The sequence below is a fragment of the Podarcis raffonei genome, chromosome 2, assembly GCF_027172205.1.
Source record: "Podarcis raffonei isolate rPodRaf1 chromosome 2, rPodRaf1.pri, whole genome shotgun sequence".
Classification (NCBI taxonomy): domain Eukaryota; kingdom Metazoa; phylum Chordata; class Lepidosauria; order Squamata; family Lacertidae; genus Podarcis; species Podarcis raffonei.
This window is the reverse complement of record NC_070603.1, coordinates 89,283,395-89,427,573: the sequence shown is the minus strand read 5'-3', so window position 1 is coordinate 89,427,573 and position 144,179 is coordinate 89,283,395. Positions and strand designations below refer to the sequence as shown.

General features: G+C 42.3%; 1 protein-coding gene across 7 annotated transcripts; it reads right to left on the bottom strand.

The window, feature by feature from the left end:
- Window positions 1-23,924: 23,924 nt before the first annotated feature.
- Window positions 23,925-137,769, bottom strand: TMCC1 (transmembrane and coiled-coil domain family 1). 7 transcript variants are annotated; one of them, XM_053378076.1, is made up of 6 exons: window positions 137,516-137,769; window positions 119,590-119,646; window positions 114,546-114,793; window positions 37,024-37,955; window positions 30,486-30,621; window positions 23,925-28,581 (listed from the first exon to the last, which is right to left on the bottom strand). In XM_053378076.1, the coding sequence occupies exons 3-6, from the start codon at window positions 114,750-114,752 to the stop codon at window positions 28,267-28,269; spliced, it is 1,590 nt and encodes a 529-aa protein (XP_053234051.1). In that variant the 5' UTR covers window positions 114,753-114,793; window positions 119,590-119,646; window positions 137,516-137,769; the 3' UTR covers window positions 23,925-28,266. The 7 variants fall into 7 exon arrangements, with proteins under 7 accessions (XP_053234051.1, XP_053234056.1, XP_053234050.1 ...); XM_053378081.1 differs by lacking the exons at window positions 119,590-119,646; window positions 137,516-137,769 and adding an exon at window positions 53,125-53,245 and having other exon boundaries at window positions 114,546-114,615; XM_053378075.1 differs by lacking the exons at window positions 119,590-119,646; window positions 137,516-137,769 and having other exon boundaries at window positions 114,546-115,257.
- Between the last annotated feature and the right edge of the window lie 6,410 nt (window positions 137,770-144,179).

Genomic DNA, 144,179 nt, shown 5'->3' with positions numbered 1-144,179 from the left:
CTTATGGTCGTGTGCGTCTTATAGAGCGAAAAATACGGTAGAGTGTGTGTGTGTGTGTGTGTGTGTGTGTGTGTGTGTGTGTGTGTATATATATATATATATATATATATATATATCTCGACTGTGTCAGACCAACACAGCTACCTACATGACTTTAGCCATCTTCACCCATCTTCGGTTGATGTTTTATATGAATGTACATAGGGGTGGGAGAAGCATCGTGGTGTCCGGCTCTAACTCCCGCACGGGATGCATATTCCATTGTACATCTGCAGGGTCTTCTTTTCCCTGCAGCGTTGCCAGCTATATGGAACGAAGCCTGCACATGCAGACATGCTGCAGACACACAACGGGAGGTGAATATGGTGTGGCATGTGGGCAGAGTCTGCTGCCACATGCTGCCTCCCCCCCTACCCTCATAGGTTTGCTCAGCGTATGAATGTAGGAAGAGGGACTGGTTTATTCCCCTGCTTTGAGCCACTTTGCAAATTATGCCTTTACAAATAAGCAAAAGCAGGGACCTGATCTCTTCCATCCTGCTGCTTGTAAGTGTTTTGCCGTGGAAAGACGTTTTGAACCGACGCCTTCTGAAGCCGGAAGTTCAGTTTTCTGAGACAATTATTGCTCTGGAATGCGTATGGAGAGTCATTCCCCTCTGACCTTTGATGATTGTGCTGCTTCGTTCAGCACTTTCTGGCAGGAAGAGCACCGGTGTGAAGGTTGTGGATTCAGCATGCCCATCTCCTCTTTCCTGACCCTTGGGCTGGGATTGGTTCAGAATCACATGCCTTCTGCCCTAACCCCAGGAAGACATATCCATTAAATGGCTAGCAGTTGCAACTCTCTTTTGTTTTTCTTCTGTCCTGCAGAGCTTTTGGAAACTGGAAGAGATCCATGCCAGACACAGGGCCAAACTAGACATGACAGCCACAGTCCAGTTTCTTGAGCCCCATCTCTGCTCCATAGGTGCCAACTCCCTGGGTCCTTGGGTGCCCGAGCACCCACAAAATTCCTCATGAAGGGTTCAGACACCCACAAATTTCGGTGCCAGGGCCATACATGCTGCATGGCACCCACAGCCCTGGCCACTGCCCCATTCACATGAAAAGTTGGCAAACAACATAAGCAGGAGCAGCAGTCCCTAGTAGTAGATATGTATCGCATATATGATCATTGAGAGTCATTAGTTAGCATGCTTTTGTGCTTATTTTATTAAATATCTCATTTTATGATTCCTTCTGTTCTCCTTAAATACATGTTCAGATGTGCCTTGGGAATTTGGTGTATCTGACCTGAGTCATCTTGATTCTTCTGTTGTTTAGTTCTATAGCTTTAGCAGTTGAATGATGAAAAGGGCACTCCTTTCAGGTTCCCTGAAATTTAGGGTTGCCATATGTCCTCATTTCATGGGTATGTAAAATGAGAGTTCTCATAGTGATCCATAGTTAAAAGTTGGCAAATGTGTCCTCTTTTTTGATCTTCAGAATATTGCAACCCTACCTTTACTCACACCTGGGAAATATGCAGTAGTGGGAGCAGCAAAACTATACATTTATGTATAAGTATGGCTTTTTTAAAAAACTATTTCTGTAACTCTGCACTGAAAGTCTTTCCTGATTTGGGTCTTAATTGGAGAAAAAACAATTTGGCTTGATTAAACTAGGTACTGGCCTCCTAGGTACTGGAGACAGGGGGTAAAAAGTATTCCAGTTTCTCTCACATCAGTTATCCTCAGCCATTAGACATACGCACATTCTACTAAACATTGATTAATATTTTTATGAAGTATTTTTTAATATAAAATCCATTTTCAGTCAAGCATTTCACCTGTGAAAGTCAGTCTCAGTCTAACGTACCTTGCAGCATTGTTAAAAAGATAAATGAGGAAAAGATATATCATTATATGTACTCACACTGTGCTCTTAAAATACAGATTTATATGTGCCAGCTTCTTTGTAATATGTCTTTTGTGTCTGCATGATAATTTAAGAATGAATATTTTACATGCCATCGCTGAGGCCAAAGACTATTAGCACATACTGGCTTTGATAAATGCCTTGGCGTGCACGTCAAAGGTCTAATATTCCATGGAAAGTTGGTTTTCAGAACAATTGAGGCAAGTGGGTTCAGTGCCTCCAACACTACAAAAATATTGGGCCTAAAGGGTCAGTTCCACCTCAGGAAAGCCAGCCTCCCATCGGCAGTACCATGGCACTGTTGGAGCAACCAACAAAGAGATATGAAGGGTTTTCCAGTGATTTTAAGTCTTAGAGAGGAAATGAACAAGTGATACGTCTATTGATGAGCTATACCATCAGGGGATCAAGACCAGGGACTCCATATTAAATACTTTCTAAATATCAGTGCCTGCCATCAGGAGTCAGCATCGCTGGATACTGGTCAAGGGCCTTCTCTGTAGTGGCGCCCGCCTTGTGGAACGCGCTCCCATCAGATGTCAAGGAAATAAACAACTATAGTGGTACCTTGGTTTACGAACTTAAACCGTTCCGGAAGTCTGTTCTTAAACCAAAGCGTTCTTAAACCAAGGCGTGCTTTCCCATAGCAGTGGGGGACTCAATTTACAAATGGAACACACTCAACAGGAAGCGGAACATGTTTTGCTTCCAAGGCAAAGTTCCCAAACCAAAACACCTTCTTCCGGGTTTGCAGAGTTCTTAATCCAAGTTGTTCATAAACTAAGCTGTTCTTAAACCAAGGTACCACTGCATCTGACTTTTAGAAGACATCTGAAGGCAGCCCCTGTTTGGGGAAGTTTTTAATGTTTGATGTTTTAATATTTTGACCAGAGTCTCCCAATCCTGCCCTTGTTCCTCTTGTTACTATTGTCACTTGCTAGGACAATCTGACATCCGGCACAGAGGGAGAGTGCCAGCAAGCAACGGGAGTGAACAGGAAGAAATAACCACAGTTGCTGCTGCCTCTGGTTCGCTACTCTGCCCCCCTTTCACTAGGAAGCAGTGGGGACTGGCAGGTGGAGAATATGGAAGGTTGCAAGGAGAAAGCCCACTGAGAGCATCTTGCCCAAGCTGGCTCTCCCCACAAAACCAGGAGCTTGCATTGCTACATATAGAAGATGAGTTCTTCAAGGCAAATCTAGGGTAGCCTTTTCCTGGACGTGCAAGTTTTGTATGCGTAAGGAGTTTTGTTCAAATGTGCGTGTGTGCTGGGTGTGGGGGCAGCATTCTGCCTCCCCCACCTGCAGTGGTCTAGCCCAGCACCAGATACATCATGCAATGCTTCTACTCATTTGTTTCGGTTCTAATTTAGGATTTAAAGCATTCTCTGTCAGAGGCGATGTTGCACAAAGTTATGCGGACTGAGAGAGAATACAAGAAGGAAGGGGGCCATCCAGCTTAAGAATGCTGAATTGATGAATTTTCTTCTTTGCCTATAACTCAAAGTGAAAGATGAATAATCCTCCTAATTTGCACTTATTTGTAAGGCACCTGTTATTTGTAAATTGAAGCTCTGCGCAGGAGACCAGCAATTCATCGCGGATACCTTCCGTGAGATTAATTAAAGCGAAGGAAGCACAACAGCCTGTTTTAAAAATAAAAAAAATATGATATGGAGCAACCTTGCCAGGTGTTTCTTCTTTAGAAAAACAGTAGGCATTGCGGCAACAGAGCTGGCAGTGCTGCTTATGAGATGTTTTGTGTTTGTTCTTCCTCCACAATGCTGTCTTGACATTACAGCGACCTTGTGAGGAAGATTAGGGAGAGAGATAGTGACCTGATTAGCTTCATAGCCAAGGATTTGAACCTGCGTCGAAAGGTAAAGGTAAAGGGACCCCTGACCATTAGGTCCAGTCGCGGACGACTCTGGGGTTGCGGCGCTCATCTCGCTTTATTGGCCAAGGGAGCCGGCGTACAGCTTCCGGGTCATGTGGCCAGCATGACTAAGCCGCTTCTGGTGAACCAGAGCAGTGCAAGGAAATGCCGTTTACCTTCCCACCGGAGCGGTACCTATTTATCTACTTGCACTTTGAAGTGCTTTCGAACTGCTAGGTTGGCAGGAGCAGGGACTGAGCAACGGGAGCTCACCCCGTCGCGGGGATTCGAACCACCGACCTTCTGATCAGCAAGCCTTAGGCTCTGTGGTTTAACCCACAGCGCCACCCGGTCCTGAACCTGCATTACCCACATCCAAATCCACTTCCCTATTTGCCTCTAAATGGAACCATATATGAGAGTTCCTCACTTTTATCTAAATCCTCAGGATTAACAACGTTTGAGTTGGGAAGTGCACCATGTGCTGAACATGGAGCTGCTGCTGCAAATGGCAGCCTCATGTCAAGTCCTCCACACACACCATGCCAAATTCAACCTACCTAGTGCTCTGATAAGAAGATAAGAGCAGCCCTGCGGGATCAGATCAATGGCCCATCAAGTCCAGCATCCTGTTCTCTCACTGGCCAACCAGATGTCCATAGGAATTCCATAAGTAGAACCTTAGCACAACAGCACTCTGCCCACGTGCCTTTCCCAGCAACTGGCGTTCAAAGTCACCATGCATCTTAATCTTTGTGTCATGGGTTCGAGCCCCCTGTTGGTCAAAATATTCCTGCATTGCAGGGGGGTTGGGCTAGATGACCCTCGTGGGTCCTTCCAGCTCTACAGTTCTATGATTCATGTACCTGCATGCATGACCGCAAGGAGAAGTACAGTAGCACAGATGGAAAATAGTACCAGAAAATAGATGGAAGTCAAGTTAGAAAGGTTTTACCCCTCCTTTTCTGTACATTTGTGAGAATTAGGTCATGTCCTTACCTACTGCTCCAGCTGCTTGAGCTATTATTGCCAGTAATGAAACTCCCCCCCAAAATGAACAAAAGAGCTAAGATTTTATGGTACTTTATGCCTTATAATGCAGGAGTGATGAGGCTGGGATTTGGCAGCGCTGACACTGTTCCAGATCTCGTGCCATGTCCAGAAAGTAGAGATCGTTCAGTTCTGCGATTCAGAGGTTTTTCCTGCAATGTAGCCAATGGAAAGTGATTGTGCATGCACCCAGGGAGTCACACTGGCTCAAGACATGCCCTCTTCACTTGTGAAAAGGAGAGACTTTGTCCAGCAGCGTGAATGGATGGTGTCCATATAGACATCCCTCCGAGGCCTCCCTGCTTGCCTTTTATGTGCCAAGTAAGTGGATAATCCCAGAAAATGCCTCTCCCTCAGTTTCATCAGGGCTTGGAAACAGTGGAGCAGCATTGCTTGGTGGATTGAGCCCAGCGTTCCTTTTGGATTCCACGAGCTCCTCGATGACTGGGCCAGCTTTCATCTACTATCACAGAAACACACTGTCTCCTTAGAGATAAGATGGCTTCAGCTTCCAGCCCAAAGGGTCTGACTAGCAGGAGCTGAGCATTACTCAGGCTTTATCAATGGGACTCTTGTTTCGGGTATTATTCTTGATTCTCGCCCCCGCCCCCATCAGAGTTGTAATCTCATGATGAGGTTACAGAGCTGAACCGAGCCAAGTCAAGTCAAATCAGAGAACTTTCTTTTGTTGTCAGAATTATAGTGTGTGTGAGGAGCTTTTCCAGTGATGAAAGTCCTTAGGTCACAGCAGTGAAAGGGGATCTGTATCAGGAGGGGAAATTAGCTCTGAAGTGAATAGAGATATTAGAAACCATCCCCCTTTCTAATCTCTAATATTGGTTCCATTGGGGGCTTTTCTCTCTCTCTCTTTCTTTCTTTCTTTCTTTCTTTCTTTCTTTCTTTCTTTCTTTTTTAGGGATAGGAATATATTGTGGTCATGGCTGCCCTATCAATGGCAACAACTGCAGCCACCTTTCATTGCAGATGAAGGGTGCTTTCACATATGGCACAAGCGCATTTCAAGGGCCCCCGCATGCGGTGGTGATGCACCTGGGAAACTCAATTAGCTAGGCTGTACAGTCATCCTAAGAGCAGCCAGCTCCTTTGTGCTCTCGTCTCCCTCATTAATCATGTTCGCAAACGGCACAAGCCCAAGAGGGCCAGAGGTTCCCGGCTGCTTTTCAGCCGTATGTGGCGAAATGGTTTGAGGGGGGAAATAAGGGCCAGAAGGGCTAAGAGAAAACATCCCCTGTGCCCCTTTGAAATGCCCTCCCGGCCATGAGAAGGACATGTGCAGGAAGGAGACTGTGTCTAACAGCCAAACTTCAAGAGGGGAGCGGGGTTGTTTTTTCCTGGGGAAAATTGCAGCGAATGGTAGCAGCACCGCTTTTGAAGTGCTTATGGCTGTGGCAATGCTTCTAATAGTTGAGAACTTAAAAGTGGGGAAAGGCTCATTTTTCAGAAGCCAGCGACAGCAGCTGAAAAATACATTTCGGTGCTGATGGTCTGGGAAACCTGCTGAAGAATTCAAAGGCATGTTCACCTTGGAGCTGGATCTCAAATGGAATTCGTGTTTTCCCCCGTTCAGATTTGACCTCCTCATTATTATTCTTTTATTACTATTTATTAAAATTTTATACCGCCCTGATGATGAAGGTTTGGAGTGGCATTTTAAAATTTATTGGATTATCCCCGGATGAGAAAAATCTGAATTTACAGGGGAGAACCATCATGATAGGAGTTGTTTATGCAGGCAATACTACTTAAATGGGAATGCAGACCCATTCAGTTACCCACTAAACTCAGGCGTGGACAAACCCCAAGTGAGCTTGTTGCTCCTACCCTTACAAACACCCCTCACACAACCTATTTTTGGGGGAGGGAGAAGCTACATTCAAGGGCAGAATATGCAGTTCAGTTTTCTGGTTCAGTTTACATTCCAACCCCCCTCCCCTTCTTTTCAATATGGAAACAAAAACCACTGTGGTAAAAATAATAATAACAACAGAAATCAATGGATTTATTGTGAAATTTTGCAATTTCTCACAAGTTGATCCACATCAAGCGGTCCTAAAGTAGCGTTGCTATGGGCGGGCTCTGTTTGGCCTGCATTGCAAGCTCTCACCACAGCTTCTTATCTCTTTCTCAGCCCCACCCCCTCACAACAGACCACCAAATTTGCTTGGGGCAGGGGAAGGCAGGGCCAGCAATTGTGGGGAGGGGATGTGCAAAAGGACAATCTTTTGCCTGTGCATGGAATGCTTGCCCAAAGGCCTGGACTGCGTACCTTTATGGCAGGTATGGGGACACTGGAAGCTCTCAGGCAAGACACAAAGGTGACAGCCACCCTCTGTTTTCTGTGCCTCAAAGGATCTGGCATTCAGAAGGATACTACCCTTGCATGTTTCCATTTAACCATCATGGCTTGTAGCTAGAAATATACACCTCCTTCTGTATAATTTATTTACAGGATCTAAGCCCCCAAACTGTTCCTTCACCACTAGACCACAATCCCTCTTTGATATGGATGCCTATGGTTTATAAACTAGGAAAGGTCACCAGCCCCAAGTCTGTTTCTTTCTTGAACAAGACAAAAATAAAATAAAACCCAGCCTCTTCTGAGAGCCGGCGCTTTGATCATATTTCTGCTAATTATGCCCTATTTTATAAAGCAGGCAAGAAAAGCTACAAGCTGATCCTGCTCAAGTCATGATTAATTTACATGTAACTAGTTGCGCAAGAATGTCGATGCTCACGCCCTCATGCAACCCACGGAATGCCATGCAATGCAATACAGGATGACAATGCCCATATTCAAAAGGCACATTTTCAATGTGCGTTTGATTTAAATCCATGGCTCCTAATCCAGCAAGCGATGAATGATGAAGCAGCAAGCTTGCTTCTGCACGGGGATCTTAGCTGGGCTGAGGTACCGGGAAGGGTTTAGAGGCAACTTTCATAGTGAAAGTGCACAGAACATCCTGTCCCAATATTTCTTTCAGTGATGCCACTACATCCAGCCCTGGAAACGATAAATCAGTGGCTAAGCACAGTGGATAATTTCATTTGCATGGATAGCAGGCAAAAAAATAATTCACGCTGCAGATGTGTGTGTTGAGCCTTGACTGTTGAATTCAGACTCCACACAGGTGTTTGCAACTTGATTTATTTACAAGGTTGTATGCAACTCCTTGGCCGGCTCCGAAGTTAGCCTTGCACATGTTTTCGTCTAGCGAGAGCCTGGAGGCTGGGCTCTGCTTAAGAGGACAGAGCACAATTCAATCACTTTGCTGGAACAACATGGCGTAGATATTACAAAGGGCTAAAAAAAGGGAGCGGGGAGTTCAGGAACACAAGCTCTGTAGGTTATTATTTCCACATAGCCCAGCTACAATTTACATTTTACTGTCTTGTTAGCAAGCCCATGGACTAGAGGAGTACAGAGCTTTCAGAATAGTTTGTCCACCTCCTTAGCTCAGGACCTTCAGGTTTCCTGTGGAACCTTCTTACCACAAACACATTGAGCGTTTAGAAACAATTTAGTCACCTGCCTCTTGCTTATTATGCAGTTTATATTCCTTTTACCCTTGGGGAAGAACGCTGAGCTTCCAAAACGTGGAACGGCTTAGGCAGAGATATGGATTCTACCATACGCAAACAATGCATTTCACGGATAGGCTTATCAGGAAGGCATAAGAGTGTAAAATGGCCTCTCCACCAAAGCCTGCAGGCCAAGCTTTGCGGAATATAAGAGAGAACGTGGGAAAAGCTCGCTGCCTTCAAGAGCTCTTTGGGATCAGAGATGGGAGAGCCCAAAGGGGCTGCATTCAGCTCTTGGCAGGCTTATAGCTGAGGAGAGTCAGAACTCCAAGCTGAGCTGGAAAGAGAAATGTAAATGAAGAAATATTTAGGAAGGGCACCAGATTTGGAGTCAAAACCTCTGTCAGCACCATAATAAACAAACAAAGATGGTCCACCAGCAGTTGCAAGTGGAACTTCTGCAAAACAAGGATGTGGGGAGCAATATATGGGGTACCTGTGGACCTTTAGCTGTTCTAGGAAGCTGTCAGACCCTTGATCCCAGCAGCTCAGCATTGTTGTCGGCCCACAACTCCCATCATCCCTGATCATTGGGCATGCTGGCAGGGGTCCAACAGTATCCAGACGGCACCATGTCAGCTATTCTTGCGACTGTGTGGCCTAATGGATAAGGAATTATGATCAGAAGATAGGGGGTTTGAGACCCTTTGTGGTCAATACGTTTTGTATAGGATGGATAGCTCACTTGGTTAGAGTGTGGTGCTGGTAATGACAAGGTTGCAGGTTCAATCCCTGTATAGGACAGTTGCATATTCCTGCACTGCAGAGGGTTGGACTAGAATTCAGTGGTTCTCAACCTGTGGGTCCCCAGATGTTGTTGGACTACAGCTCCCATCATCCCTGAGCTCTGGCCTTGCTAGCTGGGGGTGATGGGAGTTGTAGTTCAACAACATCTGGGGACCCACAGGTTGAGAAAGGCTGGACTAGATGATCCTCAGAGTCCCTTCCGACTCTACAATTCTAGGATTCTATGCACTGACTGGCAGCAGCTCTCCAGCGTTTCAGACAAGCACTGGCACCTGCAATAGCACTGGGGATCTTTGGCATGCAAAGTACATGCTCTACCCCTGAGCTACAGTCATGTGGGAAACGTATGGAGAAGTTTATAGGCAACAGCCACAATACACTTTGCTCTGTGCTGTGCTGACAACCATGTAATGAGAAAAGACAAGACAGCATGGGACAGGGCATTTTGGGAAGAACTAACGGCACAGGTTCAAAGTACCTGAAGGAAATAAATGTATGTCCTGCCGCTTCCTTTTTATTGTGTATACTTCCTAAGAGGACACCCACAAACTTGCTGCACACGCAAACTTTTATGTGCTGCAGTCAACAAATACTCCCACACCCATTAGAAAATGTGATCATTAGTGGTAGCAGCTGGGTAGTTTGGGGGAAGAGGAAGGGCAAGAGGAATATCTGACAAAAAAGAAGCATGTGGTTTCAGGGATGGTGGGAAAAGTGCTGAGCACCATTACACCTACACATGTTGACCCTTAGGGTAGTGCTCTCTTTAGACAGAGTCAGGCAGCCACCTCAGGCAGCTGATTGTGGGTGTTGTCAAAGGGCAGCAGGTGGTTAGGTCCCCCCCCCTGTTGCATTTTAACTGCCCTGAAAAGACACTTGGGGATTTTCTGCCTCAGATGCCAAAATAACTTGGTCTTCTTCGGATAGGAGGCACTGTGACTCAGTTGTGGTGGCTGGGTATCATTTGCTGTTCTGCCTCAAGCAGCAAAATGGCTTGGGCTGGCCCTGTCTCAGAATTAAGGCAACCCGTTTTATAACTTTCTAATGTATAGTGTACGATGTACCTTTATTATGTCCCACACTCAGGTTTTCTTTGCCCATTAGTGTTTCCAGCATATTTTTCGGAACACCCATTGTGTGGCCTAGTTTCACAATAACCGCCACTTCTGAGGGTGTGTGGGAAATAATGTACTTCCTGCCCCATCTCTCTTCCACTCCCAGACCGGACATCAGCTTGCTACACTACTGTACTGGAAAACCTCCTTGAGTTCTGGTGGCTGGGTGGAAACTGCCTAGGGGGTTGTTGTTTTTTGCTCCCACATGCTGTGGGGCACATCCCTGCCCAGCCAATCAACAGGAAGCAGAGTTTCCAGACATGTTTGGAGAAGTGAGAAGATGGCAGGACCTGTGGAAACAAGATGTTTGGATAACTAATGGGTCAAGGCTAGAAATGTAATCTTTAGTCTCACAGCTCCTGCATCCAGAGGAAGAGCATGTTATAAACAAGGAGGAATGGCTCTGCCGGGGAATTTGGATTTGCTCGGGTGTGCCTGGATAGAAACAGAGGAAAGAGTCTGCAAGCTCATGCACATTACTTCCTCTGGCATTGTGGCCGATAAAGCAGAAAGGTTTATTTACTTACCCATTTACTCAACAGATCTTTATCCTGCTCTTGGACACCAGCATTCCCAAGGCAGCTGAGGGTCACAATTACAGTAATAAAATACAGTACAATAATATAAAATAAACAAGTACAATGCCTGGTAGTTCACACGGGGAAAACTAAGGGTATGGTGATATTATTAAGAATATAAGAAGAGCCCTGCAGGATGAGGCTCATCTCGTCCAGCACCCTGTTTTCACAGTGGCCAAGCAGATGCCTGTGGGAAGCTTGCGACTGAATCTGTGTATTGTGGGACTTCACCGTGATTCAGCCGCTCAGCCGCACACAAACAAGCATCAGAGAGCACAAACAGCGCACACAAATAAGGGAGATGGCAGGGCATACGAGACAGGCATGCCTTTAAAATGTTCGTGCCAAGCAATAGGAGTGTTAACAGAAATATGATGAAAAGACAGACTCGCAGAAGAGACGGCCTTCTGTTTGGTTCAAAAGAAAAAGAGAGAAAGAGAAGCAGACTTTGGGATGGTGACATTTCACTATATATAAATCGTATGTATTTATTTGAAAGAGGAAGCATAATCTAGTGGCAAGAGAACAGTTTGAGGAGCAAAGGCTGTATAGTTGAATTAGGAACCAGGAAATGCCTGTTGTTAGCCGTTGTGAGTCATGAGAGCTAAATGGAACCATTCAAGAGGCAGGATATCTCTGGACATCAGATTCTGAGGTCAGAACATGGCTTAGGGAGAGATCCATTCGTTTACCAGTCCATGTCTCTGTTGCACGTGCTTATTCATAAATCTGCTCTCTCCAATTTTGGCATTAATCTGTGATTCTTTTTTATTTTATTTTTTTACCTTTTGGTGCATTTTTAAAGCGAGAAAGGTATAACAAAATTCAGAGGACTGTGAAATCCAAAGGATCCTTATGCTAAATCTGTGTCTTAGTCCAGGAATCAGGTCGGTTCACTAAAAATGTGGAGCAAATAAAATTCTCCCACATGGCTTTCATGTCCTGCCTGAGAGCATCTAATATTAGGGATGCACAGGTGTTCCTGTGCTTGACTGAAAGGGGCTCCCGCTTTCATGTACATTCCAAGTGCACATGTGTGCAAAATAAAGATCTTTTGCATATTCCCCCTTTGCTACCACTGTCTCCCTCTGCTCTTGACCTGGTAGTGCTATACATTTGTATGCACTGTGTTAGCAGAGGTTAGGATCTGGCATTTGTTCAGTCCTCCAAAAGCTACAGCTAGAAATCTCAGATGGGGCAATCAGAATATAAATCAGCTACATTTGCCAACCAAACCTTTCCTACTTCTCCCATCTGCAACGTTTGGGGTTTGACAGTAACTGAACGTTTTGAATTGACTTGGAAAGAAACAAATAAATGCCTGAATAGCTCAGCCGGTAGAGATTGAGAATCTTATTCTCTGGGTTGTGGGTTCGAGCTGGACTAGATGACTCTCATGGTCCCTTTCAACTCTACAATTCTATGAAACAGGCTAAAGCTTCGGAGTAGTGACAATGACACATATGTGACAAAGGAGTCACAGTCTCTGTGAGGCAGACAAATGTCACAACTGAAAGGCATATTTCTAGCATTTGGGCCTTCAGTGCAGAGTAATTCATCTCCAAACCCCCCTCTCCTCTACTACCACCAAGTCTAGACTCTTTTGCTTTTTCAAAATGCAAGCTGTGGTTGTTAAACTTGACTCCAGTGCATTCACTGTTACACAGATTCTTAAACCATATTTCTATGAAGCAAAACGGCCTGAACTCAAGAAGATATTTCCTGTTTGTGTGCTCGACACATTTCCTCGCTCAGAGAGAATGGGGGATCATGACACGTCCTTCAGAACCACCACCACACAGCCTCTGGCGCAGATAAGGTGACAATAGCGCTTCACCTCACAACTATTCACAGGAATGCAACACCTCGTGGTCCCTCTCTTAACCAGTCAAGCATGTCTTCCAGACAACCAGTCCATCTGTCATCCTTATATTATGAATTCTTCTTCCCAACCTGAGGAAGAGAGCATTTGGACTACGTGGTATACTCAAGTTCCTTCCGTGTCCCTAATTCCCAAGAAGCAACAAGCTGAAGTTCTGCAGCAGTGACCCTGAGCCCTGGCACTTGGATTAGCATCATTTCCTTTGAGGTCTTGTGGCTGAGGCCCTTTAGCACAAAACCAAGCAGTCTTCCTGCTGCCCCTCTGCTATCTCACCAGCCCCAGAAAGACCCTTATCGCCCTCGCCATTGTTATCAGCCATTCACACCACCCAGGCAGGGGAGGAAGGGGGTGCTGCCTGGCCCCCGACTTCCTCACCGCCCTCACCCAGTTGTTTCCTCCAAGATAAAGAGTTTGCAAGTGTCAGGAGAATGTAATGGAAATTTGCTTTGTGAAGCAAGCAGGCTGGGTTTCTTCTAAGATTTGCCGTTAACCCCGCAGTCCATGGGGAAGTGTCTGGGCTAAGCTGGTCCGCCAAAATTATTCAAGATAGCGCAGAGCTTTCCATCTCTCGGTTTAAAGGAGGAGAAGCACAGAGCAGAGCCTGGTGGTAGGAAGCTCAGGTTTTGGAGCCAAAGGCTAGATTATTACCTCTTCCCAGAGGATCAAGAAAAGCTGTGTTTCATTAGCATATGCTAATCATCACAGCCAATGATTGATGCCTCTGTTTCTATTTTATTATGCATTGGCTTTAATGCTATCAACTGTTGCTTTGAAATAGTGATATGCTGATTTATTGTTGGTTTGGGATATATCAGAGCGTATTTGGTTTTTAGCACACTGCTTTGGATTAAGGCTATGAAAATCCAGGTAAAGAAATCAAAATAATTTCATACGTATGTGAATTTAATTCTTGACGATGTTACAATGTCAAGCCCAAATCCTCATGCTGCAGAAATTCAGGGGTGTGGGCCTGCCCAGCAGATGGAAATTAATGCAAAGCCACTAAAAGTCTCACCAAAATCAAGAAAGAAAGCAGGCCTTTAGCAACTCAGTTCTCTTTTCTCTGGCTTCTTTTCTCCAGAATCGGAGGGAGCTACATTTCCACCTGCACAAGCGGCCCCAGTGGGGCAATACAAAGAAAACAGGTTGTGTGATAATGAAAAGACACGATGTAAGACATTTGGTAGCAATAAGCAGGCCACCTGCATTTAACAGCGTTGGGATTCACATACCCAGACAGAACTTGAAAACACAAAATAAAAACACACCCACCAAATTAGCAGCCGGCCGGTTTACGAGTACCAAGTGTGGGTGGTCTGATGTCTAGGGAAAAGGTCAGACGAATGCTTGTTCACACTGCATTGCTCATGAGGGTCCCCATGCATTTTTATTTTATTTTTTACATATACTCTATATTATTCATTAATATATAAATGCTTCAAGATGTGAACACCACAGTTCTAACTTCAACATTATTTCCCGCAACTGTGCTGTAGGTTGTAGTTAGGTCGCAATGGAGTCCCAAATCCCAAAACAGAGTTCACTTAGTTGGTCTGTTCGGAAGATATAACGTCTAAAGATCTGCCTCTCTTCAGTATGACTTTTGCTTTCCTTCTGAAAAGTTTTCATACCACTCGGTTGCAAGCTGTAGTAACGAATGACCGGATCCTGTTTCCTCTCACAGGAATAAATTATTAGCCTGCAATAAACCCAGATGCCAACTTTGCCACATACACCCGGACAACACCATTACTGGCCCCAACAACATCACACATACCATCTCAGGACTATTTAATTGCTCATCGTCTAACATTGTATATGCCATCAAATGCCAACAGTGTCCTTCAGCTCTCTATATTGGACAAACAGGCCAAACCTTACGCCAAAGAATAAACGGACATAAATCGGACATCAAGAATCACAAGGCAGAGAAACCAGTAGGAGAACACTTCAATCTCCCAGGACATTCTATACAAGATCTCAAAGTAGCTGTTTTACTACAAAGGAATTTCAGAAATAGACTGGAAAGAGAAGCTGCTGAATTGCAACTCATTACCAAACTTAAAACCATGGAGAGACCTGGTCTGAACAAAGACATTGGATTCTTATCTCATTATACATGACAAAGCCATTTTTCACCTTCTCACCCCTTGCTTTTTCCTGTAAGACCTATTGCAGTCGTTAAGAGTCGTCAACAGGCTCACCACAGCTATCTGCCAATCACCCATTCCCACCACCCTTCTGAGGAATACCCCTCCCCACCTTCTCACTATATAGAAGGATCTGGCAACTTCTGTTTCAGTGTATCTGAAGAAGTGTGCATGCACACGAAAGCTCATACCAAGAACTAACTTAGTTGGTCTTTAAGGTGCTACTGGAAGGAAAAAATTTTTTTGTTTTGACTATGGCAGACCAACACGGCTACCTATCTGTAACTGTGCTGGAGATGTTGCAATAAACTGGTTTATCTGAACTCTCTTGCCTTCTTATGTAACTGAACTGGCTGTTTGCTTTTTGAGCTTAAAACTTTATTCTAACAAGACTCCCGCCCTGGGCCTCAGACAAGCTCTGCAGGGGCCTGACTACAACTCTAACTAGACCACCCTCCTTCTGTTTTTGTACTTCCTACATGATTCCCTTCTAAACAACCCCATGTTAAAAATATGTTAGTCTGTACAGGATGTTAAGAACTCTGGCCTCTGTTTTCAAGCAACATAGATTACATGTACCGAGACGCTGGCTTTCCCAGGGGCCAGGGCAGGAAGCACCTCACTCTGCACAAACACCTTCGGCCCATGAAAGAAGAGATGAAAAGCTGGTCCTTGGGACAAGAATAACTATGACTCAGTGGGAAGGAAGTGGTGGAAACTGACTTGACTGAATACACACACACACACAGAGTGGAAGGAGGATCTGCCCATTGTCTTCAGATGAGTTCTGAACTATGAAAAGGATTATTAAAAACATGTAAATGATTGCTTGTGGGTTTGGTTTTAACTGCTGACTAAGGTGGGCGGTGGAGCTCTTGCCTAAGAGAAGTCCATGTATGCCTTTTGAACTAGCAACAAATTTTGCATTGCTGTTTAAAGTAAAGGTAAAGGTACCCTTGCCCGTACGGGCCAGTCGTGTCCGACTCTAGGGTTGTGCGCCCATCTCACTTAAGAGGCTGGGGGCCAGCGCTGTCCGGAGACACTTCCGGGTCACGTGGCCAGCGTGACGAAGCTGCTCTGGTGATCCAGCACCAGCGCAGCACACGGAAACGGTACCTATTTATCTACTTGCACTTAGGGGTGCTTTCGAACTGCTAGGTTGGCAGGAGCTGGGACCAAAAGATGGGAGCTCACCCCGCCGCGGGGATTCGAACCGCCGACCATGCGATCGGCAAGCCCTAGGCGCTGAGGTTTTACCCACAGCACCACTCGCGTCCCCCGCATTGCTGTTTAGTATGCTTTTAAAAAAGATCTACAGTGGTACCTCAGGATAAGTACTTAATTAGTTCCAGAGGTCTGTTCCTAACCTGAAACTGTTCTTAACCTGAAGCACCACTTTAGCTAATGGGGCCTCCTGCTGCTGTCACACTGCCGGAGCACGATTTCTGTTCTCATCCTGAAGCAAAGTTCTTAACCCAAGGTACTATTTCAGGGTTAGCAGAGTCTGTAACCTGAAGCATATGTAACCCGAAGTACCACTGTATATCCCACTTTTTTGATCCTCAAAGCTGCTTACAACAGATTTCAAAAATGCAATGAAGCAACAATCCCCACCCCGCACAACAGGCCTTGGTCCTCTGGATGACAGTGGGAAGAAGAAGAAGAAGAAGAGTTTGGATTTGATATCCCGCCTTTCGCTCCCTTTAAGGAGTCTCAAAGTGGCTAACATTCTCCTTTCCCTTCCTCCCCCACAACAAACACTCTGTGAGGTGAGGGGGGCTGAGAGACTTCAAAGAAGTGTGACTGGCCCAAGGTCACCCAGCAGCTGCATGTGGAGGAGCGGAGATGCGAACCCGGTTCCCCAGATTACGGGACTACCGCTCTTAACCACTACCTTCCAGTTCTGGAGTCCAAGGACGTTGGAGCAAAATAGAGCCACTGCTCCAAGTCCAGAAGAGGAACAAGTAGATCCTCACAGATCCTCCACTGGTTGAGTAAGGGGAGTTTCCCTTGCTTGTATCATCTTGGTGAGAGGCAGGGAGTGCAAACACTCAGCAACCCTGAGACCTTCAGCCCAGGTGTTGGGAAACTTTGGCTCTCCAGATGTTACTAAATCACAGCCCCCATCACCTTTGGTCACTGGCCTTGCTGCTGGAGCTGAAGGTTCCCAACACTTGCTCTAGCCAAGGGAAGAGGCCAGATGATGCTCTCCTCCTGCTTTGCATTCCCATAATGCTTTGCAACCATGCTCTCCTTCTGCTTTGCATAGCATAATGCTATGCAACCATAGCATTAAGTATACTTCTTTTGGGTCATTGCTAATTTAGCTTGTTTATTGTGTTTACCTTTTATTCCACCTTTGTTCCAAGGAATTTAAGATGGCATAAGCAGTTCTCCCCCTGCCCAGTTAACCTTGCAGCCCTGTGAAGTAGATTGGGCTGACAGTGAATGATTGTCAGGGGACAGCAAATGAAAATCTGATGAATTTCCACGTGGGTTTCTCCCTCCCTCTCCCCCCTCCCCCCCACTCTCTCTGTGTGTGCAAATTCCTTCAACATTTTGGAGAACTGAATTTCGGATGGAAAGGATGAGAACTTAAGCAAAACTGAAACCTGCTGATTCACTCCTCACTACTGATCCGTTTCTTGAGGAGATACTCTGCAAAAGGTTTTCCTGCCTCATCAGCAGCTGTGGGGAGTGGCATGTTGCAGAGGTGGCATGTAGTTTCAGGAGAAAGGGGAAATGTGTCCAAGTTATGAACTCCTTATGGAATCATAGACTGGCAGAGTTGGAAGGGACCACAAGGATCATCTAGTCCAACCCCCTGAAATGTGGGTCTCAAACCATGACCCTGACATTAAGAGTCCCAGGTCCTCTACCATAAGGTTACCAGATTTTTTTCAATGAATCCAGGGACACTTTTCAACTTCAATAGATTTTGTATGGGGACTGATTTGTAAATCCGGGGACTGTCCCCAGGAAATGGGGATGTCTGGTAACCTTACTCTACCAACTGAGCCTCTCTTATCACACTGGTGTAATATGAAAAGGCATTTGCTGCTAAATCTGAGATCTTGGGACAATGAGTTTTCATGACCACTAGGTGTCAGCCAAAGCCCACGTTTGAATAGCAAGGCTGCACAGAGCACTAAAATGGGATTTTCTTGATAGGCAAACTGGGATTGATTGCAAAGCTTGATAAAGGTTTGCAGATACAATACAATAACTAAAACACAGGCCAAAATATAATGAGATCATAGTTAAAAGCAATAATAATCACTTTGCAAAGTCCACCTAGTCCTAAAAGCTACTGGGAGGCCTCCTGGGGCAGGTGGTTTTCATCATTTCTGATGGACAAAGAGAGAAGATGCCGAGGGACACTCATCTTCCTTAACCAGCCTATCAAGGCTGGAGGAGGAAACAGGAAGTGACTCAAGTAAGAGCAAAAAGACGGTGTGGATCCTTGCAGCTTGGACTCAGCATCAGCTTGCCGAGAAGTTGGGTCAGAAGGACACCAAATTTTACAGATATGAACAACACCCCATTCTCACTTTGAATCTTGGGGTTAGGCTCACAGTGAAGTCCAACCATTCCCAAATTTACCAGAATGGGGTCAGCGCAGATAGCACTTGGCAGCCATTAGCCTTAAGACCAAGGCATGGATTACAGCACCCAGGGGCACTGGGAACTTTCCTGCCACCAACAGATGTTGTGGCACATGCTCATAGCAGCACCCAGAGCCTCAGGCTTGAGCCTGTGGCTGCCACAAATGCTCCAGTCTCCCCTGGAACACAAGTTTATCAAGAACTGTAACATTACAATGCAGTGAACATCTTATAGAGATTCTGCTTCAACTAGAGGGCCTTGATCTCATGCCCTCCAACGCTTTGAAGCCCAAATCCAGGATGCCACCTTCCCAGGTGTCACCTTCCTGATTTTTTTAATCACGAGAGCATAGTGGCCATTTTAGTTGCCCTGAATTTGCGTTGTCCCCCCCCCAAAAAAACGCTGGGGGGTGTATCTCGCTGCAAAATTGTGCAAGATCACAGCAACCAAAATGGCCACCATTCTCTCACAACAAAAAACGTTTTTTCCCAGGACAATTGTGGGATATGTGATCTCAGAGCAGGCCCAAGATCTTTTCCTGCCTGAGGTAGAAGAGAAGAAGGCATCTCTCCATGATCCACATACGGAAGCACTGGTGTTTGAAGCTTAATACAATGCTGGTGATGGGATAGCATTCCCTGTGCTACATCTGAGGTAGAAGGCTAGTTCAGGAGGCAGTATATACTGTGAAATACACATAGCTCTGCTCTCCAGGAGAGGGCATAGCCTGGGGGCTTTTAAAGGAGCTGCCTCTGAAGCTGGCTTGGAAATTTGAGCTGGTGCAAAATGCAACTGCCAGGATGCTAATGGGGGCCAGAAAGTCTGAACATGTGACTCTACTCCCCTCCGCCCACCCACCAGTTGCATTGGCTACCAGTGTATTTCCAGGTCCAATTCAAAGTGCCAGTATTAAATTTTAAAACTCTAAATGTTATACTACCAGATTACCATAAGGCTCACCTACATTGAATGGCCCTGCCCATACTCTTATGATTTGTATCTGAGGCTGGTGTGCCTGTCAATGATTGGGTGACTACGCAAGGCAAGGCCTTCTTGGTGGTGATTCACACTTGAGGACTCTCTTCCAGTTTACATGAATCTGACCCTTCAGCTCTGGCATATAAGGTGCCATTAAACCAGAGCTTTCCAAACTGTGTGTTGTGACACATTAGTGTGTCGGCTGCAGTGTGCAACTGTGTCGTGCGAATGCGCCCCATGCTCCTCCTGGGGATGGAACAGGTTAGTTTAACCTTTGGTTTGCTAGTAAAACTGAATTACAGTGTCATGAAATGGTGCATGTCCAAAAAGTGTGTCACCAACTTGAAAAGTTTGGAAAGCTCTACCTTAAAAACATACTTTTTTACTACTGCCATTCCTCAAGATAATTATGTTGATGTACTTCAGTTACTCTCATGCATCTACTTCTCTGTCTCTTTTCACTCAGTGCATCACACTCTGAGGTTCTACTGTTTTTATATCTGAACAAAAACGAATGAAGTTATCTAACGCAGACAACGGTAAACAAATCTTTAATTATTAACAGTGGAGAGTGGTCTATTAGGATGAATGGAGCATTGCCCCTCCATTCTGCTTGCTCCCAGCCAGCCCCTGAATGCCTTCCTTACAACCGATCCAGGGATGGCATCCTCTGTCAGCTTCCTCTTCCTTTCTCTCAGTGTTGCCCTTGTAGAATTCAGCAGGGAAGATGATGGAGACAAACTAGAATTAGCTGACTCTTGTCTGTAATCTATGGCTCCACCTACTGTTAGCCTCCTGCCTTAAGTCCCAATGGGACTTGAGGAATGGAGGAGGAAGAGTTTGCAGCAGGGATCTTAACTCTCAAAGAGTATCCCCCCCCCCTGTGTATTTTGGGAAATGTTTTGTCCATTTGTCCTCTCTTGTGTTCAGACAACTCTAAATATAGCGTTGCCAAACTTAGCACAAGGGTTCCTGAAGTGGAGCATGGCAGTTTTTGTCAATGTTCAAATGCTGGCTGCCATTTTGAATCAAGCTGGTGGACTGAAATGTGACTTGAGCATGACTTCAACATGATTTTCAACACAATGGGTCCAAACTTTGCTGAGCTCACCCAGCAGCTTCATATGGGTGTTGAATAGCATTGAGGACCTAATGGAACCTTGAGGGACCCCATGAATCAATTACCATGAGGTTGGACTTTGGGTACCAGGGGAGGGACATGGCTCATCTACATGCATGTAGAAGGCCCGAGGTTCAACCCTCAGCTTCTCCAGGGAGGGCTGGGAGAATCCCTGTCTGAAATCCAGGAGAGTAGCTGACAATACTGAGGTGGATGGGCCCAATGGCATGATTCAGTAATAGGCAACTACCTACATTCAGAAATCTCCCAGCATTACCTTCGGGACCTGGCTTTGTTGGTAGGAATGGAATCATTGCCACACTGTGCTTCTCATTCCCAACCCACAGAATCCAATCCAGAAGGATAACTTGGTTGATGGTTTCAAAAGCCAATGAGAGATCCAGGAGAACCAATGGACCACACACTTCTGTCTGTCTCCCAGAGAAGGTATCATTCAGGGTTTCAAAGGCCATTTTGGTCCTACGCCAGAGTCTCAAACCTCTGTGTAAATATTTGCTACTACAGTGGTACCTCTGGTTACATACACTTCAGGTTACATACACTTCAGGTTACATACACTTCAGGTTACAGACTCCGCTAACCCAGAAATAGTACCTCAGGTTAAGTACTTTGCTTCAGGATGAGAACAGAAATCGTTCTCTGGCGGTGCGGCAGCAGCAGGAGGCCCCATTAGCTAAAGTGGTGCTTCAGGTTAAGAACAGTTTCAGGTTAAGAACAGACCTCCGGAACGAATTAAGTACTTAACCCAGGGTACCACTGTAAGTTCATTTCTGCAAACAGAAGGAACTGCTGAAATAAGATCACAGCAAAGCAGATCAGTCCGCCACTAGGTGGTGTGCCAGACCAACAGTTAAGAATACAGAAGAGTAAGTTGAATAAAAGTAAGAGTGCCTACCCAGAAGGCTTGTCTGGGAAGATGCTCTTTAGGAGCTATAACTTCCCAGTGTTTTAAGATGCATATAATGCTTATATATGTATATGTGTGTGCGCGCACACACACATCATGGGCCAAGCCTAGAGGGCAACACAATTCCTCAAACACCTTTACAATTTGTCACAATTTTAAAATTTCAAAATGTAGATTTTTATTTCACATAGATTAAGACCTGTTTTTCAGAATATAATGGACATTATGTTTTATTTTTTAAAATAAAAATGGATTTTACACCCACCCCACAGGGCTCAAACATCCAGCCAGGCACATTTTGTAAATGTCTTCCAAAGGTACCCCTGACCGTTAGGTCGTCACAGATGACTCTGGGGTTGTGGTGCTCACCTCGCTCTATAGGCCAAGGGAGCTGGCGTTTGTCCGCAGACAGCTTCCAGGTCAGGTGGCCAGCATGACTAAGCCACTTCTGGCGAACCAGAGCAGCGCACGGAAATGGCGTTTACCTCCCTGCCGGAGAGGTACCTATTTATCTACTTGCACTTTGATGTGCTTTTGAACTGCTAGGTGGGCAGGAGTTGGACAGAACAATGGGAGCTCACCCCGTCGTGGGGATTCGAACTGCTGACCTTCTGATCGGCAAGAGCTAGGCTCTATGGTTTAGACCACAGCGCCACCCGCGTCCCTCTAAGTGGTGTATACATTTTATGAAATAAATGAAATGAGATAGCCTGTGAAACTGGGTCCTATCTGGCTGACCAGGGGTGGTGTGTCCCATTTCGCAGCTTGAGGCAAAGTGAGAAGTGGCACCCTGCCCTGCCACTGTTCCCACCGTCATCTGGTTATCCAAGAGGATACAAGAGCAAGAAAATACTTTGAAAATTATGTTTAAGTGGCAGTAGACCCCACTGCAGTTTCCCCATACGAATCATAAGCTTTCCCCAAGTTGCTGGAGAGGGTGCAATGTTCTGGGATACCTGATCCATACGTAGTGAGGCTGTGTCCTGATGCAATCATTTTGCCAAAACATGCTTTCTCTGAAATTCCTATTATAACCAATCACAATTTGATTTTGAATCCTAAATTAGCACTTCTTGTCACTTGAGAGCAGCTCTTAACTCCAAGGTTCCATCTCACGTGTCTCTTTTCTCTTAGCTACAGCCAGGATGGAGAGAAAGGTAAACGGTCTATCTACCTTGCCAGAGGAAAGACGACAAATGTGGCAGGTCCTGAAGTATGCCAAATCTAGGATGGAAAAGGCTGTCAGATTAGCCAGTGTTGCATAGATCTTGTGTGATAAACACAGATGGTAGCAGCCACTGTATTGGCAAGTCTTCCCTAGATAAAATCCCCCTGTGACATGTACATCCTTTCCTTCTTCCAAGGATCTCCAAGAAGATTTCAGCCTTAAAATTACCCTGAGAGATAGTGTAGGCTGACATCGGTTTGCCTGAGTTAACCCAAGGTCCTCTTAAAGCTCCCCTGTGGGCAAGGAGACTTGTTGCCAAATCCCAGAGATGCAGCCGATCACCACCATCTTAGGATTCCCCCAACCATCTTAAGGCACCAAGTCTGAGATGAACGAATGCAGCTTTTTGAGTTCCTTCTCTCCAAGTCACGATCATGTGACTGCTTCATTGCCTACCCAGCCCTCCAAGGTCTATTGCAAAGAGTCAGTGTTGGAAAGGGCTGTGTGTAGACAACCACACTGGAAAACTTTGTACCACTTATCCTTTATCAGTCCGTGTGTGTGTGTGTTTCCCAACTGTGCTCTGGAGCATTTGTGTGGCCACATGAATTTTGGGTATGCACATAGCACAGCAGATGGCCACCAACAGGGCTTCATGTGACTGGAGCGTGCAACTTTTAAAAAAATCACTTGGTATATGATGTGAAGAAGTTTATTGGAAGACAGATAGGTGTGGTTAGGGTTCCTGGGAGGTGGAAAGTTTGAAACCCGCTGCTGGGGCAGCACAGAACACATTGTTTTGTATACAGTAGGTCTCAGCTCGAATTCCAGGCATCTCCAATGACAGGTTTTTAGGCAGCTGGGCTGGGAAAAAGACCACTGCTTAAGACTTTGGAGAGCCTCTGTCAGTCGGAGCAGACAGTACTGAACTAGATGGACCAATTTTGACTCGCTAGACAGCAGCCTTGTATGCGGTCAAAGGACTTGATAACGTAAGCACATGGCCAAAGGAAAAGGCCACACAAACTTTGACAAAAATCAACTTTTCGTCATGCTACTTTGGCTCCCTCCCCCATTTCCAGGTTGGATATTCCTTTCCCTCAGAGGACCAAAACAGCGGTTGATAGCTCGAATATCGTCACACCATTGCATTGGTTCCCTGCCCAACCCCTCCCTAGACAACCTTTAGAAACACTGAAGTCACGCAGCACTTAATATCTGAGGTCTTTATTTAATTTTATATACAGTGTAAGCCACAGACAAGCCTGTGACGATCAGACAAGACAAATGTCAATCCCTCTCAACAATTAGCAGCTTAAAATACCTATAAACTACAGTGTTACGTTCACAAGTGTCATTTCTGTAACTCTTCCTCCTGTGCAAGTGAGTTTTTAGTTTTATACTTCTTAAAAAAACCACACTTACAGCTATGTCAGTTGCCTACTGATGCACGGTACCACCTGGCATACACAATACAGACACACAGACCTCTTTTAGCCACATTCAGAATTCTCTTAGAAACTGGCAAGCAATCCAGCGAGGGCAAAACACCTGCCTCCCTCCCTCCGTCAGGAGCTGGCTTCTTGGTTTCTACTGCTTGCAGCTTTCATTTCTTACAAGTCCTACCCCCACCCCATGTAGAAGAAAGATCATGACCCAGCTGGCCAATGCACGAACCTACAGACCTCCTCAACGACATCAGGTTTTTAGGTGTCCACAAAGTTGGAATAAACTAATTAAGTAATCACTGTGAACACAATGTTATCACTTGAGGATACGCTCAGAACATATGAGGCATCATATGCAATGGTGGGAGGTATGAAAGAAAATCAAAACATGGTTAACTTTTCACTTTAGTAAAAAAAAAAAAAAAAAGGCAAATAGGGTTCTTTCCAACCATGTTGTAATCAGAGCAGAGCCACAGAAATTTACAGGCATGGTTAATTTATGCCCATGAATTTCAGTGGATCTACTCTTGAGTAGGACTGAAAATGTTTCATGAAGCATGGTAAGCATGTTAAAATATCACTTATCTTTCCTTCAAGGCAGTCTGCTACATTTATTCCTTTTTGTGATCAGCTGATATGTGATTAATATATTAAACACTTCACCCTCTCCAAATAAGAAACTATATGGAAAAATAATTCTGTAACTCAAGGAGGTCCACAGCAGTAAAAAGAGCAATAGTAAGAGTAATGTTACACACACACACACACACACACACACACACACACTCATTCACTGGCAGACACTGCCTTTAAACAAGTCATCCAGGAATGCTTCACCTTCAAGAAAAAGAACACAGCACTTGCAAATGGGATGGGAGTTTTAAAGCTAGTTCACATTTCTGAAATAATTAACATCTCTTAAACAATTTGATGCAGCCACAGCCCTTCAGACCAACGGTAGGGAGAAAATGTATGATCTGCTAACCAAAATAAAATAAAGTAAAAATACAAATGGCAAAACGACAAGACAGGAGTCAGGTTAAGAGAGTTGACAGATAGGATTCAACAACACAAAGCACTTTTGGCAGCCTTTCAGAAATATGATGGTATTGAGAATCACTTATAACTGTAAGCCAAAAGACCTTCACAGAACAGTCCTGGAGATCAGGGGTTCTATCAATCATTTTCCTTCTGGTAAACAGGACAGTTTGTTTATGGTACACTCAGAATTCAGAAGCCATAAATGCATTTTTACAGGGGATGGAATTAAGCGCCACCCCCTCCTTTTAGACTTTAATGAGTAATGAGTAACAAAGTGCTCATTCATCATCCACTTTGTGTTGGTTTGTATCCTGGGCTAAACAAATCTACAGTGAATTCAGAGTACCATCAAAAACCTGAAGGAGATGCCAGGATACGAGTTCCTGGAAGAGGCTCATTTCAAGCACTTCAGAATGCAGACCAAAGCCTGCCCTTGTTGCTTCCTTTAGTATTTTTTTTAATGAAATACCGTGAAAATTGAGAAAGGGTGGAGAGTCGGATGCTATATCAAGTAAAGTGGGCATAAACTTAAGAGAGATTCTTGTCATGGCAGATCAGTATAAATGGGAATGGGAATACTAACAAATTCATTCTGTATCTGCAAGTCTAGGGAAACAGGAATGTTTGTTTATTTATTTTTTGGCTTGAGTCTGTTGAAACTGGCAATTCCTAAGAAGGACAAGCAGATATTTGCTCAGTGACAATGAGGTGTAATGTTATTCGATTGAGGAACCTGAGTATATAAAGAGCCGTGAATCTGAAAAGTGATACGCTGAATCTCTTGAACCATGACTAGGGCAGAGGGAAGGTTTCTTGCTGCTGGAAAATAGCAATCAGAAATCAAGTCCCATTCTGGAAAGCAAGGGAAATGGTTACGCAGTTCTAGAGGATAAAGCCCTAACAGCAAGAGTTCCTGGACTTCATATTCCACATTATTTCAGGTCACTTGGGCATTGTTAATTTCATAAGATGCAATACTGACCAAGGGTACGTTACAATAAATTATTGAATTCCAACGATGTAAAACAGACTTTTAAAAAACAACGAACTTGTTTCACAATGAGTACAGTGAGCCAGAATTAAGAATGAATCTGAATTCCAGAGATATAAACCCTATTGGCCAGTGTAAAAAAGAAAAAGGCTCCTGAAAGAAACATGTCACAGTCTTGTTCCAGTCCTAGGACCAGTTCACATGTTTCCAAAAAGGAAAGCAGAGGAACAAGCGGTCATTTCTTATGACACTTCTCCCCTAACTGCATGTCTTGCCCAGGACAACATTCTCTCTCTCTCCCCCCCTCTGGGACATAATCTTGACAGTCAATATGAATGTGGGTGGAGAATGAACCAGCACAAGCCATTGGCAGTTACACTTCCCCCCATTTCTTGGTAATGTACAACCATCAGTCAGTAAAGCTGTACAATATATTATTACTTATTGAGGGAAGGAGACTCTCTCCATCAAATACTATATGAGAACAAGATGCACAGAAGGGCTCTAAACACAAAAAACCCCACCAACAGTGAACACTGCCAGCTTGCTAACAGGATAACTTTGGTTTCCATTATCAGGGGTTTATTTGAACAGTAAATTAAATCTGGGAATATCTAAGGGATTGGCCTTTTGATCTGATGTTTCCTTAAGTGTTTACCCTTCCCTTAAAGATACAGGGCAACTTTCAGAACAGACCTGAAGTTGACTGGATGTAGGCTATTCAGCCACAAGCCTAGCTTTGGTATGCAAGAATCTAAACTGAAAATATAAAACCTATGGACTATCTGTGAGATTATGACTTCCAAGTACCAATTTTATTTTCGGAGCAGAACTTCAGCTCACTCACTTGGCAGTTTCAAAAGTTAGTTTTCATCTCTCCTTACGTCAGACAAGGATTTCTTTACTCTCTGGAAAGTATTCAGTTCTCTATATGTAACAGACCTGCCTGCCACACCTTTAAAAGAAAAAGACACTATGCGAAGACTAAGAGGAGGAGAGAGAGCTCTCTTTGTGATGCTGCGTCGGCAAGTTAGGGAGAATACAAATCACACCTGAATAGGTCTGCACTCAAGATGCACTTGAAGCTGTTTCCTGCCTTCTCCAAAACTGTTTCAGGATAAGACAGCTCACACTTATTCACACATTTCTTCATTTCAGAACATCACTTCTTTATTTTAAAGGAAAACAAAAAGAGAGAGAGATGATGACCCTGCCCACCACTAAGTTCAAAAACAACCCCCAATAAGAATAATAAAAAATCCTATTAGAAACAATAAGGAAGCACTGAGAGTTTGAGTATTACACTCTTCAAGTATGCCATTCGGATTTTTAAATCTGTGACTATACATATATTAAAAAACCGTAAAAGTGCAACCAAGGGCATTTGCTTAAAGTATTTAAAGGGCTACTTCAAAATACTGTAGTACAACTGTGCAGTAACTATGTCTGGCATAACTTGTCCACTTCATATAGCTAGCCAAAAAGTTTAATAGGCCTTGCAGAAAGAGGGTGGTTAGCAGAAGAGGCCAACCCAGCAACGGATCCAGGGACTTCCATGCATTGCACTGGTCTTCCATTAGAGAAAGCCACCCTGAAGCTATACATTCGGACATGGAATGTGGTCAGGTTTCACAGTAGCATTATGGGATCGTCACGGTGTCACTGTGCACTAGATTAATCTTTATTACGCTTTATGTAACTGTCTTCTCCTCTCCCCCAACAGGTTTAGTACAGTAGTTTGCCATAATTTAAATTGCCCATTGGTGTGCTCCAAATTGGTGTTTTATTTTTGTACATTTAAGGAAACTTAAAGATTTGCATCCAAAGAGAACCATGCTACATAAAAAGTATCCAGGATATTTTTTTTTTGCCAAAAAGAGCTCTTGAATAAAATCTAAAAAATACTATTGCCAATGTGTCTCATAGAGAGAAAATGTTATTTTAACTGTAAACAAATTCACACTCTGACACTTTAAAACTTCAGCAGAGGAAGGAGTGGCTGATTAAGCTTTGCCATGCTCACTTGCCAGAGCAAACCGGAGTGGGTAGGGCAACAGCCAGCTCTTCTCGACATCATCTAGGGGGAGAAAAGAACCGTTCCAAGTAGCCAGTGATGGCGTCCCAGTGCTTCCACAAAAAGGCAACGAAGACCACTATAAATAAAGTGCTGAACGTCCTGCTGCGAGTTTTCATGAGGGGGACAACACAGTTGGCCACGGTGGAGACAAAGACCAACAGAACGGCCATGACAGCCAAGAGGATGTTAATTAGTTTGCCCAGGAGGTTTCTGGCAGTGGCATTTTCAAGACCTTCCAACTGGACAACTTGCTGCTGTTGCTGCTGCAGTTCCATCTTTGAGATTCTGGTTTGACATGCCTCCAGTGCCTCCTGTTGAGAGTAAGAGAATGAATCAGTAACTGCACAACACCTTATCTCATGCATATGCATGTTGGTTTCATCCAAAAATGGGGAAGGGAGAGAGGCTGGCCTTGTTCTGTATTGCTTCCTACTCAAATGGGTCAAAAACTGCAGTGGGTTCCTGGACACATTTGGTTGGAATCACGCCAATCTGCTGACAGTGGGATCAGGTGCCAAGGACACGGGTGAAGAACTGGTTTTGCATATCCCGAGTCTAAATAAAGTTTGGGAGTTCAATACCTCAGGCATTCCTGCAGCCTTACTCACACTGCACAGGATATGAGTAACACTTGTTGGATTCATGTCCTGTAGCAAAAATTCCCTTCGTGCTGCATAGTGCATACAGGGAATTCGCAATGCAAACAAGCAGATCCAACCACAATGCAAGTTGCTTATTGCATTTACAACTGTACTTTCACAAGCCTTGGTGGCATGATAGATTCAGCCTCAGCAATAGTAGAGGACAGTGGATCCTACCTGTTTTCCATTTCATGCTTTCATATCACAGGCCACTGTTATAAACAGTGCAACTCTGGGATTGAATGAAGAGACATAGCTCTTCAGGAAAGGTAGACTAATGCTAGTTTCCAGCTCAATTTCAGCTACCTGCCTGAACACCACCCCACACATCCCAGCATGAATACTTGTGTCTCATACCCCTCACCAACAATGGTGGCAGTTTATAATATAAGTGCTCCAGACACTGGTGTTTAATTTATGCTGAAGTAGCAACAGAACAGCTAGTGAAAATTGTTTATTATGATGATGATGATTACCATTTTTATTACTATTATAATTACCACTGAACCAGAAGGGGTTGAATGCACCTCTCTAATTTAAAATCAACACCCTAAACCTACACAGACAGAGGGCCTTCTCGGTAGTGGAACCTGCCCTGTGGAATGCCCTCCCACCAGATGTCAAAGAGAAAAACAACTACCAGACTTTTAGCAGACATCTGAAGGCAGCCCTGTTTAGGGAAGCTTTTAATGTTTAATAGATTATTGTATTTTAATATTCTGTTGGAAGCTGCCCAGAGTGGCTGGGGAAACCAAGTCAGACGGGCGGGGTATAAATTAATAATAATAATAATAATAATAATAATAATAATAATAATAATAATAATAATTTTATTATTTACACACCTGGACAGTTTATGTGGCAGAATTTTGAACACTGTTTCCCCCAGCTGGAATAATAGCAACAACCCTGTAAGGGATTACTTTGGCTTTATAACTTGGGTGAATGTGAAACAAGTAAGAATGTATTTCACTGTGGTCAGGCAAGGGCTTGGGTACTTGTTCTTGGTGTTTATTTTGCAGCTGCAACTCTCCAAGTTCAACTTTTCAGACTTCTGAATTTCAAATACTTGACATACCCAGACCAAAAACTTCCCCCTCAAAACACATCCTTATTTGGGAAAGAAAAATGGAATAGGTTGCTTCCTGAAAGGCCTGAGAGGATATACAAAGCCAGCTACTGTTTTTAATTCAACATTTGTGCAGATAGGATTCAAATTAGTGACAGACACATCCTGCCATCAGCTAACTGGGGAAAATACTATAAAAAAAAACTCTTATGCTTCACAGTGCAGCATTTTGGCACAAACACACATGGAAAAGCTTTATTAGATCTTCCCTCAAATATGGAGGGAAACTCTCATTTGAACTTTTGAGAGTACTATAGATGGTTAACTGGCTCCTGTTAACAAAGACTCCTGCAGTAAAAACAATGAGATAAATGTAATTCAGAATACAGGGCACAAAATCTGATTCCACTGTTAATGGGAATTAAAGTGGAAACTGAACCAGCTCAATAGTTAAGAAAAATATAATCAGTTGACCGTTTTCAATTTGCTTGTCACTTTCACCAACCTGGATGTCTCTGGCACGTTCATAAGACTGATAAGCTATTTTTTCCTCCATGCTGGCCAATTCCTGCTTTAAATTAAGGATCTCATTCTGGTGGAGCTCAGTCAGGTCATTCAGCTGCTCTTCTAGCCGTTCACATCTAGAACAGAGAAATATGGCCGTCAAACATATTTTAAAAGTATCTACTTTGCATTTCTTTGCAAACTCAGGCTCAAAGAGATGACCAACCATTTTGAAAACCAGAGTTGGTAGCAGTGCTGGATTTAGGGTGGTGTGGACAGTTCCCCCAAACAGGGCACTGAGCTGAGGGGATGCGAAATTTTGGCCTCACTCAGGGCGCCATATTACCAAAGACTGGTGGATTCAATGTGATGGCAGGAAACTTAATACATATTCCCACACCCGTGTAGGTCTTAAAGTGCTCTAAGACAGTAAAACTGAAATTTTCACTGGTAAGCAGCTAAATCTACCTTATTTGAAAGTCCTGTAGATTCTGCATGTTTTATGGACTTTTTAAAATGCAGCTTTAAGCTTATAAAGAAAAGCAGGGTTTAAATTTCAAAACAAATTAAATATAGGAAAGTGTATCCTGGAATTCAAGGGTTTCGATTTTCTTTGTGTAGTTTCACATCAGGCTTTAAATTTACTGCTGTTCACATGCACATGCTGTTCATTATGCACGTGAGCATAATGTCACGTGGGAAAAACGTAAGTAGGTAACCTTGCACAACTATAATAATATACATTCAAAAGGAATCCTGGGTTGCCTCATCAACTGTATTCTTGCTCTGACAGGGCTATTTAACATTCTTAAACTCTAATCAGATTCTAGAGAAGTCTGCCCTTCGTGACTGTTTTGAGGCTGCTGCAGCAGCTGGTACAAAACATTATGGTTTCTGGGCCAGGAATCACTTCACACCAACATTACAGCACATATTAGTGGGCTTTCTATAGCCTTCTAAGCATAAATTTAAAGGCACCCAGTATAATGAACTCAAATAAGGGCATCTTAAATTGTAGGAAGTGCCACAGAGCTGTCCAAACATGTTCGCATGACAAGGGCCTTTTCTTATTTCTAGGGCTGGTTTCCTTTTCATGACAGCACACTGTTACTGTTATGCAGCCCCTTTAAGAGACAGCCTCACTTGCTGCCTCCCCTCTATGCAAATATATGCTGCCTAGGTATGTATACTAAAATGGAGGAAAAAAATACATATCCAGAGTTAGCAATTGGTGTGATACTCTTATATTTGCAATTATAAAGGGGGTCGGGGGAGGGAATAGTACTTAAAAGGTAGCATTAGTTGACAAGTGGATCCCAAAAGGTTTATATGCAGTTTTCACTGGAGAACATAGTTTACAAGGGAACACTTTGCCACATTGCCTTGGCAGTGGAGAAAGGTTGATTCTGCTCAACATCTTTGAAACATTCAGAGGGTCCAGGGGCAGAATTTGGATTGGGGGAAGCATACCAAAGAAAACACTCTTTCCAAGCTAAGCACGGTATTTCCTCCCACCTATGGGTGATAGCTTCATGACAAAGGAAGGGTGATTTTGCTCAACATCTCTGCATCACAGGTGCTTTCACAGAGCGAGTGAGTATAAAGGATAGAAGGAAAATCTGGCTCAGACAAACTGACACTAAAAAACAAAATTTGGCACCAAGTCCATCTTCTCACCATAGCGTGTAAGAGAACCTTAAGGAGGCTGGCACCTTGTAATCTCTGGATGTGGAAGAGCCTCCTTACCCTTTTCCTGCCCAGAAATGTCTTCTGTTCACTGGACAGAAACTAGCCATGCTTGCCTGCCTTTTGCCAATTAAATCACGTTGTTACCTTCTCCTACCAGTGATATTCTTCAACAGCAGAGGAATGGACACATGTACAATCTTCATTAGGGAGGTTTGGGGAGGGATTTGCAGAAAAGGCAGGGGTTAGCCCAATCTGTCAGTATTTTTCTTTAAAGGCAGCAAGCCTCTACCTTGAGTAGAAACCCTCAATGACCCTACAGCACCCTCAGAGCATGCAGGCACTGAAGCTTAATAATATAGAGTGGTATTTTGGGTTTATTGTGTCCTATATTGTGAGATTATTGTGTTTTTGGAAACAGTACCAAGGGGATCAGTTATAAATGCCAATAGGACATTTTTATAAAAAAAAATTCTGCAATTTTCAGCTCTCTCCAAGGCCCTGTATCAGAGGGCAAAGAATAATACCAAATATGTAACATGTTACCATGCTATCAAAACATTCCTTTATTTGTGGTGCCTCACTCAGGGAATTTTCTTCCTAAGAGGCTTGCCTGGGGCCTGCATTCATGTCTTTTTGGTGCCAGTTACAGCCCATTTTATTTTCCCATGCTTTGAATCTGATAAGATACTTTAATCCTTCTCTTGTATTGATTGTTTTATAACATATTTGTTTTTTTCTGCCTTGGATATACCTGCTGAAGGGCAATATCAATTCATTAAATGAACTGAAGGTATATGGGCTGAGCACTGTGATGTTATTCAGAGCTGCAATCCCACACACATTTAAGTTCTTTTGAGCTCAATGGGGCTTACTGCTGAGTAGGTAATGCATGTACTACAACTCCCTTAACATTCTGAATTTTAACTGACATTTTTGCAGTACTCTGGGTGCTTACTGCCTGGGTTCCGCAGCATACATAGATATTTGCCCATGATCTAATAGTTGGGGGCGATTTTAATTTGCTGCAGTGCAAAGAAGACTTGCTGCCTCTGGTAGCAAAGGGTGCCCAATTTTCTCTTTAACGATGAAACATCCAATGTTCCCTTTAGATGTCACAGCACTGCTATGGGAAGCTCCTGCACCACTGCTTTAACATCTATAGGACACCCAAGACGTAAATTGATTGGAACATGCCATAACGATTTTTTAAAGCTGGTTGTTTTGATCTTGCAGTAAGAGGTCTCAAACCCAGCATTTCACTTGAATCGTAGAATGTGGAGTCGGAAGGGACCATGAGGGTCATCTAGTCCAACCCCCTGTAAAACAGGAATCATTCTGCCCAACTTGGGGCTTGAACCCATGACCCTGAGATTAAGAGTCTCATGCTCTTACTGACTGTGCTAGACATCTTCTGTTTTGAAGTAGCAAATGCACACCTTTGTATACAAAATAAAATAAAAATCACGTGTGTGGTACAGGATGTGCCTGTATATTTTGTGGTTAGCATAGGTACCCACTGTTCTAAAGCTCCACATAATATGCATCACTTTTTACATCATGATTTCAAATTGAGACTATAAGAGAAGTCTCCAAAACAAAGTTCTGCATATCACAAGCCAGCAAAGCACTAAATGACTGGTCTCAAGGCTATCTTGGTAGACTAGAATTAAACAGCAACAGAATGGAGATCAAAGGGATTAAACTTGTAAAAACTGAAATACAAATGCAGCACAACACACTAATTGAGCTTCTAAGATGATCCCATGAAGACTGGCAGTCTGTGAGTGAACGGAGTGCATCTAAGCTATCTAAAGTCATTTTTCGCTCTGTAAAGAAAGCTTCGGGCATAAATTGTAACAAGAGAGACTCAGTAGAAACTGATGACAGCACATAAAGTCCTGTTTTATCAAGTAAACATCAGCTATATTCTCAAAGCTATTAAGCAACAGGCTATTTTGGAGTTTGGTCTCACTGATAAAGGATCGATTGCAAAAAGAACAGACAGGCAGATATTACCAAAGAGGGAAGTAAAAGGAGTGGCTAATCAGTCTGGACTATGAGGCCACATCAACTGCCCAATGGACAGGAGGCACAGCTTCTGCCAAGGCTTCTAATAACTTCTGACACTACAGCACAGGGCAGAAGTGACTTGCGAAATCATACTGTCATCAAAAAATGCTGGCCGGGTGGAATGGGAGGGGGGAATCAGAAGATGAGACAGCTCTAGAAGCACCAAGTCTCAGCGAACAAAGGCAACTACAATGCCATCAGCAAGAAGGAAGGCTGCAGACAAACAGGGAATGATAAACAAACTACATGCAACGCCAACTACTCTAATTAGAGCAGGAATCACTAACACGGTGTCCCCTAACGATCACAGGAATCTAATTCCCATCAGCCCCAGCTAGCATGATCAACGGCCAGGAAACTGAGGTCCAATCATCTATGAAGGTTACCACACTGGCTACCACTGCATTAGAGAAATAAAATTTTGTACAGGAAACGGAACCCTTTGGTGTAACCCCCTGACTTTCATACTGGGGTCATTTTTAAACACAAGAACGGAGAAATGCCTGCCTTGAACTCCCATACCGGTTCTACCTATGGCCTTCAGCAAACTACCATATGCTTTCTTGGCATCAGTTATCACTTCACCAAGGCCAAGGGAGAGCCCCATCTTTTGGGTGTCTTAAAGTGGATTTTACTAATCCCTCAGCAAGGAACCTTACACAGTAAAAAGGGCAATGAGAGTTAACAAATAAATCTTTTGACGCAATGCTCTTTGTTTATCTTCAGTGCTATAATGGCAGTAACAGCTACAAAAGCTGCCAGAAAGGGAACTTCCACACTACTGAGGGGAAGGAGGGAGAGGGAAGACAGCATGATTTTAGCTTTAGAGTAAAGGAATGTAATTAACCTCCTTTCTGTTAGGAAACATAACTATTTATATAAGCAACTTTTCCTTATAAACAAAGTAGAGGATGGCGGCCAGGTATCTGCCAAAACTCTGTGTCTAACTACAGAATCTTCCTGACAGAGGGGCTCTGCACACACATACAACTCAGACGTGTGACTGACATAGGAAGTTGCCTTATACGGATTCGGACTATCTAGCTCAGTATTGATTGGCAGTGAGTCAGACTAGGGTCTCTCCCAGTCATATCCTGAGGTGCTGGGGGCTGAAACTGGGACCTTCTGCATGTAAAAGAGGTGCTCTACCACTAAGCCTAGGCCCTTCTTACCATTTTATGGTGCATAGGAGATAAGATATATTTGACAACAAGTGTACTTTCCCCCCTCCTTGCAGCTTAATGCTACAGATATCAACTATAAACTGAACTAGTTTAACACATAAAAACATAAGAATAGCAGAGAGTGGTTGGAGATCTTACAGCATTAGAAAATTACAATTCTCAAGGTTGGGGGCTATGGTGCTTAAACCAGTTTAATAAATTTGGTGTAGAGGTACGTTACAACAACCAAATGCAATGTGAGTGTTTAAAAATCATGAATACATACCCTCACCCTAGGGGAAAAAAGAGTCTAGTCATAGGAACATCTGAAAAAAACTGATCTGGGAAAGAGCCACAGCTAGTGGAAGAGAACACAGATTGCATGCAGGAAACTGTGGCTTTAATTAGTAGCATTACTAGTTAAAATCACCTTAAGTAGCAGGATTAGGAAAGACTTGAGATCCTATGAGCCACTTCTGGGAACAGGTAACAATGGCCTAATGAGTGTATACCAAGATGTCTAAAAGCTAGTTTCATGTGATACAGAAGGGTGATGAGGAAGACCTCTTGGGACAATGCTGTTATTTTGCAATCAGTTAAATATCTCTATCTTGATTGCTTAAGGATAATGGTTTTTTAACACTACCCTTAAACCCAATGAAGCAGATATAATCTCAAAGCTACAAATACAACAAAGGGAATAAAAAAAAATACACTCTGTGCTTCAATGTCTGCAAATGGCAAAAAAGCAGTCAAAAGCAATTAGTGCTGCCTAAAGGTATATCGTATCCTAAGACCCATATGCCAAATGATACAGTAAGTTATTTTATTCAATAATAAAACACGGCCCGCTCATGCTTGCTCTAAGCCTGAACAAATACTATCAGCATAATATTGTATGATTAGAGCCCTCCCAGTTTCAATATGGAGTCATGGACCAACAAGTCCAAATATCTGACATTGTTTTTTTCAATATGTAACTCAAGGTACAATTTTTTGGAGGCAACCAAAGAACAGCAACTACCAATATCATAATAACAGACAGGGTGAAGTATTCTCCAAGATTTGGTGGCCCTGAAGGTATCACAAACCTTTAGAGAAGCATAGCACTGAAGCCTGCAAAGTGCATTTTGTTAAGTGTTGGGTGACTACAAGACCAGTATTACAACTACTGCACTGGCTCACAGCTTCCAGAGGAAAGTCCTAGCTTTGGCCTTTACTTTTTTTTTTGCAGCCATAGAACATTCTTGCTCCTAGAGCCCTCTGCCTTCCACCCTCTCCCTCTATGTAGATCATCGGAAAAGGTTGTGCTCAAAAATCCCTCATCCATTAGGATGAGGATTTTGAGATGGGCAGGGAACTGTAGCACAGGGCTACTTTGGTTTCCAAAACTGGGACAGACACTCAGAATGCATGGGCTGTGAAAAGTAGCAAGCTGAAAGAGGTGAAGGTCTGGAAGAAGAAACCTGAACATGTAGAAGGGGACAATTGTGCATGTGTATATATATTACGGGTGCTGCCTGATACCTGTGAGACTGTTAGCGCTGAATGAATGCATGCACCTAGGTGTGCTTTAACATCAGTAGTATCAGTGAAAAGTTAGTCTGAAATTCTCACCGGTATCTTTCTTCCTGCAGAGCCTGCATTATCAAGGAATAATCCCTCTGATAGTGAACCTTAAGGTTCTCAAAAGATTCCTCCAGCCGTCCTTGCATCTCTCTGATCTCTTGAATCTCATGCAGTATTGCATCAAACCCTGAGCTCTGCATATCCAGAGTGTTCGTTTTGGAGCTTGGTGCTCCCACAGGGATCCCTGTGGTGCTGTTGGCCCCCACAGAGCCTGATGTGGCACTGGAGCAATCGTCCTCGCTGCCATATTTTGGGCTTGACTGAAAATTATGAACACCTAGAGTTTTCCCCCCAGTCCCATCTTCTTGACCTTCTTCCAAGGAGTCCTTCAGATTAGCAATATTGTCTGCACTCCCAAACCTGTTCCTAATGAGTGAGGCAATCTCCCGGGGTTTGGAGACGACAGCTCCAGCTGCCGAATGGGTTGCTTGGGAGAAACTGGAAAGTCCACCCTTAACACTGTCTACCACTCCTTCGCTGAAGCCGGTGACCTTTGCTCCCACATCTTTCAGCCCCTGGTGCATATCCCTCAATACATCTTTGGGCTGTCGAGGGATACCATTCTGTTCGATCTCTCGCAGCTTCCGATGGTAGTGCTCTAGCTTCTTCTGCAACTGGAGGATTGTCTGGGCTGACTTCTGGTTCTTCTTCTCAAATACCTGCTTGATGCGGGCACTCTGTTGCTTGTCCGCATTATTGGCCAGTTTTAGGTATTCTGCCACATTGTCATCCCGAGCTGTTTGCTCTATTTTGATCTGCTCAGTCAACTTCAGTATTTTTTGTTGCAGGTGGGTGATGGCCACTTTTGTGCGCTGAGGATCTGGCGTTCCATCAATGGAATCTGCGTTGATGCTGCACTCTGTGCTTGAGGCCACTGCACTGGATGTTTGTGCTAGACTGCTTACATCTAATCGCTCAATCTGGGGAAAGAATAAGAAAGTGAACATTACAAACTGCTTTAATACCATGCAGCCTCCACTCAAAATGCACTTTGCTTCATTTATGAAGCAAAAATATACTTATTATTCTTATTATTATCTTGTTTCTTTAGGTATTGTTCTTCAGTGTTCAGGTGAAACCTCTAAATCAGTGAGAAGAATACCAGCAAGCCTCTCCAGTTTTTGGAGAACTTAAAAGGATGAGGGTCAAGAAATTTCATCCAGTCGCTAGCTTCAATAAAGTGAAGAGCAAAGGAGTTAACTGCCCTGGGTCATATGTATTATCCTGTACAACAGAGAGAGTAATGTGATACTTCCAAAAGCTCTATATTTCCAGCACACATAGCAAGCACAGTAATAGTATGTATAGCAAAAAAACCTTTTAAGTAAATTCAGTCTCTTATTGTGCGACTGTGTGTTCATGCTTCCTTTCCACATACGATCCTGGGCCAGCACGGATCCCAATCTGTTGTAAACCACTTTGTGAAACTTTGTTTGAAAAGCAGCCTATAATTTTTTAAAAAAATTAAAAATACAGTTGGAATGTGGGGGCCACATCCCCTAGAACAGTAGTATGCTTGTGTAAATGGCTGAATAGGTGAGCATCCGAAGTAAGGTCCATTCAACACTATGAGGTATCAATATCATGACTGTATCTAAACTTCCAGGATGATTCACCTTCATTTTCATGTGCCCACCTGAATCTGAAATCTACATCAATTTACTGAGCACAAAAATTCCATAGCAGCCAGAGATGCTGAAACTCTCCCAAACAAAATATACTGGTATGTAGCCAAGCCTTAAAAATGTCTACAATGGGAAAAGTCACATGAAAATGAAATTAGCATTAAACTTTCTCAACATATTGACTACTCTTAATAAGTAAACCCTTAATAAAAACTTAACTACAATTGTTTTTTTCTTTTTAACGGGAAAGAAAGGATCCCCCTTTCTCTAACCTACCTTGGCTTTTCTGAGCCGCAATAGCTGTTCCCAGTGCATGACTTGAACAAAGGAGCAACATGCCTACAATAGCTCTGCTGAAAGCTATTCTACACTCACTCGCTGCATGCAGTAAAATGAAGTCTTAAGGAAGGTGGCTTAATACAGAAACCAATGAATCATTTAATTACTCAGCAGCTCCTCCCCAAACAGGGAAGGCATTAGTTCATGAAAAATAACAGCATGACATCATGTGAGCTGTGGACTCTTAACACACAGGCGCTCTCTCTCTTTTTAAAAGCAGTCCAGAGAAAACAAAGGAAGCTGTAAAGACTTGCCAGCAGATGAAACATGATTCCGCCCTACCTATCACACATAGTTGAGAACCCATGCAAAGGGTGAGTTGGAGCCAAAAGGTATCATCTGAGGTGGAAGGCACCCAAGGAGGAAGGGGCAATCTTTAAACCACACCAACTTTCACAGTGTGTTCTGCCAATGGAGCAAGTTAAGCTATTTAAACAAAAGGAAGAATAGAATGGTTTAAGAGTGACTTGACCCAGTATTAAATTCAAGTAGTGTAGACATTGAAAGCACTATAGGATTTTCTTGGGGGGGGGAGTATTAGTAATCCCCTCCTTTAAAAATGGAAGGAAGTTAAATATGTACACATTTATGTTCCACAACTCTGAGGGGTCACAACCCTTAACTACTGACCGCATGTCCCATTAGCAGCAATCACCAGGGGGTGAAGTAGGTAGGAAAAATAAACTGCACTATGCCTACTATAGATAAAGGCTGCCCAAGTGCTATAAAAGGTAAAGGGACCCCTGACCATTAGGTCCAGTCATGACCGACTCTGGGGTTGCGGCGCTCATCTCGCTTTATTGGCCGAGGGAGCCGGCGTACAGCTTCCGGGTCATGTGGCCAGCATGACTAAAGCCGCTTCTGGCGAACCAGAGCAGTGCACAGAAATGCCATTTACCTTTCCACCACCTATTTATCTACTTGCACTTTTGACGGGCTTTCGAACTGCGAGGTTGGCAGGAGCAGGGACCGAGCAACGGGAGCTCAACCCATCGTGGGGATTCAAACCGCCGACTTTCTGATTGGCAAGTCCTAGGCTCTGTGGTTTAACCCACAGCGCCACCTGCGTCCCCCAAGTGCTGTAGATAAGGCTTAGATTAAGATGTACCAAAATAAGGCACTCTCTTGGGCAAGGCTCATCTACAAACACACACACACAAACCTACTGCAACGAGTACTTGCTCCTGGACCTTGAGTTTTCTTTGCAGTCTGCAAACTCGACATAGCCAGCAAATTTCATTTTACATGTAGCTTCTGTGTGTGCTATCAGACTTTACTCTTTTTAATGCCCTCTTCTGTTAAATCTTTGGCTGTGAAGCTGAAATCAATTTTTAAAAAACTTTAGACCAGGTGATACTAGGAACCTTAGTTAGCCCTTTAACTGAAACTCTCAGCTAGTGGGTAAATATTAATCCTACTTTTTGACAAAACTGAATTGCTTCCTGAAAGGGGAGCTTTCCAAGTGTAAACAATTTTATTGCTCAGGATAAGCAATGAATGATCTCAGTTCCTCAACTGAGCGCATGGCACACTAAACACTAGGCACACTTACAAGGGTTACACATACAGTGAGGGGGAAAAGTATTTGATCCCCTGCTAAATTTGCCCGTTTGCCCTCTGACGAAGAAATGACCAGTCCATAATTTTAATGGTAGGTTTACTGTAGCTGTGAGAGACAGAATAACAACAGGAAAACCCCCAGAAACCCAGAAGACAAAAGTCAGAGATTGATGTGCATGTAAAGAATAAAGCTGGTTTTAAAAGGGTTTTAGGTAGCCATTGATAGTCTTGTCCTTGATAACTATTGTCATGCTACCATGGCCATGTATCAGAGGTGGTACCCCACTCAATTTCAGTTGCCAGGGAGCACGTGGGGAATGTTCCGTTGCGTTCATGTTCCTGCATGCATCTGGTTCCCATAGGCCAAAGGTTTTCAACCTTTTTGGCTTCACGGCTCCCTTGACCAACTACATTCTTTCTTCGGCACCCCTGTGAGGCTCAGGAGCCTAGTTATGTCACCCCTTGCCTGCCGAGCTGGCAGCCCCTCACCCCTTTTTGACCACCCTCCTTTGTGGAGTGTTCCCCCAGCCTCCTCTCTTCTACCCTCTCCTTGGGAGTCCTCTGGGCAGCCGCAGCTGCCACCACTGGTCTCTGAGCTCCCCCCCACCCCAAAGAGAGGCACCTCCTCACACTGCCACACAGAGGTCTGGGAAGCACCCCCTGGCCAGTCCCAGAGGCACCATTTGCCTGGGGAGCTTGTAGCCAGAGCTGCTGCCACAAACATCTGTTGGCCACGGCACCCCGACCATGATTCAGGGTACCCCAGAATGCCACAGCACACTGGTTGAAAACGACTGCTATAGGCATCTGGTTGGCCACTGTGGCTACAGGATGCAGGTCTAGGTGGCCCTTTGGTGTGATCCAGCAGGGCTTATGATCTTAAGTGGCTTTTTGTCTGAATCACTTATTTCAGAAGGTGTGTTTGAAATTTCTCATGAGAAATAGCAATCGACACTATAATTAGTCTGACAATGTGCTACTCCTTACAGTTTCAGGTTTTTTTCAGAAACTGTGCACAGAGTGGTGAACAAGAAAATGAAGTTTCTCTATGCATGTGCACCTGTTGACCCATCTATACAAATAGCAAGTGCTTTCAGATATCAGAAAACTGGGTCAAGAGCAGAGCTGTGTCTTTATCCGGGGAGTAACTGCCTTGGATTGATGTCATAGTGTATGGCTATATAGTAAGTTGCATTGCCAAACTTGGCTCTTAAACACTAGCTAATAACTATTTACGTTGAACTTACCAGTTGTATTTCATTTTACAGCTTCCAATAACCCTTATTTCAACTATAGAGCAGGTTTCAGAGACAAGTGAGGGAAGGCGATGGAGGTATTCTAACTCTTTTGAACTCCAAAAAGGTGTTATCTGGCATGCTTTGACTTTTAAAGCAGTGCTCCGAAAAAAGACATGCACATTCCAAACCTAGTTGAATGAGTTTACTGATCTTTAAAGGGGAGGCCCTACTTCTTCCAGTCACTGTGATTTTCTCTCTGGAATTTTGAGGACAGCCCTGCTTGAAGATCTTAATAGGCAGCCGCATCACACAAGGAGGGAGGAGGAGTCTTTGAACCATGCAGGTATGTAGGGCTTTAGCAGTCAATAAGCACCTTGAATTGGGCTTGGACACAAACTGACAGTCAGTGTAAACACTGTAATGTAGGTTGTAGATGGGCGTACACACATAGCCTTATCAGTTACATTCTGCATCATTTGAATTTTTTGGACCATTTTCTACGGCAGCCCTTGAGGAACACAGCTTTGAACATGTCTTACCATGAAACAGTGGCAAACCAAGTTTAAGGAATCTCTGGCCCACATACCTAGTTAGGCCCGTAAGGCCTCACCATTTTGCCTCACAAGGCATTTTGGCCAAGCCACCTCCACCTGCCCTACACCTGACATCAGAAATAGGCAGGCAAAGGCCTGGCTCAAGCCAATAGGGGGTTTGCAGGCACACCTACAAAGCCCCAATGATCATCTGATTAGTGCTGATCACTGATACTTTGCCTGCATAGTTTGATTTCATGTGGGCAAAATAGGCTCACCTCACATCATTGTGACATCAGATTAATGACAGGCTCCACCAACCTGCCAAACATGGTTCACAGGGCTTGGGGAAAATAATAATCTGGATTACCGGCCAGAAACAATACAGGCTAAAAGGCAACCCTGATTAACTGAGCAGCACACTTTAAAAAAATGTTTATTATTATAGTAACTGCAGACTGGAGGCACCATTTATTCAAAGCAGGTTTTTTAAATCCTTGTAGATAAGAGGAAGCTGTTAACAGTATTGGCTGTGCGTTTCCTGATGGGTTTAGCTACTAGCTGTACCCAGAGTGTGTGAGGGATGGGGCATGCGGAGGGTGATGTTCACCCTCGCGAGTCCTGCCTGGCTGCTGAGCACTTACCCAGCAGGGCGGAGGGAAGGGGACTGATGGCGGGGGTGGCAATCCCCTCAATATTGGGGGGGGGGGCTGAGTCCTTTGCCCCAAAATATTGAAGTGGCTGAAGCCCCCTCTGCCCCATATACTTGGTGCTGTTGTGTTGGAAGCACAAGAAGCATATGTATTTGGGCCCAGAGAAGAGCAGTGATGAGTTTGCCCTGTACCCAGACAGAGCAGGAGTAAGGTGATGCCTTCATACAGCAGCAAGAGTAACCAACCTTCACCAAGGCCTGAAGATTCCCTTTGAAATCCCATGTAAATACAAGTCCTGCAGATGACCTAGAAGTTCTCTGATCCGTATATAATGGGTGTATTTGTTGTACAGCTGGTTTTTAAACACATAAATTATAAAAGAATGTTTCTCATAGGATGTAGTGGTCACTTTAAAAGAGGGACAGTTCTATGGAATCCTTTTGTAGAATAAAAGGCGAAGGGCCTTCTTGGTGCTCGCCCCCTGCTTTGCAGAACACCCTCCTGTCAGATGAAAAGGAAATAAACAACTATCTGACTTTTAGAAGACATCTGAAGGCAGCCCTGTTCAGAGAAGTTTTTAATGTTTGATATCATATTGTGTTTAAATTTGTATGAAGCCACCGAGAGTGGTTGGAGGAACTCAGTGAGATGGGAGACATATACTACTACTACTACTACTACTACTACTACTACTACTACTACTACTTCTTCTTCTTCTTCTTCTTCTTCTTCTTCTTCTTCTTCTTCTTCTTCTTCTTATTATTATTATTATTATTAATTCTGCAGACCGGTTTCTGAAGATTATTTCAGTTGTGATGGGAAAAGAGCTCTAATTCCCAAAATGCTTATATTCTGGTGAGGTTAGACTATGGAAAACTTGATAAGCAATCTTAATTACCAAAACTTGCATGACAGATTTTGCTGATGCTTTAAAGGAAAAAATCCACTTCCCTAATTATGGGTAAATTACATTTCTTCTGGCTCTGTTAAAACAAAAAATATGTAGCGTTGCTGAGTTGTAGTTTAAAATTTTGTTGCTTTTTGTTGATTGCAAGGATGATTATTTGCCCAGAAAAGCACCCTAAACATATTTTTGATAAATAAGTAAATAATAAAACTGGGATATTTTTTCAGCACCAGATAGCTTATAACCCAGTGCTGTTTTGAGGCACATTCCACCTTGAGTGATCATGTTTATAGTCTGCTTGTTAGAAGAAAGCTCCGCAGTTATCATCCATTAGTATTTCTGGAAATGAAACAGAAATTGGATGGCTTTCTGTCATGGGTTATTTAGTTGTGTTTCCTACATCGCAGGAGGTTGAACCACATGACCCTTTGGATCCCTTCCAATTCTATGATTCTATGAATTCTGCACTTTCACAATTGTAATTTAACTACATGTTGTCCATCCAGTGTTTAGAGAGACCCAAAATCCAAGCCCTGTATAAGAACTTACATGATTCATGATGAGTACACAGAGTTGAGAGTACTTTGCAAATCTGCATGTCAGTAAAGCAAATGTCCTAACTTGACATGCGGCCGAGAGAAATCACTAAAAACTATGACTGACTGCATCAGGTCCTTAAAAGACACCTGAATGAGCTAGCCAACAGCTATTCTGCACCATGTGGATTATTGTTCAGTATCTCCACCGGAAATTATTGGTGCCCTGCTACGATGCATACATATAATTCCGCTGACAACTCCTCTCATCTGACATCATCCTTAACATAACACTGTTTACTCAGCATGCTGGCAAGTTCATATCTCTGTTTTGGTATTGATTACTCTAGATAGCAAGCTGGCGTTTCTATTAGCAGAAGTCTTATCTGAACATTTAAAACTGCTGTTAAAAAGTGATTTTTAAAACAGCACCTACACATTAATGCTAAGGTTCATAGAAGCAGAATACAGTAACCACAACTTAAATGACTGAACTCTTGGATCGAACTAGAAGTATCGGTCAAGATTGCTTGAATGCAAGGAAGGCTCTATGTGGGGAACCAAGCAGTGTGTGTGTGTGTGTGCCAAACTCTCCTGAAAATGCCCCTAACTCTCCCTGTTGGTGGCTTATTTTCATTTATTTTGAGCTCAGCTGGGAGGAAAATAGGTTAATAATGACCTGAGAGGATAATAGCAGGAAGCAACAGATCAGTGGCAGCTCATATGCTTTACATCAGGGGTGAGGAGCCTCTGTCAGCCTGAGGGCCACATTCCCTTCTGGCCAGCCTTTCAAGGGCCACAGGCAAGAGTGGGGCAACACTGAAAGTTAATTCTAACTCTGTGCAGTAGGCTAGTTTCTACACACACACTCATCAGTGTTAGAAACTCAAAATATACAAGCTGATCGCCAAATGGCACCTTAAACCTAGGTTACAGTTGCCACAATGGAATGTCTAATCACCATTGTTATTACTATTACCATTATTATTCATTTCATTTCTATACCACTTTATATTTTAAAGAAAAAAACCCTCAATGTGGTTTACACGGAATGGACAAACAAGTCCCAGGCCCCTGTGGGATGGTGTGAGAAGGCACCTCTCTTTGGGGCAGGGAGGTGCAGCTCAGAGATCAGGAGTGGCAGCAGCGGCTGACCGGAGGACTCCCAAGCAGATGGGAGAAGAGAGGAGGCCGAGGGAACGCTCCACAAAGGAGGGTGTTCAAGAAAAGGTGAGAGGCTGCCAGCTCTGCAGGCAAGGGATGACATAATTGGGCTCCTGAGCCCCACAGGGGTGCCACAGAAAGAATGTAGTTGGTCAAGGCACCTGTGGACTCAAAAAGGTTCTAGGGCGTTCCTTTCTCTCAGGACAGTCATATCTCATTAATGTGAATGGGATCACCAAATTACCTAGCTGCACCACTAACTATAACCTTATAACCCTTGTGACTGGACCAGCCTTTTGCACAGGGCTAAGCCTCTTTTCCTCAGCTGGGATAGTCTGGCCTCTGTCCATGCACCTTGGAACCTGCGATTGGCATGTTGAGGCCTTGTTGGTTGTTCCACCACTGGTGACAGACTCATTCGTGTTGACTCATGACAGGGCCTTCTCAGTGGTGGTTCTCCCTTTGTGGAAAGCCCTCCCTGGTGAGATACATCTTTTCCCCTCAATATTGGCTTGCAGGAGGAATATCAAAACATTATTGTTTACCCCAGGCATCTGATGCTTGATACTGTCACTGGTAACTCTGAAATCATTGGCTGAGAATGTCACTTATTTTAGAATGCTTTAATGATATGCTGTTGACTGCCCTAGGCACCTTTAGAGGGATATAGATGGAAGAAATAATAATAGCAGCAATAGTAGTAATACCAAAGTTTCTTCATTCCAGCAATTTTCACAGGTGGCTAGACTAAAAGCTGTCTGTGATCCAAACATAACTGATTTTATAAGCCTAGGTCATATGACACAAAATGAGAAACACTAGCAAAGCTTAATGTTTTGTTTAAGCAATTCTCTTACTAGCTTGCTGTTAAACGCAAGAAGCATTTTAAGATGCAACTGGTGTGCAAGAGGATTCATGCCCTGGTAGAAACATGCAGTTCAAAAATTCTACAAAAGACACAGATAAATCAAGGCAGATGGGTAACTAGCTGTGTAATAATCCTGTTAAGAATGTTCTAATTAAAGGAACAGTGACTCATCATGACTTATCACACAGTCCAACTGCAAGGGCCTAACCCACTGGGAATCCAGAGTCAAAACATGGTGCACATGGACTGTGTGGCTTGTATAAAGAACTCCAGTTTTGAATTACTAAATCTGCTGCTTAGAGCACCACTTCTGTCATCTCTTAATGGATCTGGGCAGCTTAATGCTGAAAATATTGTTATATGCCACCCTATCTTTGAGCGGTGTGAGATTCCAGAGGTACCAGGAAGACTTTAACCCAGGGGGACACAGACTCTGGTGTCTTTATGATGTATGGTTTATTTACACACATACATAATCTGAAGCCTACAATGGAAGGGCCCCCAGCCTTCCTCCCCCGGAAGTTTCTGTCTCTCTCATAGACACAGCAGCATCCTTGCCTTTTTCAGAGAATGGTCGTATCCCACATGTTCTAACCCAAGACCAGGTCTTTTGTAACACAGAGAGAGGCCCCACTATCTGCATTCTCACACTTAGTTCTTTGATGATTTGTTCTGCTAACCGCTCACTACTCCCAGGCTATTACCTCAAACAAGCTTTTACAGGGGTTGATTGCCTAGGATTAAAGGGGGTGCCAGAAACACAATTTGGGAAGTTTTCCGAGGTTCATTAACTCTTCACATGCTAATTTCAGGGGCTTTGAAGTGGGTCTTACATGTTCATACAGACTTATCTGAAGACAGAAGGATCTGTCATCCTGTTTTAACATACCAGTTCTAAAGTCTAACACTGATTAAACCCAGGCATTAAGCCTCCCACCAAAAGACCTGGTCTAGGATTAGCAAGGTTATTAATATTAAGATACTAGCAGTTAAATGTTTATTTCTATTGGTAGAGACGGGTAAAAATATGCAAGTATTTAAAAATGCAGCTGATACAATACAGCAATAAATTATTTGATTCATTCATCCTGCTCCCATCCTTTCACTTCAGTAGACAATGAGTAGACGCTACCTCACCTTTAAAGTTAAGATTATTTCCTGTTATTATTGTAGGCCAGCTCAAACATGTTATGAAATTTGCAAACGAACAGTGACTAAATAAATATTAATAGGATGACAAAGTTTACGACACCAGACACACATACTCACATGTGTGGCACAAACTTCCTGCAGATTTAATAGATTCTAACTGACATCTCCACAAACAACAAATATTTAAAAAGAAGTGCCTACAGTGATAGCCACCTAATTCTCTAGCGCTTTATTGCTTCACTTAATCAGTAAATATGGAAGAAGCAGGAATATATATGTGTGTGAACATCAGGAAGGTGTTAAGAGATTGTTTCCACTGCAGGTGCAGTGAGGAATGTTACTTCTGCTGCCACAAGGCCTTAACCTCAGAGCACAAACATTGGTGTCAGGGAACTGCCATCGGAACTAGAGGAGGAGGCGAGGCTCCACAGCGATGCTGGAGAGGGGCCAAGCAGGGAGAGAGGCAGGTCTCCGGCTGGGGAAGAAAATCAGTGCAACACCAGGGATAGAGGGGGGCCGATGGGGGAAGCAGAGAGGAGGCTCCAGGACTCTTCGCAGGAGACCAGCGAGGAGAGCACCGGTCCTCCACTGCCCACACCCACCCTGCGCAGAAGACTTCCGCGCAGGGAAAGTAGGCGGCGACTTGGCGTCAAAGAACTTCTTTGCTGGAAGAGGTTCAAGAAACGCCCACTGACGGATTCTGCTAGCGACTGAACAGCCACGGAGTGGATGGCTGTCCAGACAGAAACGGTTTAACCAGGCAACCTAGCCCAGAGCGGCGGTAACTTACGCACAAGCAACCCCTAAAGCCATTACAATTGGCCCCTCAGTCTAACCGCTCCACATAAACTTTGTGGTGACAAGGGGTCCCAATAAAGGCAGGGGCTCTGCATAGGGCAGATCAACCTCCTTTCCAGGATTATAGAGAGCAATAAAGTTCCTGGCAGATCCTCAAGAGTAAAGATCCTCAGCTCCCCTTTTTCTAGTTCACAGAAAGGACAATTGATCTTGTTTAATAGAAGACACTCTCTACCCAAAATATAAACAAACTGAGCCAATAGAATGGTGCTTTTTCCTGCTTGAATATTCTGCAGCCATTTCTACCATGTATTTATTGTAACCGAATGCTCTGGCTCATATTACTAGAGTGCCCGTTCCACATATGAATAAGAATGAAGGGGGAATTTCTTGGATCAGCTATCTTTTAACATGAAGTTATCAAAGTGTAATGTAAACATTTTATCTACTCTCCTCTGCATACCAAACTTGAGGGATAACAGAGGTATTAATAACTTAATAAGCATGTGCCTCTCATACTCCCACCATTTACTGAAACGCAGATGCATAGAAAACCTGGGATTTTCCACATTTGTTCCTATTCATGTTGGAATATGATGCTTGATGTGGCAGCTTATAAAAACCTAAAAAGATGGCAAGTTTATTTCTGAAGGTCACTGGTTTAATGATAAAGGCATGTGCCCATACAGGCTGCTTTTTCCAACACCAAGGATGATTCTGCAATATGTTCAGGCTTCCCATGAAATGCACATTGTACAACTGAAAAGCAAAGCAAGCATTTGCATCAAAATATGTGGCTGACCTAGGCAGCTATGTGACACATCAATTTTACTAATATTACTCCTCATAAAGAATGTGCCATTTATATTCAAGATTAACACTCACTCAGACGGGAGCCCTTACGCTTCCAAGCTTCTTAACTGCAGATGTTAAAAATGACTCAAGGATTATAAAAAGCCAAGCCAGCAAGGGAGGGGGGAGGAGCATATCTAAGAATATTGCTTATTAATGAGCCACTGGAGTTGTAAACAGAGCAGCCAAATCAGACGCAGCAACGCTTTTCTGCAGGATCTCACCTTGCCAGGTTCACTGAAATGATTTTCACAGCACACACAGGTACAGCAACACCACATAAACATTGCCGCATGGCCCGTCTGCAACGCCCTGCTCAGTGCTAGGTACTGCTAGGACTGTCGCCCAGACCAACTACTCTGCTCCCTACATCTGTGAGACTGAAAGAGCTCTGGGCACTTGCTGTATAAACAGACCATTTGCCAAAACAAGCAGCCCTGTGTGCTCCACTATCACTGATGCAAATGAATAGTTACACTGAGCTCACGCATGGTATATGCTTTTCCTTCAGCAGAGAACATTTAAAAAAATGCAAGCTCACCGTCACTTAAATTTAAAGCTACAGAGCACACAACTGTTATGCCCATTACAGCTCCAATTACAATTCACTTTCCTTATATATGCTTCTCTGCCCCTGGGTGTTGGAAGTAACTTATGCTAGCTACCCAGGCCTTTGGCTCCTCCTCCCACCCCAAGTTTACAAGCTCTGCAATGCCTTGGAGCCAGGGTGCATAGGTGTATAGGACCTGGATACAAGGACAGTTAGAGGGAAAAGCTTTCGAGTGGTTTTGAGCCAGATAACAACTTTGCCGTAGGAAAAGCAAAACAGAAACACCAGAAAAACCAAAGCATAACAAACTTTATCAAGGCTGGCATTAATTAGAGTGAGGAACTACGTGGGTATATTTTTCAACTCATCAATGCAGATCTTTCAAGGGGCATCAAAGATGTTTGTTCCCAACTAATCAATGAGATCTCAGGAGAAATTCATCCACATAACCCAGTCAACTAATTTAATGTACCCCTGCTCCCCTGCAGTGGTAAACTGGATCTTTGCACATGACTAAGGGCAAGAGTGGAATGCAAAATAGAGGACACTGTTGTTGGTACAAGTGGTAGAGAAGTTTTGAATGCAGAAATGCAACTTAAGAGTTTTACAACTTGCTCATTGTTCCTTCATTGGAAACATCTCATCATATTGTGATATGTGATTGAGCTTTCCCAATAGAGATGCCAGATTAAGACACTGTTCCAATACTATGCATGATGTTCGGTTGTGAAATCAGTAGAATGTAGTTTTATGATTTTGTGGTTTTTTTATGGAATTTATTGTTAGCCACCCTGATATCCTTGAGGGAGGACAGAATATGAATTATTTTTAAAAACAAAAAGCTAACTAAGGTAACTTGGGTAGAGACTCCAACTTTCCAGATCATCTGACATTGCCACTGTAGAAAAACCAACTTTCCATTATGAACACTGCTGCCGTAAAACAGTCTGGACATGAGCTGGATCTAGATTTACCAATCTAGAGGTGGGAAGGAGATTTCCTATTGTTCTCTCTCCCCCCTACAGACCCCAGTACCACCTTCTACATTGTCCAGGACAGTTTCCCCTCCTTCTGAAGCAGATTTTCAGGAGAACAGACAAAAAACATCTCTCCTCTGCCCCTTCCAGCAGGAGATCCAACCTTGCACCTGTGTAGTCAAGCTCCTGATATCTTTAACCTGGCAGAGACTTATCTCAAAACATTGGGAAGGAACTCAACATGCTCATTTTATAGGATAACTCATATAGTAGGCAACGGTAACTTGGAAGAAGTTCATTCCTGTTCTAATGAGATTCATTGTCTGATACCAGTGACCCACGAAGACTCTCAAAGAGATACTGTAACTGTCTACATTGCACACTGGGACAATTGAGACATCACAATAAAGCATGGTTTATCATTATGGGAGGGAGCCATAAGGAATCTAAGGCTTGCATGTGCTCCCTCACATACACACTCCTGCAAAGCTATAAAGAGGAGACTGGAAGCTTTGGCTTCCAGTTTTGATTAACTGTGGCTTGTTGTTTCATCGAAACCTGACAAACTGGTTACTCTTAGCCATGTTTTGTTGAAACAAACCAGCTCCATAACCCACAGACTACACTACAATAATTAAGGGCAACCAGTTTATCAGGTTTGGATGAAACAACAAACTGCAGTTAATAATAATAATAATTTAAAAAAAAAACTAGAGCAAAAGCTTCCAATCTCCTTCTCTTAGATAAGCTGGAAACCTGTAAGCTCAAAACTTGTTGGATGCTCATAACACCTGCAGTTAACCAAGGCTCCTTTCCAATTCTGTTTGGAACCAAGAAGTTTAGACAAATGAGGAAGGAGCAGTGTAATGTCCTTGCCAAAACAATGCTAGCAGAATAAGTACTCTAAGATTTAAAGTTAATAGACGCTCTCAGAGCAGACATGGTGAACATTTCTATGGGTTTCTCTCCAGGGATGCATTGGGATTGGTTGAACATGACACAAGTATAACACACGCGCTCTCTCTCTCTCTCTCTCTCTCTCTCTCTCTCTCTGTGTGTGTGTGTGTAGGCCAGCTAAAGAAAATACTGCATTCCAAAGCACTGGCAGAGTAATTCAGAGATGGAAGAATAGATTTGTCAATGAATTTGGTGAACTGAGGATTATTTCTCATGTACAGGACAGTAAGACAACTCAGTGCCTGTTAATGTCACATGTAGAGCTTCCTCAAGCTTGATGGGGACAGATTCCGTTGCTTATTCCTCTCAATTGGGTGCAAGTGGGGGAGGGGGGGAGAGAAGAGTGTGGAAATTGTTATATTGGAGCTCAAAACTATTATCCAGCAAATTCATATACTTGTACTTATAAACCACATTTATCTATAACAAAGAATAAAAATATTTCAGTGGTACATGAAAGTACACTGGCAGTCTAAAAACTGGTCACATTTCTATACACTGAAGACTGCATATTAATCTCAACATAAGTTCTGGGCTAAATTGGTTTCGCCTGTTTTCAACACAGCCCCTGCTGCCAACAAACAAGAACCCTCTTATAAAACCTATTTCAATTGAGACCATAGCTGGATGGTGGAAGGGGGGAGGAATAGCATGCATACCTATGGCCAACAATGCAGCCTTCAGGTCACTAAAAGAATATTTGTTAAAAAAAATAAAAATCCCTCTTAGTTATTATCCTTAAATAGTTCAGTTATTGTAGTTTGGTTTCCAATATATTAGAGAATGTTTCTCCAAATGAAAGGATTTCTCTGTATAAGCCAGTTTTCATGCAGTGCACTTGTGTGCATACATAAAAGTGTATAACTATTTGTGGAATGCATGGCCCTTCAAAAGGCAGCTTGTTATGTAACTGGGGAAAAGCACTATGAATGGAAGAAAACAGCAGTACGGGTAGGGGGAATGATATGCATGACTGTTTCTTTATATATTGTTGCAAGGAATAAACACCCAGAAGAAGGAGAGAAAAGGGGGATACTAAATTTCAAAATGTGAACAACATGCAGAAGAGAGTAAAGTCAGCTAAAATAATTTTATAAGTTCATTTTATGCAAAACATTGATTCCAGGGGTAGCCCTCCAGATGGTGTGGGATTACAATTTTCAAGCTAGTATGGCTGAAGGCCAGGTATGGTACATACTGTAGCGTAACAGTATTTGGAGGGAACCACACTGGCTACCTCTGATTTGTCTATAATAAAGACAAGTTAAGATCAAGGGGATATGACTGAAGGATGAGATTATATGTAATATTCAGAATCAGACAGAAGAATATCCCTATAGAGGGTAACCATATTTTACGGCAGTGGCAGATAAAACACACCTGTCTCCCAAATGCCTTCCAATGCATGTGCAGATGGGGGTTCACCCATCACCATTTGCCACTGGACCAGGCCCTCTTAGAGGTCTAGAGAGGCCCATGCAACTTCCAGCTTTTGAGGCCCCTAACCATAATAAAAATAAAAAAACGACAACACATGAAAACCATATAAGGCACCTAAAAAGCATGGAACATAATTTGATTTTAAAAAATAAAATAATAATAAATGTTTTTATAGTCTTTTTCTTTGCAAAAACACTAATCATTGAGGAAAATTTCGCTTACATACACTGTCATAGTCTACATTAAACATTGCAACTTTTCTCTAAACTAAGAGGTTCCAAATGCTGGGTTTTTTTCTCATAGGGAAGTTGCTCCATCTCTTTAATTACTTGAGTTTCCTTTTTATTTAAGAGCAATTGTATGTTCCAGCAGCCTTAAGGGTTTTCAATGCAAAATCTGTTTCCCAACTCCTTTATGCTGCAAATGTCTGGCACAATGGGGACCTGCCTAAGCTAGACAGCTTTCAGGCAAAAATTTTACGATCTCTGCTACAGGTCCCTAACTGCGTCCCCAACTCCATACTTCTGTTAAAATCTGATGAATGCCCAATCTCAACTAAAGCATGGTGGGCTGACCTAAAACATTGGCTCAGGATTTCAGTGTTTGATCTATGGAAGAGTTTGTATCAACATCTGACCAAAGAGGAGTTTGTCAGCAAATGGCAGAAAACCATGGCTAGAAAAGCCACCTCTAATGGTCTGTCACCCCCCCCCATCTTTTTTACCTGGGTTATGAAGGTACCCTAAAGACACTAAAGCAAAGATTATGGGATAATACACATAGTGACTTGCGATCTCGATCACACGCAGTCTGTAGTCCATTGGCTGTAGGAGTACAATATGGGCATGTCTTTAAGTTAACACCTTACATTAGAAACTTTACAGTACCAAATTATCGAAGGTTATTCACCAAAGCCAGACTAAACGTCTTTCCTTCTGCAGTATTGGATAGCAGGTTGAGAGGAGTTACCTACCAGGACAGACTTTGCTCGTGTGCCCAAGACATCAATTTTATAAAACATATTTTGCTACACTGTGTGAAATACGAGCAAGCCAGGGTTGAACTGATATTGCCCTTGCTGGTACCTTTCCTGGGAAAATCAGAGGCTCACTATGTGAGGTTCCTATTGGAAGACCAGGCAGACGCTAGAAAATTAGCAGTGGCGAAGTTTTTATCGGTGGTTGCAAGAACCAATAATACCTATCTCTAACTCTGAACAAAATACTAAATTTTATCACCACAGGTGAGAGCTGAGTGCAGCGTGGAGACCAAAGGTGGACAAACTACCCCAAAGGAGCACATGTCCCCCACCAAAGTTAGTACTCCTTCCCTAACACCCTATACACCCCAAACAAGGAGCAGATATCATGATAACAGGAAACTTAGAACCAACCCTAGTAATTTCTCAGACAAAAGTAGTCACATCTCTTCTTGAAATTTCATCACCATGACAATTACATTATTTGCTTTGCTTGCCACTCTCTATGAGCAGGAGATGAACTCAACCTGCATAATACAAGTTGCTTATTAACCAAATCAGTTTCTTACAGTTCCAGGGAGAATACCAGAATCTTGAGACACCCAAAAGAACAGCAGATTTATTGCAATGAAAGCTTTTTTCTAAGTCTGGTATCTTTACAATGTCACTGGTGGTTTTTGTTTTGTTTTTACCATAGACTAGCATGTATATAAGGGACACGGGTGGTGCTGTGGGTTAAACCACAGAGCTTGCCGATCAGAAGGTCAGCGGTTCGAATCCCCGCAACGGGGTGAGTTCCCATTGTTCGGTCCCTGCTCCTGCCAACCTAGTAGTTCGAAAGCACATAAAAGTGCAAGTAGATAAACAGGTTCCGCTCCGGCAGGAAGGTAAATGGCGTTTCCGTGCACTGCTCTGGTTCACCAGAAGCAGCTTAGTCATGCTGGCCACATGACCTGGAAGCAGTACGCCGGCTCCCTCGGCCAATAAAGCGAGATGAACACCGCAACCACAGAGTCGGCCACGACTGGACCTAATGGTCAGGGGTCCCTTTACCTTTAGCATGTATATACCTTTGGAATCTTTCATTGTGAAAAGTTCCAGGAAATACACCTTGAAGTCTTCAGGCTTTTCTTACCTGGGACCTCTCTTTAGGCCAAACACACATTTGTGGGCATATTTCTTAATATTATACCATATGTTTGAATGGTCATATTGTTCATCCATGACAGATGGCCATCCAACCTCTGCTTAAAAACCTCCAATGAAGGAGAGTCCACCACCTTCCAAGGGAGTCCATTCTACAATCAAACTGCTTTGATTGTACACCAGTGTGGTGTAGTGGTTAAGAGCGGTAGTCTTGTAATCTGGGGAACCGGGTTCGCGTCTCCGCTCCTCCACATGCAGCTGCTGGGTGACCTTGGGCCAGTCACACTTCTTTGAAGTCTCTCAGCCCCACTCACCTCACAGAGTGTTTGTTGTGGGGGAGGAAGGGAAAGGAGAATGTTAGCCGCTTTGAGACTCCTTAAAGGGAGTGAAAGGCGGGATATCAAATCCAAACTCTTCTTCTTCTTCTTCTTTTACCGTCAAGCTGGGGCCCAACAAAAAATTTGGATACAGGACCATTGAATGTGTGGACTAGGTGTCATGGTTTACATGAGAAAAGAACCAAGGATATCTGTGGGAGGCAAGGCTCTTCAGCTGAGATACCATGTTATCGAAAATCAAGTATTTTTTATAACCTTAATGTAATTATCTGCTTTAAACACTTATGCCTTCAGGGGTTCAAAAGTGTAGATAATAGAGATCTGCTTCGCAGCAAGCATGCTAACAACATTTTTTTTCATTTATTAGTCATAGTTCATCATATGAACTCTGAATACAATTAAGACATCTAGCATAATAAAAAATATACACTTGGTTAAGTACTTCTACTTCTGTCACATGTTCTGGAAACAAAGGCAACAGTTTGTATATTTCCTTAGCCAAGAAGATATGTCAGTAGTTTCTACAGCATGTTGAATACACACACACACACACACACACACACACACACACACGACAAAAGCAATATTTAAACTGAACCTTAATTTCCCACAAGATTACAAGATAAAATGGGATTTATGGAGCCCCAAGTTCACCTCTGAATGGCAAATACATCTATGCCAATTTACAAAACATGCCTGTTTTGCACAACTACACATTCAATATGATCACTTGTGGATTAATTTTTGCTTATCTTTTACAAACAAAAATTAGCTTACACTATAAAAAGGTAGTAATTAGGATGAATTACTTTCAAGTAAATCATTGGCAGATTTACTATTTCTAGCTATACAGCTAGAGTTGACAGCTATGAAACTACATAGAGAAAGAAAAGACTTCTAACATAGGAGAATTTCATTTCTGGTTCAGGGAACCCTGTCAATGGTTCAGCTGGGTTTCTTCACTCAAGTCCTCACCAGTTTACCTACAAACAGGAAGCTTGCCTCATTATCAAGTACACAGTTATATTGATTTATTCAGAATGTGAAATGCTTACTTACCCTCTACATTTGCTAATTGGCTTGCAACCCAGGCTAGACCTCTTACACCTAGAGTCTTGATGCTTAAACCCTGGTATCACTTAGGTTGAAAGAGAACTTAAGAAAACAGGACTCTTGCCACAACAGAATAGTCTAGCCTACTATACTACAGAGCATGTAAACCTGTAGCAATGGAGGCAAGGTTAATGGCAGGACCTCTGATGAGCATCACATGAACTTATTTAAATAAGCTAATAACTGAGAGATAATTTTTTAAAAATTCCAACTGCTCCCCAGCACCTGAAGTCTTTAATGATACCAAACATTGGTTCAGTGCCGTTTAATTGTGTGGTGTGGTTTGCCACCCTCATAGCAGTAGAGATGTCTACTAATCAGAAGGATCTCCGTTTGACCACAGAACCACTCAAACAAAGTCTGTTTCAGGAAAAGCTAGAGAACACACTGGGTAACACATATATTTTAATCCATATTTAATTTTATTCCAGTTTGGTAACCTAACATTCCTAGCCCAGTCTGCATGCATATCAGGGTTTATTGCAGACACTAGACTTTGTCCAATGGATATATGCATTAGTACTGTTCCTGCTAGAGAACTGAAACAAAGGAGATATTTTAGTGTGATGGATTGTAGGACTGGGAGTTCTTGCCCCCCAATTCTATATACTTTCTTTGCTCCATTTAAAATGGCTTATAATTGTCCCCACATTTGGGGAATGCACTCCTAGCATTCCACCTCCCCCTTGTATGGTATCCAAAATATGCATTTAAGAAGTTCAAATATGCATTAGCTCAAATTACAATGCATATAAACTTGGCCAAACTAGATATTTAGTGAAAAGCAGCCTTGAGAAGTTGCAACTGGAACAATAGCATAGGAAAGAGATGGATCCTTTTGTCCTCATCAGATATTTTAATGCTCAAAATAGCCCCCACCCAAGCTTCTTTTCCCCTTTAAGGGTACAAAACACACTTTACCAATCAATACACTGAATAAATCAAGCTTGCTTTACATTTCCTGTTTGGCTATAGTTTAGCCTGCAGAGGGCACTCTTAGATGAAGATAAAACATTACATGTGTGAAATCTGTATTCATAGATGGATTGTGAATTTTTAGATCAATCTCTTATCTTAGATTGCCACAAACACAAATGTTAATGCATACTTATTTATATTATGATTATTTACATGATTAGAAATGTGTGGATCAAATAGATTTTACATAAATTAATTTATAGGTAATTTTAAACATATGCTGGAAACATTTTAAAGATGTTCATACTTGCAGTATTAATGAAAATTATGTTTATAGTTGTGAAAACAGTTTTTGCTCTGGAATGAAAAGGGGGGAAGGGAAGTGACATGATGCTAGAAAAAGCAAAAATCCATTTAAAGAAAGCCCCTAGTGTACATAGCACTTGTTATTTATTTTAAGGATGTACACCACATTTCTCCACCTCCAAAATGAAAGCACTCAGATGCTTATGCAACACCAAATAAAAAAAATCTATAAAATACAAAAGGTAGCACTTAAAAACACTGCCATTCTTTATACGCAATATACATTTCGGGGGGGGGGGGGAATGCATGTCATTTCAGAACTCTGTATGACCCACTCTACTAACAGCAAATATATAAATCCCTCTCCACTAACACCAAATGTAACCTAAATCTTTACATGTGTAGCATTTATGAGCTAAAGCTATAATTCAGCAAGAGAAGTGTGTCTATTCAGATTCCAGTTCACCCAGGGGCTTAGCTCAATCTTCATGTTCCACTGTGATTTTTGGGTGAAGTGCAGTATACAAACTGAGTAAATAATAAATAATGATAATTATAAAGCCTGGCCCTAAACAAATCCTACTGCTTGTTGTTAACCACCTCATCTGGAGAGAAGAATTGTAGATACTTGCAGCTGTAGAAATGAATAATGAATTTGGTGTTCTTAGGATAAGCAACTATACCACTGATTTCAGGGTCAGCCCTAACATTACGTGGGATGAGGCAGCTACCTCAGGCTGTGTATGCTGGAGGGCAGGAACAAGAGTGAGGTGCTGGAGGATGGAGCAGTGGCCTGCCTTGAGCCCCTAAGCTAGCCGCCTGTCCTCAAGTGCAGTGATGGATGCTGTCCCTTCAGTACGTGAGATCCAACTGCCAGCTTGGGTGGTTTTTATCCATGAAGCAGGGCAATCGCAAAAAGCAGCAAAACAATTTGACAGATATGAATATAAGAGATGAAGTATATGCCCTACATAAATTGGGCTGATGGCAAAATCAACTTGCAGGGTGTGTGGCCAGTATATTGTAGGGACCACTAGGGGAAAAGAGGCGCAACATGCCTGTGTGTTGGGTGCTTTCTTCACAGGTCCAGAAATTTAGACAACTGCAATACAGTACTTTGTTTCTACACAACCAATATTGCATCACCACTACCTGGCCCTTAAGATTCCTCACAATGGAGGCTGCAAGCATTAAGAACAGGCCTTGCTCCCACAACATTGGAGTCCCACTGGATCAGACAAAGGTCCACCATTCTGCTTTACCTAGTGGCCAACCAGGTGCCTCGAGAAACCACAACAATGCACCTAAGCACAATACTTAGGATAGGAAGTTATAACCACTTATATGGGTGGAAATGCAACCAATATACTCAAGAACATCACTGAACCAGCTGAACTGCTTCCTGGCAGGACAGGATGAAAGAACAGGTTGTGCCACTTCCAACAAACTTGCCAACTGTAACCTGCTCACTTTATTCCACAGAACTTAGCGGGAGCCACTGAGAATCAAATGTATTCCTGTCTGCCAAGTGTTATTTATTATTTATTATTCTTTATTTACTGCATTTATATCCCACTTTTTCCTCCAAGAAGCTCAAAGTGGTATACTTGATTCCCCCCCACCTCTATCAATCCCCATAAGAACCCTTGTGACTGAGAGGTGGTGACTGGCATCACTTTATGATCATGCTAGAAATGTCAGCGAATCAGTGTGGTCTTATGGATAAATTAGAGTGTTGGGTTTTGACAAGGGAGACTTGGGTTAAAATCCCACAGAACCACAAAATTCACTGGTCTTGAGCAAGTCACTAATAATCAGACTAATCTGCTTTGGAGATGTTTGTTGTATTACAGTTACATTCTCCCAATTTAATCTCTTACTACCCATCTTTAATTTGCAACGATTATGCATTGTATTTTAACTACCTATCACTGATTCCACAGCAAATGAAAGGAACTTTAAATGCTCTCTATTTTCACTGTTTAAGCCCCAACAAAGCAGCTCTGTTCTGGGAACAAGAGCACAGAGAACAAATACAGTATGTCATTCTCTTATTTTCATTCCTATGGATTTCTTATTTGAAACTACTCCTCTATTCCCCCCCCCCATTTTTTTGCATCTCCTGATACAACTGGTAGCTGTCTTTAAAGCTGCACAATGCCACAAGCCACTGAACTTTTATAACCTCTGAGCAAACAAACTGTTGATTCAGCCATGCTGACAAAAAACACAATCAAATAAACCAAAACTTTCTGCAAACTCAAACAAGGAAAGAGTAACCATAGGACAAAGGAAATAAATTCTCTCTGGAGTCACGGAGGTGGGAGGACTTCTTAAGTTCATTCAAATGGCTGTGTTAAGGAATATTAACAGATCTAACGTAAGCTGATTAGGAAACCAACTTTTACTATATTAAGAGCAGAGAGGACCAAACATTCCAATTTCATAATCAAAGTACCTCATTCCATATTTGCCTGTTAATACTACCAATAAATGCACGATCTAGATAGACAGAAGAGAGGCAAACTCTGTTTTAACTAAAATATAAATGCTACTCAATGACAAACCTATGTTTCACCCTTCTGAAATTCTAACATGTTCATGCAGATTGAATTTCAGTTTGTTGCTAAAGCAAAGACTGACCTCAAAGCCCTAAGGAGGGGAAATCACTTTGCATAACTACAAACAGCTCTAATGAGGATGAAAAGGGACAAGAACCTTTTGTATTATGATTTATTTCATAGAAAAGGGCAGCTTTATGATGCCCAATTATTCTTCCATCATAAAAGCAAGCAAAAGAAATGTGCACAAACACACCATTTATTACTGGCACTATTTATATGACACAAATGGAACAAAAAACAACAACCATAAAACCATTTCAAGTCCATCTCATTACAGTTCCAAAACAGACCAAGCAGGCATGCACAATAGAAAAGGTATGGCTAAAGTCATTCATCCAAGCCTCCCACTTTCGAATCCTTCTACATGATGAATATGGTTTATGCCTGCTATATATTTCTGACATATTTCATGCTCTCGATCAGCCTGGATAACCAGGACTTTAGTGTAAGCCTACGACAGAATGCACAAAAATAGCAGACAGCAGCTATTTCAAAAATGAATGGAGCATCTTTTGAAGGAATGCTTCATTGCATGTATTCAATGCCTATCTGCATGTTGAGCTTTCTCTCACTAGAACTTTAGCAAAAGCACCACTAAAGAAGGGAGGGTAACAAAACATACTGTATCAGAAGAGGATGTCGAGGTTTCCATGCTGGCTCTGAAACAAGGAAAACAACGTGCAGTAAAGCCGAAGGCTTCTCCCTAGCTTGAACATGCTGTCCTAGAGAGTAAGGTTAAGCAGAATGTTGCTCTAGCCTTGTTAGACTGAATTCTGTCCTGCCAATGCAGTATGAATAGAATATGAAGCAGGGGCACCCTAGGCATGTTGGCAGAGCTCTGAGTGGATGTTCCAGAAAGAGAGGGCGACTCCTAACAAGCAAACTGCTCTGTGTGTCACATGAACAGTCTTCAGCTGTGTCACGAAGCCCACTAAAAATATTCCCAGCCTCTGACAGAGAAAAACAAAGCTGGAGTTCCTTTTTTTTGTAACAGTACTGCAAGCAAGGATGCTTTCTTCCTTATAGATATAGGAAGAACAACACCATGTTTGTTTTTTACCCAGAGGGAAGGCAAAAACGCTACACCACAGACTAATTACATTTTAACTTTAATAGTGGTGACTTGGAAACAGTTCCCCCCATCCCATATGAACATACCTGCCTCCATCAACACCCACACTTGGAGTTCTGGGCTTCTTCTAAAGGATGGTAAGTAGTAATTTGGGGCAGTGGCATCAAAACTGCAACTCTCACCATAGGGAAACTTACTTTACTTGTCCTTTGATGGCCTCATGATAGCAGGCCACCTTATCTTCTTTTGAAGAGAGCCTTTGAACTTGCCTGAGTGATCTTTCATGATAATTTGACCACTGCATTTATTATTAACCCTCCATACACACTGGCTGTGCTAGCACATCATGTTAAACCAGGGGTCATAGCCCTTTTGGCCCATAGGCACATCTGCAAACTGGATAAATTGTAATGGGCACCCCCGCCACCCTGCAACTAATCACGTACTGAAACCTGGTCTATTGGCTCAAACAGACTGCTTCTTTCAAGCCTAATTTCATGGGTGGGAGGGGTGTGGTGGGGAAGTGGCTCTGTGGGCACAATGGAAGGCCTCTCTGGACACACATGCAGGTACCACGCTGGTAACCCCTGCAGTAAACCATAGTCAACATTTGACTAAGGTTTAGTGTGAAGGAGTAGTACATTGCGGCATGCTGCTCAAAAGTGTCTGCTTTGGCCTTACCTGGGCCACAAGGAACAAACCAGAAGGTTTTGCTTCCTTGCAAACAAACCATGAGTGGTAGCCAAAGTTTTTTTAGAGAAAACTACCTGGAGTTTAGATGACACAACATGCCAAGGTTTGCTGCTCCTGAGATGGCAATAGATTTTGTGATGTATCTACCAGCAAGCTGCACATTCACATTAACTATAATAATTCACAGGACCTCGGTTTATGAGAGCTTTTTTGCAAGGAATTTTTTTGCCTATGCAGCTAGTGACAATGAATCAAGCTTGTTAAATTCAACTACTTCAATATCAGAGCAGCTTCCATCTCCTTCTAGAACAATATTTTTAGCCAGTCTCTATTCTTGTTAGATCAGAAAACCATGGTGAGGATTGATGAACCTGCTTCTCCATCCCATACCCAAATAAGAGTAATGCTTACTGTCAAGTCTTCAGGAACAAATTTAAAGGCACAAGTGTTTAGTTTACTTTTCTCCCACTTTTTAAAAAAACATTTAACACAGTTTACAAAATTTAATATGTTGCAACAGAACAGGCACAGGAAAATAAATACCAACAATCCAGAATATAAAATTAGCGCCAACCAGATTCTTGGTACTGTTCTCTATATTCGTAGTGTTCTCTCTTGAAGATTTCTAATTTCTAATGTTTTTCACACATACCTATGTTTACAACTCAACTGGTCATTCAATTTTATCATGATTTCACAGAATGACACAGGATTCCTTTGGAGCCCAGAAATCAGGACTACCTTATCACTGTTCAAAAAAACAGCCATCAACAGGTTTACCACACCTATCAGTCAATCACCCATTCCCACCACCCTTCTGAGTAATACCCCTCCCCACCCTCTCACTATATATAAGAGTCTGGTAACTTTTGTTTCAGTGTATCTGAAGAAGTGTGCATGCATACAAAAGCTCACACCAGTAACAAACTTAGTTGGTCTCTAAGGTGCTACTGGAAGAATTTTTTTTATTTTGTTTCGACTACGGCAGACCAACATGGCTACCTACCTGTAACTAAAAAACATGACTTTTTAAAAAGACCACTGAATTTAGAAGAGATGTTTTGAATTCAAGTATAGTAACACATATCATGCAAGCACTCATTCACTTCAGCTGCTAAATTATGAACTCTAAATACTGAAACAATGTTAGAAACATCCACACTCGAACAAATCAGGAAAACACCTTAAAAACAGCCTTCTCAAGTTAAAGAAGGGTCCTTAAGTTGTCTGAAGCAGAACTAATTCTACATCAGCAGATGGAGCTCTAGTCTAAGGGTGGGATTCAATGCTGCACTAAGGAGCTCATTCAGGCATTGCAAGTATTTCTGCTTGCCAGATGGAACAATCTCCCCCCTCCACACACTGTGTGCTGTTCTGAGGTTTCTCCCAACCCTCCCAAACAGATTTCAGGAGGGGCAGGAGGACTCCTGTTAGAGGATTCATTGTGCTGGCTTCTCCTAGTGCAACAACTTGGTTGCATTCAACCCCCACTATTCACTGCCTCTACCTATGTAATTGTTCCTTTGCGTAATTGTTAAATCTCAGTGTAATTTATTGTCCCTTTCGTTAATGTAATGTGCACATATATGGCTCAATACCCAGTAACAATACTAATGGGAATAAAAGGCACACATCATTTCAGAATTTGCATAAGAGGCCTTACTGAAAGGCTCTAAGGCTCCCAAAAGAAATAAGATTATTATTAATCATGCAAGAAGCCTTTAAAATAGGTGTGGCTTAATAAAAATAATCTTTTCAACAAGCAATAAGCAAGGTGTACAAGTTCTATACTATCAAGCTTATTCTTGTTCTGTAGCTAAAAAATACTTTGCCTATTACAGATCAGATACAACCCAGGAACACATGATCCAACCAAAGTAAAACTTGCAGTTCCTCGATCACAGAGTTAAAGCACATACAAGTCTTCCATTAAAATCAATCAAATCTAAAAATGTTCAGCCAACTGTAATACATCCAATGCACTTATGACAATGTAAACACAGAAACAAAGAACATAGAATTGTAGAAAAGACTGAGGATCATCTAGTCCAACTCCCTGCAATGCAGGAATATGCAGTCATCCCATACAGCAGGCATGTCCAAAGTCTGTTTTGGGAGCCTAATCTGGCCCGCCAGTCAATTTAATCTGGCCCCTGTGGCAGTATATGTCGTGGGATAAAATACATATATATAAAAAAAGCTCAGCAACTTCAATCCAAAATCCAGCTTTGGTCGCCCCCCCCAAGTGTTCACTTTATCAAATCTGGCCCTCTCTGGAAAAAGTTTGGGCACCCCTTGCATACAGGGATCGAACCAGCAACCTTGGGCATTATCAGCATCACACTCTAACCAATTGAGCTATTCAGGCTCTTCATCACAGATTGAGTTTGACGGGGGGAAACCCCTTAAAATTAGTTCAAATGACTAGCTAAATACTGGCCACACATTTTAAAAACAATTTATTGGAATTCATCCTGCAATAGGTTAGATACATATTACACACTGGTTTTATTTATGACAACTAGTTTGCCAGAACACACAATTTAAATTTGGTATGAACAGGTAGACAAATTCTAGCCATCTGTATTAACCAAATCCTTACTGGAGACTCTGTTTTTGTAGCAGTGTGACAAAATACAAAATACACTTTAACACAATATAGCCTTTTACTTCTGGCTTTGCCTCCATGTTAAGGAAGTAGGTATGAAATAATAAAGGAAAGTGTATTTCAACCAATAAGCTACCCTACACTGGATGCCTTCCAGGACAGATCAACAGAGTTCACACCAAGCACGAACCCACCTATTCCCTTCAAAATTAATCACTTCACCCCTCTTCACAATAATTTTATTTTGAGTCTTTTAAAGCTGATTGCTTATGAAGATCCTATCACAACTTTAACTAATACTCTGTATCTGACTATCACATCATTTTCACTGCCAAAAGGTACTGAGGAACCAGGAACCCTTTCTCAAAAAGCCCTGTCTCCAAACTAAGGTATCAGATACAAGCCTCCTCAAGTTACTATACTATTAGCTAAAAAATTCCATCTGGTTAATTAGGGCTGTTAGACTGGAGGGATGGAACAGCTTGCAGCAGAGCTGCACAGAGCTACAGTAAAGGTTTTTGCACCAGAGCACATACTAAATAATTTGTGGTGAATTTTGAGCCATTTGTAAAGTCATCATTACTGCTCTTCGATAAAAAAACATATATTCTATAGGGAACCTCCTTTCGGCTGTTCTAGAGAGTGAGTTGGGAACAATGTATGTTAACAGATGCTTACTTATGGACAATAGTGTTTTTTCCTGCTGGCACATACACTATTTTCTTGCTTTCACCAACAGTGTATAGCAGTTAGAGGGGAGGGACTAAACATCCCCATTCACCTGTGCTGTCCACAGCCTCTCATATAAATTAAGCAGGCATTTATTTAACAGAACTAGTAAGAAATCTTGCACTGACAGTAAGTGATGGTTGGAGTAGAACTTACATGATTATTCAAATATTAATTAAGAAACATAAGCAGAAACTTATGAAATATATATCAATAAAGATGAATAGTTCACTTAAGGCAGAATTTGGAAAACAAGATGTCATTTGAAACACATTTGCCAAGATATTCATTTGCAGCTAGAGCTTTCTGGCCAAATGTTAAGCTAACTTTATTCCCAAGTGCAGCACAACCCCCAAGGGAAAGATGAATTGAAACAAACAGCAGGGTATGAAACAGTAAGAGAGAGGTGGAAATAATACACATTAGAAAGGCCAAACTTGACACATTTTTAAAAAGTTATTAGACTTTGTAGTTTCTAGTGACAGCTTTATTTATATATCTATATTCATGCAGCTACAGCAGACCCACTTCCACATTCCATTTATGAGGTATATGACTAATGTTGCCAACTTTTCAGGCAAAGCTCCTGTATCTTTAACAATTGCCTCACATACAAAAATACTGGAAGAGAAATTGTCCCACAGAGAAAAGTGATGCAATCCTTAGTGGGCGAGGCTTGGGACTGCAGTCTGCAGCTGAGCTTTCCTGCTACATTCTGCATATTGGATCTCTGTTAAAAAGGCATAGGAGCCATTCCAAAACTGTAATTTGGGCTAGCATATTGGAGACTCTGCTTGAGTGCCTGAGCTCTGGAATGAGCTCACTTTTCAATTTAGCATTTATTAACTGGACTTTTATTCTCATGGACAACAGAGGCAACAAATGCAAATGAACTGGATGCCCAGTTCTTCAACTGCCCAAATTTTGCTGAGACAATCACAAATTTAAAACTCCTTTCTCAGGGAAATGCCCCCCCCATCTCCAATAGTCCTCATTTGCCTATGATAGCTACTGCTGAAGCCCAGAGTAGAAACACAAAGAGGTTTCCTACTAGAGTTGTATTCTTGATATTATTTATTTACATCACTTTACTATATAGGATTACAGGTGGGGCTGTAAACTTAGTGACAGGGCACATGCTTTGCATACAGAAAGTTTTGGGTTTAATCCAGAGCAGGTAGGGCTTACATCCTACGCTCTCCCCTTCCAGTGTGGCTGCAGATGAGTTTGGAAGCGTTTACTTCCACTTCAGATGAACCACACAGCTTGCTGCGTCACCTGAACCCAAACTGCAGTTAAGACTAACTGGTAAGTGGAAAACTAATCAACCATAATTTACAAAGCTGATTTGTTTCCACTAATCAGTTTAAAACTAACAACAATTTAGAGTTTGGACAACATACTACATTGTGGTTAATCTAAACTTCCAATCTCCGTTTTGTGGCTGTGCTGGAGGCACAGAGGGCCATTATGTCTTAAACATACATACATACATACATACATACATAATTTTATTTATTTCCCACCTTTCCACAGTTCAAACATGCTCAAGGCAGATTACAAAATATGTAATGATAACATAACAAAAGTAGTCATAAACAATAAATAAAACATTAAAAATACACAACCAAACTGAAAAAAAATCACATAAATCACAATAATATATGTAATAAAAATCCAAAAAAGAGCATTAACACCACCAACACCCCCCACAGTCAAAATCCCCCAAACAACACCCCAGCCCAAGAGTCAATTCAGTTAGGGCCCCATGCCCCCAGGTGAGGTGGAAAAGGCCTACAAGGCAGGGAACAAGTTTTCCAGGACTCACAGGCAAGTTATCTTATCCTTGTAACACTAAACCATGACTTAGTGCTACATGCAGGCTTGTGTGCCATCTGAAGCCAACTGCTTGCCTGCACTTTTAGTTTCCATTTTCAGCTTGTGGCCCATTTGAATCTAGACCAGGCTTCCTCAAACTCGGCCCACCAGATGTTTTTGGCCTACAACTCCCATGATCCCTAGCTAGCAGGACCAGTGGTCAGGGATAATGGGAATTGTAGTCTCAAAAACATCTGGAGTTTGAGGAAGCCTGATGTAGACTGTGTTGCCCACATCACACCAGATGGTTGAGCTGCCCCACTCACCCACCCATGCATAGTCCTCATGTTTAAATATGTTTGCTCATGTTTGCTGTCTCATCAGCAAAGCGTAGGAGGGTATGTCCATGTAGGGTTTGTGGAGAATATCTATAAATAATATGGTTTCTAGTTTGGAATTCCAGTGGATTTGGATTATTATTATTATTTGGTCTTTATATAGTTGTGACTTGACAGAGGGTAAAGGAGGAAGTGGTAGGAAACAGGCAAAGATGGCACAGCAAAGAGCCCTAGCTCTTAAGTAAGGCATAAAAGAAGATTGAAGGGGAAGGGGAAGGGAAAACAGCTGGCATTTTTAATTAAGACAGTTCCAACTCACCTCTCTTTTTGCAGGGTTGGTCTGCATGGCTTTTAAATGCAGCCTCCTTCTGTTCCTCCAGTCCTCTTCTTGGCATAATTATGCTTGTATCTACATTGCTGTATTAAAATTCCAAGCCAATGTTTCAAAGCACATCCTTGCTCTGCACTACAGAAGTAGCTGAATTGTTCAAGAAGAACATATAGCTACAGTGATCAGTCTCTAGAGCAAGGTTGCCAGACATCCCTAGTCCTGAAGGGTTTGACTCTCTTGTCACTCTCTCACTGTTACATATATCACCACTCTGAAAATCATAAAAGCCTTAGCCGTTGCTTTTGTTGAAAAAAGACAGAAAGAAAAACGATATAAATATATGTACTGGGGCAGTGTGCTATCCATTTCAAATCCTGAGCTTAAGAACCTTTAATTCTGAACTCTTTTAAGCAACTGTTTTTGTTTTGTTCCTTTGTTTGGATTGTTTTTAATATAAATGGATCAAGGATGGTGGAATTAATGGGAAGGTGGTTTTAAGTGGGGCGGAAGATGAACAGAAACTAAGGCAGGGAGTGGAAAGAAACAAACAGCTGAGCAGGATATGGAAGACTTGATTTATTGCTTAGTGAAAGTCACGCCTTGTCTTCCTTTCCCTCTAACTTCTGACTTGTTAAGATATAACATTAGCAGACCTCCAATATTTTATCCACAATCAAAGTCTAGATACATTTGGAAAAACTCTTAGGATGCCAAATTATGTGCTGAATATGAGATTCTGAAAAGCGGAGTCACAATCTCACACTTGCCAAGTTACATATATGGCCCTCTAAATTTTGACTGTGATTTATAGAAGAAAAGTCTTTTTGAGTTTACTTATCTTTTCCAGTATTAGTATTCCACCAAAATAAATGTCATTAGAAGTTAATAAATCAACCGCTTCTGAAAGACCCGCCCTTCAAAGACAGAGCTTCACTGGCCAATTCAACTTAACAAATGAAAGCAGGGGCTCTTTACAAGCCACCAAAATATAAATCAACTTGTCTCCTTAGGATATACAAGAGTAAACCTATCACTTACTGAAAAGGAAAAGCAAGGGAGAGAGCTCTTAAGTGTAATTAGGCATAAAACATGTTTAAGAACTCAAGCCAGCAGCCTAAACAGTAGCAACCTAGGTCCATGGAGGCTTTGAAAGAAGCAGAATGGCATCTCCCAAGAGGTGGATTATGCATAAAAGGAGAACAGCAGTTTGAACATACACAAGTTGTTTCAGACAATTAGACAGCAGATTGGAAAGGAGTGATATGTGAAATTGGCAGAGTTGCAGTGAATACGAGTGAATGATGATAAAGTACAGCCTGATACTTCATGTGTGCAAAGGGCACACCTGTGCTGCAATCTCATTAAGAACTATCTTGTTCTGTTCTCAAAACACCCCAAAGCTAACATGGAGCAGGATGAGCTTGTTAGAGGTTTGAGTCAGCTTCTAGCTGTTTGACATCCATCTGTCTTGGGAGACAATGAAGCAGTGCACCTTTGGGGTACCAAGTCATAAGGGTACCAAGTAGGCAAATGTGGTACAGTTGTCAGAGAGCTGGACTAGAATGAGGGAGATTCAGGTTGAAAATCTCACTCCACCATTAAGTTCACTGGGTGACCTTGCACAATTTTCTCTCACAGTCTAACCTGCTCCACAGGGTTGATTTGAGGATAAGACTGGGGGAAACTATATATGCTACCTTGAAGGAAAAGTGAGATATAAATGTATATGCCAACTGGATTCCAGCGTCCAAGCACATGGGAAGCTCTCATTTATAGTTCATGTGGTCACTCTACTAGAGGCAGCTGTAATCCTGTTGAGGCTTTCTCTATGGAAATGGCTTGGAGGTTACTTTCATTGGTTCTGCTCAAACAGTAGCTTGTGTGTAGGAGCACATATTTGTACTTGCAGTGGGTGCGAAGACTGGTGCAACAAGAAAGTCAATTTAAATTGTGATGGCAAAGGGAGAAAACACTTATTTGAAGCGATGCCTTTACAATAATATATCTTTTCTGATTTCTGTTGTAAAATTTACCTCAGATATATGCCAAAAGACACTAACCCACTTAAAGGATGAACAACTAATGAAAGCAACAAAAGATGATTGTGCATAGTATATACTTTATGTTGATTATAAGGCAATTTCTTGTTTTTTAAAAAGCCAGTATCAAATTACAATCTATTCAACTTCTGATTTTTTAAAAATAGTGTTTTAAATCTCCAATGTTATAACAGAAGAAATAATCGGTACAGTGGAACCTCGGGTTGCAAACGTGATCCGTGCGAGAGGCATGTTCACAACCCGCAGCGTCACGTCTATACGGGTTGCGATTTAGTGCTTCTGCGCCGAACCCCGTAAGTAACCCATTCCAGTACTTCCAGGTTTGATGCGGTGCGCAACCCAAAAACGCGTAACTTGAAGCATCAGTAACCCGAGCTACCACTGTATCTTGCTTTAAATGAGTTCTCAAAGGCAAGTACAAAGAAAGTCAATCTGAAGTCTTTGCATACAGATTATCTCAGGTGCAGTTTGTAACTGAATTTTCAACTGCAGAAAGACATTCTTTACCAAGCCTTCCAGTCAAAACAAAGTGGGTATTTGGTTTCCACAGTGCTCTACAACCCCGTCCTACACACCAATACAACTAATAATGTAGTTGACATATACAGTACTGGGCATTCATATCACGTCACTCAGCCAAGGTTTTACATTAAGATTAATGGCAAAACTATTCAACTGAGGCCAATAGATCTGCCTTTTAGTAGTGAAAATTAGGGCTTTACAGTGGTACTCAGGTTAAGTACTTAATTCATTCTGGAGGTCCGTACTTAACCTGAAACTGTTCTTAACCTGAAGCACCACTTTAGCTAATGAGGCCTCCTGCTGCTGCCACGCCACCAGAGCACTTTTTCTGTTCTCATCCTGAAGCAAAGTTCTTAACCTGAAGCACTATTTCTGGGTTAGCGGAGTCTGTAACCTGAAGCGTATGTAACCTGAAGTGTCTGTAACCCGAGGTACCACTGTACTAAATTTCCAACATAATTATTACCCATTATATATAAACAACATTTATTCCAGCTTATAATTGAATTGCAGGGATCTTGTATTTTCCCAGCCCTGGGGTTTTGTTCCTAGGAAGAAGTGACGTTCTCCAAGCTGCATATCCTTTGCTTCTGCAATGCTGTGCGGGCATGTTACATTGGCACTTGTCATTAATGACATCACAGCAATACCCAGGGAATAACAGCCACCTCTCCCTCCAGCAAGCTTACATCATTTTATGAACTTTCTGAAAAGTTTACATACTTGTTGGCTATGAATTGCTACACTGGGTTAACACAGCACTTCCCAGAGTTAGTTTAAAACAAAGCTTCATCTCTCTTTCTCACTATGTCATCATTTCAAAAATACTTAGAGGAGTAATTTTTTTGGGAATGTAGGAACAGCAGCCCAAAAGCCCAACATCTTATTCTCACAGAGTCCAGATAGATGCCCATGGTAAATCTCAAAGCAGGAAGTGAGAGCACCAGCACTCTCCCCATTTGTGATTCTCAGCACATGAGAGGCACACTTCCTCCAACAATGGAGCTAAAACAGGCACCGTGGCTAGTAGCTATTGATAACCTTCTCCTCCCTGGAATTGTTGAATCCTCTTATAAAGCCAACCAAGTTGGTGTCTGTGCATTCATTCTATTTCATATAAAAATACTGGTCTTCCCACATTATGAGGGAATGTGGTGCTGTGTTAATCAGAGCTAAAATACACCACAAAGGATATAAGACCAACTTGGGCCTCACATCTATTTATTGTGGAGGAATGCCTTATTATGTAGTGGACAGTTTATCCACTATGTGCTCCTCTGAAGGCCCACGTCCAAAACAAATTCCTATTTTTGGAGGGCTGTTCTAGTTTGCAATGAGACTTTTGCCATTTGCCCTTCCAACACTATTAGTGCCCCTCTGCGCACAGCCATGGAATTATCTTAAGTCTGTTGAAGCTCCCTCACACTTTATACAACAGTTATGTCTGCTGCAGGAAACACCACCTCTGATACAGCAGGAGAAACAGAAGAAGCCAGACATTCTCTCTCAGCCTAATCTACCTAACAGTTGTTGTGGGGATAAAAGGGAGAGGGTCCATGCACGCACTTGGAAGTTCTTGGAGAATAGGCAGGAAACAAACATGATAAATGAAATGTACTGGAATGTGTACCTACCATTCATAATCTACACGTCTGATGTAGAAAAGGCTGGTGTAGTTCGGACAAATGCTACTGTTCTATGAAATGGCCCTTGGGCTCTCAGTATTGGTAGGCACATCTATGCCCATCACTATAAGCTCTCACTAAAGCTACTTGCAAAAGTTGTACTATTGAACCTGTATTGTGATGTTAGGTCTACCACTACAGCACACAAGGAAAACAGTAATTTGAAGAGGCTATGAAAGCAGCTGTGATTGCAGCACCCTATGTTTAATGCATGATTTCTGTCTGTGCATATTTTGTTTTCTTGTGATATAATTTGTTCCTCTCTTCCATTTGGAAGGGCTTTAAGAGATAGCTTGAGGCTACACCACTTCTTAGAGATGTCATAAGCAATTATTTATATCTAATACTCAGCCACAAAAGTGTAATCAAGTCTCAATAAAGATGCATTACTGGCACACTATGTGTGATCCCTGTGCATGAGAATGTTTAGAGTGTATTTTTAGCAGAACTATGGTTAACTCTGCATAATACCACATTTTCTCATTCGATTAAATGGTATTATGAAATGAAGACATAGAATCATAGAATCATAGAATCATAGAGTTGGAAGAGACCACAAGGGCCATCGAGTCCAACCCCCTGCCAAGCAGGAAACACCATCAGAGCACTCCTGACATATGGTTGTCAAGCCTCTGCTTAAAGACCTCCAAAGAAGGAGACTCCACCACACTCCTTGGCAGCAAATTCCACTGTCGAACAGCTCTTACTGTCAGGAAGTTCTTCCTAATGTTTAGGTGGAATCTTCTTTCTTGTAGTTTGGATCCATTGCTCCGTGTCCGCTTCTCTGGAGCAGCAGAAAACAACCTTTCTCCCTCCTCTATGTGACATCCTTTTATATATTTGAACATGGCTATCATATCACCCCTTAACCTCCTCTTCTTCAGGCTAAACATGCCCAGCTCCCTTAGCCGTTCCTCATAAGGCATCGTTTCCAGGCCTTTGACCATTTTGGTTGCCCTCCTCTGGACACGTTCCAGTTTGTCAATGTCCTTCTTGAACTGTGGTGCCCAGAACTGGACACAGTACTCCAGGTGAGGTCTGACCAGAGCAGAATACAGTGGCACTATTACTTCCCTTGATCTAGATGCTATACTCCTATTGATGCAGCCCAGAATTGCATTGGCTTTTTTAGCTGCCGCGTCACACTGTTGGCTCATGTCAAGTTTGTGGTCAACCAAGACTCCTAGATCCTTTTCACATGTAGTGCTCTCAAGCCAGGTGTCACCCATCTTGTATTTGTGCCTCTCATTTTTTTTGCCCAAGTGCAATACTTTACATTTCTCCCTGTTAAAATTCATCTTGTTTGTTTTGGCCCAGTTCTCTAATCTGTCAAGGTCGTTTTGAAGTGTGTTCCTGTCCTCTGGGGTGTTAGCCACCCCTCCCAGTTTGGTGTCATCTGCAAATTTGATCAGGATGCCCTTGAGTCCATCATCCAAGTCGTTGATAAAGATGTTGAATAAGACCGGGCCCAAGACAGAACCCTGTGGCACCCCACTAGTCACTCTTCTCCAGGATGAAGAGGAACCATTGATGAGCACCCTTTGGGTTCGGTCAGTCAGCCAGTTACAAATCCACTGAGTGGTAGCATAGTCAAGACCGCATTTTACCAGCTTCTTTACAAGAATATCATGGGGCACCTTGTCAAATGCCTTGCTGAAATCAAGGTAGGCTACATCCACTGCGTTCCCTTCATCTACCAGGCTTGTAATTCTGTCAAAAAACGAGATCAGGTTAGTCTGACATGACTTATTTTTCAGAAATCCATGCTGACTATTGGTGATCACAGCATTCCTTTCCAGGTGCTCACAGACTGTTTGCTTAATGATCTGCTCCAGAATCTTCCCTGGTATTGATGTCAGACTGACTGGGCGGTAATTATTTGGGTCCTCTCTTTTCCCCTTTTTGAAAATAGGGACAACATTTGCCCTCCTCCAGTCTGCCGGGACTTCGCCTGTTCTCCAGGAATTCTCAAAGATGACTGCCAGTGGTTCTGAAATCACATCTGCCAGTTCTTTTAATACTCTTGGATGCAGTTCATCTGGCCCTGGAGACTTGAATACATCTAGACTAGCCAAGTATTCTTGTACTATCTCCTTAGTTATTCTGGGCTGTGTTTCCTCTGCTGAATCATTTGCTCCAAATTCTTCAGGTCGGGCATTGTTTTCTTTATCGGAGAAGACTGAGGCAAAGAAGGCATTGAGGAGTTCAGCCCTTTCTGTGTCCCCTGTTTGCATTTCACCATCTTCTCCTCTGAGTGACCCCACTGTTTCTTTGTTCTTCCTTTTGCTACGAACATACCCATAAAAGCCTTTTTTGTTGCTTTTAACCTCTCTAGCAAGCCTGAGTTCATTCTGTGCTTTAGCTTTTCTGACTTTGTGTCTACACGTGCTGGCTATTTGTTTGAATTCCTCTTTGGTGGTTTCCCCCCTTTTCCATTTTTTGTACACATCCTTTTTTAATCTTAACTCAGTTAAAAGTTCTTTAGATAGCCACCCTGGCTTCTTTAGGCACCTTCCATGTTTCCGTCTCATTGGTATTGCCTGAAGTTGTGCTTTTACTATCTCCCTCTTAACAAACTCCCAGCCATCATGAACTCCCTTTCCTTTTAGTATTACTGTCCATGGGATCTCACCCAGCACTTCCCTAAGTTTTATGAAGTCGGCTTTCTTAAAGTCGAGAAATTGAGTCCTAGTATGCTTGGCTGCTCCTTTCCGCTGTATAGTAAACTTCAGAAGAGCATGATCACTCGCGCCTAATGATCCTTCCACTTCTACCCCACTAACCAGGTCATCAACATTGGTTAGGACCAGATCTAAAATGGCTGTTCCTCTTGTAGCTTCTCCCACTTTCTGGACAATGAAGTTGTCTGCAAGGCCAGTGAGGAATCTGTTTGACCTTATGCTCTTGGCTGAGTTTGACATCCAACAAATATCCGGGTAATTGAAGTCCCCCATTACTACTATCTCCCTTCCTTTTGCATGCTTGGCCATCTGTTCCAGGAAGGCATCATCTATGTCCTCCGTTTGGCTTGGGGATCTATAGTAAACTCCCACAATGAGGTCACTGTTATTCTTCTCTCCCTTAATTTTGACCCAAATGCTCTCACTTTGGCTTTGAGGTTCTAAATCTTGGATCTCTTCACAGGTATACACATCCCTGACATATAACGCCACTCCTCCTCCTTTCTTGTCTGGTCTGTTTCTCTGAAATCGATTGTATCCCTCCATTATTACATTCCAATCGTGGGACTTATCCCACCAGGTTTCAGTGATGCCTATTATGTCATATTTAGTTTGCTGTACCAAGAGCTCAAGCTCATCTTGTTTATTTCCCATACTTTGCGCATTAGTGTACAGACATTGAAGTCCATTAATCATTTCCCCGTGTCTCTTATTTAAGGATTTTTTCCTCCCACCACTAGGTCTGCGTGCTGTTTGCTCCATTCGGTCTATGACATTTGGATGATCATCTTCATCAATTGATAGACTCCTACCTTCAGGAGCACTGTCTCCCTCCCCCACATTAGTCAGTTTAAAGCCCTCCTGATGAGGTTTCTGAGATTTTTTGCAAAAACATTCCTCCCAACCGTTGTGAGGTGCAGCTCATCGCTTGCCAGAAGTCCATCTTCAAGAAACTGCATTCCGTGATCTAAGAATCCAAACCGTTCCTGTTTACACCATTTGCGAAGCCAGTTGTTCACTTCCACTATTTTTCCCTCTCTCCCTGGGCCACGTCGTTCAACTGGGAGGACAGATGAGATGACAATTTGTGCATTTAATTGCTTCAATTTCCTGCCCAGAGCCTCGTAATCTCTTTTGATCTTCTGGAGGCTATTGCTTGCAGTGTCATTGGTTCCCACATGAACCAAGAGGAAGGGGTATTTGTCAGTGGGTTTTATGATTCCTTGCAGTCGTTCAGTTACATCTTGGATCTTAGCCCCGGGGAGACAGCACACTTCCCGAGACATCTTGTCAGGCCCACAGATCACTGCTTCTGTTCCCCTCAGTAGGGAATCCCCTATCACCACTACACGCCTCCTCTTAGGTCTGGTCGGGGTTCTTCCGTGAGCTGTCCGTTCCAAGGTCGCCTGCACATTCCCTGAAGACTGCCTTTGCTGCTCGTCTTCATATACCTGATCGACTGTAATGAGGGAGAGATCCTCAAATGGAGTCTGCTCTTCGTCTTCCATGCTAGGGGAAAGGACCTCAAAGCGATTGCGTATTTCTAAACAATCAGAGCGAACCCTGGGCCTCCTACTTCTTTGAGTCACGTTTCTCCATATATCTGGCTCCTTCTAAGACATGCATTAGAATCCATCAATCCTCTTGGATTTTCAGGGTAAAGAAGACCTGATGCTCAAATAATTTCCAAGGGGTGGTTGTGTTTGTCTGTTGCACTAAAACTAAGAGTCCAGTGGCATCAGACAAAGTGGACTATAGTCCATGAAAACTTACATCATAATAAATCCTAAGCCTTTAAGATGCAACAATGTTCATTCTGTTCAAATGTATTTCCCAGTTTAAGTCTTCACTTTTTGGGGGGGGCTGAACTCCACATGATATTTCCTGGGGAGCAACTAAAAAGCACCAGATGTTGTAAACTTTCCCTACAATAGGGCTGCCATACATCCGGATTTTCCCAGACATCACCAAAATTTCGAAGGCAGAATTGACATCGGAGGGGGAATTTCCGAAATGTGGCGTCTTGCCCTGGATCTTAGGCAAGCCAATAGAAAAATTCCAGTCAACTATTTTTGGCGTGGCCTGGTTTTTACTTTTTGAAATATGGCAACCTTACCTTACAGGGGAGTTTCTCCAGCTTTTTGCTCATTTTGATTGCCTTCTCTTCCAGCTCTACAATATCCTTTTTAGGTGCAGCAACAAGAACTGTATACAGCATTCCTAGTGTAGTAGCAACCATATTACAGTGGTACCTCGCAAGACGAAATTAATTCGTTCCGCGAGTTTTTTCTTCTTGCGAGTTTTTTGTCTTGCGAAGCACGGTTTCCCATAGGAATGCATTGAAAATCAATCAATGCGTTCCTATGGAAACCGCCTTCAGACCAGGTCCAGGGACAGTCTGTCCCCCGACCTCTTCTGAAGGCTGGGGGGGGGGGGGGAGAAGGGCTTTTCTTCCCACCGCCAGCCTTCAGAAGGCTGTTCTGAAGGCTGGCGTTGGAAAGAAAAGCCCTTCTCCCCACCTCCCGCCCCGCAAGCTCCGGGGACAGGAGGGCTTTGCTGCCGACCGCCAGCATTTTAAAAGCCCCCGGGACAGCGGAGACTTCTCCGCTGTCCCTGGGCGATCTTAAAATGCTGGCGGGCGGCAGCAAAGCCTTTGCTGCCGACCCCCAGCATTTTAAAAGCCCCCGGGACAGTGGAGACTTCTCCGCTGTCCCGGGGCGATCTTAAAATGCTGGCAGGCGGCAGCGAAGCCTTCGCTGCCGACCCCCAGCATTTTAAAAGCCCCCGGGACAGCGGAAGTCTTCTGAAGGCAGGCGGTGGGCGAAAGTCTTTGCTCCCCCCCCCGCCTGCCTCTAAAAGCCGTCCGGGATAGCGGAGAAACGCGCTGCGCTTCTCCGCTATCCCGGGAAGGCAGGCGGGGGGGGAGCAAAGACTTTCGCCCCCCGCCGGCCCTCAGAAGAGGTCCAGGACCTCTTCTGAAGGCCGGCGGTGCGCGAAAGTCTTTGCTCCCGACAGCCAGCATTTTAAAAGCGGTCCGGGATAGCGGGAAAGCGCAGCGCGCTTCCCTGCTATCCCGGACCGCTTTTAAAATGCTGGCGGTGGGGAGCAAAGCCTTTCAGCCCCCGCCGGCCTTCCTGGACCTCTTCTGAAGGCGAAGCAAGCCTATAGGGAAATTCGTCTGGTGAAGCACCTCGAAAAACGGAAAACTCTTTCTTCTTGCGAGTTTTCCGTCTTGCGAGGCATTCGTCTTGCAGGGCACCACTGTATTTTTTAAAAGGTATTATTATATTCAGTGTTTTATTTGCAATCCCTTTCCTAATTACCCCTAACATGGAATTTGCCTTTTTCACAGCTGTTGCACTTGATGGAATATAACTCTCAAGCTGAAAAGGCTTTCCACCTTTTCATACCTGTCCTACTCAATTTATGTGCCATCTGAATGCAAGGATTTTGGCCCCCACTTCATCTAGAGGACTTTTGTTCATAGCTATTTGTGACTAGCTATTTAGAACACTTAGAACAATTTATTGTTGATTTTTATGTTATTATGTTTCAAGGAGTTTTGAATTTTGGGGGGAAACAGTTTTTAAAGGCTATATTTTGTTTCAAAGTACCAGAAATTCATTCCTTTTGAATATAATTCCTTTTGTACCATGGTGGTTAATATGGATTGCAAAAGTGCTTGTACATAGTTAAGTCTTCAGATATGCTTGAAGGGTGGTGGGAGCTACTGCTACTAAATTATGGAGTGCAAATTAGAACACAGTATCTATTCTGGTTACACATTAAGTCTATTCTTTTACACATTAAGTTGCTTAAAAGGAAACATTCTAAAACTAAAACCAGTTATAGTTTCAAATAATTAACTGGCTGCATGCTACAAAGTATCTGTGCTGAGTATCAGAAGAAATAGGCTTTGCTTGGAAAGTAAGACAATTTTCAAAAAGCAATCCAGAAAAATAAAATATAGTAACCTAAAATTGTGCACACTGCAAATTATGCCAAGCAAGCCACATACAGCATGGATATCATATGTAATTACATTCTAAACTGCAATCTTTCCAAACACCTAACAAAAGTACCATCCATGTAATTTCAGAAGAGGTTGTGAAGAAAAAGCCTGGTGTCTGGCCATTCCATTTCCATCTACCAGAAGGTATCCACAGTGAGTCACAGATATAACAAAAATGGGCCTTCAGTAAGAGTAAGGATAGATATTTAGCAATCTGGGTTGCAATATCAACCTGCAATAGCAACCTAATCTCCATGCAGCCTGATCTAAGATTGTGTGATCAACAATATTTGTAATATTATTTGAAAGCACTGGCAGTTAGTCGTGGATATTCTGGGTGAAAAGAGTTTGCTGATTGCACATAAAAGAACAAGAGATCTTAAAAGATTTGTTGATCCACAAGTGCAAGACTCTGTGGATATCATCTGTCTGGATACCACACTTATTATAAATATCAGTAAATGGTAGATGTTTATAAATAGAGTAGATAGCAAATCTTATATCATTCAACACTTTTGCACCTTTGCACATGTAGCAGCACACATGAGGTGTATGTTATCAAGATTCCTTGCAAAAAAAATTTACGGAAGTCAAACTCAAAGGACCACTCAAGAAACATATAGGTAAGCATCTGAGTAGCACAAATAATTTTTAAAATAGTGAATCATTTTGTGCAATAAGATCACTGTGCTGGAACATTTCCATTGTTTTGTGGGGAGATGGCCAAGGACAGAAAGAAAATTTGATCACAAAAAGTTGAAAGGAACATTATCTGAGCAGCAGATATTCAATGTCTTCATTTAGACCATTAGCAGAAACTAACTACAGTGGTACCTCGGGTTAAGTACTTAATTCGTTCTGGAGGTCCGTTCTTAACCTGAAACTGTTCTTAACCTGAAGCACCACTTTAGCTAATGGGGCCTCCTGCTGCTGCCACGCAGCCGGAGCACGATTTCTGTTCTTATGCTGAAGCAAAGTTCTTAACCTGAAGCACTATTTCTGGGTTAGCGGAGTCTGTAACCTAAAGCATATGTAACCTGAAGCGTATGTAACCTGAGGTACCATTGTATATGTTTTGGATACGGTTTGTTTCCACTAATGGTCTAAATGAGGACCCTGAGTATCTGTCACTTTTTAAATTTCCTCTATGACAATTTTCATAAAGTGAACTTAGACCATAGCATTTCTGGGCAGCTACAGTCAGACACAGAACTTCAGTTATTAACAGCCTAATACATCAGTTTCATGATGTGTAGAATAAAATGCAATCAAGCATTTTTTGAAAAAGAGCTTCATCCCATGATCGAATCCATAATTCCCGTGTTTTTCACCAACTTATTTATTTATTATATTTATATCTCACCTTTCCTCCAAGAAGAAAGTGAATCTTAGATAGGTAATCAGACAGGGATGTTTTTAGAAAGCAAAATCACTCCCAGTTGCTACACTGTCACTAGTTATGACACGGTATTTCTTCGTTTAAGTCCTTTGTGCTTAAACGCAAAAGAGATTCAGATTGCTTAACTCAGGGGTAGGCAACCTAAGGCCCGTGGGCCGGATGCGGTCCAATTGCCTTCTCAATCCGGCCCACGGATGATCCGGGAATCAGCGTGTTTTTACATGAGTAGAATGTGTTCTTCTATTTAAAATGCATCTCTGGGTTATTTGTGGGGCCTACCTGGTGTTTTTACATGAGTAGAATGTGTTCTTTTATTTAAAATGCATCTCTGGGTTATTTGTGGGGCCTACCTGGTGTTTTTACATGAGTAGAATGTGTTCTTTTATTTAAAATGCATCTCTGGATTATTTGTGGGGCATAGGAACTCGTTCATTCCCCCCCCCCCCCCAATATAGTCCGGCCCACCACATGGTCTGAGGGACGGTGGACTGGCCCACGGCTGAAAAAGGTTGCTGACCCCTGGCTTAACTTCTATTCAAGGGTTAATTATAAGAAAATAGAAAACCAGTTTGCGGACAACCCATAAGGCAGGAAATAAGGTGAGAGGTGGATAATGGAAAAACATGAGCTAGGAAAAAAACCAGCTGTCACAAAAGAGAATTCCAGTCTTGATTGCATTTAGATAAAAAACCTGCAACAGAATTAAGTATTGTCAAAATTTTCCAGTATGTGAACTGAAATGAAGAATTGGATTTCAAGCAATCAAATCTCAAACAATTCGATGTGGCCTCTACTCCCTTGTCTGTGTCAATTACTCTTTGTAATTCAGAGAATACTGAACAATGAACAAGCCCAGGAAAGGACTGAATATGCACTTTGTATAGAAATAATAGCTTCATAATGTAAACATTTACTACTATTTATAGTAGCACAAAATGCAATTATACTAACTTTCCTCTTCTGGAAAGAAAGATGCAAATCAATAGCCTCCAAAAGAGTTTTGGAGAAGAAAAGACAAACTTCATGTTCACAACACAATCCTAAAAAGCTATAACCATCACAGATAAAACTACATTTCTTTATGCTATCATTCAAATGGCATCTCAAAGAACAGTCATTCAAATGTCTTTATAAACATTCCTTGATGATGATGATGATGCTTGTAAGCCATATGCAAAACTGTCATTCTAGTTAACAGAATATTTACTTTTCATGAAACAAATGCTGTTTTGGCAGCTTTGTATATATGCCACAGTATATGTAAAGCACAGAGATTGCAACTGTGCTTATTACACTTGAATCAATTTTACAAAGACAAAGCAGATGAGGAATGGTTCTATTTGCTGAAGTATTAACCTCAGTTAATTATCAACCTACTAAATCATTACAAAGTGCCAATGGAAAAATCTCACTGGAAAAAACCTGTACTTCTTAGGATACAAGGAGGGAGGGGGAGTGTGAAGCATATAAGTAGGTATTAGTGCGCAGTCCAAATGTGAAACAATTAAAAGAGCACTAAATCCAAAAATACAAAAATGTGCAGTTACCTCAATTCAGAGCAACCATCAATTCCCTTTACTGCACTTAAAAGTATGAAAGCTATTTACATACAACTACAATCATTACAATAAATTGAAGAATTTGAATTTAATATAAATTGAAGACTAAATCAGTTGCTCCCACTGATTAATCTGACACTAAGAGAGGTATTAATATGCAACTGAAAAGATATGTTACTACGACGACAACAACCTCCAAGTCCATTTGCTATACATACACCTATGGCATTCTACCAGGTAAGGAATACTAGGTTTACTGTAAACAAATAGCTTAAAAAAATTGTTTGCCTCCTTTCCATAGTTCAAACCTTGCTCAAGGAGGTTTACAACATAAAAAATACATAATTACAAATGTAACAAAAATAGTCGTAAACAATAAACAAACATCAAAAGTGCATGACCAAATTGAGCAATTTCCACATAAATAATAAGATGTAAGATAAATATACGAAAATGTGGTGGTGGGGTGGCAATGGGTATGGCTGGGCAAGCCAGAGCTACTTGTTGCTGCGGCCAGCAATAGTCCCATTGGCAGCCTGGGTCTGAGTCTGCAAGGTGCATGGTACAATCCACCCCAACACCTAGTGGATGTTGATGAAGGTCACAGGGCCCATCGACAGCATTGGCCCAGCTCTGCAAGGCAAGAGGTGACATCATAGCCAAGCAGGGTCATTTGGTGCTGCTGACTTGCATCTACTAAATAATGAAGTGTCTGCTCAGAAGAAAGCCACATTGTGTTCAATGGGCCTTACACCCAGGTAAGCAAGTGTAGGGCTATGGTGTTTTATATAGGCATCCAAGGCTCCTCCGGATGACAAAAGTCTGCCCCCCCAACAAAAATTCTGGCTACACCCATGTGCGTTTAACAATATATCGCTGCACGATGCTGGGTAAAAATCGTTATCGTGGTGTGATTTCAAAACCGATTTTTGCCATTAAATTGAAAATTTGCATAGCGCTAAAACAGATAATAAAATTTGTGATGTTATCATGCAAAAATGATGAAAAATAGTTGGGAGGAGGCAAAGGATGGGGCTGTGGACCCCTGGGGTCCCCATTGGTCTTATGTGATCAGTTTCATACAAGCTAGAATTGACATTCAAGAAATAGCTGTGTCTCATCTCAACAGAACAAAATTCCATATGCAGTGATTCTTCACGCTGCGCAAGTGCATAGAAGTTTGAAGCTGCCAGCTAAAAATATTTTTTTAAACTCTGTATGGAAGTATCACAAGAGATTCCTGAACTAAGAGGTACTGAACACCACTGATGAAATCACTCCTATTTAAAAAAGAAATGTTTGAGGACAAGAGCATCAGACACATTCTAGACCCTTTATGCCCCTGGTGTTTGACAAAAAGAGAACCAGTGTGGCATAATGGTTAGTGTTGGACTAGGACCTGGGAGAGCAGGGTTCAAAACCCCAGTCAGCCATGAAGCTCACTGAGTGACCTTAGGCCAGACACCATCTCTTAGCCTAATCTACTTCACAATGTTTTTGTGAGGATGAAATGGGGAGGAGGAGAATCATGTACACCACCTTTAAATCCTTGGAACATAAAGGTGCTATATAAAAGTAATAAAATAATAATAATAATAATAACAACAACAACAATAACCACCAATAGGCATTTCTCAAGTTCATTATTCCAAGGGAACAGAGCAGAAAATGCCACACAATGTCTACCATCCAGAATAGTTGAAGTAAGTCCCAGAATGCCAAATTGTATTCCTGTAATTGAAAATTTGGGGGCCGGATGTATGAAGCCTGCTGTTCTCCCAAAATGAGGGTAAATTATGCTGTAACCACCAGTTCTCCCACAGACAGCCTTAAATACATCAGAATCAAGAAAGCTGTCAAGGAGACAGTTGAACTGGAAGTGATCCAGCCAGCTGGCACCTCCCTGCATCTTGCTCATAGTTTTTAATCATAGTTTTAACGTAATATGTTAAAATTTCCAAGTAAAAGTTATTCCTTGTTGTCTTTAATACTACTACTATCCTACATAGTGTATACCTCCAGTGGGAAAGGAAAAACAACAGATCGTATACCCCAGGTAGACAGGGAGTGCACTTTAACATCTGCTGCCTGTAACTCTGTATGACAAATTAATAACACTGTGTATATATTTCATACATTGCCCTGGAAAGAGACATGATTTGTGAACTTTCTAGTCTCTCCAAGGATTTAGTTCTGCTTTCTTTTACAATTTAAAATTCACATGCAGGGATGGCTCAAAGGGGAAAACTGGTGGTATCCAATTGGTGACCTTCAGTGAGGGAGACAATTTTTGACCATTCTTCTACCCCTGCAATCCCATTCCCTTCCCCACCCCTGCCAAAAAAGAGAGCCTGCTCTGGAAGGTCTGGAAAGAGATGAAGCATCTCAAAAAATTCCCTGTTCTGCCTTCCTTCGGCAGAGGAACATCAGCCATATATTATTGTTTATGTTTCTTCTTTTTTGGAGATCGCTTGGAGCCGACTAAGATCGTCTTCCATGAATATGGTGTTAACGGTGTGTCTGTAAGTGACTGTGGAGGCCGATTCTATGTTTAGGACAACCTCTGCCAACCAAATGCCTCCAGAATGTTGTTTTGTATTACAACTCCCATCACTCCCAGCCAGGACAGTTAGTGAAAGCTGGTTTGGGGAAACACTGGATCTTGGTAGTACACTTAACAGTATCTGAGATTTCCGCATCTAAGTTGACCCACTTTTATGCAAGAGCCGAATTGTTACTTTCTTCCTTCTTTTGGCAGGCCTTGGCAATGCTTGATACCCACCGCCCTAGGGCTGTGAGGGGGGCATAAAATTTTGGCCTCCCTCCTCCCCTCCCATGGAACAAGGCAGCGTGCGGCCCATGGGTTCCATGTCCAAGTACTCTTGTGGCCCACCTTGTGGCTGGTATAAAAGTTGGACCACCCTGCTTTAAGAGAATAAAGAATACATAACAACTATGTATTTTAAAGTACTTGTTGCTGGGCCTGTTTGTAGAAACAGCCTCAAGCAAACACCTAATAAACCTCAAAAAATTCAGCTGTCTCAAGAGTACAGAAATGAAGCACCCCTGTGTATTGCTAAAGGTCAATCCAATTACTACGGGGACTTACAGGAAAGCATCCCACAGAGCTAAATAAGCTCATTGTCCCCAGAAGAATGGCTGGAACATCCCAAATCTAGATTCATATTCTTAGTACTGCGTATAAACTTTTGGGGACAAGTATTCACTCAGGAGAATAGCTCATAAAGCTCTCTTTTATAGATAACTCACCTTTCATTCCAATTAAATGAACCAAAAGTTATGCCTCTGTGTTGTACTACAGTAACTCCTCTCTACACCCTCCCTCCTCCACATAAAAACCCACAACTGGCAATCAGCTTATGAGGATGAACTGGTAGGCCAGGGCACACCACTCTGTCTACAGAAACTAGAAGCTGTTAGCTTATGTTATTTTATTATACCTCATAGAAGTGATTACTTTGGGAGTGTATATGAACCATGATCTCACCCATCCTTATTATAAGATCCATTTGTCATTATACACCATTACTCAAAGCAACTTAAATTACTAAGTGTGATCTAATGTTACAAAAGGAGTAATAGGAGAATATCTTACAGGACAAAGAATGAAGGAGATTTTCCAGGAAAAATATTGAAGTGCTTCCCTAATCAGCTTAGCATTCATGACATACTCATTGCCAAGAAACATGTCCAAAAGACTGGTCATCTGACAGTAACAAAGAAAAGGTCTATGTTCTTTAAGTCAGTGATACTTTAGAAAATACAAAAGCTACCAGGAGGCTGCTCTATGCAGTAAACCAGAGTAGGAACTGGCATTACATGCTGTTTGGTCACTTCTGCATGGTCTGTAATGCTGTAGCAGCAAGCCATGTAGCATGAGCAACTTTGCAAGGAAAACAGTTCACCGCATGGAACAGATGTCATGGACAGGTGGTTTCAACTGACCTGCACATGGCAGCAGCTGTCAGACTAACAGCTGCAACCACTTCCCTAGTTAGGAAAGCCATCTACCATTTCATTTGTTAATATTTCATTAAGCTGGCAAAAACAATTACAATACTGTAAATGCTTGTCAGCAATTTTTTCTTCAAGGGGACAGGTGTTGCGTTACTGCACACACTGCAGTCTGGCCTATTTTTTAGCTCAACTCCCAAGGTAGAATTCATGTCTAGTTCATTTGCCCATATGATTTCCATTTAAGGAGATAGTAGGGAGGAAACTTTTATGACAAACATCGAATCAAATATTTGGTTTTTTAAGGGTTTTTCAGAAAAAGCTGTTTATTTTCAGAAAAAAGTTTATTAGATCTGCACTACAACTAAGCATTCCTTATACACACCATATACACAGTCTGGGTCCCCTACATGCTCCCAATGGATTAGCATAAAGGTAACCAAAGAAGCGCTTGCCTACAAAGTGGAAGGGTTTGCATTACAAGGACTAAGCATAGGTGTGCTCCCTCTTCCTTCTCTGACACACCTGCAAGGACATGATCAGAAGCTTCGACTTCTGTTTTAGACTACCAACAGTTTGATGCAATAAAGTTTGCCACAATTTTGTGTAACCACAGTACTTTTTGCTGAACCAAGCCACCTTCTCAAACCATGGTTTGAAGCTAGTGGTTTCAATTAACTATTAGATCTTAACAACCACAGTTTGTCAGGTTTGGATGACATGGCAAACTGTGTTAATCTAACAGAAGTGAAAGTTTCCAAATTCCTCCTTTCAGCTACACTGGAGGAAGAGAGAACATGTGAATTGGAGACACACCTATACTTAGTTTCATAAGTGTTTACTGTTTAGTACAATTTTGTTCCAGAATGGAAGGAGGGGGAAAGGAAGTGTCTACTATGTGGGTTGTTGAGTCTTACCTCCCTGACATTTCTGTTAAGTCGACACATATATTAAGAAGAAAAAATAAATAAAACCCATTGTGTTGTGGCATGACTGATGTTCCCTTGCTTCCCAAAATGAGTTGCCTATTGTGATATTCACTCAGATGTTCCAAATTATCCTACCTATATAGTTCAGGCAGGTTATGAAATAAACTATTTTTACCCTCAGCTATTCAGATGATAATGCCTTCTCAGGATTCTAGTCCAGCCAAAATCAGGAGAGGGACTTGAGTTTGTCCACTCCCTTCCTGTGCCCCACCCAGCTAGGGGAAAGCACTGAGCTGAGATATAACTTTTTCCCATAGCAAAGAGGGCAGGGGAGTCCAATGCCAGCAACAACATACAATGAAATGTTTAAGACAACTAATATTGAATACACTACAACTGCTATATAAAACAGGTGGTCAGATGTTCTGCTAAATGAACTGTTCTAGTTATGAAAGCAATTTCCATGAGCTCTCTAAGGCCATTTTAAACTTTAGTCTGACCCCCATCCCGCCTTCACCCAAAGTTTGAGATTATTTTTCTGGACAGCTTTCAGTAGCCCTTGAGTAACTTCATTTTTTAAAAACTCTGTTATAAAAATAATTGACTGTTTTGTATAAAAATGCTGAATCTTATTAATATACTAAGGAATATACCTGACTTCCTGGGAGCTTAAGCACAGTTAAGCAATTTGGAGCATTACTTCTGTAGTCCAACTTGTTTTCATGATATAAAAGTAGTAAGAACTAATTGGGGGGAGGGGTGATATCACTGATCAGAAGTTAAGCAAATTTAATTTATACTCATATTGCAAATTCATTACTCCCATCTTCACTTTTCTGAATTTGTCTGTGACTGGAAGTACAGTGGTACCTCGGGTTACAGACACTTCAGGTTACAGACGCTTCAGGTTACAGATTCCGCTAACCCAGAAATAGTACCTTGGGTTAAGAACTTTGCTTCAGGATGAGAACAGAAATCGTGCGGCGGCTGCACGGCAGCAGTAGGAGGCCCCATTAGCTAAAGTGGTACCTCAGGTTAAGAACAGTTTCAGGTTAAGAACGGACCTCAAGAACAAATTAAGTTCTTAACCCGAGGTACCACTGTAGTAAGCTCTAACATTGTTGATGAAAGGAACGAAGATGTATTTTCTCTGCAGAACTATTTTGGCTACCTAGTAACACTCATTTACTATAATTGAAGTTTAGATACTGCGAGTGTCCTGGATATTAACGCTGATATAAAGCAATATCCTGCATAACTCCATTAATATAGAGCATGCAGGCTTCCAAGTGATGCAGTATTCTTTATCAGAGTATAAAGAAAACGTATGTTAGTCTCAGGCACACATAGTATCTCCTCATATGTAGTTACTAGACATCATATCTATAAGAGGTTAAACTTTTGAGTTCATTGTCTGAACGTAGTACAAACTACGTTTTTAAAAAAGGATAGTAATACTTCATTTCAGATAGACCTCTGTAATTGTCTACCAGGCGTTCTACTGCAATTGAATTAACAACACCAACTGAAGAATACCAACAGATATAAATGGGTGACCAATGCCTTTTCCACATGGGGTGTATTCACACAGTACGCACATTATATTCATGTAGCGATGATGTTTTTTCAGCTACATTTTGCCAGTCTGTTCACATAATGCAACTTAATAATGCAACTAACTGTGATTAAACTGTTAACTTAAGACTAATGGGAGGTAAGGCAAAAAGAGTGCTACACTAGAAAGGCCATACATGTAGCCGTATCCTATTAGTAGCATTATAGTATTTTTCCTACTGCAAAATATTTCTTGGCTACCAGGAGTGTTGCTGTTGAAAATGTTAATAACTATGCTCAAATTACTGACGCTGGTATAGTTGATGGTATGCTATAAGGGATAATTAGGTGCAACTGATTGTGTACATTCCTATGATCAGAGAACCTTTGAGCACTGAGATGTTCTCCCAGGCACTCTTGCATTAGGTTGGAACTGCTGCATTACCACATTATTGGCATTATTAGCAGCAAAGTCTTGCCCTGACACAGACTCAGGAAGGCAATACGATCTACTCCATACTGTATCATATGAACAGGGCACAAGGCTCTTGTACCTTGCAATAACTGCAGAATGTAGTACATGTGAAATTCATTCACAGGGAAAATGCATTCCAAATTTGAAGAATCCTCAAACACTACCACTTACAAATCAGAAGGAGCAACCCTCATATACCATCCAACTCACCACCCACCCATAGAAGCCCAAATTGTTTATGCACCAAAATCTGTAAGGGGGGGGGGAATCCATGGAGAGTGATAATGGGTATAGAATACATGACAGAAATGCATGTGTTCTGTACCCATTGAGAAATACAGTTTAGATTGTTTTAAAAAGCAAGTTTTTAGCCCTTATGACTGCACAGTATGGGGAACCATAATACTGGGATCAAATTATATAGAACCTTAAGGCCAAACTGGCCTCCCTTGACTTAATGTAAGATTCAGAAGTCAGTGAGAATAGGTTTCTTTTGTGGAAGAACATAGCTACAAAAACCATGTGAAGTCATTGCATGCCATTTTTTTTATTTAACAACAGTAGAGTCTTCATACAACTATTTGAACACACCCACTTCACATTCCCAATAGTGCTCAAACAATGATAATCAGATTTTACAGCTTATTTCAGATGAGTGAGTGGACCTAGGCATAAACCAATTTTAACTATTTCAATGATACTGCTTATTTCCTTTTGTAACAACACTTGGAAGGAAGGTTTGGTATTGATATGATCTATATGCTCAGATCCTCAGCATACTTTCTGGGATTACTTGCAAGTAAATAATTTAGCACTGGGGAAATCAAGTCAGGCTGTGTGTGTGTGTGTGGACACATGCAAGGGGAGGGAGAAAAATGGGTCTGTTTCCACTTGCCAGCTCCCAATTTTTATATTGATATTTGATATGCTCATCACTTTGCTATTTCAAAAATGCTGATGAACTCTGAAAAGGGTCATATGGAATGCCAGTTCATTGCAACACCCTAAAGCTTCCCGATAGACTGTCTGCGGGGAGTGCATTTTGACCTAAATGGAGCATTCAGCTGCTGATCACTGCATTTAACACAAAAAAGAAAGCCTTTACAGGCATTTTAGTGAAAGAGGTACAGAATAAGGGTTTGTTTCATTTTTTTTCAATAAATCCAAACTGGGTATAAAGCTTAAGGCCCAAGACCCTATAATTCAGATGATGTCCATAGTATTTGATTCATAACTAAATTCTGTCTTATCCAAAAGGTATTTAAGGCCCTCATTTTATTCAGCTTTTAACCTTTTCTGATTTTTTTTAAAAAAGAAAACAACTAAAGGATAGGTTTACAGAATAAACTTATCTACATGTCCAAATTCGGAAAAATACCCATTTTTCAAAAAGCCATCTTAACACACAAAAGCGATGGAAAATATTAAGCACCAGAATTTCTTTAGAACAATTCCTTTGTTCTTCCTGACTAATACTTTTGAAGAGGCAGCAGCAGCTTCCCTCTGCTTTGCTAGGTGGTTATCAGTCAAATACTATCCTATGCAGAAAGTCCATGTGTTCCATTCCACCTTGCTTTTTCCATTGAGCTCATATTGTGGTATATTAATATGAGTCTTGTTTCTTCTATATCACACAAGTATGCTAGATATGAAGTCAAAAGAGCAGCAGGCTCACCAAAGTCCATAGCTCTGGATTTGCAGAGAGGGGGAAAAACCCTGTCTGCCAGTGGACAATTTGCTCTAAAAAACCTTTGTGTCTGTTAGAGGGAAGAACAAAAGGCAGAGCTGCTTCCTCTCATACACCAGACCCCCGCCCACCTCCTCCGTGCAAGCAGAGATTTCTCTTCTACGAGAGAAATGTGATAATGAGGACAGTCCCACAGATCTTGATGGCAGAAGTAACCTACCTTTGATAGCTGCCTCCTGAGGCTGAAGCGCTGGACCATGGTCACCTTTTTTCTCCAGACAAAGCAATCCACCAGGGGAACGGGAAGGGAAAAGCAAAGAGCAAAGAAGACAGACTGACAGCTGTCTAAAACTGTGTCAAGCAACACATCCTGCAGACTACTAGACGGGCGAACTCCAAGGGGAACCCTCCCAGTCTTAAAACTTCAAATCAGTTCATTGTTCTTCCAAAAAAACGAGCTTGTGAAACATGCAGGCAAAGACAGCGGGGAATGAGAGGAGGGGCAGAATCCTGGAGCTGATCACCCTTGTGCCAAGCTTTTTTAACACTTCCTGTGAGTCAGCTGTGAGGGGTCCTGACAGATGGACCACCCCCCTCTCTAGATTCATTAGCTAAATGTTGCCGCGGAACCACCTGAGCCTTGGACCGGACTGACTCGCTGCTCTAGTTAATTCAGGGTGCGGTTAGCAGGCATGTGCCTGAAGTACCGGTAAGAGGGTAAACAGCCAAAACAATCCTCACTAAGATTTAAGCAGCCTCCCTCTTGTGGGTGTCAGCTTTATAAAAACACATGCAAGATCTACGCTTCTACCCTTGTTGCAAAATGCAGCCTAGCTTGCTCAAGCCTCAGAGGGTAGGTGGGGGTGGGGAGATAGATGGTTAACAATGGCTCAGAGGAAGCAAGACTCTCTCCTACTCTGGGCTCAGCAGCTGCAGGGCTGTGCCTAGTACTACTGGCTACACATTTCCTCTTATTCACATGCTGAGGTCTCACCTCTCTGAGCAATCATCAGGTACAACCACACATACTACAGCAATGACATCAACTTTGCTCAACTCCAAAGCAAATTAGAGGTGTTTGCTTTGCTTCAAGGGGCTAAAAAAAGCAGCAAATGATTAACAAGAAACTGAGGTCTGTTGCAGCACTCACAAGAGCCCAGACAGCATCACGCCAGAGAAAATATTTAAAGAGGAGAATATTTTACCACCAGCTTAAATCTTTTCACTCTGTTGCTTCAAACTATACCTAACAAAAATCTCACTTGGAAAACTGAATTCAAGAAGTGGAACTTTTGACTGATGTCTGTGCCCCACAACTCTGTCTGCCCTTGAGGAAGTAAGCATACAGTGACATTCGCACCACTTGCAAGTAGCAAATTGCTAGACCAGAGACTGCAGACAGAACAGCAGAATGAGGTGCAGGTTACATTTCCAACTACTACACAAGTGCATGTGCACATCATCCAGAATTATTACAGCCTTTTTGGTTTTGCATGCACAGAGCACCCACATATAGTTCTGCAGCACTAGTTCAAGCAGGGTCATTTACTATGTGTTTGCTTAATAAGCCATCACACAATGGGGCCCAACCTAGTCTAGGCTTTAGGCACTGATGCAATACAAATAAAGGGTTTTCAAAGCTGGAGAGGATGACATCCTTAACTCATTCCCTGCCACCTCCAACATGTGTAGCTCAGAAGCTATGTTAAGAACCTCTGAATGGGTATGGAAGCTTATTACACGTGGTCTAAGAATTTGAAATCTTTTAACTGAAACACATTGCATGTTCTAGAAATCTAGAATGAAAACAGCAGGGACAAATCTTAAAATATGGCTGAACTGTGTAGCCATCGTGACCATGCTAACCACACTGATTGCAAAGCATACCAAAGATCAAATATTAACTCTTCCAGAGTACAGTGGTACCTCAGGTTAAGAACTTCATTCGTTCTGGAGGTCCGTTCTTAACCTGAAACTGTTCTTAACCTGAAGCACCACTTTAGCTTACAGGGCCTCCCCCTGCTGCCGCGCCGCCACAGCATGATTTCTGTTCTTATCCTGAAGCAAAGTTCTTAACCCGAGGTACTATTTCTGGGTTTGCAAAGTCTGTAACCTGAAGCGCCTGTAACCCGAGGTACCACTGTAATTTAACATCCCTGATGTTAAACACATGGAAACATTTTTACATGCATTTTCTATGGTCCCATCCCCCTGCCCCAATGCTGTCTTTCCATTTGTGGAAGATTTTGTTTTAGTAAAGGGGTTTCTTTCCCCCTCCCCCAAGTTTCCTCTTTCTCCTAAAGCTTCCTGTGTCACCTACCAGACTGTTCAAAGGTCCCACATACTTTCTGGGTCAGATTTTGAAGTGTACAGAAGGATATAGAGGAGAGAGGGAATCAGAAAGAAAATACTCCCGCTGAATCAACAAGCCTTATTAGAAAACAGCAACACTGAAGACAACCCTATATCTATTCACTCTTTTTCCATCAAACATCTTATTGTATCAGCCATGGAAGCTAATTTTGTTTTCCTTCCTGACATTCTTGCATAAAAATTGAGTTCATCATTAAGGTTGTTTCAAAGATCCACTTGTGATAGCTTCTTACTCCATGTTAGATTTTGATACAATCCAAGTACATACAGTATAACTTGGTTTTTCTAAAAATCTTCACCATTGTCGATTGACCAGTTTCTTGCATTCGTGATGCATCTGATCAGCTGAGTCACTGACAGGTCTGGCTCAAGCTTTATCACCATTGGAGGCATCAAGGACTGCCATCCATTCATCTCCATCCACAACAGGAGAGCATCTAAGCTACTCTTACTTGGTGTGGAGAGCGTAAGAGGAAGTTGCACTGCTTCTTCACTTTCTGGTAGCTTTGTGTGATGTAGGAATATCAAGTACCAACTCCAAACTTCTGCACACCAAAGGACTGAGGGACACACACAATTTGCACAAGTTGACTGGGAAAGTAGCAGTTCTTTCACTTGTTTGAGATGCCTAGCATGAAGGGAAACATCAGACCCAGTCTGTCACACAAAGTACTTTTCTGCCTTGTATATCTGAAAAGAGGCAACTTTGCCTCCCTTTCATTCAAGTACCACACAACCAGCAAGGGGATTGAGAGCTGTCTACAAAGTCTGACATTCTCCATTCTGCCCACTGTTGTGGGGACTTCATACCATGTCATGGTCAGGTTGGCACTGGACATGGAGGTCTTCACTTTCTCAAATTACCAGAGTATTATATGGTCAGTAACAAAACAGCACATAAAGTTGCCATCACTTCAGCTTTATATACTGTTATAAGAATTCTAAGGTCTCAAATATATAATAAATATTCATAAACACACACATGTCTAAATATATAAACCATGTGTCTGAAATAGTAGAGGAGAGCAATCCTTAAGCCATTTTGACGCTCCCCATTACCTCAAATATTCCTCTGCAGTAAGGGAGGGAAATCCTTCCCCATAGTCTTTTCGCTTACAAATCCTGTCTTAAGGGTGTATTTGTGTATGAATAGGGTGAGCCTGTGACCTAGATTCAGGAACTAAAGTAGTCACCATCACGAAAGAATGGCCAGGCTGTCCAGGTAATGCAATCAGTGACCATTATCAGGTATCCCGGCAGACAGGATTTCTGCTGTAGACTGCCTCCTATGATGTATGCATGATGATTTTGTGGTGGTCTTTGACTAAGGGGGTTGGGCAATGTCAAAAGTCTTTAAAGGTTCCTGCAAACTTTTGGTCAGGGGCTCTCCCTCCTTGGAAGGAGGGGAGGGAACTCTGTCACAACAGAAAAATAAATATCTGCCTTGCTTTCCACTGAATCCTGCCTTCATCCATTCTTCTCTGACCGATTATGGAGTTGGGGGACTCAGCATCTCATGGGGAGTTGGGCAGCAAAAGTCAAACCCCTATTTTTACATCAATTCGTTTATTTAGCAATGTCCAGAACACAAGCATTACATGAAGTTGAATTACAATTTACTACTAACCCATTTCGGGTGTAATTCTCTTGCCTAACACGGCATGGGGTTAACAGCTGCTGGAACAAGCAACTGTCTCCGCATTAACCTTTGAAGCAACACAGAAGTAGTAAGTCCAGTATAACCTGTTTAACAATGCTTAACATTTTTCAACTATAGCTTGGGAAAGGACTGAATTCAAATGGTTGATAATTAGGTTTCACATTGTACTTGCTTGCATCATACATGCAATCTTACCTCTGCGTATTTCATGATCCAAAGCAGAACTAAAGAAAAAATTCCAGAACTTTTCCCTTCCAACCTTTTTAACATTTGAACCCCCATGAAACCCAAGTGTATGCATATTTATGTGGAGTGACATCTCACTGTGTTCAGTGCAGCTTACTCCTGCACAGGATTACAGGCTTCAATCCACAGCCCGATTTACCTTTGAGAACTCTTACTTGCATACCTTACTTTCTTTTTTAAAAGACAGCTATAATATCATGAGAATGTTGCAAACATGAGCATTTAAACTATTTTAAAGTTCTAAATCACCGTGTTTTTCCATGTATAAGACTAGGGTTTTTTACCAAAAAATTAAGTTTAAAATTGGGGCTCGTCTTATACAAGGGTAGTGCTAAGGGATGTTTTCTGAATTTGGAGTTCCCCAAAATAGGGGGTGTCTTATACATGGAAAAATATGGTATGTACTTTAGGTTAGTGCATATATCTACTGTACAAATTAAGCTGCATTCTAACTGCTCCTGGACAAAAGGTTGTGTGGCCCAAACTGGGATGGCGGCAGTGTAAATCTTCGTTTTCTGCCCTTCCATCAACTCCCATGGGATGGATGTAATTCTGTCTGCATTTCTGGTGGTGTAAATTACTGCAGGCTCTGTGGACAGGACCAGGGAATGAAGGTAGTTCATTGCAGAGTTCCCTATTTGGTGGCTCTTGCCTCAGGCAGGCCTTATGGCAGAGGTGAAGCCAGCCATGTCCACCTATTACTTACCTGACATTGTATGTGCATTCTCTTCCTTCTTTGCAGCGAGGCTTACGTTCAGCACGATTTAATCAGAGGTTCAAAGTGGAGCTGATCCCAGCTGGAAGTGCAGCTTGTACTTTATGCTAAATATAAAGAACATCAATGGAAGCCCACTGCATTCCAGCAGACATGTGTCTATCTGGTGGATACACGTCAGTGACTGCAAGGTGGACACCTATAAAAACTGAGCTATGGAGGATGGTCAGTATTGGATCTTTACAGCTCTTTTCAGACTATGCCAGCCACTACAACTGATGGCAAATATGATTGGATTCCTCTGGTTCAATGGAATTTTCTTTGCTGAACCACTGAGATGGAAGACCTTCCACATATTTTGTCCTATGTACTTTAAATCATGTTTTAAGTGTCTGGGTATTATTTTATTTGGATTTATTGAGATTACCCTCAAAAACCATCACCCCAAATAAGTCTTATCTATTGTCAGATACTGACTTTGACTTATAAGGTGTCTTTTTGCACTGGCTGCTAAAAAGGATGAATGGAAAGGTTCTTTCAGGGGTAGCTATAAATTATCATGGTGATACAGCAATTTGATTATAATTTGATTATTCATTTTATTGCTTTCTTATCCTTTGTTTTGTTGCTTGTTTTTTATCCTTTATTCTGGCTTTGCAATGTTTGTATTTGCAAATGTTGATTTGTTGTGGGCCTTGAGCCTGTTTGAATTTTTGCAATGGCCTTTGACCACAGGTAATAAAAGTGTGACCTGACTGACCAGGTTGCCACTGATTACATACAAGTATTCTGGACAAGAAAAACATGTGTGCTTTTTCTAGTTTTACTCACTGTAAAAAGATATTTCATCACTGTAATATCGTCAAGTGTCTCCTTAGAAATATGAAAAGCATGGAATATGCCAAATACCCACTTGATTTTAATTTGGGTTGACAGGATTTTGCTTTTGCTTGTTTAATATAAAAATCACATCAAAACTAAGCACCATACAAAGAAAGAGATGCTATCCAGGTACAACTGAAAGGATGCAAAACAGCCATCACTAGATGTGCAAAATTTCCAGAAATTGTGAAGCCTTTTCCTGTCCCCCCTCCTCCCCTGCAAATAAAATGGAAATTTTGGGGTAAACTGGAAAGTAAGCAATACCTTTTGGCACCCTTTACAAGCCGAAAGCCACTTTGCTTCTTTAGGAATATAAAATCTATTATGGAGATTTTGCAGTTGAGCAAACACCCAAATCATGCTAGCCTTTGAAGCAGCATTAGCTCAACAAGAAGAAAACATGCCTTTGGAAACTAGCCCCAGTTCCTTATCAGCCACCTAGATGCAAAGCCCCAGGCTTCTGTCATCTTCTAGCCACCAGTGCCCATTACAGAAAACAATGTGATTTCATTTCACAGTAAATAAACTGGAGCAGGGGTAGCCAACATGGTACCCTTCAGATATTTTGGACTACAGCTCCCATAATTCTTGACCAATGGTTCTGCTTGCATGAACTAGTTACTCATAACTTGGCTTGAACCTTGTTCTGTTCAACACTAAAGTTTGTTTACTTCTGTCTTCCAATTACATACACATCCTACTTATTCAGGATTACTATATACCACCACTGTACAGCAATTAACAGCCCCACACTAACTAACTATCTATCTATCTATCTATCTATAGGGAATATATGAGAAATGAATTCACAGGGAGTGGGAACGTGAAGGAGAAGAATCACAATATAAAATAAACTGGGGTCACTTCAAAGTATGGATCAAGAAGGCCAGATGGGCATCAACTATTAAAGGATCAATCCTAACAGAAAAAGACTACAAACTCCATTTGTCATCTACCACTTTATGCCAAAACATTTTCAGGACAACAACCTATAGTCCCTTCTGAAGTATTCTTTCTTTTTCTTCCAGGTCCTGAGTGGTAGGCTTATTCTTGCTTACAGATATCACCTATATCCAAATCAGATAGTCATCAATGGCAGCAGGCCACATAATGGACATACAAATCCAGAAACTGTCCCTTCCAAAAAACCAGAGTGGTCACTCTATTTTCCTATCTACTTTTGCTCGTTCACCTGCAAAATCTTGCTCTTTCCTTCAATGTTGGGTTCATATTATTATTATTATTATTATTATTATTATTATTATTATTATTCACATATCTCTGCATACACATGACCAGTTCATGCATCTGATAGTGGACTAGGGCAAAGGATTATACCATGCTTTTTCATCAATTACAATACAGATTTACCTTTTTCAGAAACAGGGATCTCAGCCTTTCTTCTTCTTCTAAAATCAGGGTACATATTAAACTTCAATTATCAAGATCCACTATATTACATATTTCTAAACTAGTTAGCTAGACATTACCATTACAGGTTTACAGAGAGGCACAGAGAGTATTTAAAAGGTTAATAGTTCAAGCTTCAGATAAATAAATGATACTTTTTAATAGGGCATTTAAGCAGCCTGAGAAGGAAGAAGAACAGCTAAACCAAGGAAATTGTGTTATTTGACAAGCACCTACCTAAATGCAGTGGGATGAGTTCAACATTGCATTGAGGGGATTGTTCTATCAGTGCAAGCATTTCTTCTGGATAGATGGAACTATTTACCTTCACCCCCACAAGCTGCTCAGGGGGTTTTCCAGACTCTCCCAAACAAATTTGAGGAGGGTGTGGGGATGCACAGCTGATGGAACTCCTGATGTGCTAGCAGGACTTGTTGCGATGGCTTCCACTGGGACAACTACTGGGTTGAATCTGGCCCAGGGTGCACTGCTTTCAAATTAAGTGAAGATTCCAAAAGACTGATACAGTGGTACCTCTGGTTGCAAACGGGATCCGTTCCGGAGGCCCATTCACAACATGAAAAGAGCGCAACCCGCAGTGGCGCGTCTGCACACGTGTGGGTTGTGATTCACCACTTCTGCGCATGCGTGTGACGTCATTTTGCACTTACGTGTGAGCGGCGAAACCCGGAAGTAACCCTTTCCGGTACTTCCGGGTCACCGCAGGACGTAACCTGAAAGAACGTAACATGAAGCGGATGTAACATGAGGTATAACTGTACAATGCTACAAAACCCATTAGGCTACTTTCACTAGACTGCCATAGATTTAATACCACAACACCCTCACAGTTATTCCTGAAACAGATTCCAAGTATTTTGATCCAGAAAGTCTTATTGGGTGTAAAATGAGCACACTTTATAAATAAAGCATTCACAGAGCATCAGCACACCATTTCTTAGCTCCATTTCTTTGAGTTCTTGACAACGAAATGCAGCAAGGCATTATTTTGAAACATGCTTTAGGCAGAATAACAAACCTACAACAGATTTCAATGACTCAGGCAATCAACATTCATGAAGCCTAAGGAGAGTGATAAAGAAAGTAATGAGGCTTCTAATAATACCAGCAGCCTAAGGAAGACATATGCAACCAATATTTACAGACAGTCCATCTGAAGGTGCTTCCAGATAGTCTTCATGTTGCAAACAGGTTATTCAGATGCTCTTCACCCCCCAAAATGAGGCGACAGAGTAGAAATTAAGTCTAGAACAGTTGCACTCATACACTATTGCAAAGGAGAGCAGAAGCAATGCAACACATTGCACAGTCTGAAGTTGGCTGCTGCTGCCTTCTGCTGTCCCCACTATCTTCTGCCACCCTTCCTCCCTAACCTGCAGGCCCTGTTTGGAGAGCCATCCATGCCACTCTCCAAGGAAAGGGTCCCGGAAACAGTCTGGGCCACTGTCCTTGCCAGAAAGTTAAACTTTCAATAGGATTTGCCAGTAGTAGAAAGTAGAAGTGGCACGGATGATGTCTAAGCCCACCTCATCTACAATTCCTTGCTCTTCCCTCAAAAGTTGCATTGAGTCTAGAGGCCTGCTAGGAGTGTCACTAACTTGCTTGCCTCTTGCAGCAGCAACACTCTTGTGGTGGCAGATACATAAGAGAAGCTCTGCTACATTAGAGCAAACACCTATCTACTTCAGGTGATTCCCGTTTCCCCCAGTGTCCTATGGGAAGTCCACAGGGAAAAAATAACCCTCTATTACTGCTTTCCCCCAGCAATTGGTATTCAGAGTCATGCTGCCTCTGATTCTTAAGGAAACAGCCATTGTGACAAGTAATCACATATACCATAAATCTATGAATTCATTGAAACCCCTTCTAAAGTCATTTAACCAACTGGTAATTCCATATTGACCTATGCAATGTATGTATTCCTTTTTTCTGTCCTGAATCTCCCACCAACTCTACATCTTAGATGACTCTTGGTTTTGTATCAAGAAAAAGTTCATTTTCTAATGATTCCTAACATGCAGTACAGTGGAACCTCGGTTTTTGAACATAATCCGTTTGGGACATCTGTTCGACTTCTGAAATGTTCGAAAACTGAGGATCAAAGGGCTGTCAGTAATTCAATGGGGAAAATTGAGAAACAAGCATCGGAAGCTGTTAGACTTCCGAGATGAGTTCAAAAATGGAACCATTCACTTCCAGGTTTTCAGCGTTCTGTTTTTGAAACTTTTGGCAGCCTAAGACGTTTAAAAATCCCACAGGTATGAAATTTACGGCATGTATTGCCCTAAGAGAGAATTTAATGAAAATGATTTACAGGTGGTACATGACACCAATCAAGCTTGCAAAAATTTATAATTTACCTGATAATAAATGTTGGAAATGTAATCAGACTGAAGGTACATTCTTTCACCTTTGGTGGACATGCCCAAGGATTAAGACATTCTGGGAGATGATTTATAATGAAATGAAAAAGGTATTTAAATATACCTTTCTGAAGAAACCAGAGGCCTTTCTCCTGGGCATGGTCTGCCAATTGGTGCCAAAGAAGGACAGAACTTTTTTTATGTATGCAACAACAGCAGCAAGAATACTCATTGCGAAGTATTGGAAGACACAAGATTTACCCAGCCGGGAAGAATGGCAGATGAAGTTGATGGACTATATGGAACTGGCGGAAATGACTGGCAGAATCCGAGACCAGGGAGAAGAGTCGGTGGAAGAAGATTGGAAAAAATTTAAAGATTATTTACAGAAATACTGTAAAATTAATGAATGTTAGAAAAATGTTGGAATGAAGTTATATGGCTTTAGCAGAAATATTATAAGGAATTAAGTACAAATAGATTTTTAATGTATTAAAGGGAAAAAATAAGGTTAGAATAAGTTAAGATAAATTACAGGACAGAAAACAGAGGAAGATGGAAAGGAATTGCTGAAACAGTTAATTGAAGTGGAATACAAAAAGGGAGGTGTGAGGAGGTCGTGGAAACAAGTGAATGAAAGTTAAGATATTGAAATTATTGGATGTGTTCTAAATTGTGTTTGTTTTGTTCTGTTAATTTAATGTTTTGTGTTAGTGTTACGTAGTGTTTTTGTTTTTGTATTGTGTTGTATTGTTTTGTTGAATTTTTTTTTCTTTTACTGTATAGTCTTTAAACTGTTAATAAATATTTTTTTTAAAAAAAAAGACGTTTAAAAACCAAGGTTTGACTATACGTACACCTTTTTCAAAGGCACAACACACTAAGTTGATGTTTTAACTAAGCTACCCATCAGGACTACAAGATCTAATTCCTGGTTAGCTGCTGTCAGTTTATATCCGATCTGTGTACAGTGGTATCACCGCTTGCGGACAGGATCAGTTCTGGAGTGCCACTCGGATCCCAAGGTTTTTGCTACCGGAGGTGCCTGTTCTGCGCATGCGCGTGGCACAGTAGAGCACTTTTGCGCATGCGGCAAAACCTGAAAAAATACTTCTTGGTTTGCTGCGTTCACATCCTGAAGTTTACGTAATGTGAGGTACTACTTTTTATATGTGAATTTAAGTTTTTTGCACCAATGCTCATCACCTTACACTTCCTTACATTGAACTGTATTTGCCTGTTCACTCATTTTGGAGCTCTTCATAAGCCATTTTTTATTTTTATCATCCTAAATTTGGTATCTTATGCAAATAAGTAAGTTAAAAAGTGACCACCCAAATACAGTGGAAGCTCGACTTACATACGCTTTGTCTCGCGGATGTTCCAAGTTGTGTTCGTGGAAAAACCCGGAAGTAGACACCGGGTTTGCCACGATTCGCACATGTGTAGAAGTGGCTTCTGACATCTGCGCATGCGCAGAAACGCGCTACCACCGAATGCGCACGCACACAAGACACCTCTTCTAGCATCCCGTTTCAACCAGCAGACATACCTCCGGAATGGATTACGTCCGTAAGTAGAGGTTCCACTGTACAGATTCCTTGGCAATCTGACTTCTTCCTTCTGTTGTGAGAACTAATCACTGACTTCTACTCAGACTCTGCATACTATAGTTTAACCAGTTACTAATCCATAAAGGACTCATTGTCTTATCCCACTACTAGTAAGTTGACTCAGGAACTCTGGCAAAGGCTTTTGTCAAGGGCTTTTCTGGAAGTCCAAGTACACAAAGTCTACAGCTTCAAACACCCCACTCACATGTTTGCTGACTCTTTTAAAAGTACTTCAAAAGTTGGTGGTAAGACCAACACTGCCTAGGTAGTGGACGATGGGCAAACAGATGAGAAAACAATCTCTGTCTCACAGAGCATGATAGAACGCCAGCTTCCAATACACTTACAGTCTCGTGGTCCAAGTGGCAATCCAAATTGGCCATCTTTAGGACACAGGATGCTGCTAAATCACTAGTCTGAAGTGAATATGTATTATATAGACCATGAATGTCTAATTTTCTACATCCTGAATACAGAGTACACACAGATGCACACACTACAGTTAAGACAACTGAAATGTGGAGATAAGCACACAACTGCCACCTTTTCTGCAGTGGCTCGCCATCTGTGGAACGTTCTCCCCAGGGAGGCTTGGCAAACGCCTTCAATATACACCCTTAGGAGCCAGGCGAAAATGTGACTGACACCCTATATACTCTTTTAACTGTGTTTGTGGCAGGTGGTGGTGGGGAGTGGGTGTTATTGGTTTGTTTCTGTTCTTGCTTTTATAATGCCTTTTGTGTTTTTTTATCTTGTATTTTTAGGCTGTGAACCACCCTGAGATCTACAGATGAAGGGCGGTATACAAATTTTGTTGTTGTTAAGTTGTTTAGTCATGTCCGACTCTTCGTGACCCCATGGACCAGAGCACGCCAGGCACTCCTGTCTTCCACTGCCTCCCACAGTTTGGTCAAACTCATGTTAGTAGCTTTGAGAACACTGTCCAACCATCTCGTCTTCTGTCGTCCCCTTCTCCTTGTGCCCTCAATCTTTCCCAATATCAGGGTCTTTTCCAGGGAGTCTTCTCTTCTCATGAGGTGGCCAAAGTATTGGAGCCTCAGCTTCAGCTTCAGGATCTGTCCTTCCAGTGAGCACTCAGGGCTCATTTCCTTAAGAATGGGTAGGTTTGATCTTGCAGTCCATGGGACTCTCAAGAGTCTCCTCCTGTACCATAATTCAAAAGCATCAATACTTCGGCAATCAGCCTTCTTTATGGTCCAGCTCTTACTTCCATACATCACTACTGGGAAAACCATAGCTTTAACGATACGGACCTTTGTCGGCAAGGTGATGTCTCTGCTTTTTAAGATGCTGTCTAGGTTTATAGTAATTGTCCATTTTATTATCATTTATAAAAAGCAACGGAAGTCCTTGTTAAATGTTACAAATTAATGCTGTATTAAATAAGAAAGCTGAGCAATTAAGTTACAGAAGTGGAAAACGCTCTACTTCTAAAATTTCAAAAACTACAAGAATCTTGAAAGAAGAGGAATGTAGGGTAACCACTGTCAACAAATAGTGTGTAAAATGAACTCAGTCCGTGTTATGGGAGGTGCATTACATGATTCCAATTAATTCACTGCAAGCAGATTAAGGGCACACAGGATTGCAGCCTAAATCAAATTAGCATACTATAACTGAGAGTTGAGTGAGACATCACAGGCTATACTGCAAGCTCGTTAAAGTATTTATGTGTGTTGCATAAATTAATAAATCCAAGGAATTATTGAGTTAGTGTAAATGAAAATTCATTCAACGTTGATACTGCAAGAGTATTCCAGGTGGGTAAAAGGTAAAGGCACAACGTAACACCGTGATGGAAGCCAGAAACACCATTTACCTTCCCACCACAGCGGTACCTACTTATCTACTTGCACAGGTGCACTTTCAAACTGCTAGGTTGGCAGGTGGACAGAATATGAAAGCTGGGTTCTAAATTTCATAGCAAAACTGAAAATAATAATTTTGGGCAGAGATTGCACACTGAGGGATTATGTTAATGAGTCTTTGGAGAGCAATTTGAACTTTGAAGGAAAGGGATTGGTTCCATTTCAACAGCATTTCCAATAGCTGGCCAGAGCAGGAGAACAGCTTCAGAGGCTAACTTGCTATGCTTCTACCCTGTGTTCCCAGAGAGGAAAGAAAAGCAGAAAGAATCAACATACTGCCTCTGCTGCCCAATAAATCTTCCTCAGTTGTTGTTATTATTATTGTTATTTTATATTTATTTATATCCCAACTTTTCCCCTGACAGGGACTTGAAGTTACTGCTTTTCAAAGAAGTGATCTGCCATTTACTCCAGAAAAAGCCTCTTTTATCTAATCTCAATGTAACACTTGATTATGTGAAGCACTCTGAACACCTGAAATGTTCTATATAAAAGTTAAGTATTATTACTCACAAGGATATGCTTTAACTATATATGAGCTCTAACTGATATTTTAGGCAATGCAGCAGTTGATATTATGAGCACTCTTTAAAATACACAGATCTATATGATGTTTGGGTGGATATTTTCAGTCTGAGTCTGGCTCACCCAAAGTGTTGTGGGGCATGGTCTATGTAATATATACAGGCTTGGTTTAATGACTTACCTCCAAAAAAAATGGAAAACTGACTACAGCTTTCAAATAACGTAAGAGAAATGCATAGGCATATTTACATTCTGCCTTTATGTGAGTTGGCAAATAATTACTTCTCCTCCCCAAAATTTTTGAGTTGTTATCAAACCAAATATTGGAAGTCACGATTTAGCTATATTACCATTCTACATTAGCTATAACATTAGTCTTTTGAAATACAGAGATCAAAAGGTCCACAGCACCCTCTATTGGCAAAATGTTAAAGTTTGAGAAGTCTCTCCGATTCATTTTTCTTCTATGAGAACAGCAGTCACTTAAGAGAAATGTTCTGAGGCTAGGAAATGGAATTCAGGTCAACTGCCTCATGGCTTTAAGTAAATAATATTTCACATCCAAGTTGCGGTAGTAAATTCTGCACAGCAAAATATTCAGTTTACCATGCAGAAACTGCTGTTTCAAGGGGTGAGAAATATCTTTAAACACGCTTCCCCGTTGTTTTGCTATTTATAGCCATTGTTCCTCTGATCCAATACTGTCTTAACAAAAGCCACAGCTTTCAAATATTTTTCCAAATAGACATATAAGTCACAAACTTTAAGAAAAAGTATACATAATAAAATTAAATGATTGGGTATACTTGCTGAAACAGAAGTGTTTTAGTTTGTGTTGAAAACAAATGTTATATATGCACAGCTGCATGACTTCTCCCACTTCTCTCTCTGCCCCCTCCACAAACACTATAGCTAACAACTGAAATTGGTTCTGAAGCCAAGTTCTGGTACAAGTTGAGGTCTAGCCTAGGTTTTTTCTGTTTTTTTTTAAAAACGATTTTCCAACTGAACAAATTCCTCACCAGTCATTCCACACTTTAAAGAAGAAGAAGAAGAAGAAGAAGAAGAAGAAGAAGAAGAAGAAGAAGAGGGGGGGGGGGAGAGAGGCTGAACATGCTTTACTTCTTGCTTACACTCTGCATCAGTGGCAGTTTCTCCACAGGAGTCCGTAGTTCCTATCTACAATACAGTGATGATTCATTTATCAATCTGCCTTAGTTCAGCAACTTAGCAGGCACAAAAAAGAATACAAGGATACAAATACAGCAAAGCATACTGGTAATCTTCCCAGAGACGAATGTACAGAAAAGGAAATACCAGCCCAAAAGAAGGAGGTGTTTCAATATGGTTGGACAGTTTAAGTATGGATACTGAGCACAATCCACCTTTATATAATTTGCATACATGCTGCCCCTGATTTTGCCTGTAATTTAAGTGCTTTATAAACACATATGCCTAATGTGTCTAACCACCACCCCTTTTCCAGCCGCGCATTATCAGCTTTACAACTGCACAATTCCCCCCCCCCCCAAATGCACATTTTGTTTCCAACTGCACACTAATAAAAACCTTGGCCTCGCCAGCACATCAGAGAACATTATACCTCTGAGTGCGTTTGTCATGTGTGCAGGCATTTACCTTTTGACCATGGAGCTACACTTGAATTCTTAACTGGCTAAATAGCTCAGAGTCTGAAATATTTCCTACTGTGGGCCTATTTGTTTATTGGCAAGAAAGAATATGGAAAGTCTACCCACACACACCTCAACTATTGCATGTTGTTCCTAATAGCCCATACTTTTACGTCCTATATTCACTGATCCAGTAATAGTGCCTAGTATAGACAAGGTCTCTTTGCACAATGCAAAGACAGAGATTTATGTCAGCTTGTAATGCAATCTTGCAGTTCTGAGACTGCCTTATCAATATGCAATTAGCCCACTTACTGCCATCTAAACATTTCTTATCTTGCTCCAACACACAACAATGCAATCCTATCTCTGCACAAGGCAACAACACTTCATTTGGGCATTTTAAATAAAATGAACTCTTATTAACCAAGATATCTACTCCAAATTCTGATTTGAAAAATCTGAAGCTTTGTACTGCCCACATTCACTATTACAGGGATATATCCAGTGCTTTTTTTCTGGGGGGACCCAGGGGTACGCATACCCCTAAACATTTTGTGAATCTAAGTTTGGCCTCATTGAGGGGCAGTATATCAATATGAGCAGGAAAATGAGAGTACCCCTAAACATTTTTTTAAAGGAAAAAAGCACTGCATATATCTATTATACACATACGTATACACAGAGAGACACACAGCAGTGCTATGTTTTTGGGTTTTTTTTTACAGAACTGTATGAAATTTGCGGGCATGGTAGCCACTCAAGAGCAGATAATGTGAGTCAAACACCAGATAGGCTCAGGTAATTTGTAATAGACACCTTTAAAGCTTGATAAGAAAGAAAGAAAGAAAGAAAGAAAGAAAGAAAGAAAGAAGCACTTTAACACAGAAATTTTTAAATATTCTCTTAACTTACATCACTCTCTGATCCTTGGCTATCCCGATCTTCTTCCATGATTCTTCTGTTAGTTTCATTAGTGTTTCAATTCATCACTATACCAACAGAGATTGGCCATTTAAACTTTTCAGACTCATGCTCTAGACTTCGCTTCTTCTCTAGTCTATAGGCAATAAGGAAGTCTAATAAACCTCTAAGGAGCAGGGATAAGAAATAGCACGTACTCATTGCTTTGGGGTTCAATTGACCAAACAGGCCTGTTCTGCAGCACACTGCCCATGCCCAGTGTCCTTTCAAGAACTAGTAAAATCCATCATGCAAGTTTTAATAATTAAGATTGCTTATCAAGCTTCCCGTAGTTTAACCTCACCAGAATACAAGTAATTTGGAAGTTAGAGCTCTCTTTTTTCCCATCACAACTGAAAGAATCTCCAGAAACTGGTCTGCAGAATTCTTATTCTACAAAAGAATTCCATATAACTGTCCCTCTTTTAAAGTGACCACCATCTCCTATGAGGAACATCATTTTATAATTTTTGTGTTTAAAAACCACCTGTACAACAAATACATCCATTATACTTGGACAATACAACATCTAGGTCATAGGTAGGCAAACTAAGGCCCGGGGGCCGGATCCAGCTCAATCGACTTCTAAATCTGTCGCGCAGATGGTCCAGGAATCAGCGTGTTTTTACACGAGTAGAATGTGTGCTTTCTCTGGATTATTTGTGACTGGTTATGACAGTTTTTGACACAGTATTCCATCTTTTAAGTCCTTTGTGCTTAAAAGCAAAAGAAATTCAGATTGCTTAACTCAGGGGTAGGCAACCTAAGGCCCGTGGGCCAGATGCAGCCCAATTGTCTTCTCAATGCGGCCTACGGGCGGTCCGGGAATCAGCGTGTTTTTACATGAGTAGAAACGCATCTCTGGATTATTTGTGGGGCATAGGAATTTGTTCATTCCCCCCCCCCCAAAAAAAAATAGTCCGGCCCTCAAAAGGTCTGAGGGACAGTGGACTGGCCCCCTGCTAAAAAAGTTTGCTGACCCCTGATCTAGGTCAACAAGCTCCATAAAATCAAGCACAGAAGTTTGGGCTTATGGTTCCCAATCAAGAAGTCTCAGAACACTTCTGGCTTGTTCAAGGATCTGGTAAACAGTAAACTGAAGTATGTAACAGAAAATAAAAATATTAAGAAGGCCTCACTAAGGGTGGGGGGAATAAGCAAGCTCCCTCTCCCACTTCGTGAAGCCCGTTTGGCCCCCGCCCCCAGTATACTCCAGAGCTTAGGGTGAGGAAACAAGCTGGGAGATGGCTTGAACGCAAGAAGAAAGATCTGAATGAATGCAACTGAACAACAGTAAGGGCTCATTATCGAGCCTACCTAGTGGCAGTGAAAGCAGCAAAGAAGGTATACTTTGCTGCCTCCATTGCATCCTCATTGTGGCATCTGGCAGCGCTTTTCCAGGTTGTATGGGGCCTTTTACAGGATGGTCCAAAGGAGGTGATAGAACCAAAAGTAGCTTGCTTTGACTTGTTTGCAAAGCATTTTGAGGATAAAATTGCTTGCATCCACTAAGACCTTGTCTCTGCTGTTATAGCAGATAAATCTCATGGGATATCCAGAGCACAGTCTAGTCCTGTTGTGTTGGATGAGTTTCAGTTGGTAAGACTCAAAGATGTGGATAAGGTGCTCAGATTAGCCAGGGTGACCACTTGCGCTCTAGACCCTTGCCCTTCTTGGCTGATAAAAACCAGCAAGAAGGGAACAGCTGGCTGGCCAGGGAGGTGATCGTGCCCCTTTAAACCTCCAGGTATAGGGTGGTATATTATTATTATTATTATTATTATTATTATTATTATTATTATCATTATTATTAATAATAATGGCGGTGGTGGTGATGTCATTTTAGGTGTTACATAAACAAAGAACTGAATATAGGGGAGTTTTATATTAATTCATACTACACACACATACAGGGAAGAGACATGCTATAAGCACTAATGGCATCATTTTAGATTACCAAAGGAATCACTCTGGAACTTGTAGGACAACCACCACCAGATCAAGGCCCTTCAATTGTTCCAATCAGAAAACCTGCCACATGGTTCTTCCTTTGCCACTACACTGTTTAACAGCCAGCCACACCACAGACACCATGGAAAGGAGACAGCAAGTTCTCTTTCATTAATGTGCCTTGACCAGCTGTTGTCAGATATAAGCTTCCTAAAGATGACATTCCAGCTGAACCAGCAGAAGGGTAAGCATAGAGAGTATAGCTCCTTCCTGTAGACTGCTAGCACCAATTATGTGCAACACTACTTGAATGAGTCACTTTGGCACTTCTTGTATGAGTCACTTTGGCTTTATTTCTTTAAAATGCCGTTTTCATGATCACCTAGCATACTGTCTTTTCAAACGTTAAATGCTACAGATAACAGCCAACATTAACCATACTCCAAATACATAGAGATCAATAAGTCCACTGATTTCAAGGGTCTGCTCCAAGTATGACTATAGCTTGGCATCACCCTATGGCTGCAACCCAATATAAATATATTGGGTTGTAAGTCCCATTCAACTCAACAGGATTTACATTTGAGTAGTTGTGCAGGATTGTGCTGCAAATCAGTTTACTGCTGCACAAAGCTTTGTAAGCAAGAGTAAGTGGATTATAACAATTAGGGTAAAAGTTTAACTCTCTGGTGCTTATCAAGCTTTAATTAGTACAAATCAGTTAAATTTACAGGGCCACAGGACTCTTGCTGTTGCTGGAATAGAATGCAGTTAATCTGCTGAAATCCGTCTCAAATCCAGGTTAGTTTAAAGGTAACTGATCAAACTTTCCGGAACTGGTGTTGTTTGCTCAAAGTCAATGGTTCATGGTCTTCAAGTTCCACTGTATAACTGTACCGAGCATCAATAATGAACACTGGTTTCATATGTGTGCTAGTGCATAAAACAGAAAACACAATGAACAACAAAGAAAGTATCTCATATTTTCCATAAAACATTAAAGATAGTGTGCGAACAGCCACCTACAATTTGATATGTATTTTTGATAAGAATAAGTTTTACCTGAAATTCAAATGCATTTCAAACACTTCAAACTCAGTTGGTACAGCAGGATAATCTTACTTAAGGGTTGTGGATTTGAGCCCCACACTGAGCGAAAGATTCCTGTATTGCAGGTGGTTTGACTAGCAGGTTTCCTCAAACTCGGCCCTCCAGATGTTTTTGGCCTACAACTCCCATGATCCCTAGCTAGCAGGACCAGTGGTCAGGAATAATGGGAATTGTAGTCTCAAAACAACTGGAGGTCCAAGTTTGAGGAAGCCTGGACTAGATGCTCCTTGTGGTCCCTTTCCAACTTTATAATTCTATGATTCTATGAATACTGCTCAGTTCTATCTTATAGCACAGTTGTTTAGAACTCTTTACTGTGCTGAATTAAGATAGCATGACATAGTTATGTCACTGTCAATAAAGAAAGAATGCAAAATGTCTTTTTCTATTCTTTTTATTATTATTATTTTAAAAGGCTACCAAGATGGGTTCTGTCTAAAGCTTACAAAATTATCTTTGTTTCATATTGATGTGTGGGTTTTTATATTTTATTTTATTTTTAAAAAGTATTTTTATGTTAGCACACTAAGTTTTATGGAACTGCATTTGGGGGGACGGGGCGGCAGAATTTAATATGAAGCATTTTACTTACACAATATACAGTGAGGAATGTCTCACTTGGCCAAAATCCACTCAACACTCTGCTACTACCCAGTTTGCCATAATGTCTTTGGAAGGACAGAATCAACTTTTGTCTTGGACAATACAAGACTACACCTAGCTCTTCAGGAATTTGATGATGCCACTACAGTTCATATAATATAACAAGACACATAGGAACAAAGTTTCCTATAGACTCTGATTTGTTTCCCAGAAGACAAAACTAAAACTAAGAATTACAACATTAGATGAGATACCTTATGAGCATACAGTGGTACCTCGGGTTAAGTACTTAATTCGTTCTGGAGGTCCGTTCTTAACCTGAAACTGTTCTTAACCTGAAGTACCACTTTAGCTAATGGGGCCTCCTGCTGCCGCTGCATCGCCGGAGCACGATTTCTGTTCTCATCCTGAAGCAAAGTTCTTAACCCGAGGTACTATTTCTCGGTTAGTGGAGTCTGTAACCTGAAGCGTATGTAACCCGAGGTACCACTGTATTCTGCTTTAGATATACAGTCGTACCTTGGTTCTCAAACAGAATTTGTTCCGGAAGTCCATTCGACTTTCGAAAACCAAGGGGCAGCTTCCGATTGGCTGCAGGAGCTTCCTGCACTCAATCAGAAGCCACAGAAGCTGCATCGAACGTTCAGCTTCCAAAAAACGTTTGCAAACCGGAACACTCACCAAAACATTTGAGTCACAAGGTGTTCGAGAACCAAGGTATGACTGTACTGCAACAGTGCTATAGAAGACAGTGATCCCATTACCACTAGCTACACATGGGCAGCGAAGCTGATGGGGATTTCCCCTAATAATAATAATAATAATAATAATAATAATGTAGCTTCTTCCCTGGGGCTGCTCCTAGAGATGTTTGAGTCACTTATTAATTTGCCTTTTTATATAGGTGTTTTCATGTTAGTTAGGGATCAATGGAAGTTCTTCACTTCGTACAAGTGGAGCACTGCCCATCCTAATCCCAAGCCTGCCCCCCCCAAAAGCTGTAGCCCAATCTCTGTTCCTTATTATTCATATGCAATATAATCTATCACATTTGGATACAGTCTGTCCTTGTTTCATAGCATTAGGCAAGAACTATGAAGAGCCTTCCCAACCAATCAGAAGAAAGCATTTCAATCTGAGCCAACCAGCTGCATGTTACTTGATGCTCTTCTCTGAGGCTGAGGTACTTTTTCTTCCATTTGCAAGCACAAGATTAAAGCAGCCACAAGCACAAGCCTTTCTTCTTTTCTTTTCTATGGCTAGCTAGCCAGCCTACCAGTCTTTGTAATCAGCAATGTATCTATGTGAGTTCATTGTTTAATTTCTACGTTCATCATTGCCACACACATGCACACCCAAACACACATTTTAATGAGAGTGGAGGCAAACTATCCCAAAAACACGTTTGACTGGTGGGAAGGAGGGCAGGGAACCTGGTTTATTCATGGGCAAGACTGGGCCCTTTTTTATTGTTAGGGGGAACCGGAGGGGAAAGAGTTTCCTGGTGGCATGTTTGGCTGACATCATAAGCATGGAGAGGGGGAAGAAAATCTGGTTTCCTTCATTGGCTGGACCAGGCCCTTTTATTTATATTCTCTCCACAATCAAAACCAACCACCTTTACAAAATGTTAACAGTTAAAGTCTTGTTTTGCTACTAAAAAGTGGTGAGGAGGGGTGCCTACTTTTGGGTTGTAGATATGCTTAAAAATGAGACTTTGTTTCAGTCCTCTCCACTCCACAAGAGCAACTCAAGAAAATGCTAATGTCCATACTTTCATGATTGATAAAAAGGTGTGCAAAACACAGAGCAGAGTATCTTTACCTTGCCAAGCAAGGCTGATGTTCATAATTACTGTCTCTTGAAGAGATGTGTTCCATCTCATCTATGCATGCATAAAGAAAACCTCCACACATACAAGTTAACTTGGAATTAGTACACTTCCATATAATACACACAACACATCAGCAACTATGAGTCCTTGACAGATTTGAGAACTGGGCCAAAACAAACAAGATGAATTTTAACAGGGAGAAATGTAAAGTATTGCACTTGGGCAAAAAAAATGAGAGGCACAAATACAAGATGGGTGACACCTGGCTTGAGAGCACTACATGTGAAAAGGATCTAGGAGTCTTGGTTGACCACAAACTTGACATGAGCCAACAGTGTGATGCGGCAGCTAAAAAAGCCAATGCAATTCTGGGCTGCATCAATAGGAGTATAGCATCTAGATCAAGGGAAGTAATAGTGCCACTGTATTCTGCTCTGGTCAGACCTCACCTGGAGTACTGTGTCCAGTTCTGGGCACCACAGTTCAAGAAGGACATTGACAAACTGGAACGTGTCCAGAGGAGGGCAACCAAAATGGTCAAAGGCCTGGAAACGATGCCTTATGAGGAACGGCTAAGGGAGCTGGGCATGTTTAGCCTGGAGAAGAGGAGGTTAAGGGGTGATATGATAGCCATGTTCAAATATATAAAAGGATGTCACATAGAGGAGGGAGAAAGGTTGTTTTCTGCTGCTCCAGAGAAGCGGACACGGAGCAATGGATCCAAACTACAAGAAAGAAGATTCCACCTAAACATTAGGAAGAACTTCCTGACAGTAAGAGCTGTTCGACAGTGGAATTTGCTGCCAAGGAGTGTGGTGGAGTCTCCTTCTTTGGAGGTCTTTAAGCAGAGGCTTGACAACCATATGTCAGGAGTGCTCTGATGGTGTTTCCTGCTTGGCAGGGGGTTGGACTCGATGGCCCTTGTGGTCTCTTCCAACTCTATGATTCTATGATTCTATGATTCTATGATTCTATGAGTCCATGCTTTAAGAGTCTGTTCCACTCCAGCCTGTCCTTGTCCCAACTGCAACGCACTTGCTTCTTCTCTCCTAAATTCATTAGCTTAATTTCCTGTTTCTTCCTCCACCTATGTTAAAGAGTACTGATGATCCCCATATCAATGCACCCTACCCCACAGGCTTCCATGCCTCATCACCTCACACAGTCTGCTGTTTTACTTCCGCAATGTCTCCTGCTGTGACAGCCACTAAGATGTTAAAAGTTTCCACCATATCCTTTTGTAACTTTTCATTAGCTATCTGAACAGAAAACACTGCTCATTAACTAAACCAAATGGAATTAATTGGGAAACACAGAGATGACTGCACTGACTTAGGGGCTAACAGTTCCATTCCTCAATTTCAGCAAGACATAGAACTACCACTCCCTGCCCTCTCCCTCAAAAAAGAACTGTCACATAGATCTTTCTGCGTACCTTCTATACTGCAGACCAAAATATTTCATACCCAGAACCAAGTTTATCTAATGAAACAGTAAGCTTCAATATGGCTCAATACATTTTTTTCAATCAAATGTTATTAAAAGTTTTCAACATAAAATACAATAAAAAGCACACTATAAAGAACACTATACATGGCAGCAACTTGCACAGTTGGAATTGCATACTACCATTTACCTCTTGGCAATACAGATCCTTACATCTTAAATTTAATCCAATGCTGGACTTACTGGAGAGAAAAAATCAATTATTATGTGCAAAGCAGTCTACTTGGGAGATTCTGCTACTTCCACAAGCTAAACAACTTCCAAAAATAAAAAAGTAAGTCAGCATCTACTGTTCTTTATTGCCAACAAGCTGTTGCATCTTCTCTTATTACCAGTGCAGCAAGAACATTATACTATGTTCTTCTTTACTCAGGTACATGGCTTTCAAGGAAATATACATATAGACACACACACACATATTTATTGCCCTTGCTACTATATTTAATGCTCAGATTTTTTCAAAGAAATGCTTCAGCATCCAACAAGAAAATACACTTTGCTATAAACAGTACTCACCCGATCTGCTGGTGCAACCTCTTCACCAGCTAGACAGATAGGAGAGGCCATCTCCAGCACAGACATATTAGTAGGGGCATCAGTAGTTGATGAGGATCTGGGCCGGCCTGAATGAATATCCTGGAGAGACTTCCTGTTGATTTGGGGGCTTCCCTTTGGAGGCTCTGCCTTGCCCCGTCTGCTATGCAAGCTTGTTCCTCTCTTCATTTTAGGTGGCACTCTGATTTGTTGGAGAACTCTGTTCAGAGCTGTGGGGTGGGTAGAGACACCATCAATTTCAGCACATGTGCTTTGATTTTCCAATTCCGTTTCAAGCTCCAAATCAACCTGAGCTTGCTGAACATCATGGGGAGACACTGAGGACCTCCTACGTTGATGCTGGAAGAGATGCTTCAACCCTTGACCAATCACATTAATATTCTCCAAGGCATTGTGGGTAATTTTGGATAGCTTTTGCTCCGATTCATGCTGCCTTTTGGTCTCTGGATCTTGAGACTTTCCTCCAAGGTCAGGATCATCATAGAGTTGTTCACTACCAGAAGGCTCCATCAGATGACACCAAGCAAGTTTATTTGACAAGTCAGACACAGATGTTCTGTGCCCTTAAAATTTGTTTTTGCTGAAAAATGCCAAGATTGTCAGCCAATAAAGTGTGCAATTGCTTCAAGAGTGAATACACATGCAGCTGTGCCACGGTGGTCTCATGCTTATCTAATGTTAAAACAAAAAAACTAGGGTTACACATCATGCACAGATTAAGGTTATTCACATTGCAAAAACATGCAGCTAGTTTACTCTCTTCTCAATCCTAAACTTTTCAAGCATTTTTTTTTACCATGGGGATTAAGTGCATTTCCACTGCAGGTAGAACACAAAGCTTATGAAAAAATATTCCAAAACCAAACTGCAAACCAAATGCTATATTAAATATAGAAACTATACCTCCCTACCAGCAGAGCTGGTATACTGGAAGGCAAGGAAGATTTTGTCAGAGCCGTAACAAGCATACCCCAATTTTAATATGCGTTGTGCTACATGAGGCTGGATTTGGCAGCTTATCACCATGGTATTAAGGAAAGGCAATGTAACTCAACACACTGCTCTATATTTCTAATAAATTTTATGTTACTACAAACTAAAAATATGGAAAAAAGCAAAATATCTTCTTTCAGGCAAGGACCAGAAGCAGGGACCAGATTCCACATTGCCAGTGCTAAAATATTTTGTAGGTACCAAAGGCCATTAGCAAAGGCTCTCTCAGGAATTTCAAATGTCTAAAATGACTGGTTCTTGTAGACGTGGGCAGCAGAATGGCAGCAGCATTAAAAGTGGGTCTTGTTCAGACTCACAGGAACAGATAATAATAAGAATAATTTATTATTTATACCCCGCCCATCTGGCTGGGTTTCCCCAGCCACTCTGGGCAGCTTCCAACAAAATATTAAATAACACAACCTGCTCCTTCAGGTATATTGCTTCGGGTAAGTGGAAAAGGCAAACAGCTATAATTATGTCACACTACAGGCAGGTAGCTGAGGAAGTAAGCAAGTGAACTCAAAGCAACTTGAATATTAAGAAAGGGAGCATTAATAAAGTTAACAATAACTGAACAGCCTTGTAATACGCTTGTTGTGATTAAGTGCGAATCACATGCATAAGCTGTGTAAGATGATAAAATGGACCATACAAATGAAGCTCAGTCTTGGCAGATCCTGCATGAATTTTGAGAGAAGTTGATAGAGATATATGATGTTTAGACTGGAGAAAACATCCAACAGAACATATTAAGAGCCATTATGATGATCAGGACACATCTTGGATCCGGTTTGGCCAGTCTGTTTTGCCAGTCCTAATACTTGAACCCATGACCCTGGGATTAAGAGTTTAATGCTCTACCAATTGAGATATCCTGCAAAAGCAAGCAAATATTGTCTGTACAAAAACTCTAGCCCCTTTGCTACCCTTCTCAGACACTGCACAATATAGTGACCCACTGGAAATAAAGCCATCCCAAATTCTACCATTGTGATGTAACATGTTGCAAGTTCTGTTAATAGACTGAAAATTGGGCTACCACTATTTTACCCAACAAAAAATAAGCAGGGGCATCGTACACATTTGAAAACTTAAAGATACAACAAATGCCTCCAATATTAATTCCCACCATTAGTTTATATAAATATATACTATCCTATTGATGTGTAGTAGTATATTTATGTGATGTATATAGCTAGGAATAAGGCAGCAGTTCTTATGGCCTGCTTTTATATGCTTTTCTATGGTAACAGTTTAAATCAAAATAATCTTATTTCTCCACGGACAAAAGGCAAATTATGGCATAATAAGAAGTTATGCACAAGTGTCAGGAATCCACATGCAACAGCACCATTTCTCCTTTCAGGTGAGTAAGCAAACAGACCAGAAAGTATTTAATGGGACGTCCAAACTGGAAAATATGGGTATTGGCATCCAAACAAGTCAGGATATGAAACCATAGTTTGAAGTCGGCTTTTGCATCCTGGCTTGTTTGGCATTAACCATTATTTGCTTCCAGTATATTTCCTGACCCAATTTTAACCTGCAAAGTCCTAAGAACAGGTTACTTGAAAAGATCACGTCCTCCTTTGTATGCCTACCTGCACCTTAAAATTCTCTTCAGAAACCCTTCCCTAGGTGCCTCCATCAATGAAATGAGGCAGGGGGCAACTAAGGAGATGTGTTTTTTTAGTAGTGGCATATCAGCTATGAAACAGACTTCCCAGAGAGCCACACCTGACACCTTCTTTATCTTTTTTCTGTGCATTTTAAATTGAGGCTGTACAGTAAATTATTCTATGGTGCCTCTGTGCAATGAAGCTTTTTGCAGTATTATTATTGGATATTACCTATTACTGTAAATTGTGTTTGATGTTTTTATTTATTTATAAAAACATTTATATACAACTGTGTCATGAAAATATATCACAGTGGTTTACAACATTATAAAAACATAAAACCACACAATAAAATCATAAAAAGTTAAAAACCAACATCAACAGACCATTGTGGGGGATGTACTCTTAATTGCCTGCATAGGCCTGGTGGAATAGAAAAGTTTTAAGCATGTGTTTAAAAGTTGGCACAGAAGGCGCCCACTGTACCTCTCTATTGACAGGGTATTCCACAGGACTGGGCCAATGAAACTGAAGGTTCTGTTTCTCATTGTTGCCAAAGAAGCCTCACCAACGCAGGGAACAACTAAATGAGTTTCTGCAGATGATCTCAGTGACTGAGCTAGAATATAAGGAACAAAATAAAAAAATTCCTTCCAGTAGCACCTTAGAGACCACCTAAGTTTGTTATTGGTATGAGCTTTCGTATGCATGCACACTTCTTCAGATACACCTGAAGTGCATGCACACGAAAGCTCATACCAATAACAAACTTAGGTGGTCTCTAAGGTGCTACTGGAAGGAATTTTTTTATTTTGTTTTGACTATGGCAGACCAATACAGCTACCTACCTGTAACTAGAATATAAGGGTTCAGGGTGATCCTTGGGGTATCCTGGACCCAAATTGTTGAAAGCCACCATGGGAATATTTACTGATGGGCTGTTATATAAATCTAATAAACAACTAGTTCTCAGATACAACAGGATGTCATGGTTAGCTGCAGCTTCCTGACTTGTTTCACTGCTTATCCAAAGGGAGGAGCAAAGCAGCTGTGAGTGCCTGAAACTCATGCATATCTTGCCTTATAAAGCCAATATTTGATAATCTGAATGTGACCACAGTCATGTGATACATAGAAAGATAAATGATTCCAGATACAGAATCCCATTTATTTGGATAGAAATGACCTCCAATTCTTAAAAGGAAATTTCTCTATAAAAATCACAACTCCAAGCTAGATACATCTAGTACCCCTGCAAGCCCCCAATCCATTATAAGGTTGATACAATAGGATGAGTAACTGCACATAAACTCAGATTTGTTGCAATTAAAGTGGATCACACATATGCATTAAGGTTAAACTATATCATACATCTGAAACATTCTAAGAATGGGATTACAGACCTATTCCTATGGTATAACATCATAAACACTCTCTACAGGCTCACTCCAATTTGTGGAATTAGCCATCAAACTACCCAGGGGAACTGCATTATCTATGGAGAATGCCAGAGGTAGAATTTTTAGTAATAACAAAAAAAGTTCAAAACCCTGCTGAGTCAGATTACTTCAAGCTGAACAGACTCCTCAAAATCTCATTTTTTAAAAACAGGCAGATTTTGTTCCCTATGATTCTGGAAAAATGTTTTAATCTGATATACATCTGCTAATGAGAATGGACTACAGATAGGCCAAAGATAACCTAGATGAGTATTTTACTGGCTTGGTGGTAATCATATATGCATGGCGTGACTGATTTTTATACTGTAGCTAAAGACCTCCCTGTAGTATCACAGATTAGAGTTTTGTGAAATTCCATCCTGCTAGAGAAGACTGCATAGATTCTGTAGCTAATCCAACAGCCCTTGTCATTCAATGCTTTGCCTATGGGGATCTCACTAGGCAGCTATTTCAAGAGTCACTACATGTTGTCAGAAAATGCACTGTATTTGTGGTTAATGAACCAAGTGGCAACTAAAGCCAATTTTTTCCTATTTCTTTCTACTGTGTGTGGTCAGAACTTTTCTCATGCTCCCAAACATTTGCTGGTTTGCCCCTTACCCTTGAAATTCTCCATAAAAAATATTCCTGTATGTTCACTAAATTGCTTTGAAATATTCTGCCATGGCAATGGCCAAGTCTCCAAGTTTATTACATGGACAACTTTCACTGGAACTCATGTACTACCGGTTTTAGAAAAAAAAACAGCAAAAGTGCTACCTAATGCAGAAGATGAAACAAGCTGCAAAACACTATATATACAGTCAATGGACATACGTATTTGCAAACATTACAGAACTATTCTAGCATCCTTTCAGGTGAGACTTAACACAGCTACTGCAACTCAGATGCCAAGACACTACTTAAATATAGGGAGGAAAAGGTACTTACCTCCACCACTTATCCTTAAACATGACTGGCTGGTGGGGCTCCTCTGTCAAACAGCAGCTTGGGGGAGAAAAAGTTAGACAAAACTTAGAAAAGAAACATACACATCAAGAGAATGTGACTTACTGAGGTTATTTTAAGTCCAACACTGTAATAATATGCCCCTAGTTATGGTTGGTCTCAGCATTACTAATAGGCAACAAAGAAGGAGCAGAAAAATGTGATGACTTCTGTGCACCTGCACATTCTGCTAAACTTCAGCTTACACCGCCATGCCCCTATTCTGTCTCTGCAGACAAAGAACTTGCTGGGAATTTGCCACAGTCAGTGAAAACTCTTGAATATATGCAAGCTGAACTTTCCACATGCTCAAAGCTATTCAGGGATAGGTTTGCAACAGTGGATTAAGCTTCACTGAAAGGCTTCTCTGCCAAAAATAAATAAGATACCTTTCATTCTTTATTTTTTTTAATTTCCAGTTTTTTTACAAAAAAACCCACCAAAGTTATATGAGAAGACTGCTTCTAAAGCAGTAGGACTTCCCCTTCTCCTACCTGAATCAGCTGCTGTGGGTCCCTCAGAGCAGATTTTATAGGCACATGGGGGGAGACTGGAGAGGAAGCAGGCCCCATTATGTGAGCACTTCTGCACAGACTTCATTGGAGTCCACACTATAATTTATTATTTTTAGCATTAACAAATACTAGAGGAGGGAAAGAGAATTCAAATCGCAGAGAAGGCCCATCAAGCTGAAGGGTTAAACTTCAAAAATGTTTCATAAAAGCATCAAAAATTGGAAGGCACACAACTATCCCATATACAAATTTTAATCAGCAAGAAGTAATTGAAGCAGCATATGGCAAAACACCTCTTACACAGGGATCTCTAATTCAGATTCTTGCACTTTGGCTTGAATCCTAATTTTCCTCCCATGAATGAAACAAAGTCCACATACATGGAACAAGGATTTCCCATCTTCCGAAGCTCCCTACACCCCCTGAAAATGAAAGATTGCTCCCGTTTAGGAGACCCTTGGGAATGGTGCAGAATATGATGTAGGGGACCTGGAGATAGAAAAATTGGCAGGAATCACTTTTTCCTTTACGTGAATGAACAACTTAGAATCAAACTCTTTCCAACATCAAAACTTGTGGATGTTTCCATGTATACAAAAATTGGGAGATGGGGGAGATTTTACAGGCAGATATTGATTTCCAGTGCACACATTCCATGTTGGTGCTTTATTCCCATATTTTGCTCACTGCCATATTTGTGTTGACAATAAACATTTAACTAACTACTGTGGACAGAATAAGTTGCCATTCAGATGATCTGCATAGGAAAACTCTTACCTACTAGAACCAAAATATCAAAATAAGGGTGTGTTGAGGCCAGTGTCCTTGCTGCATTTCAATTTAGTCTTGTCACTAAGGTAAAGGTAAAGGGACCCCTGACCATTAGGTCCAGTCGTGGCCAACTCTGGGGTTGCGGCGCTCATCTTGCTTTATTGGCCGAGGGAGCCGGCGTACAGGTTCCGGGTCATGTGGCCAGCATGACTAAGCCGCTTCTGGGGAACCAGAGCAGCACACGGAAACGCCGTTTATCTTCCCGCCAGAGCGGTACCTATTTATCTACTTGCACTTTGATGTGCTTTTGAACTGCTAGGTTGGCAGGAGCAGGGACCAAGCAACGGGAGCTCACCCCGTCACGGGGATTCAAACCGCCGACCTTCTGATCGGCAAGTCCTAGGCTCTGTGGTTTAACCCACAGCGCCACCTGCGTCCCTCAGTCTTGTCACTAGCTGCTCTGATAACTAATGTTCATTATATCTTGTACACTGTGCATTCTCCTTCCAGATTTGTGGGATCCTTAATGTAACACTGGCACACACCACATGCAATTGATATGTTGGGGAGGGAGGAGAGACACAGATGTAGCCAGAAGTTAAGTAACCAGAAGTTAGCAAGCTACTTCTTAAGTGGTGATTGGGCATATGAGTAAAACAGAACAAAGTGAGCATTTAACATTTATTTTAATAGAATCATAGAACTGTAGAGTTGGAAGGGGCCATGAGGATCATTTTAGCCCAACTCGCTGCAGTGCAGGAATCTTTCACCCTATGTGGGGCTCGAACCCACGACCCTGAGAATAAGAGTCTCATATTCTACTGAGCGAGCTATCCCTCAGTTTGAGTAGAGACCAAGGTAGAAAGGAAAGCATCAAATTGCACATACAGTATAGATTTATAATTTGGCCTATTCTAGTTCTCTGTGGCATGTATTGAATTACTCACAACTGGACAAGTTTCTAAACTGCTTAAATTTTAAAATGTCCAAATCCCAGCTCCTTAATATGACATTCTAATTGTTGCAGTTAAAATTATTCCAAGAGGAGGATACAAGGATGAACAAAGCAATTTGACATATTATGCCATGTCGGTCCCACAGAATACAAATCATATTGATCATCCATACAGTAGATACACAGCTGCCCTAAACAACATCTGAGAACACAGCTGATAGGCAGTTTGGACTTATTTATATCATATGAGGTAGAATAGTGCAGTTTGTGAACTACACCTGGGTAGCAGCCCAGCCAAGAAGATGGTTCACCAATGTTATCACTATTTTTTCAATTTGGGTCTATATTTGATTTGAAACAGGCAGCCCTGTTTAGGGAAGCTTTTGATGTTCGATGTATTACAGTATTTTAATATTTTTTTGGAAGCCAGCCAGAGTGGCTAGGGAAGCCCAGCCAGATGGGCGGCGTATAAATAATAAATAAATTATGATGATGATGATGATGATGATGATGATTATAAATGGAGAAATGGGGCGCAGAAGAACAGACAAGATAGGAAAGAAGAAAATGGAACAGATATTGTGAAATACTGAGTGGCTCTGAAATTGTAGTTGAGCCCCAGATCCCCCAAAATTTGTGAAGTGTTGCACTACTGCATGCTGTTAAAGCTATTACCGTTTTCAAGAAGGAAGGAAAGGCAGCACCCTGCAGAGCAGATAAGTTATTTTAGAATGCATGTAGCACACAAAGAAGCTGTACTGTATTTCCTACAACGCACATCCTTATCCCAAGCTAGTCATAGCCTCTTCAAAATGTAACCAAATATGATGTCCAATAGGTGAAACACAGCTTGTGGGTGGTAAAATGCTTTTCCCCAAAAACAAAAAGTGGAAATGGAGGCTGCTGTGAGAACTGTCAAAGACACTTGTGGCTTTGGAACGATCTTGAAAATCCTAATGCTGCGATTAGCAGAATAATGCCTTATAACTTTTCAAAATAAAGTTACCACAGAAGAATTACAGGCAAGCTGCCTATATGATTTTCCCCCATTCCTCTGACTGGCCAATGCCACTGAACCCTGCAGGGGGGGGGGGAAAGAGGAACCCTGCATACTTATGCAACTCCTGGAAAACAGATTCCTCTGGTTGTTTCACTCAAGTGCTGCCACTTTGGTATTCTGGCCAGAGGCAGCCAGAACGTCAGCAAGAATTGTAAAATTCAAAAGCTAGAAGCTACACTTATTTCAGTAATTGTTCAAATACTTGGTCAAGTTCATTTATCATTTTTTTGTTCTTTCCCCCCTCTGTGCATGCATGCACGCACCCACCCACACAGAAAACTATGTCTGAAAAGATATATAGATACATGCAAATGAAGTTGATGCCTAGGAGATACATACTGGTTTATAAAAATCATGAAGATAGCATATAGGCAGGCTAACTACTTGTTTCAGAGTAATGCTGTTCTGTTCATGTGTTCCCTTGAGAACAGTTGGCTCCAGTCTTCTTATAAAAAAACGTTGATCAATACTCTATTTTAGAGCAATTTCCTACCTGTGATGTGGAAGAAAGATAGCATTGACATACACAGCCATGAGGCAGCTAGCAAACCATTTTAACCATAACTCAAAAGCAGAAATGTGGTCTGATTAATTTTACTGTATATAGATGAGAGACAACAGTTTTTGCATCCAGCAGTACAAAGCAGGTGATGGCTAAAGAAACTATGCCAACTACAGGACCCTGGCTTTTTCATCACAGTAAGGCATTTGGAAGTCACAAGAACTTGCAACTGGTAAAGAAAGAATCAATAAATCTGATGTCCACCTTTCATAACCAGTACCTAGTATAGGAATCTTAACAACAGCCTTTCTGAAGAAAACTTTTATTCCATTCAGAATTACAGTTGGCACACATAAAAAAATTAATCTAGGTTTACTCAGCAAATTTTGTGTCACTTAAAGAACTGGAGCAAGCACTCTTTGAAGTTTAAGGAAAGTGTAAAAAACAAAATATCTGCCCCCAAATTAAGTTTCTCAGCAAGGTATGTACCGTATTTTTTGCACCATAGGGCGCACCGGACCATAGGGCACACCCAGTTTTTTTGGGGGGAAATAAAGGGGGAAAATTATTTCCCCCCCAGGCGCGGGGCTGGGGCGGGGGAAGCTTCCCCCGACCCCAGCCCCCAAACAGGCAGCTCTCTGCAAGCCGTGGGAGCGCTCCCACTGCTTGCGGAGAGGTCCGCGAAGCCTGGGCGCGCTGATCTCAGCGCGCGCAGGCTTCGGCATGCAGGCAAGTCTCCGCAAGCAGCAGGACCGCTCCCGCTGTTTGCGGAGAGGTCCGCGAAGCCTGGGCGCGCTGATCTCAGCGCGCGCAGGCTTCGGCATGCAGGCAAGTCTCCGCAAGCAGCGGGACCGCTCCCGCTGCTTGCGGAGAGATCCGCGAAGCCTGGGCGCGCTGATCTCAGCGCGCGCAGGCTTCGGCATGCAGGCAAGTCTCCGCAAGCAGCGGGACCGCTCCCGCTGCTTGCGGAGAGATCCGCGAAGCCTGGGCGCGCTGATCTCAGCGCGCGCAGGCTTCGGCATGCAGGCAAGTCTCCGCAAGCAGCGGGACCGCTCCCGCTGCTTGCGGAGAGATCCGCGAAGCCTGGGCGCGCTGATCTCAGCGCGCGCAGGCTTCGGCATGCAGGCAAGTCTCCGCAAGCAGCGGGACCGCTCCCGCTGCTTGCGGAGAGATCCGCGAAGCCTGGGCGCGCTGATCTCAGCGCGCGCAGGCTTCGGCATGCAGGCAAGTCTCCGCAAGCAGCGGGACCGCTCCCGCTGCTTGCGGAGAGATCCGCGAAGCCTGGGCGTGCTGAGCTCAGCGCGCGCAGGCTTCCGCATGCTGGCAACTCTCCGCAAGCAGCGGGACCGCTCCCGCTGTTTGCGGAGAGGTCCCCGAAGCCTGGGCGCGCTGGTCTCAGCGCGCGCAGGCTTCGGCATGCTGGCAACTCTCCGCAAGCAGCGGGACCGCTCCCGCTGTTTGCGGAGAGGTCCGCGAAGCCTGGGCGCGCTGATCTCAGCGCGCGCAGGCTTCGGCATGCAGGCAAGTCTCCGCAAGCAGCGGGAGCCCAGCGCTGGGCTCCCGCTGCTTGCAGAGAGGTGTGCGAAGCCTGGAGAGCGTGAGGGGTCGGTGCGCTGCTTGCAGAGAGGTGTGCGAAGCCTGGAGAGCGTGAGGGGTCGGTGCGCACCGACCCCTCTCACTCTCCAGGCTTCAGCGAAAGCCTGCATTCGCACCATAGGACGCACACACATTTTCCCTTCATTTTTGGAGGGGAAAAAGTGCGTCCTATGGTGCGAAAAATACGGTACTCCTTTTTCATACTTCTGATATAGCATTCTATATCAGGCTATGATAAAGATTGTTTAAATATACCTTTTTAATTAAACCAATTGCATTGTTAAGGTAAGATGACAAACATTCAAGTTATACAGGACACACACATGCTGTTTAAGTGTACATACACTGCAAGTTGTTTATCACTGTTTCAGATCTGGTTTAGGTATCAATCCTAATTAACAATAAGTCAGCTAAGGAACAGGAAGTATATACCTGTACCAAACTTAAGAGTTCTTAAGCAGTTTTCAAATTCTTATAACACATCCTTATGTTTAGATCTGCTTTAAAGCAATCCTACCAGTAAAATTAGAGGATAACTCATGCATACAGCTCCAATAAGTTAAGAGCTGCATAAGGAAGACTTAAAAAAAAAATGCTCCTCACCATGTCAATGGGTCTGGTAGGTTTTGGCTAATCAGACAATCCTAGGAGTGTCTTCCTAGCACTGGAACTTCAGAGGGGGAGTGGAATCTATGTCCCGTCCTCAAACATTGATAGATGGTTGTCTCTGCACCAACTAGGCAGTTGGTGCTCCCAACAACCTAGGATGGTGTTTTACAAATTGCATCACTATTACCAGCTGAATTTCGCTTCCTTCCATTCTTAATGCATTTGATGCATCACTCCTTCTAATGCAGAACTTACTGTGCATTACTCCATCCAATAGCAAATGGAGATGGCAAGTGCCAAAAGAACTGGATCGAAGATGGGGACATTGAAAAATAAGAGGTTCTCAGTGTGCTTGGGAGAACCCAGAGATTTACAAAACTACCTTGCTTTAACAGAACTGATAGTTATAGGTGACCAGCAGTCTCATGGAAGAGGGGTGGATTGCTCTGCCCCTCCTCCACCATTCGCTTACCTTCCATGCAGAGGAAGGAAAGCTTACCAACACATAATCTCTGTAACAGAAGTACAAATTAACCAAGGGGTGTTTTTTTGGGTGGGCGGGGGTTCAGTCATTTTTAGAAATAATCCAAATGCTGTTCTTCACCTCTCCCTTGAACCACCAGCATAGCAGAGTAAGCAAAATATCAAGTATCCAGGTCAGTTAGCCAAGAAATATCCTGAGTTCATATTCTTCATGTACTTCCAAATATATTTGATAAGGTCAAGTGGGCAACAGTAGATGTATCACTGCACTAATCTTCCATGCAGCTTCCAAACGGTTTTGACACCAAAGAGTATGTCTACTGAACATTTTAAGTTCAAAATGTCAGTAGAGTGGACCTGATGGCAATCATTACTTTTTGTGACAGCTTCATGTTAAAAAGTGAGCTGACTATCTCCCAGTTTCTAGGTAGTCAAGTCATCCCAAAAAATGTCTCCAGGCTCCTATCATGTTGCTATCTCATATCACTTTGCATAGCCCTACAAAAAACTTTGTAAGCAGTGGTTTAATTCCCCACCCACCTTAAAGCAGTATTTTCTAACATTTTAGAAAGGAACTCTGCCTCAAATTTAGGGCCGTAATCCAAGCAGCAAAACCAATTTTACCAAAGCTCAACCTCTGCTTAAGTACAGTGGTACCTCGGTTTACAAACAGTCCTGTTTACGAACTATTTGGTTTACGAACTCCACAAAACCGTTAAGTAGTGTTCCGGTTTGCGAACTTTACCTTGGTCTATGAACGGAAGCAGGGCACCAGCAGTGGGAGGTCTGCTTGGGGAAAGCACACCTCGGTTTAAGAACGGATTTCAGGAACGCATTACCGTATTTTTCCGTGTATAAGATTAGGGTTTTTTCCTAAATGTCAAAAATTAGGGGGCATCTTATACTCTGGGCCATCTCCCCCCATTTTCTTAAATCTGAGACCCCCAAAATAGGGGTGTCCTATACATGGGAGCGTCTTATAGAGGGAAAAATACGGTAAGTTCACAAACCAAGGTACCACTGTAGGTCATGTTGTTGTTGTTGCTCTTCAGGAAGATGTTGCAACTGTTTAAAAGTTACCTTGCATACCGTATTTTTCGTCCCATAGGATGCTCCGTCCCATAGGACGCACCTCCTTTTTTGGGGGGGAAGTAAAGGAAATTCCCCCCCCTTTATTTCCCCCCCCCCAAACCAGGTCGGGGAACAGTAGGATGGCAGCGCTGCGCCTCCCTGCTGTCCCCCGAGCTTGTGGGGCTGGCCGATGTCTGCCCGGCGCGAGGGGCGCTCTGCTTCAGGGCGCCCAACGCGCCGTGCGGCAGGCTGCGGACACCTGAGCGAAGCAGGGGGCGTCCTCCGGAGGATGCCCCATGCTCCACGCTGCAGGCTGCCGCCCGCAAGCCTTGCGCTCCCGGGGGGAGTTCCCCCCGGGCGCGCAATGTTTGCAGACACCTGCACGAAGCACGGGGCGTCCTCCGGAGGACGCCCCGTGCTCCGCGCTGCAGGTTGCCGCCTGCAAGCCTTGAGCTCCCGGGGGGAGATCCCCCGGGTGTGCAAGGCTTGCGGACACCTGCACAAAGCATGGGGCATCCTCCGAATGGCGCCCCATGCTCCGCACTGCAGGCTGCCGCCCGCAAGCCTTGCACTCCCGGGGGGAGATCCCGCGGGTACGCAAGGCTTGCCAACACCTGCGCGAAGCACGGGGCGTCCTCCGAAGGGCGCCCCGTGCTCCGCGCTGCAGGCTGCCACCCGCAAGCCTTGCGCTCCCGGGGGGAGATCCCCCGGGTGTGCAAGGCTTGCCGACACCTGCGCGAAGCACGGGGCGTCCTCCGAAGGGCGCCCCGTGCTCCGCGCTGCAGGCTGCCGCCTGCAAGCCTTGCGCTCCCGGGGGGAGATCCCCCGGGTGTGCAAGGCTTGCTGACATCTGCGTGAAGCACGGGGCGTCCTCCGGAGGGCGCCCCGTGCTCCGCGCTGCATGCTGCCCCCTGCAAGCCTTGAGCGCCCGGGGGAACTCCCCCTGGGCGTGCAAGGCTTGCAGATAGCTTCCTGGAGCCTGGAGAGCGAGAGGTGTCGGTGCACACCGACGCCTCTCGCTCTCCAGGCTTCAGCGAAAGCCTGCATTCGCCCCATAGGACGCACACACATTTCCCCTTCATTTTTGGAGGGGGAAAAGTGCGTCCTATAGGGCGAAAAATACGGTATTTAAAATCTTGATAGATTAACAGGTTTAAGTTCTAAAAGGGTATTTAGGATTCTGTGGGATAAATTGCTTTCAACATCCTCCTGCTTTTCCACAGGTCAACAAATTTGGGGTGACAATGAGTGCCAAGTAAAAAGGTTTGCTGTCACCAGGACCTGCCAGTTCTCCAAAAGGAGGGTCTTCTCCCCAACCCCATGCTCTGTCTTAAAAAAAAAAACTGAGGTTGGAGACCATACAATCTTCTTCAGCTCACAGCTAGCAAGAGGCTGTGTGCCATCTTCTGCTGCCTCTTTGCTTGCCAGGAGGTTGAAAGCAAGCTTTCACTCATGTTTAGAGCAGCCGAATGATCAGGGATCATTCTTCTCCGGTATCATGTGCCCAATAATCTTGGTCACCGGGGCCTAACTGGCTCTTGCCACGGCAGGGTGAGAAGAGAAGCAAGATCATCTAAATCCTGCTCTTTATGTTTTTAGTTTGCAGTCAACTATTTATAACACAATGCTCAGCAACTAAAGTTACTTTTACATAGTGAAAAGTCAGCCCTGCACAGATAAGAAAACAGACCAACTGAGATCTGTCAAAGCAAGAGATTTATAGTGTAAGGATTGTCAAATGTCAGAAGGGGCACACACATATTAATTTCAGCATTCTTAGCATACTTCAAGATATGGTAGAACAAGGTAAAACAACTCATAGAAATGACTTTGGGTGTGGCATTCTTCCAAAGAATCTTAGCCTGAACCTTGCAGATCCGTGCTGCTATCTAGCTATGGACAAGTTAGCTCTGTACAGTGGTACCTCGGGTTAAGTACTTAATTCGTTCCAGAGGTCCATACTTAACCTGAAACTGTTCTTAACCTGAAGTACCACTTTAGCTAATGGGGCCTGCTGCTGCCACCGCGCCGCTGGAGCACGATTTCTGTTCTCATCCTGAAGCGAAGTTCTTAACCTGAAGCACTATTTCTGGGTTAGCGGAGTCTGTAACCTGAAGCGTATGTAACCTGAAGCATATGTAACCCGAGGTACCACTGTACTGAGCTTTCAAAAGTAGTTCACGTAGTGCTCCAAGAATTATCTTTTCTGTGCACTACATGCTCAATTGTAATTGTAGACTGGTACCACATGCATGATTCAAACTGCAGCGCAGATGCTGTAGTGCTGTGACTTGGACCCCTTTCCATGTTTTCTACATGCATACATGCATACATTGCATGTCCATCTTAAAATATGGTGTAATTTCACATTAATGTTAACTGCTTGCTCTTAAACATCTGCTCTCATACATCTTTGGTGTATGTTCTGATTGATTGATTGATTGATTGATTGACAGATTGATTCCATAACCCTGTATCACGAAACTTTTAATGTCTAATGTTTTACAATTTTTTATGTGCTGTAAGCTGCCCAAAGTGGCTGGGGAAACCCAGCCCGATGGGTGGGGTATAAATTATTATTATTATTATTATTATTATTATTATTATTATTATTATTAGGCATCTATCTGGCTTTGCATGTATCTGAATATAGATCTCACACTTACAGAATCTCTAAATATACCAAGGCAGAGAATAACATTTCTGGGTATTTAATTCATACTACTAACCATCATGGGCAAGATATATCATATAACAGCCATATATCATGGCATAGAAAATGTTCTGTACAAATAAAGATTCTGATTCTTGATTTTACACCTCTCATCATTACAATGGATAGCTTCATTTTTTAAAATCTTTTTACTTAAACAAAAGTACATTGTGCAGCACCATTGTGCTTTCAGATTTGGCAGAGGGTTAGAAATGTCATTATAAAAGCTTTCTTCTTCACTGCAACCAGTAGCTTATTTTAGCTGGGGATAGTGTTGTAGACTGGTGATGTGTGGAGGTTCAGATTCTGAGGTTTTGGGTTTTTCTAAAAGTAGATCTAGCCACCTTCAGAACAAAAAGTTACAAAGCAAAATGGGCAGAAAGCATTCCAAACAACTGTGTTCTAAGGTTCAGCCTGCTCCCAACTTTCAGCGTTCTTAGTCAAATGACTAAACACAGAGAGGTAACTGGCAAATACTAGTGAGAAATTTAGATAACTATAATCCGTCAAAAACTGAAAAATGGTTTCAAAATGACTCCATTCAACAGGGAAGGGCTTCATTTTGAAGCATTTTTTGTCTTCCTTGGTGCATGTGTCACTCTAGAATTTTCTCTCTCTAAGATTCAGACAATGGAAAAGGGCAGACCTGGTGCATTTTAAGGGACTGCCCAATTCACTCGAAAGCTGTTTTTTTGTTTTCACTGGCAGAAAAGAAATTGTTGCCCCCCAAAATTAACAGGAGAGATCCAGGAGTATAGTGTAGCTGTGACTGGGCAGTAGGATGCCCACCCAAAAGCACAAGTCATGATTTTTGTGACACAGGGTTAATTTTATGCAAAAGAGATTTTAACCCGGTAATACAAATACAAATAAAACCCATCATTAACACATCCATATCCTAAGGGCGAGTGGGGACGCATTATGATTGAGAAAGTGTGGGCTACATCAGCCCTGAAAAATAGCCCACTGCTGCTGTACTAACTTTAGGGGACAGAGCTGAGACTGATCGGCAATACAATGTCTGCTCTTGCCCTCAGTGCAGTATTGCTAGCCTATGTTTAACTGACAAAAGTTCAGCAGGAGGTGTGAACACATGTGGCCCAATCCTCCAGATGTTGCTAAATTACAATTCTCATCGTCCCTAACCACTGGCCTCTCTTGCGGGGGCTGATGGGAGCTGTAGTTCAGCGGCATATGGAAGGCCAAAGATTCCCCATCCCTGATCTAGAGTAACATAACCGGAAACTTGAGTTCTTTCCATGGTTTAGGGTGCTAAAGCAGTGCAGAAATTCATTACATTAAGCTTTTTCTATGGAAATAAAATTATGAGGAAAGCTTCGTCTGCTGACACTTATTACTACTTTGTAAGTAGCAGTAATAACACATCTTATTACCACTTGTGTGTAGCTCCAGGTTTATTTTTGGACCCTTGGACTCACCTGCAGAAGAGGATACAAATGTGCATTTGCCTAGTCGCATTCTCCTTTGCCTGTTGCATGGTGGGGCCAATCCACACACAGTGTACTAGGCCCACCTCTGGTGTTAAACGTATCTCATACCCTCAAACCTAAGTACATCTAAATGTTAAAATAAAGGTAGGACAGAAAATACCTACCAAAGGAACTTCAAATGATACCCTCAGCCTTAAGATATAGATCCTACTATCATTCAGCCAAATGATACAGAACCTGAAATAAGTATTCATTAAGGGTTGTAGTCAGGTGATCAAGTAGTGCAGCTTATGCAAGAACATTCATTTCCCTACCATACTACACTTGCTGCAATAAATCTTTCATTTGAAGACACGGTTAAAAATAAGTTGCTTCACAAATATAAGCAGACATAACCATTACAGCTGCAGAGCCATTGCAGATAGATTTAAAAAACATATCTTTAAAGATTTCATCTACATTCAGCCACAATAAAGCAATTGTACAAACAGGCATCAAAAGAACCAAAGTAAAAGAAATGAAGGTCTGAAGTGTCTAGTATTCTGAGAAAACTCAACAGGTAGTGTCAATATTTTAAGGCCTGAAGGCACAGTAAACTCAGAACAAAATCTACCATCTTACAAACATATATGTTTTCCAGAAGGCATTTTACCTGCTGAGATTATAGATTCTCTCTAGAAAATGGAAATTTATCTGCTGGATCTTTAGACCAGAAGATGGATACAAAAGTGGTACTTCTGGCATCAGTGCCACAGCCTACCCAGAGCTATTTTGATTCATCATGATCATCAGGGAGTAAACATAAGGGGAGAGAAGAAGAAAGATGTTATAGGAGGGGCAAGTTAATATAAAAGAAGCAGGAATCAAGGATAAGGTAACAAGTTGAGTGTGAAAGAATAGTAAGAAAAACAATTGACAGGTAAAAATACTTTTGAAAGGCCTGTTGGGGTAGGGAGTAAAAAATGTAAAAGAAAAATTCTGTGACTGACTCTGTCCTTGAACCACTATTTTGTGACTGGTGGGCCTCAGTGATTTTCAGCTATCTCAAGTGAGCCCTGCACATAGAACATTTGACAATCTATCTTATAACTGTCAGAGAGGCATATGGGAATCACAGGGTTAAATAGCTGGTGGTGTCTTGTGGACTCCAATGAATACTTCCCTATTCATGAAGAATCACCATAGCTCTGCAGTGACCTTGGTTCACAGTTGGGGAATAACTGGGTTTTGTGGCAGCTGCTCCTGAGTAATTGATGATGATGATAATTTTTATAATTTGTACCCAGTCCATCTGACTGGGTTGGCCCAACCACACTGGGCAGCTCCCAACAAATATAAAAGCATAATAAAACATCAAACATTAAAAATGTCCCTATACTGTACAGGTCTGTCTTCAGATGTCTTCTGAAAGTTGCATAGTTATTTATCTCCTTGTCATCTGATGGGAGGGCATCCCACAGGGTGGGTGCCACTACTGAGAAGGTCCTCTGCCTTGTTCCCTGTAACTTCATTCTCACAGTGAATGAACTTTTTGCTGATACAGTGGTACCTCGGGTTAAGTACTTAATTCGTTCCAGAGGTCTGTTCTTAACCTGAAACTGTTCTTAACCTGAAGCACCACTTTAGCTAATGGGGCCTCCCACTGCTGCCGCGCCGCTGCTACGTGATTTCTGTTCTCATCCTGAAGCAAAGTTCTTAACCCGAGATATTATTTCTGGGTTAGCGGAGTCTGTAACCTGAAGCGTATGTAACTTGAAGCGTCTGTAACCTGAGGTACCACTGTATTTTGATGGCTAAAGTGTAAGTCAGGGATGGATAACCACTGTAATTCCATAGTAGGGATAGGATCAGGCATTACTCAGGTCACCCCTAACATGCTTTTGTCTGCAGAAAATACTTATCTACTGTGCTTCAGAATCTCAAGCTCTAAACAGGCAATACACCACCACCTGCCATGCAAGAAAAGCAGTTGTAAGAATCTATATGTACAGAAAGCCAGAGTTCTTTTAAAAATCTTTTAGAAATGTCTAGCCCAGTTCAAGTGAGGTCAGTTATGCAAGCACCAGAATATCAGAATTGCAATGCTTCAGTGCACATGTGCATATTCAACTAATTTCATCTCCAATGTTCTTTACATTTTAGCTATTTGTTTTTAGCTATTTGTATTTAGATGCAACCATGTGTCATTAAGGGCTTTTGGCACTCCTTCGGAGAAAAGAAATGTTGTCAGATTACATTCGATTTACACACCATTTTTCCCCCTTCACTGTCCTAGTCTCTGTTCTGCAAAACCTAGGCAGTAAAAGAAAGCATTTATATATAACGCTTTCATTATCCAAGTGTTCTGGGCTCTTTAACCAACAGTTGCAGCAACAGCACTACTTTAACCTAGTTGTCAAGTGTTACTATTTTAGATATCAGCAAAGAGCACATTTGGTAAGCTATGAGATCTGATCACAAGCATTAAAAAATATTTGCTAAAACACTATCAGTTGCTGTAATGGGATTTCCAAAATTAAAGCTTTGTTTTTAAATATAGAGGGTGAAATCCAATGTCATTTGAGTGGCATTCCACTCACATAACTGGACTGCCCTTTCTCCCAGTGCCCCACACACCCCCATTGGCTAAAGGGAAGAGGAAGGGCAAGGCCAATTACTCACACATGGATGCAGTTAGGTAAAACTCAGAGGTCATAAGAACAACCTGGGTATGGGTGATTCCCCGTTTCTTATAAAGATGTGGATCCGTCTCAAAGTCAGTCTTAAAGTGTTTCCTTGCAGAGGAATAAGTGCTTGTGCTATGATCAACAACACAAACGCATGCTTAGTCAAGTGAAAACAGAATCTGATGCAGAGGGTGAGGATTACCAGTTACATGACCACTGAGCTTTTGAATTAATTAGTCTACTGTCTCACACAGAAACACATACACACAATCTCACAAAATGTATATACTGCTTGATTGTAAAAAACAAAACAAAAAACCACACCTTTAAGAGGTTTACTAAAAACAAAAACAAACCTTAAGATTATCAATAAAAGACTGTTAAAAACAGCTATTTAAAAACATTCAAAAGATAATAAAATCAACTAGGGCCACAGGGAAGATATAGCACTATTACTTACAATCCAAATCCATCCAGTTTTGTATGATTAACAAAATAGGAGGAACGGCTAAAATGATTAAGGCCTTGTGTTTATCTTGACACTAATTACATATCATACGGTCCACAATACTAGTACCAAGAGAAACTTCCTCCCCAGCAAGGGTGCCAACTTGAATAAAATATTGTGGGGGCCCAGTTAAACCCCGCCCCACATAACTGAACACATGATGCAGTGCACACACACCATTTGAATGGGAATGCCCATCAACTTTGTGGAGGCCCAGCCCCCTCAAATATTTTATGAAGCCCCCACAATCCCTTAGGAGATGGCTCCTATGCTTCCCATGGCAAACAACAGACAAGGGGAGCAATTTCATCATTGTTAAGGCCACACCCATACATTTTGGGTTGTTTAAATACCCTGGTGTATCATTTTTCTCTTTGATCTAGTATATTAAAAAAACAGAAATTAAAAAAGTAACAATAAAACTGTGCATGCACAGATAAATACCTTTGTGCACACACAGAGCAACAGTAAAGTCCTAGTGTGGATGCAGCCTAATACAAGGTTGCTTTACTCAGTGTAAACTATGGTATTTCCTTCTAAAGCAGGGGTGGCCAACTCCCAAGAGACTGCGATCTACTAACAGTTAAAAACTGGCAGTGATCTACCCCCTTTTTTGGGTTCAGGTCAAAGTTGTTGAGTTTTTTCAGGGAGGAGGTAAAATGTTGAGCTTTTTTTAGGGGAGCCACAGTTGTTCAGCTTCTTTGGGGGGAACCAATGATCAACCAGTGATCTACCGCATATGTCTAGTGATCTACTGGTAGATCACAATCTACTTGTTGGACATGCCTGTTCTAAAGCAACCAACTCAGTACATCAAATCCAAATCATTGAATGCCACATCACTTTTTCAAAGCTGTCTCCCATGGTAACATTTTCTGTTCCAATTCTTTTATTAGCTTCCCATGCTAGAGACCTATTAAACTTCTAATTCTGCTTGGAAATATTATTACATTTATTTTGAAAAGGGAAAGTTTGCTTAGGGAGCAACAAACCAGGAAGAATTAGGGTAACCAACTTAATAGAAGTCACTTTACTCTGGAGCAGAACTTGAGGGGGATCTTCTGCTCTCCCCTAGCATGATCACTGGGATCAACAAGAGTTTTAAGTATTTACACATCAACGGTGCACCTAATGGATTACAAATGCAAGGTACGGTGTAGGCTGTTGGTTAGCAAACTATCAGAAGACACTGACAACTGTAGAAGAATCCCTCCCACTCACGTTTTTCCAGTATCTGCAACTGTTCCATAATACATCCCATGATACAGTCTTTCCTTCCACTCAGATGCAATGTGAGATTCTGTTCCTAAGAACACATAAAAAACCTGCAAGATCAGGCCAATGACCCAGCTAGACTGGCATCCTTTTCTCAGTGCAAAAACCCACATGGAGGACTCAGATTCCCAGCAACTGGTATTCAGAGGCATACTGCCTCTGATAGCGGAGGCAGAGCATAGCCTTGTTCTCCATGAATTTGTCTAAACTCCTTTGAAAGTCATATTAGTTGGTGAACATCACTGCCTCCTGCAGGAGCGATTTCCATAGTTTAACTACACACACTGCATGAAGTACATTATTTTATCTGTCCTGAATCTTCCAACATTCAACTTCATGGGATGCCCACAAATTCTAGTGTTATGAGACGACAAAACATTTCTCTATCCAATTTCTTGGTCCTTGCAGTACCTTTCCTGATCTGCAGTACAGACCCAAGTTGAGCATCTAATATTGCATTTTTAAACACGTTCCAAGCATTTTGGAATGAAATGACCCCCTTGACTTTTCAATTTCCTTTTTTCCAACCCCCTCATCTTGTGTTTCCAACGGTAATCATGTTGAATTTTCTTGGCAGCTGGCCATTTACAAGTATGTTTAGTTTAATAGCATTATGGTCACTGCTCCCAACAGCTCTGACTACACTTACACCAGGTCCTGGTCCCATAATCCTAATAATTCTTTAATAATTCACAGCAAACCAGAATACAGCTGTGCCAGTATCTTAGTTTTTTGAGTTAACCACTACCCCCACTCCTTGGCAACGCTACAGAGAAAAAGCACCTTCAAATAGTGTTGGAGGCCCTCTTTCCCACACTATACTACTTAAAGCAACAACAGCATCGAAAAACCAGACCAGCAACTGAAAAATAAACCGGCCCCTGCACAGATGCAATCTCAACCCCGGCCGCCTAAATCTGTTTACTTTTGTGATGGTGGCATGCTGCAAAGCAGAATCTGAAGGCACGGAAGAGGTGGTGGTGGGAGAGGGGAGGAAATCAAAAAAGCCCGTTTAAAACACAATGCACCGCTTTAGCGTATGCCTGGTTTAAAATAGAAACTATTAAAAACGGCACCCTGCCTAAAAACCCATGCGTGCAAGGGTGCGTGCGTGCGCACATACACACACACACACACACACACACACACACACACATATACGTGTGTGTGTGTGTGTGTGTGTGTGTGTGTATACACATATACAGTATACCCACAACCTTAAAGCAGCAACCATCACCACCAAGAACGATATCTAACTTTGAGGATACTGATCACCCCCCATGACTTTCCCCAACCCTGCCCGTCTCTTCCTCCACCCACGGATGCAATTAGTTTCGGGGCAGAGGGCATCACTCAGAGAAGGGGTGCTTTGGAAGTGGTGGGGGGCGGATAAGAGGAGGAACAAACAAGCCCCCTCCCCCCGCAAAGAGTTCTGAGGGAACGAGAAGGGGCAGCAGCAGTTAGGGAGGAGGAGGAGGAGGGAGCACGAGAACCGGCCACAACTGACGAGAAAGGGGCCTCCGTGGGGGTTGGGGGGTGCATTAAGACCCTCCTCGCCCGCGACCCCGTCCCTGAGGGTGGACGCTGAGAAAGGGGAGCGCAGCTGGGCCCTGGCCGAGGAGAGGAGGCGGCAAGAGAGGAAAAGCGGAGGGTCGGGAAAAGGAAGATGCTGCTGCTGCTGGAGGGTCGCTTACCGGTTGTGGGAGTCGCGGGAGGCGACGCCCCAACGACTCCTGTGCTGCTCCTGCTGCTGCTGGTGGTGGCGGCGGCTGGTCCTCCATCCCAGCCGGGCTCCCAGCGCCGCCGCCGCCGCCAACTCTTCTTTTCCCCCCTCCCACCTCCTCCTCCCGCCTCCTCACGGCAAAGACAACGACGCCGCGTTATTGCGCAAGCGGGGAAGGAGGAGGAGGAGGAGGCGGGCGCGAGCCACAGAAGCACATAACTCTCGCTCGCTCGCTCTCTGACGTGACGCGAGTAGCTCGAGGGGCGGCGCGAGGAGCCGTTCGAGCGGCTAGCCCCGCCCCCTCCCTCCTCCTGCTGACATTGGAGGAGGAGGGCGGAGGGTTGGAACGCTGGGGATGCGGTGGAGGGTTGGCGGGAAGGGGGCGGGGCATCCTCGCCCCTCTGCGGCGGGTTCGGCCTCTGTGGTTGAAAGCGTGGATGGTGCTTCCTCTTTCCCACGGTTGCCAGGGAGCAGGCACACGCTTGGCTGCGCGCCAGAGCCACGTGCTCGGTCCGAAAGACGGTTTTTTTTTCGGGGGGGGGGGGAATGAGATGGTAAGCAGCTTCAGAGGCGCACGCGTAGTTTTTCTTTGCTCTGACATAGAGGCTAAATTGCACGTTCGTTGCCACCTCCTCTCCGTTTATTATTGTTTTTTAGGTCATCCATCGCTTACCGGTAATTTTCATTTTATAACTCAGTGAGCCTTATTTCTGAAAAGGCGTCCATAGGATTGCACTGAAGGCACGCTTGAAAATAAGAATCCCGTATTTCATCTCAGAAGCTGAAGGTGGCTTACATGGTTCTCCCCATTTTATCATCGCAACAAGATCGTGACTGATCTAACATCACACCGTTGACTGTGGAGTTGAATCCGGTTCTTACTAGTCCTATTCGGATACTGCCATGTTACTGTTGATCTGAAGACAAGGAATCAAAGTTTTGCCTTAAGTCTCTGCTGTTGCAATGAACTCTATTGTAATGTATGCCCAAAAGCCGTGACAAGCCAATTTAAACACTTTCAAATCCTAGCTTTTACAGAAGGTATTAGATATCCCTCGAGATTCTACACACCAAAGCTTTCAGAGCTAAAAATGGTGGCTTCCATTCATGAATCAGTGCACCTATAAAGAGTTAATGTGAAGGGATTCATGATTCGTTGAGGAAAGTAGACCAGAGGAGGCAGGCCTTTTACCTAAAAAATCTCACCCCAAATGCACACACAGGAGCTCATAATACGTTGAATAACATTTTGACATTTTCAAAAGATTGTACGAGTGCATAAAAATCAACTTGGTATTGCATGCACTTAGGTAACCGTATTTTAAATCAGCCCCAAATATTGAAGCTTAGTTGGCTTTAGAACTGTTGTGGTCAAGGAGAAGGGAAGGGGGAAATTCCATTCCACAAGCAAAAGAAGCCTCTTGCTGAAGCTTGTCAGATCAGAAAAGTAATCAAGTGTCAGAAGAGGAGGGAGACAAATCAACATCACAGCATGAAGCAAATCTGTCATTCAGCCACAAGAGTCTATGAACCTAATGTTTAGTTAGTCTAAAATTTGGACGACAACAACAAGCAATAGTACACGGAGCACACTGGCCAATTTGTGTGTGTTTAAAGCTCAGAAGAGCTAATACTTCTTAACCATGATCTCGGCAACCAAAAGGAGCATACCTCTTTTGCTCCACATACCTAATTCTCAGTCCCCACCCTGCTCATTTTGTTAGCTACCAAAAGAGACCCTTTCAACTTGTTCACTATCCTGGGAAGCACTGAAAATTAAAGCTTTCTCCTATTGCCAGGGAAAGGGGCAGACTTTCCCTGGTTCTCATTTGATAACCTCTTCCTAGGGTGGGTAGGAATCCCATCCTCTATTTGAACGGCAGTTTGGTCCACTTGAAATATGCAAATCTTAAGACAAAAGGGCGGGGACCTTTAAATTGACCATCAGCTGTGAGCACCAGGCACACACTCAACAGCCACACCCTGGTCAAAGCCTTCCTCAAGATGGCCAGATTGCTGCTATTTTGAATTTTGTATCTATTGACATATTCAAATCTGTGCCCTCCTTTAATGACATGTAAGCAGTCCTATCTGTTCCTCAAGTTTCCTTTCACAGTTTGGTCATGGACAAAGGAAGGATGAGGAGAGAGAGAGAGAGAGAGAGAGAGAGAGAACACACTGGGGTGTTTTTGCCTTCAGTGTATAGATTCTACATTTCTTGCAATGCTGTTAGTACGACTTACTGTACCTGACATGGGTGTGGTGGGAGTGTGGAGAGTATTAATTGGTACAATTGCACAACATTTCAACTTGTTTCAAGACTATTAACAAAGCCTAAGCGAGCCTTCTGCTGAGCCTCTGATATTTATCCAATGTGACTGGTCTTGTGTATTTTTAGAATGCTGCACCCTTTTGAGTGGAAACTGATTTGATATGGGGAAAAGAGTGCCCTTGATCCATTTGTCTCATACAATTAGTTTATCAGAAGTGGGGGAGGGAGGGATTGTCTCAGATAAAAGTTGAAGCCATTCTTCTGATGCTGACTCAGTTCATTTGTCCATGTAAATCACAGCTCTGTTCATACCTTATTTTCCCCAAATAGTTACACAATACAGAAACACAAAGCTACTTGACTTCAAGTAGCCTTTCAGAAAAAGGAATTGACCTTTTATTTTTAAGCAAAATGCTGAGTCCAATGCATGCAGAATGAGACCAGTGTGGTCCATCTAAACGAGCATCCTGCTTTCTTCCCAAAGACGACAGCTAGATGCCTACAGGACACCCATGAGCAGGACATGAAAGCAACAGCCCTCCGCTGCTGTTGCTTCCCAGCAGCTGATCTCCAGAGGCATTTCAACTTGTTTGCCATTAGCATCTTATAATGTGCATCTGAAGCCATGCATGAACATGACCAACCTGGAAACTTGCCAATAGTTTTTCCCCCTTTTCTCTTTTTGTCCAATAGCAATAGCTTTCTATTTAAGAATATAAGAACCACCCCACTGGATCAGTCCAGCATCCTGTCCTCACAGTGGCCAACCATACGACTCTCAGATGGCTTTCCGGGTCATGTGGCCAGCATGAATAAACTGCTTCTGGCTCAACAGAACACTGTGACAGAAGCCATAGTGCACGGAAATGCTGTTTACCTTCCCACCACAGTGGCACCTATTTATCTACTTGCACTGGCGTGCTTTTGAACTGCTAGGTTGGCAGGAGCTGGGACAGAACAACAGGAGCTCACCCCATCATGGGGATTTGAACCACCAACCTTCCAATCAGCAAGCCCAAGAGGCTCAGTGGTTTAGACCACAGTGCCACCCGCTCCCCATAATTCTATACACCTCTGTTATGTCCTCTCTTACTCCTTTCTCCCTAAGCTAAAAAGCCCCAACAGGGGAGTTGCTCCAGCCCATTAATAATTTCCATTACACCATTCTGGATTTTTCAAGCTTTCGGGAATGTGGAAACCAGAACGGGACACCGTATTCCAAAAGCAGTCACACATATAATGGCATTATGATATTTGCAAGTTTTATTTTCAACCCCTTAACCAATTATTCCTAACATGGAATTTGCCGTTTTCCACAGCTGCTGCACACTGGGTCAACATCCACAGCAAGCTATCTGCCATGACCCCAGTACAGTATCTCTTTCCTGGTCAGGCATTGCCAGTTCATATGGGGTTAGGATTTTGTTTTATTATATTTATTTCCCCCCAATGCACATCAACTGCTTGAATTGCATATGCCATTTTAATTCCTGTTCAACAAGTTTGGTGAGATCCTCACAAGGCCTTTTTGTCTGAACCATACAGAATGCTTTGGTGACGTCAACAACCTTGGTCTGCTCACCACGGTTCTCAACCTGTGGGTCCCCAGATGTTGTTGGACTACAACTCCCATCATCCATGAGCTCTGGCCTTGCTAGCTAGGGGTGATGGGAGTTGTAGTTCAACAACATCTGGGGACCCACAGGTTGAGAAAGGCTGCTAGATCATCATGATGAGGCTGCTACACCTTTTCCCATACATTCATTCCCTGGTTCTCTCCAATTTGCCATAACTAGCAGGACTCCCAATTATTTTGACCAGCAAGAAGGGAAAGGAGACCAGACTTACACACCAGAGAAGGAGAAGCTTACGTTCTGCTTCCTCTGTAGTTCTAAAGCTACAACATGAGTAGTTGCCATCTGTTTCAAACTGCCCCTGCTTCTATACCTGTAATAGCAGCTTAATAAACAGATATTAAGGAAGCGAAACTTTCCTATCATGGAGAGAAGTAGCAGAGAAGGCTTCATCTAGAATGATTCTTGATGGCTGCTGTCAGGGGCAGACTTTGGTTTTTCAAATTTCATCGGCGGCCTGTCTGAGATCGACCCTTCTCTGCCCACTTGTGACCCTCTGTGGCGATGACACAGGGTCCCCGGACATTTGACAGTCTATTGATCCCTGTGCCACCACTGTGATTGCTTCCCCGCTGCCACCAACCCGTTCCTCTCAGGTACACACGGAGTCCAGACAGTTGTTAACATTAAATCAAATAAGCGAGTTTATTTTATAAGCATTAACAAGGTTATGGTTTCAGATAATTTTTCTTGTCAGTTTCTTAATCTTAGTTTCTTTACTGACCTATACCTTCCTAATATGGGACGCGGGTGGCACTGTGTGTTAAACCACAGAGCGCAGGACTTGCCGATCAGAAGGTTGGCGGTTCAAATCCCCGCGACGGGGTGAGCTCCCGTTGCTCAGTCCCTGCTCCTGCCAACCTAGCAGTTCAAAAGCACGTCAAAGTGCAAGCAGATAAATAGGTACCGCTCAGGTGGGAAGGTAAACGGCGTTTCCGTGTGCTGCTCTGGTTTGCCAGAAGCGGCTTAGTCATGCTGGCCTCATGATCCGGAAGCTGTACGCTGGCTCCTTTGGCCAATAAAGTGAGCTGAGCGCCACAACCCTAGAGTCGGTCACGACTGGACCTAATGGTCAGGGGTCCCTTTACCTTTTTTACCTTCCTAATAACTCCTAATGGGACACGGGTGGCGCTGTGGGTAAAACCTCAGTGTCTAGGACTTGCCGATTGTATGGTCGGCGGTTCGAATCCCCGCGGCGGGGTGAGCTCCCATCTTTCGGTCCCAGCTCCTGCCCACCTAGCAGTTTGAATATATTTTTATTCATTTTCCAAAACAATAATACAAATTGCACAAATTTCCATACATTTGATTCCTTTTTTGACTTCCTTCAACTTCTCTGATAATCATCCGTATTTACATCTCAGATACGCATTTCTCTATTTATATTGCCATTAATCTTCCCTCCCACCTCTATTGCTTTTTAACAATATATCTCGACTTTTACAGTGCTTCTTGAAACCCCGCCAGCGTTGTTTGCACATCACATATTCTTTTCAGATATTCAACAAATTTTCCCCAATCCTCGATAAACTTTTGGTCTTTAAAGTATCTAATTTTTCCAGTTAATCTGTCCAATTCTGAATAATCTGTCAACTTCAGTCTCCATTCTTCTAACGTCGGAATTTCTTCTTGTTTCCATTTCTGGGCCAGTAGAGTTCTTGCTGCTATAACCACATATTGAAAAAGTTTACAGTCTTTCCTTCTTATTTCATTTCCTGTAATTCCTAAAAGGAAGGTCTCTGGTTTTTTAACAAATGTATATTTTAACATCTTTTTCATTTCGTTGTAAATCATCTCCCAAAAACCCTTCACTTTCCTACATTCCCACCACATGTGATAGAACGTGCCTTCTTTTTCTTTGCACTTCCAACACTTATTGCACGTCTTATACATTTTTGCAAGTTTTACCGGAGTGATGTACCATCTGTAAAACATTTTCATTACATTTTCTTTTAGTACTGTACATGTGGTGAATTTTAAGCTCTGATTCCACAGTTTTTCCCAATCTTCAAACTGTATATTATACCCAAAGTCCCTGGCCCATTGTATCATCACTGATTTGACTTCTTCATCTTTCAAATTCCATTCTAACAAAATTTTATACATTTTCGATAAAATTTTGCACTCATTATTTATCACCTCTATTTGAAACCTTGAATCTTTTTCTGCATAGCCCCTTTCTTTGACATCTTTTTTAAACATCTCATTAACTTGAAAATAGTGCAACCAATCATAAACATGTTCCTTAACTTGTTCATATGGCCTTAATTTCCATTTTCCTCCTTCCTTAATTATCAATTCACCATATGTAATCCAATTACGTCTCATATTTATTTTCTTTACAGTCATTACCTCTAGTGGTGACAACCAATGTGGAACTTTTGGCTCTAACAGATTTTTGTACCTGTCCCATATTTCCAATAATGAACCCCTAAATATATGATTCCCAAAACCTTTATGAATTTTCCTCTTTTCACACCATAAGTACGCGTGCCACCCGAATCTGTTGTCAAAACCTTCTAGATCTAGTAGCTGACTGTTCTCTAATTTTATCCATTCTCTCAACCAGCAAAGACCTGCTGCTTCGTAATACAATTTCAGGTCCGGCAGGGCAAAGCCGCCTCTCTCCTTTGCATCCGTTAACAACTTGTATTTAATTCTCGGCTTCTTGCCCTGCCAGATATATCTTGAAAGCACTCTTTGCCACTCACTAAAGATTGTTACCCCCT

What these genes read in the sequence shown, in the direction of transcription:
- TMCC1 (XM_053378075.1), bottom strand. Translation starts at nt 115,094, where the DNA reads ATGGAGCCTTCTGGTAGTGAACAACTCTATGATGATCCTGACCTTGGA. An exon ending in AGGTTGCACCAGCAGATCGG is followed by an intron (nt 37,956 to 114,545) that starts GTGAGTACTGTT and finishes TTCTTTCCCCAG; the next exon opens with ATTGAGCGATTAGATGTAAG. An exon ending in AACGTGCCAGAGACATCCAG is followed by an intron (nt 28,582 to 30,485) that starts GTTGGTGAAAGT and finishes TACTCTCAACAG; the next exon opens with GAGGCACTGGAGGCATGTCA.